The 137,501-nt window shown below is 59.5% G+C and overlaps 4 protein-coding genes and 1 long non-coding RNA gene across 14 annotated transcripts in view; 1 reads left to right on the top strand and 4 right to left on the bottom strand.

Annotated features, from left to right (window-relative positions):
* The window catches only part of MAP7D1 (MAP7 domain containing 1), a 44,300-nt gene extending 3,748 nt beyond the window's left edge, over positions 1-40,552 (bottom strand). The window contains exons 1-13 of one of the 8 annotated variants that reach the window (XM_075908862.2): positions 40,213-40,552; positions 17,960-19,123; positions 17,377-17,445; positions 16,169-16,332; positions 15,280-15,394; positions 12,591-12,701; positions 5,340-5,462; positions 4,452-4,597; positions 3,799-3,932; positions 3,306-3,574; positions 1,771-1,954; positions 1,342-1,522; positions 1-72 (exon numbers count right to left, since the gene is read on the bottom strand). The exon at positions 1-72 is cut by the window's left edge and continues 33 nt beyond it. In XM_075908862.2, coding sequence (XP_075764977.2) covers positions 1-72; positions 1,342-1,522; positions 1,771-1,954; positions 3,306-3,574; positions 3,799-3,932; positions 4,452-4,597; positions 5,340-5,462; positions 12,591-12,701; positions 15,280-15,394; positions 16,169-16,332; positions 17,377-17,445; positions 17,960-19,123; positions 40,213-40,249 — 2,769 coding nt within the window. In that variant the 5' untranslated portion in view covers positions 40,250-40,552. Of the gene's footprint in view, positions 73-1,341; positions 1,523-1,770; positions 1,955-3,305; positions 3,575-3,798; positions 3,936-4,451; positions 4,598-5,339; positions 5,463-12,590; positions 12,702-15,279; positions 15,395-16,168; positions 16,333-17,376; positions 17,446-17,959; positions 19,124-36,199; positions 36,398-40,212 lie in introns of those variants that run through there. The other 7 variants (XM_075908859.2, XM_075908861.2, XM_075908864.2 and 4 more) reach the window with 7 other exon arrangements.
* Positions 40,553-56,484: 15,932 nt separating this feature from the next.
* On the bottom strand, positions 56,485-68,080 carry LOC102460632 (uncharacterized). 3 transcript variants are annotated; one of them, XM_075908591.2, is made up of 15 exons: positions 67,927-68,080; positions 67,206-67,384; positions 66,689-66,849; positions 66,411-66,570; positions 65,750-65,920; positions 63,706-63,797; positions 62,163-62,320; positions 61,669-61,772; positions 60,991-61,215; positions 60,108-60,193; positions 59,647-59,783; positions 58,895-58,984; positions 58,346-58,554; positions 57,429-57,635; positions 56,485-57,078 (listed from the first exon to the last, which is right to left on the bottom strand). In XM_075908591.2, the coding sequence occupies exons 2-15, from the start codon at positions 67,350-67,352 to the stop codon at positions 56,791-56,793; spliced, it is 2,235 nt and encodes a 744-aa protein (XP_075764706.2). In that variant the 5' UTR covers positions 67,353-67,384; positions 67,927-68,080; the 3' UTR covers positions 56,485-56,790. The 3 variants fall into 3 exon arrangements, with proteins under 3 accessions (XP_075764706.2, XP_075764704.2, XP_075764705.2); XM_075908589.2 differs by having other exon boundaries at positions 67,795-68,055; XM_075908590.2 differs by having other exon boundaries at positions 67,883-68,054.
* A 4,888-nt stretch (positions 68,081-72,968) lies between these two features.
* Positions 72,969-96,218, bottom strand: LOC102460867 (angiopoietin-2-like). The gene is made up of 9 exons (XM_075908603.2): positions 95,626-96,218; positions 89,235-89,390; positions 87,992-88,113; positions 83,323-83,555; positions 82,720-82,841; positions 81,534-81,635; positions 79,832-79,998; positions 74,487-74,617; positions 72,969-73,272 (listed from the first exon to the last, which is right to left on the bottom strand). The coding sequence occupies exons 1-9, from the start codon at positions 95,920-95,922 to the stop codon at positions 73,112-73,114; spliced, it is 1,491 nt and encodes a 496-aa protein (XP_075764718.2). The 5' UTR covers positions 95,923-96,218; the 3' UTR covers positions 72,969-73,111.
* A 9,262-nt stretch (positions 96,219-105,480) lies between these two features.
* Positions 105,481-118,097, bottom strand: LOC149521418 (uncharacterized). The gene is made up of 3 exons (XR_016347899.1): positions 117,810-118,097; positions 115,342-115,457; positions 105,481-106,759 (listed from the first exon to the last, which is right to left on the bottom strand). It is a non-coding gene; the product is annotated as an uncharacterized LOC149521418 (long non-coding RNA).
* A 17,126-nt stretch (positions 118,098-135,223) lies between these two features.
* The window catches only part of TRAPPC3 (trafficking protein particle complex subunit 3), a 10,576-nt gene continuing 8,298 nt past the window's right edge, over positions 135,224-137,501 (top strand). The window contains exon 1 of the mRNA XM_075909186.2: positions 135,224-135,412. Coding sequence (XP_075765301.1) covers positions 135,371-135,412 — 42 coding nt within the window. The 5' untranslated portion in view covers positions 135,224-135,370. The remainder of the gene's footprint in view (positions 135,413-137,501) is intronic.

The following is a 137,501-nucleotide window of genomic DNA, read 5'->3' as shown; positions in this document are numbered from 1 at the left end:
CTGGAAGTGCTTCTCCCGTTCCAGCCGCTGCTTCTCGGCCTCCTCCCGCGCCCGCGCCTCCGCCTCTTCCCGCTGCAGGACAGGGGAGAGCCAGCCCCGGGTTCAGCACGCAGGCCGTCCCGCCGGGGAGACGGGGCGAGTGCCTAGGGCAGGCCTGCCCGCCCAGGGCGCAGGGCACGGGCACAGCAGGGTGCTGGGGCACTGCCAGGCACCGCTCGGGGCACCACCACTGAAATGCAGCCAAGGCCACGTCCTGGTGGCTCAGCAAAATCCCAGCTCCGGCCTGGCCCAGCCTCCTGCAGCGCTTCTCTCCACCACTAGGTGGCAGGGCAGGTCCGTGGCTCCCTCCCACGCTGGAAGTCCGGGTACCCGGACCCCGTGTCACCCCTGCCTCCACCCTCGCTGCCCCTGCGCCCGCCCTGCCCCTCCGCCCTCCCTGCCCCTGCGCCCTCCCTGCCCCTGCCCTGCCTCCGCCCTCCCTGCCCCTGCGCCCGCCCTGCCCCTGCCCTGCCTCCACCCTCCCTGCCCCTGCGCCCTCCCTGCCCCTGCCCTGCCCCTGCCCTGCCTCCGCCCTCCCTGCCCCTGCGCCCGCCCTGCTCCTCCGCCCGCCCTCCCTGCCCCTGCCCTGCCCTCCCGCCCCTCCCTGCCCCTGCCCTCCCTCCGCCCGCCCTGCCCCTGCCCTGCCTCCGCCCTCCCTGCCCCTGCGCCCGCCCTGCCCTCCCTCCCTCCTGCCCTCCGCCCGCCCTCCCTGCCCCTGCCCTGCCTCCGCCCTCCCTGCCCCTGCCCCTGCCCGCCCTGCCCTGCCCCTGCCCTGCCTCCGCCCTCCCTGCCCCTGCGCCCGCCCTGCTCCTCCGCCCGCCCTGCCCCTGCCCTCCCTCCGCCCTCCCTGCCCCTGCGCCCGCCCTGCCCCTGCCCTCCCTCCGCCCGCCCTGCCCCTGCCCTCCCTCCGCCCTCCCTGCCCCTGCGCCCGCCCTGCCCCTGCCCTCCCTCCGCCCTCCCTGCCCCTCCGCCCGCCCTGCCCCTGCCCTCCCTCCGCCCGCCCTGCCCCTGCCCTCCCTCCGCCCTCCCTGCCCCTGCGCCCGCCCTGCCCCTGCCCTCCCTCCGCCCGCCCTGCCCCTGCCCTCCCTCCGCCCTCCCTGCCCCTCCGCCCGCCCTGCCCCTGCCCTCCCCGACCCTGCACCTGTCCTGCCCCTGCCCTCCCTCCGCCCTCCCTGCCCCTGCCCCTGCCCGCCCTGCCCTGCCCTCCCTGCCCCCCCTCTGCCCTCCCAGACCCTGCAGCTGCCCTCCCAGAGCCCCACATCCGGCCCCACTCCTCATCAGCCCACGCCCTGCCCCCCACACCTGCTTCTGCAGCCTCTCCATCTCCTCCTGCTCGGCTCGGGCCCGCTCCTCGGCCTGGCGCTCCTCCTGGCGCCGCTGCTCCTCCTGGCGCCGCCTCTGCTCCTCCTCCAGCCGGCGGGCCTCAGCCTCCCGCCGGGCCTGCTCCTCGGCCTCCCGCTGGGCCTGCTCCTCCCTCTGGCGCCTGCGGCACAAGGCCCCTCAGTTCCCCAGCCTGACCCCTCCCAGGGATGGTGGAGGGCTCCCAGGCGAGCTACCCCAGGGTCTGCCCCTGTGGACAGCCGGTGCCCCCAAGTGCCAAGCTTCAGGGGCGCCACTTGGGCCCACTGCCGGGTATCAGGCCACTGGAGGGGGTGAGCGATGCCTCCCCATCCCCGGGCAGGGTGGGGGATCCCGGGAGGCAGAGAAGACCCCCATCCCCACCCCGCTTACTTCTCCCGCTCCTCCTGCTCCCGGCGCTCCTGCTCCTCGCGCTCACGCTGCTCGCGGGCTTGCCGGCGTTTCTCGGTCAGGAGCCGGGCGGCCTCTTCTCGGTCCGTGGTGCCCGCCATGGGTTTGCCCGAAGGCGTGGCAGGAGCTGGCGTGGCGCTGGGGGGGCCAGAGGGAACAGCGGCACCTGCGGAACGCACACGGCCTCACAAACCAATTCGTCCCACCCGTGCGCTCCCCAGGAGTCCCGGCTCCCGCCCGTCCCCTGCTCTCGCCCACTAGGCCCCACTCCCTCCCCGAGACAGTGAGGGACCCAGGAGCTAAGTTCCCCCTTGTGGCCCCTATGAAGCCCCATGCAAGGGGAGAGAACCTAGTGGGGTGCAGGGCCTGGGGCAACCCCCTTTAGTGTCCCAGGTGTGGGGCCCCTGCCGCCCTTCTACTGCCCCCCCTTCCCACCTCCGCTTCCCCACTTGCCCCTGCCCCGAGTGAGGCAAGCCAGGGTCTCCCTGTCCCACCCGCCACACTCACCCTGATGCAGGAGCCAGTGCGGCCCGGCAGCCGGCTCTACTCCGCCACGCCGGCCTCCCAGCCCGCTGCGTCTCGCTTCTCCGCGGCGGTGGGGAGCAGAGAGCCCTGGGGCCGGGGCGCTCGGCTTCCTGCTGCCGCAGAAAAGCTGGGGGGGCGGGGTGGAGGGTGGAGCGGAGCAGGCTGCCGGCCGCTCTGGCTCCTGCAGCCAGGGGGAGTAGGAGGGTGACCCCAGCTGCTGCCGCAAGCCCAGCCTGCCCATAGGACGGCTGAGGCAGCTGCTGCAGGGCTCCCCAAAGTGCAGGGCCTGGGATGGCTCTGGCCGCAGCTGGGGGAAAGGGGCCCTCCTTGCCATCCCCAGCAGGGAGCTGCCCAGGTAAGCCCGAGACCCAAACTGCAACCCACTTTCCCCCAGCCCTGAGCACTCTCCTGCACCCCAAGACCTCACCCCCAGCCCCACCCCAAAGCCAGAGCCCCCCTCCTGCACCCCACCCCCACCCCAAAGCCAGAGCCCCCCTCCTGCACCCCACCCCCACCCCAAAGCCCACACCCTCAGCCCAGAGCCTGTACCCCCTCCTGCACCCCAGCTCCACCCCAAAGTCAGAGCCCCCCTCCTGCACCCCAACCCCACCGCAAAGCCCACACCCTCAGCCCAGAGCCTGTACCCCCTCCTGCACCCCAGCCCCACCCCAAAGCCCACCCTCAGCCCAGAGCCTGTACCCCCTCCTGCACCCCAGCTCCACCCCAAAGTCAGAGCCCCCCTCCTGCACCCCAACCCCACCGCAAAGCCCACACCCTCAGCCCAGAGCCCGTACCCCCTCCTGCACCCCAAAGCCGGAGCCCCCCTCCTGCATCCCAGCCCCTCCCCAAAGCCCACACCCTCAGCCCAGAACCTGTACCCCTCCTGCACCCCAGCCCTCCCCCAGAGCCTGCACCCCAATGGGGCGACGCTGCAGTGCATTTCCTGCCAAACCCGGCAAGGATGTGGCTGGCTAAGGGTGTTTGTCTCAGACCTGGGGGCTGCTCGGTGGGCCCAGGGGTCTTGGGAGCATCGGGCGGAGCTGGGGAGGCTGCTCCCCTCTCCTCTTCTTCCTTCCTCTCGCGGGCCTTCGGCTGGCTCTCCTGCTCCGGGCACTCCTCCCTGGCCCTGGGCCGCCCCTTGGGGGACGAGTGGGTGCTGCGAGGCAGTGGCGGCTTGCGGGGCGAGCCAAGGCCTGGGCTGGGGGACGCCGGACGGTGCTTGGGGGTGGCAGGCGACAGGGGCCGGTTCTTTGGCCCCGGGCTGCAAATGGAGAAGCACGAGGTGTTCAGAGGAACTGGGGATGCTCCCACCCGGAGCCTGCCCATCACGCTACGGCCCTGCAGCTGCCGGGCTGCACCACCGCGGCGCGGAAACCATGGCCCAAGGCCCGGCTGGGCCCAGGCAGGCTGCATCCCCACCCCGCTCGTGAGGCCCCCCCGCTCCCGGAGCAGCTACCGGTGCCCTGGGCTGAGGCGGCTCCTGACCTGCTGTCGGCGGCGGGTCGTGGGAGTCGGGGCTGGCTGCCGGGCAGGGGCTGCTGCTTCTTGAGGCCCCGCTCGCGAGACAGGGCGCTGCGCTCCTTGGCGTTCTCCCGCTCCTTGTCCTTCTTCTCCTTCTTCTTCTGTGCGGGGGCGAGAGGCGTCAGCCCGGGGCGGGGGAATGAGAACCAGGGGTCACTGTGGGAGGGGGGCCGAGGCTGGGGGCACACGAACCTCTCACAGCTACGGCGCACGTGGGAAACCGAGGCACAGAGCCCTGCCCGGGAGCAGCTCAGGCCTGGGCTGTCTCTGGGGCGCAGCCTGAATACCAGCTTGAGAGCCCATGGGGTAAGGCCTGCTCTGCAGGAGACAGGAAGGGCCGGCTGATCCCTGGAGGGCTGGTCGGGTCTGGCTGGGGGGTGGCAGGTGTCCCCTTCGCTACCCTGCCCCCTCCACCCGGATGCTGCAATATCTCTGCTGGATTTGCTCTCTGGCTAGCCACAGTGGGGCCCTGCCTGGCAAACCGCCCGGCTCCTGGACATCAGGCGGTGGAGCGCGGGGCACAGGGGAGCCAGGCGCTGGGCACGGGCTGGTCCCCCCAGGGCTGAGCCTAGGGAGAGCCGTGGTCGGGGCCGGGGCCTGAGCAGGGAGGGACTCACCGGCGAGGACTCGGGTCTCCGGCGCGGCGTCACGTCGGGGCTGCCGGTCACCCCCCTGCGGCGCTCCCAGCAGCGGTGCTGTGGGCGGTGGTTGTTGCAGGGGCTGAGGGGGCTGGTGGAGGCAGAGCGGGGGCACACCGGCACTGCTGGGGGCGGAAGGCACGCACGCTCAGGCTGGGGTTCATCAGGCCAGCAGGACTGCCCCCCCAGAGGAGCGGGGAGGGGACCCCGGCACGTGGGGGGCAGGGTCCAGAGGAACAGAGGCCTGGACAAACTGGGCTGAGATGGCTCGCCCCCTGCCACACCGCGGCAGTGCTCAGGGCACGCTGAGGTGATGATGGGGGAGGGGGCGTGCGGGACCCCAGGGGGACAATCTGTGGCTCCGAGACCAGGCACACAGAGCTGGGAGGCTCGCACCCAGAGGAGCAGAGACGCTACCAGTCCCAGGGCCCCGCGAGCAGCCGGCCCAGCCTCCACAAGGGCCCAGGGCGTGAGGGGGGCAGACCAGGCGGGGCTGCAGGAGCAGTGAAGAGGCAGGTTAACGTAAGACCTTTCTAGCTGCACAGGACCAGACTACCCCCCCCACACACCCCCCAGCAGGGACCCTGGGCACAGCATCCAACTGCCCTGCCCTCTCCATGTGCCCTTCCCGGGGGGCTGGGTACTGCTCTGCTTGCCAACCGCAGGATGGGCTGCCTGCTCCCCTATCCCACCCCCAGGCTGGGTAAACTGAGGCCGGCCGGCTGCATCTCTGACCTCAAGTCAAGGACCGAGACACCAGACAGCTCTCCAGATGGGGCCTCGTGCTGATCAGCCCCCGCCCCACCCCATGGCTTTGGCGCTCCCTTGCTCCACGCACCCCTGGCTGCCCTGCGGCCCCCAGCTTACCCTGCTCCTTGCCGGTGCCGGCCAGCGTCACGGCGCTCCTGCTGCGGGCCAGGAAGGAGAGGGTGGGCGTCATGAGTCGGTCCACGATGCTGCTCTCCCAGGGGCTCAGCTGCAAGCTCCGGTCTGGCAAAGAAACAGTGTGTGTGTGTGGGGGGGGGCAGATCTCAGCACCTAACTGGGCCCAGGTGTGCCCCCGCCCTCAGGCCCTGCATCCCCACTGGCACCAGCTGGCTAAACACCCTCCCGCCCCACCTCCCAGGCCCAGCACCTCAGCAATGCCCTACCCCCTCCTCCCACCCGTCCCTGGAGAGCCCCTCATGGTCCAGCTGGCCTGGGTCAAGGCCCCGCCCCACAGTAGCTGTCCCATCTTTGCACAGGCTCAGCTGGGCTGGGCCCCTCCCCGCAGCCCCCTGCCCAGGACTGACCTGCCCCACCTCGACTGAGCCTCAGCCGGGTGCCCCCCAGACTTGGCGCAGCAGGGCAAGGGGGCAGATGCCCCGGAAGGCCTGAGGTTCCCGAGTCACAGGGTGCAGGGGGAATCACCGGGGCAACATGCTCTCAGCTTAGGCAAGGAGCCTCCAGTCTTGCTGGTCCACGGAGCCGGTGCCACTGCAGAGCCGCCCTCTTGCACAACCCGGTCTCAGCACAGGGCCAAGGACCGAGCCGAGCACGGGGCCCACGGCCCTGCTGCATCGGGGCCGCTACCCAGGCTGCCCCTTGCCAACACCTCCCCCAGCCTGGCGCTCGCCACAGGGAAGTGAGGGGCAGCCGGGCAGCCAGGGACAGACGCTCTGCACAGTGAGAGGAGACCAGCTAGCAATGGGGTTGCAGGGTGGCAACGGGGCAAGCAGTGTCTGGGCCAGCTCCTCAGAGGCAGGCAGGGCATTCACCCCCCTGGCGTCCGCACAGACACTGCCTGCAACCGCCGCGCGGGCTCTGGGGTAGGCAAAATGCCGCATTTCGGTGGCGGTCTCAGAGCATGCGCCTGACGAGGGGAATAAGTCCTAGAGGATGATTTGCTTATGCTTGTTTGACCCTGCCAGCTCCCCTTCCTGGTGAGACGATGTTTGCTGCCAATTAAATTGTGCCTCCTGTCTGCCTTGCCAGCTAAATCGTGTAAGATTCTTGGTGCTGCTGTAACCCTTTCTGAGACGTAACCCTCGCTGTACCCCTCGGCAGAGCTTCTTGTCGGGCAATTCCCCGTGCGCTGGTTGGGGTGAGCGGGGGACGGGTGCGGCGGTAAGGATGAGCGTGGAGGCCGTCACGAACGCCCGCGGGGTCAAGAAGTGAGAACCTTGAAGACAAGCAGGCAGCATCCACCGTGCGCGATGCTCGAATTAAATGAGCAGAATCGACAAACCCTGGAGACAGGCAGAGAGCCCCAGGGAGAGACGACAAACAAGAGTTAACGATGGGAAGCCAGACAAAAGCCATCCAAAGCGAGTGCAAACCCCGGAGGTGAATGCCGCTTAGGGATTCATGGTGGCAGCATGACACTGCAAAAGCCACAGATTCAAATGGGAATGGACACGTATAAAAGCGGGGTGCTCTTGCCAGGGAACTCTGGGTTCAATCCTGCCTCGGAGCTTCGGATCAGGACCGACAGACCCAGCGCCTCACTCACGTTTGATCTATTGTGTGTGTGTGTGTAACTAGACGATCACCTGCAGCGAGCGTTCGTGTTGCTTTTCATGTTGCCTATGCAGTCGATGCAGCATGCTGCCTTTTCCCCGCAAAAAGATCCCGTGTGCTTCTCATCAGCATCACACTAGGCCCAGCCCCACAGCCTGTACCACCTCGGCTGGGGGGCACTGGCTTCGGTCATCCCACGGCACGGCAGCTCCAGGACCATTCTTGGCAGCCTCTCCTGCCCATCCTTGTGCCGGGATCCATGTGTCCCTCCACTACCACCCCCGCCCCCGAGACAGCCTCAGCCACCGGCCAGAGCCGCTCCTGGGACTCTCTCTCCGGTGGGGGAGCAGCTGGAAGAGCAAACACCCTCCAGGCCAGCGTAAGGGAATCGTGGACACAAGTGACAATGGGGGGCACCAAACAAGGACCCCACTCCCCACGTTCTCTGATCCTTCCCCTCACACCGCCCCTGGCTAGAGCAGCCCCATGGCTCCTGGACTCAGACTGTCACCCTCCGGGAGACAGTGAGCCCTGAACTCCAGGGGCTCTGCCCCTCTGAGCCCCAGACCCCCATCCCAGGAGCCCTGGGGTTTAGCAGGCTACAGCTCTGCTGCTTGGGCCCTGTCCTACAGGCCTGGAGGGCAGCCCTGCCCTTGGCACAGAGCTCTGCAGTCTGGCTGCTCCCCGCTGAAGCCCGGCTCCAGGGGCAGGCAGAACCAGCTCCCTCCGGCCCTCGTGGGGCAGCTGAGCCAAGTTCGCCCAGCCCTGCCCCTGCCAGTCACCCCCATCAGCTGTCGGGCTATTAATAGCTCGGCAGGGCTGCAAACTCCCATCACTAGGCAACCAGCAAACAGAACAGCAGCTTGGGGGCTTATAAATAGCGCTCGGGCTTGGCGAGCTGTGGCACGGGGCTGGGTACCGGGCTCCGGCTGCTTGGGCAAGCTCCCCGCAGAGCCGGGCAGCCCCGGAGAGCAGACAGCAGCCCGTACGGAGGGGCACGGCACACACCAGTGCAGGGGCGGAGCTGGATCCCCAGCTCACTCCCCCCCCCCCCCCCGAGCGCTGCAGTGTGGACGGGCCAGGCTTAGGCCAGCAGTGCAGAGGGAGCCCTCTTTCGGCAATCCCGCCTTCGCCCCATAGCCAATGGGCCGCAAGGAACTGGCAGCCCAGTCACCCCACCCCTGCACCGCCGGATCACGCACGCCCGTGTGCCCCACACGCCAGACACACTAGCGAGGCACCCTGCCAGCTCACCGAGGGGCAGCAGTGTGTCTGGCACCAGCCCCTTGTCCTGAATTCACCAGGCCTGCAAACACGGCCGCAGCCCCCTCAAAAAGAGAGGAACTAGTAGGGGGAGTAGAGGTGGATGACAACCTGGGAAGCAGTGATCATGAGATGGCAGATGACCAAAGGAAGAAAGGAGAGTAGCAAAATACACACCCTGGACTTCAGAAAAGCAGACTTCGACTCCCTCAGGGTATGTCTACACTACCCTCCTAATTCGAATTAGGAGGGTAATGTAGGCATACTGCACTTGCAAATGAAGCCCGGGATTTGAATTTCCCGAGCTTCATTTGCATAAGCGGGGCGCCGCCATTTTTAAAACCCCGCTGGTTCGAACCCCGTGCAGCGCGGCTACACGGGGCACGAACTAGGTAGTTCGAACTAGGCTTCCTAGTTCGAACTACCGTTAGTCCTCATGGAATCGTTAGTACAGAGGCGTACAGATAGTGCGGAATGGCTTGCTAGTTCGAACTATCTAGCCCGTGCCGCGTGTAGCCACGCGGCACGGGGTTCGAACAAGCCGGCATTTAAAAATGGTGCCGGCCGGCTTATGCAAATGAAGCCCGGGAAATTCAAATCCCGTGCTTCATTTGCAAGTGCGGTATGCCTACATTACCCCGCTAGTTCGAACTAGGGTGGTAGTGTAGACATACCCCCTGAGAACTGATGGGCAGGATTCCCTGGGATGCTAACATGAAGGGGAAAGGAGTCCCGGAGAGCTGGCAGTATTTTAAAGAAGTCTTACTGAAGGCACAGGAAGAAACCATCCCGATATGCAGCAAGAAAAGCAAATGTGGTAGGCGACCAGACTGGCTTACCAGGGAAATCCTTGGTGATCTTAAACAGAAAAGGAAGCGTACAAGAAGTGGAAACTTGGATAGATGACTAGGGAGGAATATAAATATATAGCTCGAGAATGCAGGGGAGTTATCAGGAAGGCGAAAGCGCAATTGGAATTGCAGTTAGCAAGGGATGTGAAGGGTAACAAGAAAGGTTTCTACAGGCATGTTAGCAATAAGAGGGTGATCAGAGAGAGTGTGGGGCCCTACTGGCTGAGGGAGGTAACCTAGTGACAGATGATGGGGGAAAAGCTGAAGTACTCAATGCTTTCTTTGCCATGGGTCCATGATTTAATGCATCCGAGGCTACTGAGGGAGTTGGCAAATGGCCCTGCGGAGCCTTTGGCATTATTTTTGAAAAGTCGTGGAGATCAGGAGAGATCCCTGATGCCTGGAAAAAGGCAAATGTAGTGCCCATCTTTAAAAAAGGGAAGAAGGACGATCCAGGGAACTACAGAACAGTCAGCCTTACCTCAGTCCCCAGAAAAATCATGGAGGGGATCCTGAAGGAATCCATTCTGAAGCACTTAGAAGAGGGGAAAGTGATCAGGACTAGGCAATATGGATTCACCAAGGGCAAGTCGTGCCTGACCCATCTGATTAGCTTCTATGATGAGGTAACTGGCTCTGTGGATGTGGGAAAGTCAGTGGATGTGAGATACCTTGACTTTAGCAAGGCTTTTGATACGGTCTCCCACAATATTCTTGCCAGCAAGTTAAGGGAATGTGGATTGGATAAATGGACGGTAAGATGGACAGAAAGCTGGCTAGGATGTCGGGCCCAACGGGTAGTTATCAACGGCTCGATGTCAGGTTGGTGGTCGGTTTCTAGCGGAGTGCCCCAAGGATCGGCTCTGGGACCGGTTTTGTCCAACATCTTTATTAATGACCTGGATGAAGGGATGGATTGCACCCTCAGCAAGTTTGCAGATGACACTAAACTAGGGGGAGAGTTAAATACACTAGAAGGCAGGGATAGGATCCACAGTGACCTAGACAGTTTAGTGGATTGGGCCAAAAGAAATCTGATGAGGTTCAACAAGGACAAGTTTGGAGTCCTAACCTTGGGACAGAAGAATCCCAAGTACTGTTACAGGCTGGGGACCAAATGGCTAAGTAGCAGTTCAGCAGAAAAGGACCTGGGGATTACAGTGGATGAGAAGTGGGATATGAGTCAACAGTGTGCCCTTGTAGCCAAGAAGGCTAATGGCACATTAGGGTGCATTGGGAGGAGCATTTCCAGCAGATCCAGAGATGTGATTATTCCCCTTTATTTGGCTCTGGTGAGGCCACATCTGGAGTATTGTGTCCAGTTCTGGGCCCCCCGCACCCACTATAGAAAGGATGTGGACGCATTGGAGAGGGTCCAGCGGAGGGCAACCAAAATGATTAGGGGGCTGGAGCGCATGACCTATGAGGAGAGACTGAGGGATTTGAGTTTGTTTAGTCTGCAGAAGAGAAGAGCGAGGGAGGATTTGGTAGCAGCCTTCAACTTCCTGAAGGGAGGTTCCAAGGAGGATGGAGAGAGGCTGTTCTCAGTAGTGACAGATGGCAGAACAAGGAGCAATGGTATCAAGGTGCAGTGGAGCAGGTCTAGGTTAGATATTAGGAAAAACTATTTCCCTAGGAGGGTGGTGAAGCTCTGGAATGGGTTGGTGGAGTCTCCGTCCCTAGAGGTTTTTAAGTCTCGGCTTGACAAAGCCCTGGCTGGGTTGATTTAGTTGGGATTGGTCCTGCCTTGGGCAGGGGGCTGGACTTGATGACCTCCTGAGGTCTCTTCCAGCCCTGGGATTCTATGAAAGGGAGGGTTTCCCAGAGAACCAGCTAGTTCCCCACTGGGACGGAAGCTGCGCTCAGCCGTCAGGGACACCGAGGCCTTGGATGGAGAGCTGTTGCTGGATCACAGAGCCCTCTCACAGGCAGAGCAGCATCCGCCGAGCGCCACGTTGCCAGGCCAGGTGACTGGAGCTGCTGTCACTTCATGGCTCTACCTCTCCTCCCATCCTCGCCGTACAACAGCCAGGCCTGGGGGCTCTCCACTTTGCTCCCAACCCTGCAGGGAATTTGAACTAGATGCCAGTGGGAGGGTTACAGGCTCCTGAGGCTGCTGAAGGCTTTTGGGATGTGTAAAAATTAATATGGGTCTGGGATGGCTAAACACTAGTGGTTAAGAAGTTCAGCCACGGGCGGCATTACTCTTGAACATGTTTTTCCCCTTTGTTTCTATAGTCTGGAAAGAGAGACTAAGAGTCCGGCCAAAACCGGTATTGTCCTTCCTGATGTATAAATATGCTTTTTCCCTGCATTTTTGCAGCCTAGAAAAATAGATAAGTAATGCAGCTGCTCTTCTTTGTTGTGTCTTTTACCTCCCCTCCTGGGCGCTGTATAATATTTCAGGGTTACTTTTCCTGTAATCTCTGTAACCTGTTGATCCGGAAAGTTTGCAGCATAGAAAAGTGTTGATTTAATTAGACATTCTGTAAATAGTAATTAGGGAGGGGTATAATAATATTCATTACCTGCTTATTAATATTCATTGTATGGGAGTTAACATCAGTGAAAAGGGTTTTAGTTAAAGTAGGGAGAGATGTGTGAATTAACATACTAAAATAGATAAAAAGGTGTAATTGGTGCCAAATTGTGGCCACTTGGGACATTGTGTTGAATGTCCGAGGTAAATATGCGAGGGCAATAAAGTGGTTCCGTTTATCCCATCCACTCCTGGATCGCCTGTTTCTTCTCTAAGGGTTTGTTTACACTGTCATCCTACTTCGAACTAGGGTGGCTAATGTAGGCATTCGAACTTGCAAATGAAGCCCGGGATTTAAATATCCCAGGCTTCATTTGCATGTTCCTGGGCGCCGCCATTTTTAAATGCCCTGTAGTTCGAACTACCTGCCCATGGTTACACGCAGCATGGGCTAGGTAGTTCGAATTAAAGCTCCTAATTCGAACTACCGTTAAACCTCCCTGGAGGGGAGGTAGTTTGAACTACGGGGCATTTAAAAATGGCGGCGCCCGGGAACATGCAAATGAAGCCTGGGGTATTTAAATCCCGGGCTTCATTTGCAAGTTCGAATGCCTATATTAGCCACCCTAGTTCGAACTAGGGTGGCAGTGTAGACATACCCTCACAGAGGCGTCTCCGGGGCATTGGGCCCATGTTCCCAGCCTGCCCCCTGAAGCTAGGGAAGGTGCACCTGGAACCTCCAGGGTTCCTTGCAGAGCAAGAGGGGTAGGCAAGGCCAGGGCAGGGTGCTCTGCCCAGCGAGCGAGGAGATGCCCACGGGCTCCTTGCAAGAGAAAACAGCAAACGGCTTCTCCCTCTCCACAGACGGGACATTGCGAGGGCAGGGACTGGGGGGATGGGCTCTCCCTGGCACTTAAGGGGGCCTCTCCCTAGTGCAGGGGGGGGGGGCGGGATCTGGGGTCAGCTCCCTCAGCTGCTTCTCCCCACTGGCCCCATGCACTGGTGGGAAAGGCAAAGGTGTCTTACTTCTACTGGGAGAGTTCCAGAGAGTGGCGGAGGATTTGGAGAGCCGCTTGTTGATTATAGAGTCCACGTGTTTGGGGAGGTTAACAGCGGACACTGAGCACCGGCTCGCACCTAAAGGAGGGAAAAGACACAAGGGCATTAAGGTCACGGCGGCTGGGAGCCGGGGGCCCTTCGCATGCAGGCATGCAGCGTCGAGTGCCAGGGCGGAGCTGCCTTCGGAGGGCCCTGGGGCCTCCGCACAGGACTGCAGGAGGGATGGGGCGGCAGAGACAAAGCCCTGGGCCCAGCATGCAGGAGGCACAGGGATCCACTGGCAGCTGGTGCACCCACTGGGGTCCTGGGCCCTCTGCCCAGGAGGGAGCCCTGAACAGCAGCCGTGCCCCGTGGCTTCCCGGGCAGGAGGCTCGGTTGGGCTGTCCTGCTCAGCAGGCCAGGATGGCGTTCGCCAGGCCCGGCTGGGTGCTCTGGGGCGACGCTCCCCTGGGGCGACGCAGCTGGGCCCCATGAGGAGCCAGGTCTGTGTCTGGCCCTGCCGGGGGCAGGGTGGCATCAGGGTGGGCTCAGAGACGGCTGGCTGAGGACCCCAGCGTGGGGCCAACGGGCAGCCTGCCCGTCCCGTCCCAGCCCCAGCTGGCGCCCGCAGAGAGAGCACCAGTCTGGGTGGAGAGGAGCCCGGATGGGGGAGTTACAGGGAAAGGAGGAGCCTGCAGGCATTAGACAGGCTCCCCCAGATCATACACACCAAACCCACCCCTCACCTCCGCCAGTGCCCCTCGATCCTGCCCTGCCCGGCCCTCTCTGAGCCCGGGTGCGGGTCTCTGCAGCCTCTGCTGCTTGCTCAGGCAGGGGGAGAGCTGGCACCGGACTGCCCCCTGCCTCAGGCACAGGCCGGGCAGGCTCAGCACAGCCGAGGGGCTGCCCCAGCACGGAACTGCCCCTCCCGTTAACTCACTGCAGCTTGCTCTGCGCGGGACGCTGCCCTCCCAGGCAGTGCATGGGCTGGGGGAGGTTTGGGCATCTCCCTCTGCCCAGGTGCCAGGCGAGCCAAATGGAGGAGGGTCAGAATCTGCAACGCAGCTGCGGATGGGTGGAACGGGCCTGAGATCCCAGGGGACTGCCCCACTGCGAGCTGCACAGCCCTCAAAGAATCCACTCTGGGGCGTCAGATGGCGGCGAGTCACAGACCCAGGTGCCTCCTTCTGGCTGCTCAAGTCCCCGTCAGAATTCGGGGCAGGGCTGGAGCTGGGCCCGGCTCTCCCAGGTTGGGATCCTGCCTCTGAGCCCAGCTCCATCGACGGCTCCCAGCAGGAACCAACCCAAACTCAGCCATTCCCACCAGGTTGCCCCACAAACTCAGCCAACGCAGCCCCCACCCGTCACGCCGCTGCCTCTCCAGCCCCTCCACCGGTGTCCCTTGGAGCGAGTCGCCAGCTGCTCTGGCTGCAGAGAGAACCCCAGAAACACGGCCCACAGGTAACCGCGACATTTACTTGAGTCTGCAGAGCACCTGCGCCCCCAGCTCGGCAAGGAGAACCGCCCCCTTCGCTCGGCGGCCCAGACACATCGCTTCACTATTTCACCCGCCCATATGGCAGAGCGGGGGGGGCCGTGGGGCGCGCCACGGAGCTGCACATGGGAGCGACGCTGCGTTTTGGTGACAGAGGCGGGAGACTTTGGGTGCTGCCTCCAGAGGGAGTCACTCTGCCCCACCGACCCGGAGCGCTGACCCTGGGCAGAGCGTCCCACTTCGAGCCCTGCTCCAACCTGCCTGTTGGAGGAAGCCGTAGGGACCTGGGCAGAGCCAGCTGAGTGCCCGGAACGGGGGGGGGATGCCGCGGTAAAGTGGACAAACGACTCGGAGACCTGTTCCACCGGACCACCAAGGGCTCCCCAGACGGCGACGCCAACGCGAGGAACGGTGCTCTGCGCAGTGCCGAGCTGGCTGCAGGGAACGCATCCCCCAGGCAGACCAGACACCTACTGGACCGCGCCGTGTCTCCGGCCAGGGGCGGGTAACAGCAGCAGACGGTTGTGCCGTTTCCACACACGCTCACTCGTGCCACGTTCCCCGAGAGAGGGTGACGCCGTGTCCATATTCACAAACAACCGGCCAGCGTCAGGCTGCCTAGGAACCGTGGGGCCCTGGAGACGGGGAGTGACCGGGCGCCACCAGCCAGAGAGGCCCCCAGGACAGGGCAGCAGGACACTGAGAGCCCACACACAGGGCAAGCGCGCCGAGAGCAACACCCCTAAGCAGAGGGAGGGGGTAGGGGGACCGCGTGCCCCGAATTTATAGGGACAGTCCCGCGATCTGGGGTCTGTCCTGGACAGGCGCTTGCTACCCCGCACCCCTGCCCTGATTTTTCACACTAGCTGCTGCCCCAGGAGGGACCCTGGCAGGCACCGGGTACCGTGCTGGCACCGCTATGCAGAAGGCAGCTAGTCAGGAACAAGGAGGTTCCTGTGGATCCCGACACCCCTGCCCCTACCTAGACACTGCAACCCGCCCACGCTCCTCCCAGCATGGCCAGCCGGTGGCACGTGAGCCTGGGCACAGCCACCTGCAATGCCTGGGTCGCTGCAGAGAGCTCGGCCGGGGAGACTTCCAAGGATCCCACTTCCATCTTCTCCCACGGGGAGCCCAGGCAGCTTGTGCCCAGCCACGTGTGCACGGGAGCCCCCCACTCACCATCCTTGTGCCGAGGGGAGCCCTGGTGGAGCGCGCCAGCCCACGACCACCTCTGCTGCCGGATCTCGGACCAGGTCTTCTTGGCCGACCGCTGGATGGCGGCTTCGTAGCGCTCCTGCGTGACAAGGGGCTGGGTGAGGAGCAGGTTGTGGGGGGGGGGGGGGAGCCTGCAGCTGCACAAGCTGCATCCAAGCATCGGGGCCCAGCCCGTGGGAGTTAATATTAGGGACCAGGGCAAGGGGGTGGTACCTGGGAAGGAGTGAGCCAGGACAAGCACCTGTCGCCAGCTGCACCCCACGCTGCCAGGCCATGTGGGAGGTGCAGGACATTGGTCTGTGGGTGCAGGGGGAGCTGGGGAGCACATGCATGTTGGGGGGCTGCCGGTGCACAGGGAGGCAAGAGGCTGGATTGGGATGGGGGCATCCAGGGGAGGAGAGGCTAGGGCACAGGAGAGGCAGGGGCTGGGGCATGCAGCAGGGGGTGCAGGTGCACTGGGAGACAGGGCGGGAGATGCAGTGGGAGTGCAGGTGCACAGGAGAGGCGGGGGCTGGGACATGCAGTGGGGGGGGGGGGTCGCAGGAGCCAGGGGGCTGCTTTTCCCATCCCATTTTGTGCCTAGAGATCTCATACCCACGGGCAGGTAGACAGGAGAGGCGGGGGCTGGGGCATGCAGTGGGGGGGTGCAGATGCACTAGGAGACAGGGGGTGGGGCATGGAGTGGGGGTGAGGTGCACAGGAGAGGCGGGGGCTGGGGCACACAGTGGGGGGGGGGGGGTCGCAGGAGCCAGGGGGCTGCTTTTCCCATCCCATTTTGTGCCTGGAGATCTCATACCCACGGGCGTGTTACGCCAACCAGAGCTGCCCCTGCCCTGCCCGTCCCCGCACTCACCTTGTTCTTCTCCAGCTTCTGCCTCTGGCGCTCCTCCAGGATGGCCCGGCGCTTCTCCGCCCTCAGCCTCTGCTCCTCCAGCCGCTTCCGGCGATCCTCCAGCTGCCTCTCCCGCAGCACCTTGGCCTTCTCCTCCTTCTCCAGCCACAGAGCTCGCTTGGCAGCTGCCGAGAGAGCCCGGCTGTGAGAGGATGGAGCCCCCAGCCCCCAGCGAGCTGCCCGGCCAGTGCCACAGGGCAAGCTCGGCCTAGCTCCTGCCTGGGGCCCCGGCTCGGGTGGCCGGGCTCACCCTGGTGAGCAGTGCGGAAAACAGACCCCACCCTCCGCTGCGTTTGCACCTGCAGCGAGCCCCACGGCCCTTTCTATCCTGGGCCTCTGTGCACCTGGGGCCAGACGGTGCCAAGCAAGCTAGAGACCCCCTCTGAGCGAGCCCCCATCTCTGCCCAAGGCAGATACAGCCTGGCCCAGCTCCCACGCCCGGGACACAGCCCCGAGCACGGCCCTGCTGGTCACCATGGGCTCTTCCCTTCCGCCGGACCCGGGCAGCAGCGGGTGGCGCAGTGACGGGGGCACGGTCTGAGGAGGACGGGTTGGGACGGCACCTTGCTGAGACCCCCCCAGGAGTGCAGGAGAGGCCCCGAGTTGGGCAGGGTGGAGCCGTGGAGCTGCTGGGGTCAGGCGGACGGAGGCGCTGGGCTCTGCCGAAGCCCGCAGCAGGCGACTCAGCCCCAGGTGCCGGGGGAGGATTTGGGGCAGAGGCGCCTGTGGCAACAGCCGGGCCCGGAGGGGAGGAGCCTGGGGCCAGGACAAAAGGGAGTGGAGCAGCAGGCCTGAAAAGCACATTCAGGGAAACAATGGGGGAATGAGGGTGGAAATAGTTGGGAGACAAGGAGGCTGCTGTGTGGGGACGCGGAGGGGGCCCTGCCGGGAGCTGCCAGAGCACGAGGCCCGGGCTCGCTTGGGGCTCCTGGACCCCCCCCCCCCGAGGGGCAGGCGCAGCGAGGACCCATCCTGCCGCTCCTGGCTAATCGCGTTCCCCGCCCAGCCACAGAGCTTCTCCAACTGGGCCCGTCTGGGTCCCGCTTGCCCCTTCGAGAACCGAATCCAGCCCCAGCCCCCGGTGCCCCCCGCCCCAGGCACCTGCACGCACGGCCCTCTCCCAGCACCCCCTGGAGGGGCCAGGCCTGGGGCTCTGGCCCCCTCCTCACCCAGGTACTTGGCTCGCTCTTCCCGCCGCTCCTTCGCCTGCCTGCGCCTTGCTTCTGCTTTCTGGGCACCTGGGGGGGAGAGGAAAGAAAACCTGCTCAGCACTGGGATGTAGCCGTGCCCCGGCCAGCCAGGGAAGCTGGGGACAGCTGCTGGGCAGAGATGAAGGCTCCGAGGTGCGATCCCTGAGGCCTGTCCCAGCGCTGGACCCGCCACTCCAGCCAAGAGCCCCCCCAGGGAACCAGACCGTGCCATGAGAGCGCAGGCCTCTGCTCTGTGCAGCGCCTGGCACTGTCCCCCCCCCCCCCCCGCTTGCTCCTGTGCAGGGGAGCGCTCTAGGGCTGCACCCCCGCCCCGGTGCATGCTGAGCCTGGGTCAGCACTCAGAGCTGGCTGCAGGGATCGATGCATCAGCTCCCAGGAGCCGCACCACGGGGAGCTCCCAGGAGGCCGGCGGGCCAGGCACAGGCACTCAGGTTATTCCAGCCCCACTGCTCCGGGCCTGTCCGCCCGAGTGGGCACCCCGCTCGCTCACCAGGGCTACGGGGGCCGAACGGGAGACACCCAGGGCCCGTGGCGCACACACCTTGCTTGGGCCTGGGGCTGGTGGCCGCTGCGGCAGGTGGCAGAGAAGAGGCGGTGGCAGGGGGCGGCCCATCGCCCTTGGTGGGTAGCGCTTCTCCGGCGGGGGCAGCTGCAGCCGGGGAAAGCCGGACATTTCCTGGAGAGCTCTTTGCTCCCGGAGGGGTCCCTTCCACCGGGGCAGGGGAAACTGCTGGGGCTGGCTGGTCTTGCTGGGGGGGCAGGGCTTCTTCTACAGGTGGGGGGGCAGCAGCAGGGGCAGTCAGGTCTCGCTGGGGGGTCAGGGCTTGTCCTGAAGGCGGGGGGGCAGCAGCAGAGGCTGGCTGGTCTCGCTGGGGGGGCAGGGCTTGTCCTGAAGGCGGAGGGGCAGCAGCAGAGGCTGGCTGGTCTCGCTGGGGGGGCAGGGCTTGTCCTGGAGGCGGAGGGGCAGCAGCAGAGGCTGGCTGGTCTCGCTGGGGGGTCAGGGCTTGTCCTGGAGGCGGAGGGGCAGCAGCAGAGGCTGGCTGGTCTCGCTGGGGGGTCAGGGCTTGTCCTGGAGGCGGAGGGGCAGCAGCAGAGGCTGGCTGGTCTCGCTGGGGGGTCAGGGCTTGTCCTGGAGGCGGAGGGGCAGCAGCAGAGGCTGGCTGGTCTCGCTGGGGGGGCAGGGCTTGTCCTGGAGGCGGAGGGGCAGCAGCAGAGGCTGGCTGGTCTCGCTGGGGGGTCAGGGCTTGTCCTGGAGGCGGAGGGGCAGCAGCAGAGGCTGGCTGGTCTCGCTGGGGGGTCAGGGCTTGTCCTGGAGGCGGAGGGGCAGCAGCAGAGGCTGGCTGGTCTCGCTGGGGGGGCAGGGCTTGTCCTGGAGGCGGAGGGGCAGCAGCAGAGGCTGGCTGGTCTCGCTGGGGGGTCAGGGCTTGTCCCGGAGGTGGGGGCGCAGCAGTAGAGGCTGGCTGGCCTTGCTGCGGGGGCCGGGCTTCTCCCAGAGGGGTCACTTCCACAGGGATAGGCGCAGCAAGGGGGGAGAGCTGGTCGCTCGGGGGGGGGCTGCTCTCTCCCATAGGGGTTGCTGCGGGAGGGGCAGGCCAGTCACTCCTGAGGGGCAGCGTTTCTCCTGCAGACAGCGGGGGGATCGCGGCAGGCGCTGGCCGGTGGCTCCGGGGGGCACCGCTCTGCCCTGGAGGAGTTGCGGCTTTATCTGAAACACAGAAGCAGAGAACAAGGTCACTCCCTGACCCAGAAGCCAGGACGGCCCCGTGCACGGTCCCCGCAGCAGGTCCCCAGCCAGGCTGGGGCAGGACTTGGGGGAACCCTGCTCTGCCCCCCACCTCAGAGCTCCGGACCGGGGCCTCATGGAGCAGTGACCCCTGCAGGCCACCGAGGGGCAGGCACAGCAAAGCCAGGGCAGAGCCCTCCTGGCATCATGGGGCCACCTGCACTGGCCCCCGCAGCAGGGGAGAGCCGGTCAGCACTGCCCTCCCCAGCGGCCACAGACTATTTTAGCCTCAAAACAGGAACCAAGGACAGGAAGTGACACCCAACACTGCTGGACTCAGCCTGGCGCCCCCCTGCCCCGCAGCCCCTCGGGACTCCCATGTCTCTCCCACACGCCCCCCCATGTTTGCTCTCTCGGACCTGGCAGGGGGCTCGGGAACGGCTCCAGGGGCAGGGGAGGGTGGCTGGGCCAAGGCTGATTGCAGGAGAAAACAGCCCCGTGCCCTGACGGGAGCTGGCCAGAGCAAGGCCTCTGTGGGGACCCAGCCGGCCCATGGCAGCTTGCGCCCCTCCTGGCCTGGCCCCCGGCACTGGGATGTGCTCAGCACCATAGACTGCCGGGAGCAGAACCACAGACCATGGGAGACAAAGCCCCGGGCAACCCCCTATGGGAGCAGGGGCAGTGCAAGTAGCCAGGCAGGGGATGGGGGGGTAGGGGGAGGGACAGGACATTGCTGGGCCCAGATTCTCCCGCCAACACCGATGTCCCCCCCCATAGAGACGGCAGCACCCCACAACGGTCAGTGGCCCACACACCCCGCAGCCCCCCGTTGCCAGGCACAGTACGTCCCTCCAGCCAGCTGGCACAATGCACAGAGCGCCCACAGGCAAGGGCCTGGTACTGGCAGGCACTAGCCACCGGGGCATAAAGCCACCCTGTTTCCTGTGGCAGCAGCTGCCTGGCCTGCTCCCAGGTGGGGGCCGAGGGTCTGGGATCCTCTGCTCCGAGCCAAGCCCGTCCCCAGACAGCGAAAGGTTCCCGCGGTAGGAAGGGCAGGGCCCAGGGCTGGACGGGCAGGGCCCTCCTGGCGGGAGGGGGCCACGCCCCCATCCCTTCCCAGCGCCAGCGTGGGAGCTGCCTTTGCCAGCCCAGGCTGGTGATGTCCCAGCTCCCTCTGCGTCATCGCTCCTGCCCCAGCCGCGGAGACGGGGCCTGCGGCAAGTGCGCGGCGCACAACAATTGACTAATGCTGCAAGAATGTCCATGTGAGGCCGACGCATCTCCAGCAGCCCCAGCCAGCGGGGCCACCCAGCACCTCCCGCTCCCACAGGAAGCGACAGGCTGGGCCTGGTGGGAGGAACACGCAGGCCCCTCCCAACCCAGCCGGAGAGAGATGAAACAGGGAGACAATTCTCTCTCTCTCTCTCTCTCTCTCTCTCTCTCTCTCACACACACACACACACACGCACGCTCTCTCTCTCTCACACACACAAACACACGCATGCTCTCTCACACACACACACACACACGCTCTCACACACACACACGCATGCTCTCACACACACACACAAACACACGCATGCTCTCACACACACACACAAACACATGCATGCTCGCTCTCTCTCACACACAAACACGAATGCTCTCACACACACACACAAACACATGCATGCTTTCTCTCTCACACACACGCTCTCACACACACATGCATGCTCTCACACACACAAACACACGCATGCTGTCTCACACACAAACACACGCATGCTCTCTCACACACACACAAATGCTCTCTCACAACCACACACAAACACATGCATGCTCTCTCTCACACACACACACACACACACACACACACACACACACACACACACACACACACACACACACGCTGCAGGGTTGCTGGGAGGTGGCAGGGACCAGGACCTGCGGCTGCCCATGCTGCACGTGGGAAAGCAACCCGCAACTCCCAGCATAAAGCTGTCTGGGCCGGGGGGCAGGCTCAGCGCCGGTTCAGATACAGGCTGCCAGGGGGCTGCAGGGCAGGAGTGAGGGGCACCGAGGTGCATTCAGGAGCCTGGTACCCGAAGGTCGCCTGGAGTTAAGGTGCCACGAGTGGTTTGCTGCCCCCTTCCCTGGAGGAGCCCAGGTCCCTGCCTGCCCACATCCCCGGAGACGCGCGAGGAGTCGGCCCCCTCCGGCTGCAGCAGAGGCCTGCATGCGGGTTTGGAGAGCGCGTCCCCTGGGATGGGTCTATTCCAGTCCTGGCACTGGGGCTGCCCCTCTCCACTGCAGGTGCCAGGCAGGGATTAACAGCACCAAAGGGGATGGGAGCAGAGCAGGTCTCGCAGCAATAGTGTCACTACAGGGCAGCCACAAGGGGGCGCCTTTGGGCGGGGTCAATGGGGATGGGCAGCAAAGCAGATGCTTCCCTGGTGCAACAGCAGGGTCCTTCCATTACCTCCACCCCCACGGGCAGGCAAGGGGCATGGCCGAGCCTGGCTTCAGCCCCACAGAGGGGAGTGGGCGAGTGCATGTAGGATGGAGCCGCCTGAGAACCCCCCTTGTTCATCCTGGGCTCTGAGGCCAGCAGGGGCAGCCCCAGGGAGCAGGGCAGTGGGGAATGGGCCGGAGACTGGAGCACACCCCAGGAGGGCAGAGCCGTGCCCCCGAGCACTGCTAAAGAGCTGAGTCGGATGGACGGATGGACAGACATGCCAGAGGGACACGGACAACTAAGCCAACATCCACCTCCACGGACAGGCCCAAACCATGGACTCACCGGCAGTTCATTAGGCCGCATGGCCAATGGGGAAAGCGCCTCCAGCCACAGGGCCCTGGGGCAGGCAGGCTGGACTACGCGGACGCTCTCCACTAGGGATGTTAAATTAATTGAATAGTTGACTGATCTCATGAATTCTTATCACTTAGGGTATGTCTACACTACCCCCCTAGTTCGAACTAGGGGGGTAATGTATGCATACCGAACTTGCTAATGAAGCCCGGGATTTGAATTTCCCGGGCTTCATTAGCATAAAGCCGGCGCCGCCATTTTTAAAATCCGGCTAGTGCGAACCCCGTGCCGCTTCTAATCCGAACTATCTGTACGCCTCGTGGAACGAGGGGGGTAGTGTAGACATACCCTTACTCGACTATTCTATAGTCCCCAAGGGTGGGGCCGGCAGCCAGTGCGCTCTGGCCCCACTCCCGAAGAGCCCACTGCTGCCTCTGTATCAGAGGTAGCAGCAGGGGGTGCCAGGCAGGCGCTGGTCCACAAGGGGAGCCGGTTTAAAAACCAGCTCTCCTCATGGACTGTCTGCCTGTCACCTTGCGCTGCTGCCTCTGATACAGAGGCAGCAGCACGGGGTGGAAGCAGCCTCCGTCGGGGCGGGGTAGGGGGGAACTGAGCTTTCAGACTCAGTGCAAGCCAGAACTGAGCAGGGCTGCCTGCGCGCCTAACTCCTAATACACTTTAAATGCAGGGGTGCAAGCCAGAACCGAGCCGGGCTGCTGGCTAGCCTGCTAAAAAATATGCTGGCGGGGTGTGTGTGGGGGGGAGAGGGGGAACGCGTGTGGTTTATAGCATTAACTGATAAGCTTTTGCTTATTGGCTAATCAGTTAATCAACTCCACTATTACATCCCTACTCTCCATGTGTCACGGTGGTAAGAATGGCAGCCACATGGCCAGGGCTGCACCAAGGCCCCATCAGCGCAGGCCCAGGAAAGGCAGCCGCTGAGCAGTTTTTTGGGGGAGGGTCTCACAGCAGATTGGGAGACAGGGGGCCTGTGGCACAGTGGGGAAAAATCGGTCCCTGGGGGGACAGCCATGGCCCAGGCAAGGGAGAGCATCGCGGCACTGCCCTCCCAGAGCTCCTGAGGCGGAACGGCCCCAGCACGCTCCAGAGAAAGGGGCTGACTGCAGCTGGTCCCTTGGCCCCCCAGCCTCATGAACCAAGCGCTAACCCAGTCCACGCCAAGAGAAGAGGCAACGCCTCCCCTTGCCCCGGCCTGCTGGTGTCTAGAGCTCTGCTCCGTGGCGAGGTGGGCTCGTCCCTGCTCCGTGGCCCTCCCGTCGCGAAGGGGGTTCTCACCTCAGAGCTGCTCTGTACAAAGCTCACCTGAGGCGGCAGCACTGGCCGCCCCCTCGTGAGGAGGGGACAGACGGACGGACGGACGTGCCACGCCGGAGGGGCACTGGCTCCACTAGCACAGGGAAGGAAGCGGCTCACAAAGGGCTTTCCCCACGAGCAAAAAGCCAGCGAGCGGCGGAGTGTGGATGGCTGTGGCGTGCCAGGTAGAGGGGCATTGCCAGGGCTGTGTGAGCCCAGAGCTGGGACAGCAGCGGCTGGGGGCTGAGACTGAGGGGCACCAGCCGAGGTGGGAGAGGGGAGGTAGGGAGCTGGCCCTAACCCCGACTGGCTCTGGTTCTCTGGCATTGCCCCCACCACACCCTCTCCACACGGGGAGTCCCCGCCCTACAGCGTCTCCGAGACAACGCCCTGCCATTTCCCCATTGGCAGGGCCCGGCTCCAGGCCCAGCTCTCCCGGCTGCGGCACTGGAAACTCCGTCACGCTGCCTCTGCGAGGCATAGCTCACACGCGCCGCTCCCGCCCCTCCCGTCGAGTCTGCTGGGGAGTGGGCGTGCGACACGCCAGATCAAAGGGGTGTTTTGTTTACAAGGCAGGGGTGTCGGCGCTGGCATCACGGCTCCGGGCTCCCAGCAAAGCTGCCGCACAGGCAGCGGGAGGCGGGTGGCTCGGCTCCGAGACTCACAGAGCTCAGCATCCCTCCTCGGAGCCGGACTCCCGGGGCGCTCCGCTCGCCTGCAGGCACAGAAACAAGGGCCAACATCTAGGGCCAGTAGCTCCCAACGGGGACACCAGCCACCACGGTCTGTAGGGAACCCCCCCAGGCCCCGCTCCCAGGGGGCTGGTAACTCCCTCCATCCCCTCCGGCCGCAGTGTTCTCCAGCCATTGCTCAGAGCCACAGGGCTGGGTCATCCCAGCTCTCTAGTGCTTAGGGTTACATGTGGCAGGTTCCCAGTGCTCTAACCGCAAGGGCCCTGCCTGGGCGCCCTGCACGGCTCTGGCGGGGTAGAGGAGCTGGGATGGCGGTGCCCGCGGTGGGACACCAGCCAACTCTCCCAGTGCGTGAGATTTACTGCACCACGTTTCATTTCCGGGCCCCTGCTCCGCCAAGGCGAGCGCTTTGCCGCCCCTGCCTGTTTATGGAGCAGCGCGCAGGCCTTGTGAAGAGAAAAGCCAGACCATGCTGGCAGGGCAACACCGGCCAGGCACCACCTCAGGCCTGTCTGCCAGCCCCAGGAGCAAGGCCGAGGCTGGGAGCGATAGCTGAGAGGGTGGAAACCGTAACCCAGAGGGCTTGGAGACGTCTCGGGAAGGACGTCTGCTCAGTGGGGCAAGAGGAGGGGCGGAGGCGCATGTCTGTCCTACGTTCATGGGAGTTTGCCTTCCTAACACTGTGGATAGAAAACGCCCCCCTCAGACGCAGGCCTGGTGCGGGGCCCTGGGACTCACGTTCACATACCGAGGCTGAAAGCAAAGAACCTGCCGGCCTGGCTAAGGGAGACAGCGTCCGAGCAGCCAATTCCCTGGCCTAGCTGCCTGCAAAGCTCTGAATAATCACCTGGACTAATCGCAGAGAGCGGCCGGGGAAGCGCAGCAGCAGCAGCAGCCAGGGCGGGGCAGGAGAGACGCCCAGTGAAGGTCGCTCTGGGACAGTCCACTCTCATCCTTGGCGCATTTCCTCTTTTCCTGACCTCGCTCGCCTGCGTCCAAGGCCCAGCCAGCACCGAGCCCGACACTGGCCCCCTGCGCCGATCCCCTCGCCACCAGGCCCAGCGGGAGGGGCACGTGTGCAAGGCCGGGTGGGCACGCTGGACGTTCGGTGCGGCTGTGCCTTAGACGCACGCTCACAGAGATGCTGCGGTCCCTCCCCCCAGGGCTCCAGTGTGGATGAGCGAGCCACGGACGGATGTTGGGAGCTCGCTACAGGCCCCAGCGTGGGAACAGTTCAGAGCCTCGCGGTAGGAAGGGCCAGTTAGAAGCAAGCCAACGACAACTGATGAGCATCTGTTAACCCTTTATAAATGTGCCCTTACTACGGAGCATGACCAAGACCCCCGCCTCCAGCCACACCTTGCCACCAGTGTCCCGGGCGGGAAGGCCTTCCAGAGCCCTGTCTACTCTAGGGCTCCTGCCTGGGGAGAGTCTTTCCTTGGCTTGTGAGTTGCCCAGTCAGCCATGGCTCTGTTTTCCAAGCTCACCCATGGAGACCCAGCCCCTGAACACAGCAGGTCCAGGCTGGGATCCCATGAACACCGCTGAGCGGGCCCCGGATGGGAAGAGGCCCCGGCCTGTGGAAACCAGGCACTGAGGGGTTCAAAGGCCGGAGAGCAGCCCTGCCCATAGCCCAAGACTATCCGCACCCGGGGCCCGCCCCAGGGAAAGGCTGTGAGCCCCAGGGAGCGTGACAGGGGCTGGCTGCGGGAGCCCACTGGGGTGTCATTCAGCTGTCGCATCCGGAGCTCGGAGATGGAGCCCTGTTCCGTTTGGGGCAGAGAAACTGACCCGGCTGACGTCCCAGCCTCAGTCTCCTCCATCAGCCCACGGGAGTGGTAGCACTGGGCAGGAGACCCCAGCAGGATCCTGGTGCCTGTGACCCACAAGCCGCTGAATGTGCAGCACATGACAGGGGAGGGCTGACGCTGCAGTGATGGCCAAACATACGGGCAGGCAATGCCTGTCAGAGCTACAGGGATTCAGAAGGTTCAGAAAAGGGCAACAGAAATAATTAGGGGTTAGGAACAGATCCCATGTGAAGAGAGATTAAAAAAACTGGGACTTTTCAGCTTAGAAAAGAGGAGACTAAGGGGGGGACATGACAGAGGTCTATACAATCATGACTGGTGTGGAAAAAGTGAACAAGGAAAAGTTATTTAGTTGTTCCCATAAGAACCCAATGAAATTAATAGGAAGCAGGTTTAAAACAAACAAAAGGAAGTTTCTCTTCATGCAGCGTGCAGTCAACCTGTGGAACTCCTTGCCAGAGGATGTGGTGAAGACCAGGACTTTATCAGGGTTCAAAAAAGAACTGGATAAATTCATGGAGGTTAGGTCCATCAATGGCTATTAGTCAGGATGGGTAGGTCCCTAGCATCCGTCTGTCAGAGGCTGGGAATGGGTGACAGGACAGGGATCACTTGATTGGCCACTGTCGGCAGACCGGACACTGGGCTAGATGGACCTTTGGTCTGACCTAGTCTGGCCGGTCTTATGAGCAGCCCGGGCCGTGCAGACACACGTAGCTCAGGGGCGCACACATGGGAAGTCAGTGCTTTGCCTGGGGAAGTGAGGCCCCTTCAGCTCCAAGTGCCCCAACCCTGCATAGTCTCTCGGGGGGAATCAGACCTTGCACTCTGGACTGAACAAACCCTGGTGAAACAGGTTTGTAAAGAACGGTCTGATCCAGCACTATCTAGCGGGGCCTAGGAGCCAGGTTCTGTTCCCAGCTCTGGGAGGAGAGTGGTGTTTAATGTCTGGGGAAGGAGGCAGGACTCCCCAGTTCTCTTCCAGACTCTGCACAGCTACATGCCTCAGTTTCCCCACCCACGAAACACGCAGTATTAGGAGGCCCAGCCAACACTCTCAGCTCAGCCTCTGCACGGAAACCTCACAGCTGGGATGTGCCACCTGCACCGAGGAGTGGGGAGGCTGAAGTGCAGGCAGGCCTAGGGCAGCTAGCGCGAGCCAAGCTGCACAGGAGGGGAGACGCGGCTGCAGGGCCAGCCCCTCCCCAGCAGAGGGACGAGAAGCGCCCAGAGAACCAGGGCTGGGTAATGTTTGCACAGCGCTCTGCAATGCACAGGGGCTGGCCAGGGCCCGAGACAGGCAGCGCATGAGCTCTATAAACAGACAGGAGAGAAAAACAAACGTGCAAGGGCGGGCCCTGGCTGGCTCCAGCCGCAGGGCCCGGGGTTGGCAGGCCAGGACAGCCCCCTTGCCACCTCCATCTCGGCACGCTGGCCACAAAAGCGGCAAGCGGCTGGTGGGCGTTTCTAAGACAGGCCCAGCATGCGGCTGGCAAGGGGCGGTTTGCACTAGTGCAGGGGCTGCCTGGCGGGTGTCCCCGGGGTCCCAGAGAAGACACCCCTTGTCACCGGCAGAGGATGGCATCACTTCCCAGCAACAGCCCGGGTCACAGCTCCCACTTGCCTGTGCCAGGGGAGAATGCAGAAAAACCATCACTAACCCCCCCCCCCCCCCCAGTGTCCCCTACCCCGGCATGCACCTCCCCCAGCACACGCTGCACCCTGCCTCCAGGCAGCTGAGCCCAGCCCCACCCCAGGGCACGGCCAGGGCTGGGGACACAGATGGAAGAGGGAGAGCTGCAACCCCACAATTGGAGCTGGGCCGGCTCCATCCCGCAGCAGCGTAAGAACCTCCCCAGCCCTCAGTCCACCGCACCGGGTGTGTCCGCACAGGACTCTGCCCAGCGCAACCCTGCAATCAGCGGCCCACAGCCCCTGTGTACCCAGTCACTGCTCAGCAGCACCCCTGCCCCAGTGGGGCAGGCAGCCAGGGGAACAGCGGGCTCCCCCCTTCCTGGGGCTCACGGTGCCCCACGCAGCAGGGCTCAGGGAGCTCTTAGGTCGTAACTCCGGTGGGTGCTGCACAAGGTGCAGACCCCAGCGCCAACGGGTTAGACACATGCGTTTACATCCGCCCCGCAGCAGCTCCAGCCTGACCTGTCCTAGTACCCCAAGCAGGGGCAGGGCGAGTGGGGCAGCCGCCCCGGGCCCTGCGCTTCAAGAAGCCCCGCGCATGCTCCGTGGCAAAGGGGGGCCCCGCAAAATGGTCATCTGCCCCTGGCCCCAAGCCCTCCCTAAGCACCACCCCCCAGGGACCCAGCCTCCGGAGAGCCAGCCCCACTCTCCCTGCCTCGGACCTAGCCCTGGCCCGGCCTCCCCAGTGCTGGCCTAGGTCACGCAGGTTGGGGAGGGAGCCCACGGGGGCATGGGCGGACATGACATGAGCCGAGAAAGCCCCTTCCCGAACCTGTCCCGTCTCCACACACACGCTCTGCGCCCCTTCTCTGCTGCCCCCGGGGAGGTTTGGCTGCCCATGGAGCTGGAGAGGAGAGTGGCCATCCAGGGGCCACAGGGTGACATACCCGCCGGGGTCACAGCCCTGGCACCCACACCCAGGCCGGGCAGACAAAGGCCCTCCGAGAGGCAGCCCACAGCCGGCAGATGAGCAAACGCTTCAAGCCCAGAATGATGTCTCAGAACAGATGGCAACGCCGTGCCGGGTCCCCAGATGTGCCCAAGGCAGAGCCGGGGGATGGGTGACTCTGCCCAATGCCAAGACCAGTCTGGGTGCCCCGGCAGGCCCTGACTCCCAGCAGACCCCAGGCCCCCGGCACACAGTTTCTCCTTCAGGCCTCTCGGACCCGCATCTGACCTGCCATGGGCGGCCGAATTAGTGGGCTCGGCAGGGCCAGGGTATGGATGGGAACCTCCCAGGAAAGCCCAAGTGGTGCTTCAGGTAGCAGGGGGAGAGGGGAACGGAGTCAGGATGCTCTCCCCTCACCGTCAGCCCCACTGCGCCAGGGCGGCACGAGGCCAGGCCACGCTGCCACGTCAGTGGCATGTGAGAGAAAACCAAACTGCCGGTGGCCATTAGCAACCCCGCCAGCCCGAGCCACCGGGGCCCATCTAGGCCAGGTCACCAGCCGGGCCAGGGTCCTTCCCGCTGCCCATGACGCAGGGACCAAACTTCCGTGGCTGGGGCAGCGCCTGAGTTAGCCCCTGTGCTGACCCGGCTGAGGTGCAGCCCAGCCCTGTCCCAGCCCAGCCCCAGCTGTCGCTGTCTTGTCCCAGCAGCTGCCCCCGAAACCCGACGCTGTTTGTCTGCCAGGACAGCGGTGGGGGCAGGCGTGCCGTGCTGCGGGCAGGGAGGGAATTCCAGAGGGATGAACCCCCACCCCGCAGCTAACATGCCCGCCCACCCCCAGCCACACCTGACATCTCTGGGGTGCCAGGAGGGCCACAGGAGGGATGCTCAGGGCAGGCAAAGCGCTGCTGTCAAAGCCACTGGGGAAAGGCAGGGTGTGCCCCCCAAGCTCACAATCCTGTGATCACCACGGCACACAAGCACCGGGGGCCTCTCTGCTGACGAGGCCCCGTCGAAGCAACCAGCCAACCGCAGGGACACCTTGCTCTCCCCGGAACACCCCACCGGCCCGTATGCGTTGCCCCAGGCAACTGACAAGTGCTGGCCGGGGTCCCCTGCAAGGCCCCAGCCAGAGAGATGGAGCCACAGGGCCTGTGCCCAGCTAAGCGATATTCTTTGCTGCCTTCACGCCGCACCCCGTGGGGGGCACGAACGCGGGCAGCTGAACAGGGCCCCGGGACTCAGCCTGGTAACATGGGGCTCACTGGGATCCCCACAGGGCCGGGCGGTCCAGGGGGGTCAAAGAGGGGTCTTGGATCCTCCTGAGAGTGGAGGGGCGCAGTCCCTGGGCCTGGCTGCTAAGTGCTTTGCCCCAGCAGGGCCCCCACGGGAGGGGATGAAGGTGCTCGGCCCTGCAGGAGGCGGCATTTCTCCAGGGCCCCGCTGGGAGCTGCCAGACCACAGCATCCCCCATTGGTCCAGTCCTGGGCCCAGGCCCGTGGGCGGACATCACTCATTCCCTAGCAGGCTGCAGCACGCCAGGCTCGGGTCCCCGTGTCCTCCCCCGGCCCCATGTGGCACCAGCATCAGCAGCTTGCGCAGGGGAAGAGCCAGGCTTCACACCCCCCACCCCGCCAAGCTAATTCCCGTACCCGCCCCAGGCCGGGCGGGGCCCGGCGGTGACGCCAGGCTGGTCCTGAGACAGGGGCTGCATCACACCAGCCTGCTTCCCTCCGTCCCGGGGCAAGGAAAGGGGAAGGCGACCCAGTCACAGCCCCTGCCTCCGGCGGCACGTGGGAGGGAGAGAGACCAGGGCACCCGCCTCGGCTCCCCTCTGAGCCACAGGGCACAGCCCAGCCCACCCCCCACTGACCACGCCAGCCACGCTCCTGCCGAGAGTCCTTTGCACGGTTAATCCAGGGCAGCTTGTAGAGCCCAGCCTGGAGATCCAGTCCAAGGAGCATCCTACTCCTTCCCTGGACTTTGGGGAGGGTCTACCAGGCTCGGTTCACCTTCCTCACCCACGCCGCCCCCACCCCACCCTGCCTTCCTCACCGACCATTTCACAAGCCCCTTCACGCATTCTCCAATGCCGCACGGAAGCTCCCTGCAGACACCCCCAAACCACCTTATGGCCGCCCTCCACCGCAGCACTAACACCCCTGCCTCTCACGTGGGGCCACGCAGCCTCGGCGGTGCTGTGTGCTCCCCCAGCTCTGTGGAAGCGCCTTGGGGCAGAGACCCCTCCCTTTGTTGGCTCTGCACCTCTCCTGGTGCTGCTGGAGTGCAAATGTGGCCTTGGCACCACCTGGCAACCCCAGCAGCGAGTCACGAGACCATGGACAGCCCGGCCCATGGCACAGCTTGCCACAGGGGAAAAGAGGAAGAGCCAGAAATCTCAGCTGAATGCTCCAGCAGCTCAGTGTTGGCTGAGACAACCCAAAGCAGGGCTAATTCCCAAGCGCTCGGGAGTCCCCAGTCTAGATCTCAGTGGACTGCTCTCAGCCCTGAGCCGTCCTAGCTGCCGGCGTCACACTGCCACAGCAGGGCCCTGTGGGCAGTCACTGTGCCCACCCTGAGGTCTCCCAACTACTCAAGAGAGAGATCTTGGGAGTCATTTGTGGACAGTTCTCTGAAAATATCCACTCAGTGTGCAGCGGCCGTCGAAACAGCAAATGGAATGTTAGGAGTCATTAAAAAAGGGATAGAGAATAGAACAGAAAATATCTTAATGCCTCTGTACAAAACCTTGGGACGCCCGCATCTTGAATACTGCATAGAGAGGTAGTCGCCTCATCTCCAAAAAGATATATTGGCATTGGAAAAGCTTCAGAAAAGGGCAACACAAATGAAGAGGGGTTTGGAACAGGTCCCATATGAAGAGAGTGTAAAAAGATTTGGACTTTTCAGCATAGAAAAGAGGAGTCTAAGGGGGGATAAGATAGAGGTCTATAAAATCATGAGTGGTGTGGGAAAAGTGAGTAAGAAAAAGTTATTTACTTATTCCCACAATATTAGAAGTGAGGGTCACCAAATGAAATTAATAGGCAGAAGGTTTAAAACAAACAAAAGGAAGTTTTACTTCACTCAGCGCACGGTCAACCTGTGGAACTCCTTGCCAGAGGATGAGGTGAAGGCTAGAACTTTAACAGGGTTCAAAAAAGAGCTAGATAGATTCATGGAGGTTAGGTCCACCAATGGCTATTAGCCAGGATGGTAGGAATGGTGTCCCTAGCCTCAGCACGGCACAAAAGAATCCCCGTTCCATTGCAGGCTTCTGTGATGGGGGAGAGAGGTTTCCCCTTGCCCGTCAGCGCTCATTTCCAGCTGAATCCGCGCCACGCTGGGGCTTGAGCCTGCGGCACAAACGGCGGCCACAGGGGAATGCGGCTGGATGCTGGAGTCGGCGCCGCAGGGAAGATGGGCGAGCCGCTGTGGCTGGCCTGTTGTTGTGGGGCGCTTGCTGCTCAGGAGCAAGAGGCTTCAGGATTTGGAAGAATTTGTTTGAGGGGATGAAACAAAAGAAACCCAACTCCGCAGCCCCAGGGAGCAGTCTAGGGATGTGAAGGACTAGTTGACAGGACCCTATCAGAGGCAGCAAGGGGGGGAATAGAGGAGGGTACTTCAAGGAGCCCGGGGTCAGCGGGGGGAGACCATTCCATTGTCTCCCCCCGCTGACCCTGGGCTTCCGGCGCTTTTGCCTTTGAAGTGTCACAACAGCCCTAGGGCGGAGGTGCCCTATCGACTAATCGAAGAGTCAATGCAAAAATGCATCAACTATTTGATTAGTCAGTTACCCGATACTTAACATCCTAGTCTCGCTCTGACCTGTCCCTGGAACAGAGGGATTCTGCTGCCCTGGGCAGAAACCAATTCCCGGGGCTGTCTCAGGCATAAGGCCACCGATGTCGCGCCCTCCCGGCATAACCTGGTCTAGTGCGCAAAAGGCCAACCCCTCCCCAGCTCAGCACCCCAAGGCCGTGGCAAGTGCCAATGAATCGGCCGCTGACCCTGTGCCCCACAGCCCAACCCCTACCCTAACCCCAGCAGGGGTCCAGCATGGGGCCATCTCTTCTGCCCGCACCCAGGCTAATTGTGCCTCAAAGCGAGCCTTCTAGCAGGGAGGGGACACCATAGTCTCCATGGCTCATTCAGCCCTGGCCTCCTCACTGCAACACCCAGCTGGGGTCTCTTGCCCGAGGGGCCCACAGACACCTGAGTCCAGTTACACAAGCCAGACCCTCCTCAGGTGGGAACACCTGCAGATCACTGCTACCCTGACCCCAGACAGGAACCAGCACCCTCGCGGGGGAGAACCCCCATCCCATCCCCTGCCTCTGAGTCAGCCAGTCCCTGCCCCGCCAGCACCCTAGAAGGGAAAGCCCGGGGCCCCATGCCACAGCCATCCCACGGGATCATCGGGAGCAGCAGAGCGTGTCTCAGACACGCTGCAAAGCCACACGCCCAATTGCTCACACACACGCAGCTTCCGGGGATTAGCAGGAACAACTGTATCCGTCACACCTGGATGACCGGGACTGAGCGCGTCACTCAGCCGCCCGCGCCCGGCGAGCTCCTGGCAGGGACAACTGCTCCTCTGCCTACGGCGCTGCTCCCACGCCCACCCCAGGCAGCTCCACGCTGTAGGCCTGCCCGCCCCGCAGCAGGAAGCCAGGGGTGCCCCAGAGAGTGCCCCACAACTCGGAGGGCCAAGAGCTCCCTGGAACCCTGCAGAGCTCAGCACAGACAGACGCCACAAGAACAGGGCGCTTGTGACACAGAGCCCACGACCCTCCCGCATCCTTGGTGTGGGCTGGTGGCTGGGTCCCACGCCGCCTGGGCTCGGTGCTCAGAGGAAGCCAACAGCCCTCCAGGACCATCTCCCAAAACTCAAATTAAAACTGGGCTGCTCCCGTTGGGGTCTGGCTCCCACGCTCCCAGCTGCGTGTGTGTGAAGCGGGGTTCAGCAGGCTCACAGCCAGGCCCTGAATTCACCCCTGGCCTGGCAGGGGAGCTGCAGCCGGGTACCTTCCCAGCATTCATTCCTCCTCACAGTGAAAACAGGGCATAGTAGGGAGTGGGGTGATTAACCCTTCCCCTGAGCCGACGGCACCAGAATCCTCTGGGCTCAGAACCCAGGGGTCAGGGCTGGAGCACCCGAAAGCGAGAGAGATGGGAAACAAAGCCTGAGCTCCCCAATGCTCCCCAGACCCCGGAGATCAGCTCACCAGCTGGGGGTTGTCCAGACATGTGCATGCCGAGGGGGTCTCTGCTGTTCCTGGAGGGCCGTTCTGCCCAGCACGCTGAGCTGTCCCACCACACAGAGAAGAAACAGACCTGCCCCAAACACGTTCCTAACCCCCCTGGGCTAGGGAAAGGAAGGCTGTGGCGCCGGGGGCTACCCAGGAGGTTTGGGGTTAAATGCTGTACAAACCAACAGAGAAGATCTGGTTCGAAAAGGAGGAGGGTCTGGGGACTGCTGGGAGCGGGCTATCCCCCAGCTGGATAACCTGCGGCACTCCTATAGCTTGTAGGGCACCGGAGCGACCCTTCGAGGCGCAAGGGAGGCCTGCTTGCAGTGCAGGAGGGGTACCTCACTGCCCTGCCACCACCTTCTGCCCCAAAGCACCACGCAGGGGCACAAGAGCGTCAAGGATGTGGACTGAGGAGCAAGGAGTGACAGGGGATCTCAGGGCAGTGCTGGGATGGGGCTTCGGGATGTTCACGGTTCGTTTCCAATCGGCATCAAGGAAAACAGGCCGGAGAACCTGAGCTGCTTTCGAGCCCTGCGTCCCCCACCGTGAATTTCCCACGCGGCTGGATCTGAACTGGACCGGCCCGGAGCCGGCGCTGGATCCCCAGGGCAGGCACTGCGACCTGACACCCATGGAGCCAGCGACAGAACAGGTGGGTAGGAGGTGTCCGAGCACCCGACACACACAGAGCAACAGCTGCGTGCATGGGCAGAATTACCAGCGGCCCTCCGTGAGGGGCACAGAGCTCTTGAGAAAACCTGCCCGGCTGCCGCTGGGCACTTCCAAAAGTCTGGCCCTCGTCCCAGTGCCGAACTAAGAGCTCAGCTCCTTTCCAAAATCAGGCCTATCCGCCTAATATGCAGAGGCGCTGAGCTCCTAACAGGAACAAGGGAGCACAGCACCTCTGCAGGCGAGACCGCTGGCCTTTCGAGCCTGGAGCACGAGCCCTAGACGGCTAGCAGGGCCTGGCACACAGATCCTGCTTTCGCCCAGCGAATAGGCCGGCCATTTCCCTAGCGCTTGGCTCTAGCGCAGCACTGCTCCATCCCGGAGTCAGGACTCAGGACCACTAGAGCGCTCAATGCCCTCCAAGGCTGTCCCACTGCGATTCTGCCACCCACCCCAGCTCTTCTTCCATCCTCTCCCTGACCTGGCTTCCTCCAGAATCGCTGCCTTGCCTGGGGTCCAAGATCTCTGTATGGTGGGCCCCAGCCCCAGGAGGAAGAAGAGCTGCGGTAACCAGAAAGGGACCATACAGATAACAGGCCTGTGCCCCGCTCCATCCGTATCCTTGGCCCGTCTCGCCAGCTGCTTGCACGTAACCACCATCACTCCGCTGATGGCTCTACACCACAGCGGCCTCCTCGGCCTAATCTTCAATCTGTGCACCAGCGTTCTTGCTGGCTCACTAAGGGACACGGTTCACCCTGTCCAGCATCACTGGAAACTCCCTCCCCGGCACTACAGCCAGCTCCAGACCATCCGGAGAAGTGTCAGCCCCTCGGGCAGGTGAAATCCCAGCCCCACTGAAGTCAGCGGGGGGATGAGTTCCGCTGCGGCCAGATTTCTCCCCCCATTTTCTCGTCCCCATGGGCTCAGGACCGTTCCACACAGCCGGGGCAATGGGCAGAGGCAGGGTGGTTCCATTTTTGGACAGCCCGGACTGACCAAATTCATTTTAAAAAAGGAAGAAAAAGAGGGAAATAGTTAAACAAACCCCTTTTCACCAGCAGCAAAAACACGTTCACATTCCTGCCACGCGCCAGAGCGACCCGGGCTGCAAAAACGAGTCGTCCTGTGGCGCCTTAGAGACTAACAAAAACACACAGAATCATGAGCTTTCGTGGGTGAAAACTCCTTTTCCTCAGGAAGTGGCTTTTGCCCACGGAAGCTCATGATCCTAGATATACAGGCAGTCCCCGGGTTACATGGATCCGACTTACATCGGATCCCTACTTACAAACGGGGTGAGGCAACCCCGCACTAGCTGCTTTCCCCCAGCAGACCAGGGAGACGCGAAGCTAGCGCCCCCCCTCCCTCCCCCAAGCAGACCAGGAAGACGCGGAGCGGCTTTTCTCAGCAGACACCTCAGCTTGAGAATAAAGGACTGAGGGAAGTGAGGTGTGGGAGAATAAAACTGAGCTCTGGAGAAATGTTTGGCTAGAGTTTCCCCTACAATATGTACCAGTTCCGACTTACATACAAATTCAACTTAAGAACAAACCTACAGTCCCTATCTTGTACGTAACCCGGGGACTGCCTGTATATTTTTGTTAGTCTCTAAGGTGCCACAGGACCACTCGTTTTTAAAGTTCCCGACTAACACAGCTACTACCCCTCTGAGACCCTTCTGCAAAGCTGGGCCAACACAACTCGGTCACATCCTTTCGCAAAGATCAAGCGCTAAGCGCTGCCACATGCTATAAAACGGTCACCACCTCTTCCAAAGGCTTAGCACCTGGATTCCCCCTCCCCCCCAATTCCCCTTGTTTTGTTGCTAGGAGATTTAACTCCAAACTAGCTTCCCAACATATTGGTGGGACACACTCAAATCCGTGGGGGTCTATGCCCAGGGACGGGCACCTCCTGCTACTGCCCGGGAACTTACCGCCACCCCGCTGGAGTAGCATGCCCATGCGGCCAGACACCGGACATCATGACGAAGAGAGGGGAAGAACTGTTCTCCTCCGCGATAAACAACGGAAAGCCAGGCCTATCGGAGGAGCCGGGCACAGACAATACGTCTGCCGTTTGCAGGGCCCCTGGATGGCAGGTCGGCATTTAGGGCCCGTTCGCCGGCTGGCCACCAGCTGCAGCGAGCTCTGATAAACTAAGCAGGCCCCGTGGCTCTTCTGTTCCCCCTGCCCCCATGTCCTCCCCTCCCCCGAAAGGCCACCTCAGCCCCATGCACATGAGGGCCTGGATGAATCACAGCAGCTGTCCCTCCCACTCTGCAACAGGGAATCAAGGACGGAGGGGGAGGGGGGCTGCCGGGCCTTCCCTTTTCCTCCATGGGTGGAGAGACAGGCCTGCCACAAAGCCATGCTTAGTCACAAAGCGGCCCTGCCTGCACCCAGAGATATCAACCGAGTCAGGGCCAGAGAGCACTTGGCTGGGTCCCTTAGCGAGACTCGGAGCCAAAACAAACCCTGGCTCCAGCAGACTTGGCCCGAGCCAGCCGCTGCCCTCCCTCCGGCTGCGCAGGAGCAAGAGAATTCAGCAGAGTTCAGCCTGGGCAAAGCTGCAGATGCAGGCCCGGCTGCTCCTGTGACCCAGTGGAGGGCCAGCAAACCTCGGGCCAGGCGCCTGGGAACACCACCCAGCCCAGAAACGCAGCCAGGAGACAGCCACGTGTTGAGGATGAATCCTCAGCTCCAGTCCCCCATGTCTTCTCACGCAGGGAGCTGCCACAGCCCAGCCACCACCAAAGGCCTTTTGCCTTCTGGCTCATAAGACCAGCCCCCGTCTTCCTCACTTGGGGGTAAGACCCGGTTAGGACCTAACACACCATTGCAGCCAGTGGTGTAGACAAGACCTGGCAGTGTTTTAACTACGGGTGCAAGCAGCTAGTCGACTACCCAGTAAGCCTAAACTTACCGGGTAGTCAAGTCGACTACTTGACTACTCGCATTCCCCTCACCCCCTTGCTGCCTCTGTATCAGCCCTTCTCTTATCATAAGAACATAAGAATGGCCGTACTGGGTCAGACCAAAGGTCCATCTAGCCCAGGATCCTGTCTGCCAACAGTGGCCAATACCAGATGCCCCAGAGGGACAGATCACAATTCTCACGTGATCCCTCCCCGGTTGGATCTAAGGATGGCATTCCTACCCATCCTGGCTAATAGCCATTGATGGACCTAACCTTCATGACTCTATCTAGTTCTTTTTTGAACCCTGTTAAAATCCTAGTCTTCACCACATCCTCTGGCAAGGAGTTCCACAGGTTGACTGTGAGCCGAGTGAAGAAAAACTTCCTTTTGTTTGTTTTAAACCTTTGTTTACAAATTGCATCAACTACACGGTTGGCCAACTGCCCGCCTCTTAACATCCTTGGTTTTAACCATGCTTCTGAACTAGTCCCAGATCTGAATAAGCCAGGCTGCCATAGTGCAGCTCTGGGACAGGTCACTCCCAGCTCCACAGCTGGCTGGGGTGGTGTCATAGGACAGACGTGTCATCCCCAGGGGGCCCGACGCTGTGGACAGTCTGGGCAAGCTCTGGAAACCGATACTGTGGCACTCAGCAGAGACCCAGCACGCAGAAGCTCTGAGTGGGGTTGGCTATGGGCTGCTCGCAGCCGCAGCAGGGGTACGGAGGTGCAGCAAAAGAGGCAGGGCTCAGAGAGGGCAGGATGGGTACAGAATTCCTGGCAGGTGGCTGCTTCAGTTCCAGAGTTCACGAGCCAGCAGATGTGCCTCCTGCACCCTGTATGCCAGGCAGGCTGAAGCCCAGGGCTTGGGGAGGGGTCACCTGTGCGGGGAAGAAAGGGGGCTGGCAGGCAGGAGTATCAAAGTGCGAGAAAGATTCAGCTAGCCCAGGTGTGCCACTGCTCCTTAGGCCTGGCTCATGCTCTAATAAGGAGGTAATTAGTTAACCGGTTAAATAGTATGTTTGACTGATTAAACAAGGGCATGCGGGGGCTGCTCCCGGCTGGTCAGAGACGCCCCCTTCCGTGGTGAGCGCACGCTGCGGATGGGAGCTGCTTCCAGCGAGCTTGGGCTGGGCCCGTCACAGATGGGGGCCTCTCGGGCCCTGCTGAGGTGCCCCTTGCAGGGGCTGGAGCAGCCCTCTGCCTACGGCCGGCCGGGGGGTGCGCCAATCCCTACTAGTTATCCGTAACCGGGAAGCATCATCCAGTAAGGGTGACGCTTACCAGTTAACCATTCACATCCCTAGCCTCTCCCAAGCATCAGGGCTGGAGACGGATGCCAGATGCAGGGCAAAGGGAGAGGAGGTGCAAGCGGCACCGGCCTGACCCACAGCAGCAAGGTGGGGGACCAAGCACACGCAGAAACACCAAAGCCCCCAGCAGAGCTGTCCTGTCTGCGTGACAAAGGCTGCTGCTCCCTGGAAAGGTCTCGTCAAGGGCAACTTCTATTTTGCAGCCACTTGAGTGAATCTAATTAACTCCTAGGGGGCTCTCCCCACGCTTGGCTCTCTGTGGCCTACTGAGACTGTGCTAGCTCCTTCCCTCCTGCTTCGTGTAACTCCAGGGAGGGGGCACTGCCTTCATCCAGAGGCTCCATTTCAGCTGGGTCTATAAGCCTCCGGCCCTGGGCCTTCCTTTCTCCCCTCCCCATCATTCACAACTCCAGGAGAGCCTGGGGCCTGTCACCGCCCGGAGCACTACAGAGGGACCTGTACCCCGCTGGGGCGCAGGGCTTCCGTGCCACTGCTCCGACTCCCTCTGCCTGCCCAGAGCGACCCTTGATTTACGCTGGGAGGGGCGAGCGCAGAGTCGCGCCCCAGCAGCCTGAGACTCTAAAACCCCTCTGCCCCCATCGGCTGCTCCAAAGCCATTTTCCTTGCCCAAAGCCCCGGGTGCAAATCACGGAGGTCAGTGGATCTGGCCCCTTCATTCCAATGGGAGCTGCCCCCATTTTCACCAGCTGGGAGGCCCAGACAGCAGGGGTAGCTCCCGATTTGCAGAGCCCTGGGTCTCCCCGCCCCAGCCCCAGTCAGTCACGTCTGGGCTGCAAACACTGCAGGGCGAGGCTGAGGTCCTGGGCCTGGCCTAAATTAGGACATCTGACAGCAGCCGGCCGCTTCTGCTGGGGGGAGGAGGGATTCCAACTCTCCCTGGAAACCCCATGTCCAGGGCTGCTTTCAGGGGTTTCTACCCAGCCACAGGAAGGGCCCTGCCCCTCCACAAGCTCCCTCCTCCCCGGAAAGGGCTTGAGCGCCCCCCCTTCCAAGATCACCCCTCTCCCTGCAGCCGGGTGCCCCCCCTCGGTTCCCCTGCACAGCAAGACGCCGGGAAGGCAGATCTGGGGAGCGGGGGGGGGGGGGCGCAGTCCCAGCATCGGCCTGGCGCCCAGACGGGAAGCGTCACCCCCCAAGTTATTCCCACTCGGTTCGCTCTGCAGCCCGCCTGGGCGTTATTCCTCCATTCCTGCCCGGCGAGGCCTGCGGGCCAGCGCCTGTGTCCAAGGCCAGCGGCCGTGCCCAGGGCGGAGGCTCCCCCCCCCCGTCTCCGGCAGAGGCGCCGGGAGAGATGCTCCGGCCCAAGGCAAGTACCCGGGCCCAGCGCCGGGGCGGGATCCGGGAGTTCCGAGCAGATGAGCTCATGGCTCTCGGCGCCGGGGGAGGCGGCCAGGCTGGGGACCCCCCCCCCCAGCCCGATCTCCAGCCTGGCGCAAGGCCACCAGCTTCCTGCGAGCGGGACCGGACTCAGCCATGGCCCCACCCCGGCATCCTGCGGAGCTCGGAGGGGGCTGCCTGGGGCGCATCCCCACAGCAAAGGGCCGGGGGGGGGGCCCGGGGCTGCAGCCCCTCCCCACCCCCCGGGAGCCCAGCTCCCTGATGCAACCCCCCCCTCCCTTCCCGGGCTGGAGACCAGCCAGCGGGGGGAGGGGCACGCGGTATCCCCGGCCCCCCCCGTCCCGGCTCCGCGCGGTACCTCGGGCTCCGTGCCGCGCCGCCGGCCGCCGCTCCATGCCGTGCGGGGGAGGCGCCGCTCGCTCTCTGGTCCTCCCCCCGGCCCCGCCGCCGCGCCGCCCCCGGTGCCTTGCAACCAGCCGCGCAGCAGCGGGCGCGGACGCGACTCAGCCCCTTTTCCGCCGCAGGCGCATCCCGCCCCGGATCCGACCCAGCCCCTTGCAGGGGGGGCGGTATCAGCTCGGGCTCATGGCCGGGCCGCCCCGCGGGGACAGAGGCGCGAGGCCCCGGAGCGGGGCGGGCGGGGGCGGGCTGCGGGGCGGGGACCCCCCAGGCAAAGGCGCCCGGGCGCTATTGTGCAGCCAGCCCGGTCCCTGCCCGGCCGCGGGGGGAGGCCCCTACCATGTCTGCGCACGGAGCCGGGAGGGGGGCTCGGACTCGCCCCGGGACAGGCCCGGGACAGCGGGGCGCCTGCTCCGGGGAGGGGGGGGTGGCCGGGAGCCCGCTGCGCTGCCCCGATACACCGGCGCCCCCCAGCCTGGCCGGGGGGGCGTCCCGAGGGGGCAGGGCAGAGGCCCGGGCAGCTCAGCCTCCCCCCTGCCGCTTGGTTGTGCCCAGCCGCGAGTTCAGACTATCTAGGGAAAGTTGGAGGCTTTGGCTGATGATTCACTTAGGAAAGAAAGAAAGAAGGAGCCACGTGCGGGGCCCCCGCGCCGGCGGGCGGGGCTCCAGGCCTGGGCATGCTGGGAGCCCCCCTGCTCCTCCTCTAGCCCTGGGGGGACCAGACCAGGAGACACTGGGAGCAGGGAGGCCTCTAGGCTTAGGGGTGTTGGAAGCAGGGGGGGGGCTTCTCTAGTCCTGCGGGATGCTGACACAGGTCGGTCCTTCTCTAGTCCTAAGGGACCAGGCCAGGGGATGCTTGGGGGGAGAGGGAGTCCTTCCTGTTTTTATTCTCTGCTTCCTGTGGGCCGTACCCCTAGACTAGGCAGCTGGCCGCTGGTGCAGTACACCCTGGGATTGGGGTCCTGCAACCATCTGAGCCTGCTCCGTGTTGGGGCCCCCAAGGGCTGGTGCAGAGTGAGTTGTGGTGCTGTCATAGAGGCCCAGGGAGGACGGGTCAGGGCAGGTGCAACATGCCATTGAGGAGACCGGTCTGGTCAGGGAGGGGAACAGGGAATAAATCCACCACTCAGCTGCACCAGTAATCCTCCTGCCCATCCCAGAGGGGGAAGGGAGGGCTCCAGGCAGCAGCTGGATGTGTGGCCATGCCAGGACTCTTACTTCCAACTATGACCTAGTCACAATTGTGGCTTCTAGTACTGAGTGGAGGCCACAAATCTCTAAGCAGGGGCTAATGGACACAGCTGACTTGGGGGCTCATCACGGGGCTAAAAAGCCTTCTCTGTTCCTCCCTCACCAACCTGAGAATGCACCAGGTCAGCAGGGGCCTACAGTCATTACAGTGCAACAGCTGCTTGGCAGGGAGAGAGACACTGCGTGCAATGAGTGTGATGGGTCTCAGTTCAGCTACCAGTGAGACAGGACTATAACCTCTCCCACGAAGCCCCCCTCAATTGGGGCTGGTGGTTGAGTCCTGAAGACCTGCAGGGCCCAGACAAGAGCTTGCCTTCCCCCCATTTTGTTAACTAACAGGTTTTACCCCACCAAAGCTCGTGATATAAACTCTCCTTGGACTTTGAAAGTGGAAGGTAATTGGGGTCCGGTGGCTGTGCCGTGCTGAGCCATCAGTACAGGTTCCCTTAAGGGTCCTAATGAAGCAGGCGCAGGATGCCCTTTGCTAAAGCCCAAGGGTCAGATGCTTCTTGGGTGTAAATCATTGGCCTCAAGTGGGTGACGTTTTCACCAGCTGGGGCTCTGGCTTAGCAAGCATGCCTCCACGTGCACCACCCAGTGCACGCCCTGTCTCAGCTTGTCTCTCACCCCAGCGGGACTTTTTGCACCAGGAAGGAGCAGAGTAGGAATGAAATCGTGTAGTCAATTAACCGATTAACTGCTAAGCAACAGCTTATAGGTTAATGCTATAAACCACACACATTTCCCTTGCCCCACCCTTGCCGGTACATTTTTTGCAGGCTGGCCAGCAGCCCGGTTCAGTTCTGGCTCCTGCTGGGTCCAGAACCTACCCCTGTTGCAGCTCTGCATTTAAAGTGTATTAGGAGCTAGATGGGCAAGCAGCCTGGCTCAGTTCCGGCTCGTGCCAGGTCCAGGAGCTCATACCCCCCCTTAGACAGGGGCTGCTGCCACCCCACACTGCTACCTCTTTATCAGAGGCAGCAGCACTTGGCGACAGACAGCCGGTCCAGAAGGGGAGCTCATTTTTAAACTGGCTCCCCTCGTGGACCACCCCACACCTGGCAGCCTGTGCTGCTGCCTCTGATACAGAGGCAGCAGTGTGGAGTGTCAGGGAGCTCCTTGGGAGTGAGGCCGGAGCGCACTGGCTACTGGCCCCACCCCCGCCCCCGGGGACTATGGAATAGTCGACTAACTGATAAGAATTCATGAGGTTACTCAACTATTCAATTAACCGATATTTCACTTCCCTAAAGCAGAGGTTTTGCTGGTTCCACTCGCCCTGCTCTGGGGGAAGGCTCTCAGCCGCGCTGTATAACAGTTGGCCAGAGAAGAAACCACCTCTATTCCATCCTGCCAGCGGACTCGAATTACCCTCATTGGAATCCAGCCAGGAATGTGTGGAATAAAGTGAAAGATTTAAAAACCCTTCTCTAGCCCCTTCAATCTGTGTTTTGAAGCAGCCAGTGGCTCGGGAGATCAGCCCATCGGTGGGGCTGCAGGGGTAGAGCTGCGTTCAATAGGCCGCTTGCCCGGCCCAGGGAATCGTTAGATTCAATACATTGTTCAGCTAAACTGCCTGTGGCTCTTTGAGGTCAGATTATCAACTGGCAGCATTGTGGGGGGATTAGCAGCATCTCGCTGGGGACTGTGAATTCCGGTGCTATTTGCATGTTTAAGGAAGGGCTCTGGTGCCAGCACTCGTCCAGTCTGGGCGGGCGGGTGATGGGGGGGAGGGAGGAGCAGAGAGAAGATGGCGGGGAGCAGCCCAGCCGGGTGTGCAAGCCACGGAGGCTTGGGCAAGGCGGATGGTGCCACCGAGATGGGAATGTAGGGACGTGGTCTGCGACTGCTCGGGGGCGGCAGTGCTCAGTAGCTGGTGGTGCTGTTCTAAGGTCTAGGGTTTTGCCCCCCCCCCCAGGGATCTGCAAACGCAGGGGCCACCCAGCCACCATTGTCACATGCCACATGGTCTGAAGCCACCCTGGGGAACAGCCTGCAGGGAACAGCCCCTTCCAGGAGAGGAACCTGACTGGGCTTCCTGGTCTCTAGCCTCTGGGATCAGCCCATTCCCCCAAGACAGCAAATCCTCCCTTTAGCCAGCAAGCAGCATCTTAGTAAGAAGGAACCTTGCTTGTCATTGGAGCCTCTGTCCTCACCCTGCCCCACCCAGAAGAGCCCTGGCTTTTAGCTGCAGACAGTTCTGTGCTGTCTGTATCAATGTCACATTCTCTCCGACTGTCTCAACCCGCCCCCACAGGTTTCCCAAACCCTCCCCTCTCAGGAACAGGAGACAAGGTGGCCCCAGTGAGCTGGCTAGCTCAGGGCCAGTCTGGCAAGAGCAGGAAGCAAAGGGCCTGCCCAGTACCCGGAATGGGACAGGTGGCAGCCGCCATTCAGTGGGAAACCCCCCTCCCCTCCCCGATCCCAGTGGGCAGCGCGCCCTCTCGGCAGCCTCTGCTTGGATCCAAGTGGAGCAGAGCATGTTGGGATCCAGCCCTCCACGATGGCAAGGGGGGGAGAAGAGACCACGAAGCCGAGCACCAGGAGAGGGCAACACAAGAGGCACCAGCGCCGGAGCCATGGGCACAGCCAGCCGGCGCTGCAGGAATGCTGGGGCGGGACAGAGCCCCTCCAGCCTGTGCTCACCAGGAGTCCTTCCAGGGCTCGGATCCTTGATTACCTTGGTGCTGGCCTGTCAGGCCAATAGAGACTCTGGCACAGAGGAGTGACTCCGAAAGAGAGAGATGGGGAGCAGCAGTAGGGACACAGGGCCAGTCCTGCTCTGGCTGAGCCCAGCACTTGGCATCCCTGTTCCTCCTAGTCCTGGGGCTTTTTGCCCAGCTCAGCACCGGGCTGAGGTTTCCCCGAAACCCCATCCGGCCTCGCCCTCCCAGCTGACTCCGCACCGGGGAATGTTGTCCAACAGAAGGAGAGCAAAGGGAGCCGCGCAACCCGATCCTGGAGAGAGGCAGTCGGGCCAGGAGCACGCAGAGCTCCAGCACAGAACTTGGGGGAGTGGGCAGCTCCCAGCCGGCCTGTGCCCAGGCCCGGACAGAGCCCCCGGGGCTGCGGGAGACAGATGCTAATAGACTCACACAGGTCTACTCTGCTGGTGTGTCGGTGTGTGGGGGGGGGGTGCCCAAAAGGGGGCTGGATGCTTCCTCCCCCCTTGCCATACACTGGCATCACACCCAGCACAGACCATGGCACGGGAGGGGGAAACTGGCCCAAAATAACCAGGGGGCAATTTTCCAGCGGCTCTGTAACTGATTGGATCCCCTACCCCTCAATCAACCATCCAGTGCCACACAGGCAGGGCAAGCAGGGGCACAGTGGATTCGGGGGGCAGACAGTAGTCGCTAGGGGTGGGGACTCTGAAATCCAATGCCCAGCTGTGGCTCACGGGGTCAGAGCTGGTGCCTAGAATGCCTGGAGCCTGCGCCCCTCCCCCACTCAAAGTCGCCCACCAGCTTTTTAAAAATTGCCTGGGGGGTAGCAGGCGGGACGGGGGATGCACTCAGGAGATGCATGCAGGGGCGGTAGGCAGGACTGGGGGATGCACGGGTGGGGGTGCATGCAGGGGCTCAGGTGGGCTGGGGAATGCAGCTGGGGGGGCACATGGGGGCAGCAGGCAGGGTCGGGGAGAGACACAGTCTCAAACTTTGGCAGAGCCTGGCTCCAGACCAGGAATATTCCTGGTGCTGGGACACCCGTCCATGGCCCGTACCATTCACTGCCTATGCTAGGCCGAGCAGGGCACGATTGTTTCCTGTGCACAGCCTGGCTCTAGGGGAGGGACTGTCCCCCTCCATCTACCCACAGGGCAGCTCCCAGGGAGGCTGGGTAGCTGCGGCCTTTGCCCAGCCAGCCCTTGGCTGCAGCTTGGAGTGCAGCCGCTGGCTCTGCATGAGTGAGCGGCTCCGGGAACTGCTATATTGTCGCTCCCCTTCTGGGGGTCTCCAGCAGCCCCTCACCCTTTCATTTCCATGACAAATCCCATCAGCCAAGCGACCCCCCAGTGGAGCCCAGACGGGGCCGCTCAGCAGAAACCCTGCAGCGGGCAGCCCCACACAAGGCAGCTCTCAAAGGCATTTTTGTTTGGTGAGGCAATGGCACCTGCGGGGTCCTTCGGGGGGGGGACAATGGGAGCAAGGAGACCCCTCCCTGCATCTCCAGAGTAACCTCCCACCCTCCCCATCTCCCGGCCCTGCTCCTGGGATAGAGCTGTACATTCCCCAGCCTCCGAGAGACAGGGATTGGGGCTGCTCCCAGCAGCGCTCCATGGTGCTCTGGGATTCCCCGGCCACACAGAGCCTGGGGGATGTGTCCCCTCCGCGGGTTTGCCAGCAATGGGGGAGGGGTCTTTCCAACCCCTTCTCTGCTGCCAGGCCGACTTGGATCCACCGAGCCTCGGGGACAGCAGGGGTGCTGGGGAGAAGATTTGAACCAGCAGGGCTCAGCTCTCAGGTGGGGTCTGCTAGGAACTACAGGGGCTAGTGGGGGGGGGGGGAGGATATAAAGCAGCTGACTCCCTGCTCCGCCTGGGCTCAGCTCGCTCCCCGGGGCAGGCTCATTGCTGCAGGCAGGCTCAGCACCCATGGGAGTAGGCCAGGAGAGCTGGCATCTCTCTGTGCTGCCCACACCCCCTTTGCCACCCCGGGCCCTAAGGACAGGCTCACGTGCTGCGCTATTGCTGACCCAAGGCCTTTCTCTTCCACAGCCTCCTCCTGCGCCTCTCGGAATTCACCCCCCCTTTCCTTCGCATCCCCATGCTGCACCACCCTCCTTCCTGGTGCCATGGGACAAGGAGTCTGGGCCACAGGGAGCGGGCTGTGGCAAGGGCGCAGGGACGCGTCCCTGTCATGGCCCCCGCGGAGCCCCTTGCACTCCTGCTAGGAGAGGAGCCAGAGTCTGGATCCTGGGGCTGTGTCTACACTGGGCTGCTTATTCCGGAAAAGCAGCTGCTTTTCCGGAATAACTTGCCAGCTGTCTACACTGGCCACTTGCTTTTCCGGAAAAGCACTGACGATCTACTGTAAAATTGTCAGTGTTTTTCCGGAAAAACTATGCCGCTCCCGTTCGGCAAAAGTCCTTTTCCGGAAAAACTGTTCCAGAAAAGGGCCAGTGTAGACAGCACAGTAGTCTTTTCCGCAAAAAAGCCCCAATCGCAAAAATGATGATCGGGGCTTTTTTGCAGAAAAGCGCATCTAGATTGGCCACTTTTCCGGAAAAAGTGCTTTTCCGGAAAAGCATCCTGCCAATGTAGACGCGCTTTTTCCGGAAATACTTATAACGGAAAACTGTTCCGTTTTAAGCATTTCCGGAAAAGGGTGCCAGTGTAGACGTAGCCTGGGTGTTTTAAGCCTCTGAATGGAGCCCAGGCACGGTTCCTACATTAGAACCTCCTCTGGACACACTCCTGGTGGGAGAGCTATCCAGCATCCTCTCCTGAGAACTGCGCCAGGCCACGGCCCAGCCCCTGGAGCCAGGACTGGCCCCTCAGATTCCACCCAGAGCCCCACCTGGGCGCCTGCTGCATTGCCTCTCCAGCTGGGCATGTGGGCAGTGTCAGTGACTCTCACCCATTGCACCAGACCCCGACCCACAGCTGCTCTTTGCTTAGTAACACACCAAATACAGAGCTGCGCACACATAACCCTATCCGCCTCACCCTGCCTCAGTTTCCTCCCCGCTCCAGAGCTGAGGCCAGGCTCCTCTGGCCTCATTTTTTGAGAGATAAGGGCTCTTGCGCAAAAGGTTTTTTTTTTTTTTGCTCAAAATGGCCCTGTCTACACGGCGTTTTCCCCTGCAAAAACTTCTTCCGCAAAAAGGATCGGAAGGGAATATGCAAATGAGAGGGTAAGAAATGCTAATGAGCGCTTCATTTGCATTTCCTCTTCCGCAAAAAAACAACCATGTAGCGGGTCCTCCTGCTGCAGTGTGTGAACCACGGAGCTGTCTCTCCCCAGCTCACCTCCTCTGTCCTTGGGCAGCGAGGCCCCTCCCCCGCTCTTGCCCCACGCTTGCTGGAGGGCTCTCACGCTGCCCTTCACTCCCTACGTCCCTTGTGAGGCAGCACACTCGCCTGTGGAGCGCCCCTCAATGGCAGCGCCTCCTGCAGGCCGCCTGCCTCTTGCCACATCTCCCCTGGCTCCGCCCTCTGGCCAAGGCACATCCCGTCGACCAAACAACCGTCCAAACAGGACTGGATCATTCCTCTTTCCCCTCAGGCTACTGCAGCCTTCGCTTCTGCTGCCACTTCCAACCCCTGCCTCAGGGCTTCCCCGGTTCCCCCAGAAGCTCCTGGTCCCACCAGAGTCCTGCCTTCCGTCACCTCCTTTCAGGGCCCACCGCCGGGATCGGTTCTGAGCCAGCCTCCGCCTGCCCACCCCAACCTTCCCAGAGCGCTCCCTTCCTCCCAGGGCTGCTCCTCAGCTGAGCCCCCTGCTCTTGATCTGCCTCCTCTCGCTCAGCCGGCAAGGAGGGTTCAGCCCCAGCACATCCTCTTATGACCTGTCAGTCCCTCGGTCCGGTGACCGCTGGATCCGGGTCGACAGGTGCCCGCTAGCTTCCTTTCCAGGTGCCGTGCCCCCGGCAGAGCAGGTCTCCGGAGGGGCGTGTCCGTTGCCTGCCGTGTTTGTATCAGAATGGAGGAGCATCCCGAGTGAACGCCCCGCTGTTGGTTAGCAGCCCCCCCCGTCCCTTCCATTGGCATTTCAATCCAACAGGGATGGGGGGGGGGGGGGGGAAGGCAACAAGAAAGGCAGCTAGTTCCCTCCCTTTTCCCAGGGGAGTTTGCCGCATGGAGAGTTGAGTCCCACAAGCAGCTCCCCCAAATCGTCACCTCTCCCTCCCCCGCTCCCCCCGACCACGTGAGGTGAGCCGGGTGCCCTTCCCTGTGCATGAAGCAGTCTGGGGCCCTCAGCCTCAGCAGGCCACGTGTGATCTGCCACCGAACCCGCCCTGCCTTCCTCTCCAGCCAGTACATTGAGACCCACTCAGTCCTCCCCACAACAGGGGCTGGCCCTGTTCTCTCCGAACCTGTCCGTGCCCCTGACTGGACGGCGCGTTCCCCAAGCTGCCCCTCTCCTGCGGGTCTTGGGAGCCTCACACCCCAGAGAAGTGGGATTCTGGTCGCTCTGGGAACCGTCACGCTGAGAAGGCCCATGTGGAAAACGACCATGTAGACGGAGCGGAGCCCGGCATGGCCCCGGGCCAGTCAATACAGCAACCTCAGCACGTATCGACCGCTCCTCTGCGAGCCGAGCCCCTGCTGCGTCGCTTGCTTTTGGCTGGTTCCTCTTGGTCCTGGGAGCCACCAGCCTCCCGATCCTTATGGAAAAATCGATGAGTTAATTATGATCGTGGCGGCACTTGCTCAGCTGGCCTGAGAGCCCCTCGTCCTCAAGGCAGAGGCCGCGTGTTCCTCCGCCTGGAGCCCAATCACAAGGCCCGCTTGACCTTGAGACCTGGGAGGCAGCTGTGCCTAAGGAGGTCAGGGGTGTCTTTCCCAGTAGGCCTGGACTGGGACGATGGGGATACGATCCCAGAGGCAGCTTTGGGCCTAAATGGCTGCTCCCACCCCAGGCTCCTGGCTTGCTGCACTTGGCTGGTGCTGTGGTTTGCACGGGCGCGCCGCACCCAGTTCATGGGGGGTTGCAGGGTGCCCAGAGCCAGCGTGTGCGGATGGGGTGACCCAGGGGTCTCTGCTGTGAGCTGGCCCAGTGCCCCCCCAAGAGCGCTGAGTAGGCAGAGCTCTGCCCTGGGACGGGCACCCCACCGGCATGGATTCGGGGTGCAGCTCAGGCACCAGGGGGCTCCAGCAGCTGCCCCAGGCGGTGCCTGCTCTTGGTGCTAAATTGTGGCTTTGGGCCAAGCCCAGCGGTCCTTGCTCACTCAGTCTGTGCGGTGCCCGCAGGAGCAGGGACACGCTCAGAGGAGGCCTCTGCCTCTGGTGCTTTGTTCATCTCCGGCGTTCCTCTTCCCCGGCCAGGCAGTCCTGAGCCCCCCGAGCTGGGCAGGCTAGAGCCTGGGACACCAGCACAGGCTCCTGAAGGGGAGCTGGAGGGAGTCTGGGGGCAAAGGGCCTGTCCCCCCATCCCTAGCCCTCAGCAATCAGGGCCAGTGGCTCATGGCCTCACCACAGCCGCTGCGGAACGGCTCCGCTGCCCACACACGCAGGAGTCTGCCTCTGTGGTGGTGCTGCATCCTCAGCAGTGTCGGAGCAAAGTCTCGAGCTGGCTGGGCTGATGAGCTGGGCCCATGCGCTGTCTGGCCAGAGCCCTGGCCTTGCGCTCTGAGCCAAAGACAAACAGGGAGGAGCCGAGGGCAAACATCAGGCGGTGCTGAGATCACGGAGCAAAGTACTCGCGGGGGCTCATTCCCCACAGTCTGTCAGAGCCCAGGGGGCGACTGGCCACTCTCCTCTTGCAGCTAGTGCCCAGCTGAGCCGCTGACACGCAAACTGCTCCATCTCAGAGCCATCCGGAGCCGCTGACATGCAAACAGCCCCATCCCGGAGCCATCCGGAGCCACTGACATGCAAACAGCCCCATCCCAGAGCCATCCGGAGCCGCTGACATGCAAACAGCCCCATCACGGAGCCATCCGGAGCCGCTGACATGCAAACAGCCCCATCCCAGAGCCATCCGGAGCTGCTGACATGCAAACAGCCCCATCCCAGAGCCATCCGGAGCCGCTGACATGCAAACAGCCCCATCACGGAGCCATCCGGAGCCGCTGACATGCAAACAGCCCCATCCCAGAGCCATCCGGAGCTGCTGACATGCAAACAGCCCCATCCCGGAGCCATCCGGAGCTGCTGACATGCAAACAGCCCCATCTGGGAGCTACCCGAAGCTGCTGACATGCAAACAGCCCCATCCCGGAGCCATCCGGAGCTGCTGACATGCAAACAGCTCCATCTGGGAGCTACCCGAAGCTGCTGACACACACACACATCCACCCTGGAGACACCCGGAGTTGCTGCAACAAATACAGCTCCATCCCAGAGCCACTGACATGCAAACTGCTCTATCCCAGAACCATCTGGAGATGCTGACTCCCACACACAGCTCCACCCCAGAGACATCTGGAGTCACTGCTGCACATACAGCTCCATCCCAGAGCCACTGACATGCAGACTGCTCCATGCCAGAGATGCTGACACACATACAGCTCCATTCTGGCTTTATGGCACAGCAAAGCCATCTCTGATTGAACCTGGGACTCTTTGCTCACAGCTCCAGGCTTGCCGCCCAGTTACCCAGGGCACCATCCCTCTCCCCCATACACCGGGCTCTGTCCTCTTAGGGCATGTGTACACAGCAGTGTTATTTGGAATAACTGATGTTACTCTGAAATCGTTCACGTTTACACAAGAAGCAGCATGTCGAGCTGGAGGACTTCTTACTCTGACTCCTGTAACCCTCATTTTACAAGGAGTAAGGGAAACCAGAGGAAGTGTGTCTAACTCGGCCTTCCTGCCGTGTAGGCAGCGCCAAAGGCCGAAATAAGCTATTTCAACTTCAGCCACACAATTTCAGCTTTAGCCTTGCTGTGTAGACGTGCCCTTAGACTCCAATTCCCCCACAGCTCAGGGTTCCCTCCCTCTCGTTCACACTCACTGTCACTGGAGGCTGTGATTTCAGATGAATATTAGCCAGCTAGCTAGAAGGGGTGTGTGGGAAAGAAAGAAAGAAAGAAAGAAAGAAAGAAAGAAAGAAAGAAATACTTACGGTATGTCTACACTACCACCCTAATTCGAACTAGGGTGGTTAATGTAGACAAGCAAAGTTGCAAATGAAGCCCGGGATTTGAATTTCCCAGGCTTCATTTGCATCTTGCCGGGCGCCGCCATTTTTAAAGCCCCGCTAGTTCGGACTCTGTGCCTGCGGCTACACATGGCACGGAGTAGGTAGTTCGGATTAGGCTTCCTATTCTGAACTACTGTTACTCCCTAGCGGGGCTTTAAAAATGGCGGCGCCCAGCAAGATGCAAATGAAGCCCAGGAAATTCAAATCCCGGGCTTCATTTGCAACTTCGCTTCCCTACATTAACCACTCTAGTTCGAACTAGGGTGGTAGTGTAGACATACTCTTAGATAGAGGGAGTGTATGGGGATGGATGGACAGATAGAGGGGGTGTATGGAGATAGATAGATAGATAGATAGATAGATAGATAGATAGATAGATAGATAGATAGGGTGGATGGGGATAGCTAGCTAGAGGGGTGGATGGGGACAGACAGATAGATAGAGGGGTGGATGGGGACAGACAGACAGAGGGTGTGGATGTAGACAGATAGATGGATGGATGGGTATAGACAGACAGATAGATAGAGGGTGTATATGGAGATAGATAGATAGATAGAGAGAGAGAGAGAGAGAGATAGATAGATAGATAGATAGGGGTGGATGGGGATAGATAGATAGGAGTATGGGAATAAATAGATGGATAGGCAGGTGTCAGATGTGACTGGACAGATGCTCCGGTGAGGGATCTGCTGAAGCTTAGTGCCGGATGTACCTGAGCACCAGGTGCGGGTGTGGCTGGCTGGGAGGCTGAGCCACCCTGGCCCATGAGTTTCACTGAAGGTGGGGGACAGAGGGACCAGTTAAGGGCTGGCTGCTCCTACCCCATCCGGCCTGGCCACATCCCCAGCTCTGTGATGATGCTGGGAGTAAGCAGCGTCTGGGTGTGAGCTCAGCGTGCCGGGCTTCTAGCAATGGCACTAGCTCCGCCAGGTTCTCCCCACACTGGACAGGTTCTCACCTTCCTTCCCTCTGGGCTATGGCAGCCATGTGCTCTCCAGGGCTGGGGGAAGGGATCCTGCCTGTCAGGGCCTGGAGGGATCCCAGTGCAGGTCCTGGCGATTCCTGGGTCTTGCTCCAGCCTGGTGCACTCCCTACTCCCAGACCCCGCAATCCCTGCAGCCTCCTGCTCAACACCCCGTGTCCACCCTCCAGGGGAGCAGCTCCCTGCACAATGGGACAGTGAGTCCTTTGGAACCTGCAGCAGGGCTGGTGCCCTGGCTCAGAGACTCACCCGCTTGGGGTCCACGGCTCAGCATCTCTGCCCAGCGTGAATTGCCAGCACACTCAGCTCAGGCTGGACTGTTCTGCCACCAGCATCAGGGCAGCCAGGGCCGGTGTTACTGGCGAGAGCTGGGTGTGGGCGTGGGAGGTGGTACCCTGCAGCTGGCATGGCAGGAGCCTGCCTCTGAACTCTGCTTTGCCCTCTGGCTCTACCTTCTCGGGCTGTGGTGCCCGTCAGGCTCCCAGGGCCTGGGTACCAGACTCCTTAGTCCTGGGAAGGGCCCATGGCAGGCAGGCAGCTTGTACGGCTCCCCAGAGCCAACGGCAGCAAAGCCCGGGTCTCATTTTCAGTTTGCTGGCAGAACAGGCGCTGGGAGGGGGTAGGGGGCGCAGATGCACAAACCTCCCTATAGTAAGATGAAGGCCTAAAACATAAGCCCGTGCAGCACAGGCCTGGTCTGAGGTCTAGCTAGCTATGGACAAAACATGGCTAACAAAGCAAAGTTGAGTTGTGAGCAAGAACTTGGCACCAACAGGGCTGAGTGTGCAAAACACTAATTGGTAACAGGCCCAGGTGTAGACCAATAATTGGTGCTAGGTACCAACTGCAGAACAATAACTGGTACCAGTCATAAGCAGAAAGCAGATGGTACCACTAGCTCATTAAAAAAGACCTCAGATACCGACCCAGGAACAGGAAAGGGTCTAAAATGACAGCATGATGGCTAGAGATGATCTAATCAACCCATGAGATACAGGGTGATGGGCGGTAATTAAGAAGCATCAGAGGGTGGCATCCTGATACGTCAGCAATGACGTGTAAGTTGTTTGTACCTGTATATAAAGTGGTGTCTTGGGAGGACAGTCTTTTGATGACCTAGGCAGCAGTAGAAATTTCCCACTGATTGAGCCATTCCATTGTTACGGGGTACATATGCGTAGTGGTTCAGTAAAGTCTACTGACAGCTATGATTGTACTTCGCTTAACAATAAACCTGGCCTGGCACCTTCGATCCTTATCTGGTTTGTGGTCTTTGCGGGCTCTCTTGGGGTCTGCTGTGCACAAGTCAACACGGAACACATCACTGAGCACCCACACAAGCAGCCTTCCGGTTATCATCAATGGAGCCAGAGACCTATGATAACACCTCGGCAGTAAATCCTGACCCCTCCTGAGTAACTGCACCACGCAGAGACAGACCTTCTGGCAGACTTGCGGAGCCACTTGCATGCGCTCACCAATGTGGGTGCATGCCTCCCCCTTGGGGGGTTGCGAGCAATTTATAGGGGGGTCGCAGTATCACAAAGTTTGAGAACCCCAGCATACTGGGTCGGACCAAAGGTCCATCTAGTTCAGTAACTTGTCATCCCTGGCCAGCCTGGCTAACAGCCATTGTTGGTCCTATCATCTAGTCCTTTTTTTAATCTTGTTCAAGTCCTCATCTTCACAGCATCCTCTAGCAAGGAGTTCCACAAGTTGACTGCTTTGTGTCAAGAAATACTTCCTTTTTGTTTGTTTTAAACCTGCTGCCTATTAATTTCATTTGGTGACCCTTAGTTCTTGTGTTACGGAACAAGTAAATAACTTTTCCTTATTCACTTTCTCCACACCTGTCAGGATTGTACAGACCTCTATCATATACCCCCTTAGTCTCCTCTTTCTAAGATGAAAAGTCCCAGTCTTTTTAATTTCTCTTCATATGGCACCCGTTCCAAAATCCTCATCATTTTTGTTACTTTTCTGAACTTTTTCCAATGCCAAAATATCACCTCATCTCAAAAAGATTCCAGCCCGGACACGCACAAAGAGCTGTTCACACCCCGTTTCCCAGCAGTCTGCAGGAGGGGCAGCTCTCTGACCGGCTGTGCCGTCACAGGGATCCTCCGCTCAGATGCCCCGGCAGCATGGGGCCGAACCCCGCTAGGCAGACGGGTTTCTCTGGCGCGAAGGCAGGTTTGGGCGGCAGGACAGGCCTGGGATGCACCTCAGGCCTTGCATGGCAGACACACACCCAGAGCTGCCCCAGCCCTCCCGCACCTCCCTTGGGAGCCGGCTCTTCTGCCTTTCAATAGGATTCTGGTTGCCCTTCCGGTGTCCCTCCCGTTCCAGCTCTGCTCTGCCAGCCCAGTTCCCAAGAGCGCACCCACAGGATCCAGCCCCAAGCGTCAATCCCTCTCCCAGCCGGCTGGGTGGCATTTGCTGGGTGCCGGTAAGCAACTTCCACGACACACCCGAGGCAGCTGCACGTCCGCGGGGGAGATGAAGGATCCCTCGGCAGCACCCGGAGAGGGCTGGGGAGCACCCCACACTGCTCTGCTGGAAAGTGCCATAGAAGGGCTGGCTCCATCCCAGGTAGTGAACCCCGTTTGGCTCTCTACGCAGGGAGCTGGGCTCTGGGAGGCCGGGCAGAGCTGGGCAAGGAGCCGTTCTCCCCCTCCTCTGCCCAACAGCCCCAGCCCTGAGCCACTGGGCGTATGTGGCCGCTGCAGGGGGCTCAGAGAGCAGCTGCATGCCCGTACCCACTGGAAGTCCCTTTGGGAGGGGGGCAGGGCCGAGGTAGTGTGAGATGGGGCCAGGAAGGGAGAGGTCAGGGCCAGACTGCCCCTACTCTGCCATACCACAAATGCCCCCTCCCCCTGCCACCAGGGCCCCACTCCGGCTACCAGAGAGGACTCAAAGGCAGGTGGAGCTGGGGCGGGCCGGGTGTCTGTGCCCACGTCTGTATTGCTGGGACGGGTGGGGCAGTCTAGGTCAGCCCCTGCCCTGAGCCCCGGGGCAGGCCTATGCTGGTGCAGCAACTCTCCGCCCCCGTTCCTTGGCGCTGGACTGTGCCTGGCCACTCACTTCTCGCAGGGCGCTGCTGCCAGCTCTTGGTTCCCCAGCCCCAGCCGGCCTACGGGCAACCAGAATGGCTCTTTGCCCCATCCCTGAGCCAGCCAGCCCGTGGGCCGGAGGGCCAGTGAGCCACGGCAGCCTCCTTGGAGCTGTCTGGAGCCCAGGCTGCCCCTGGCAGAGGTTGACTCTGCAGGCCCCGGAGTGGGACTGGGCAGAGCAGGGAAAGTCCCGTCTGCTGGGAGGGCCCGAGGGAGGCAGCTTGACCCCTGCAACCTGCCGGCAGGGAGGCTTATCCCCATGGTGCCGGGCTGGAGGGAGCTGGGCTCCAGGCCTGCCCCCGGCCGTGGGGCCGGGAGGTAGCAGGGCCGCCTGCTCGGCCAAGCTCCTGCCCCATGGCAGTGCCCACAGCAGAGTCGCTCCCAGCCGGGTGGCCACCAGGCGGAGTCTGAGGGTCTCTTGTGCAGCGAGGGATCCAGGCAGAGCCCACGGGACTGGGCGCTGGGCACGGACCGGCTCACACGCAGCAATCCCCTGGCAGGGGCTCTCCCCACTCTGCCCCAGCGCTGGAGGGGCCCACGGCCAGGGGGTGGTCCCTCCCGCCAAAGCTCGCAGGCAGCTGGGCCCAGGGCAGGGAGCGGCTGGGACAGCACCTGGCAAAGCCCCCCCACTCCCCAAGTTCTCAGCCCCTCCCTGCACTTGGCCACAGCCCGCTGGGCTGTAAGGAAGGAGGGGGGCTCCACCTAGTGGAGAAAGGGCCGCACCACAGCTGGGAGGGAGGTGCCAGGGCAGGTTGGCGTGCCCGACCCTGGTGCCATGCCTGCTGCCCGGGCACACTGGGGGAGACACAGCCCCCTGAGGGGTGATGCTGCTGGGGGGGGTCAGGTCTGGAAGAGGGGGCCTGTCGCAGAAGCCAGCGGGGAGGCGCCTGCCATGCCTCGGTGGGCAGAGTGTGCCCGGCCACAAGCCCATACAGTCCTACCAGGACCACCACCCCCACCCCCTGCCTGTAGCACGTGGGCGGCACATCCAGGCCCTGGCAGGGGCAGGCAGAGAGACGGGGGAGCCCAGTCCCCCAGCACCCCCATTCCCAGCTGCCACTTGCACAGGGTCAGCGCTGGGCAACGTTTATTGTGCATCCCATGACTGAGCGCCCACGGTCCCCAGCACAGCCCGCCACCTGCTCGGGCAGCCCCCCAGTCCGGCGCCAGGCCTGGGGGAGGCAGCCCTGTGCCCCGCTTTGTGGTACAGCCAGCCAGGGGCCAGGCCACACCCCAGTCCCATTCCCGCCACACGTCAGCCTCCTGCAGACCCGGAACGGGACCGTCGGGCGCGGCCGCTCCCGTGCCAGCGCCCCAGGGACCGCGCCGGCTCCGACCCCCGGGAGCGCTGCCTGCTCCCTGGACCCTCCCTGTCCCTAGCAACGGCTGAGGGGGCGGGTGGCGCCGGTCACGGTGAACTCCGCCTGCAGGACCTCGGAGCTGGCCCGCGTCTCCTGGCCCGGCTGCTGCCCTCCGACGAAGAGCGTGAAGGCGCCTGGCTCCAGCACCCACTGCTCGGCCCAGACGGCGCGGCGCGCGGGGGGCACCTGGAACAGCAGCTTGGCGGCCCGGCCTGCGGCCACGGGCACCCGGCGGAAGCCCACCAGCTGCCAGCGGGGCACGGGCACGGAGGACTGTGCCCAGCGCAGGTACAGCTGCACCACCTGCGGGGAGGGGAGAGGTGGGCGAGGAACAGCCACGGGGAGCCAAGCACCCGGGCCAGGCCTGCGGGGGTAGGGGGTGCTCTCCATGGGCAGTGCCACGACGCTGAGGCAGCCCGAGCTACCGGCGGGGGCAGAACCGTGGCACAGCCCCCCCCCCCCCCACTGCCACAGGAGTCAGCAGGACGCCACCTCTCCTGCCCCTCAGCCCAAGACAGGAGCCCTCAGCGCAAAGGGCTGGCACAGGGCCCGTATGACAGTCCCACCCCCCCCAAGCCCTGCCCTGCCTCACAGGACACCCCCAGGCCTCTTCCCCCCCACACCCGCCGATCTGGGGCAGGGAGAGCGCTCACCTCCTCACCGTCCCTCTGCCCAGTGTTCTCCACCACCACGGAGACGCTGAGGTTGGCACAGAGGGGCAGCGCCGTGGGGCTCAGGGCCAGGTCCCGGTACTGGAACGTGGTGTAGGACAGTCCATAGCCAAAGGGGTAGAGCGGGGCCTCTGGCCCATAGTACCGGTACGTGCGCCCCTCCATGGTGTAATTCTCCATGGCTGGCACCTGCAGCCACAAGGGATGGAAGACGACAGCCACGGGCCACGGTGCCGTGCCAGCCTCAGGGGAGCGGGATGGGGCCACGGCGCCGTGCCAGCCTCAGGGGGAGGGATGGGGCCACGGCGCCGTGCCAGCCTCAGGGGGGCGGGATGGGGCCACGGCGCCGTGCCAGCCTCAGGGGGGTGGGCTGGGGCCACGGTGCCGTGCCAGCCTCAGGGGGGGGTGGGCTGGGGCCACGGCGCCGTGCCAGCCTCAGGGGGGCGGGCTGGGGCCACGGCGCCGTGCCAGCCTCAGGGGGGTGGGCTGGGGCCACGGTGCCGTGCCAGCCTCAGGGGGAGGGATGGGGCCACGGTGCCGTGCCAGGCCCGGGAGGGCAGGCTGGGGATATGGTGCCATGCTGGTCTCAGGACTAGGTGGGGGAACTGGGCCTCCCCGGGCTATGGGGCCATGGAGGGATGGGCACAGGCTGCAGGGCCCCACCAGCCCTGGGGATGGGGGGCAGGAGGCAGGCTCACGGCCCTGCTCTCTGGGGCTGGAGCTGTGCAGACAGCTGGGCTCTGTGCTCAGAGCTGCTGGTCCCAGGGCAGGCGCTGTGGGGCTGTGGGGCTGCGGGGGGGGGGGTCACTGTCATTGTGCCAGGGCCGCAGGCATCTCCCGCCGGGCCCGCAACCCATTTCTGCCCCCCCCCCCCAGCAGAGGGTGACCCTGGGCCTTACCTGGTGCATGCCAGCCGGCCATGTGGCTGGGAGCCTGCCTGCTGGGTTCGCCCCCTCCTGCCCCAGCAACACCTGGGCCATGGCCAGGCCGGTGGCCTGCGCTGGGAAGAAGCACTCCAGGATGGCGCCCACCCCGGGGTGGGCCTGGGCCCAGCTCACGTCCAGTGGCCCCGCGTTGAACAGCAGCAGGATGACGGGGCGCCCCCCGGCTGGAAGGGACAGGCCACGTCAGTTCAGAGCCCGTTCCCTTGGCAGGGCAGCAAGACACCGGGGCCTGCCACCCGATCAGGGAGGCCCGGGGCAGAGGGGGGCCTGCAGGGCAGGGGATGCTGGGGGGTCTCATTGCTGGACAGGCCGGCTGAAGCCCAATTGTCTGTTCCTCTGGGTTCTTCTGTGAGAGCCCATCACCACGGTCTCTGGGCTAGGCACAATCCCAGTGGCACTGGGCTCAGGGTGACCCACGGGGAGGGGCAATGGGGAGATGGGCCCCACATGAGGGTGGGCTGAGCCTTAGGGGGGGCCCCCTGGCATCTCCCCACGCTGCCTCACCCCAGGTCACAGCGTCCTGCAGCAGCTCCTGCTGGTGCCCGGGTAGGGACAGGTCCCGTCGGTCGTTCGACTCCATCTCCAGGTCGATCCCTGAGCAGGAAGAGCCAGCGCCAGTCAGTGCGATACCCCGGCCTGCCAGGGGCCGGGCTGGGCTGCGTCCTCCATGCAGCGCCCGGGCCTCCTCTCCATCCCCCGCACGGCGGGGGCATGAGGCAGGAGGAGCATCCTGGCCCCCCAGCCAAGGACAGGGAACCACGAGACTGGCGGGGCTCCCGGCTGAGCCGGGAATTGTGGGAGGAGGCGCCATGCTGAGATGTAGCCCACACCGCACCCTTCGGGCAACAGGCAGCCTGGCTAGAACCTGGGTCCTGCCCGTCCTGGGCACTCGCGGACTGACATGGTGGGAGGCCAGTCACACAACCGGCAGGCCTGACTCCTGAGGCAGCGGGCTCCGCCACGTCCCCGCCGCCCTGGGCTCCGCCACAGCCCCCCCCCCACCCCGGGCTCCCCCACAGCCCCAGTGCCCGACTCCATCGCGCCCCCCCCCCCGGGCTCCGCCACGGCTCCCCCGCCCCAGGCTCCGCCACGGCCCCCTCCCCTGCCTCAACTGCCCTACGGCCTCAGCAGATTTGGAGCGGTAGGAAGCAAGTGCCAGGGCACCAGACTGGCTTTGAGCAGCACTGGGAAGGGCCCAGCTCCACCCCCTGCCGCCTGGTGACCCTGCTCCCCCGCCCGCCTCTTGCCCTTCATACCTGTGCCCAGGCACACCACCACGATGTCGGCCGCCCGGACCGCAGCCTCCACCTCGCCTGGCGAGTAGGGCTGGCACGTGGGCTCGCGGCAGCCCGCGGCGAAGCTGATATTGGCTGGCAGGGTCTCCAGGCCCCTCCTGCACCGGGACAGGAGCCGCGTCACTGAACTGGGGTTTGTGCCACAGTGCCCGGGTGCCCCCTCTGAATGGAGATCCCTCCCTCAGCAGAACCCAGTGGGGCCATGGGGTGATACTGCACCGTGCCAGGCAGGGGAGGGTGCCCCCAACACCTCTTTGCCCAGGGAGCTGCCCAGCTCGGACACGGGTGCCATGCGCCCAGCCTGTGGGGCAGGGACATTCCCCAGCACCCTCCCTGCCCGGCTGCTGATGGAACAAGGCAGCAGACCGAGCTCAGAGCGGGGGGAGCCCCGTAACCAATGGGGGGGGCTGCTCTTGCCTTACCTGGGGGTGTAGATGTATTGGGGGTCCGGGATGGGCGCGTAGTCCCCAAACAGCACCCTGGGGTTGTCAGCAAAGGGGCCGACCACCTGCAGAGGGGAAACAGCTGAGGGGGAGGCAGGAGCCGCCCGCTTCACCCTGCCAGCCCCAGCGCCCAAGAGGTGCACAGGAGTCCGGGGGAGTAGGGCCGGGGGCGCTATGGGGAGGGGGCGCTATGGGGAGGGGGCATTTGGGGGCAATGGAATAAGCTGGGTGGGCCAAGCATTGGCCTGAAGCAGCCCCTGGCAGCCTTGAACCCCAATATGGGGCAAGGCTTCCTGTGCTGCATCCCCCGAGACGCACTGTGCAGTGCCCGCCGCCCCGGGGCCCCTCCCCCGAGCAGCCCCCGCCGCCCCGGGGCCCCTCCCCCGAGCAGCCCCCGCCGCCCCGGGGCCCCGCTGTGCCGCACCTGTCCTGGGCCCCTCCCAATCAGGGCCCACCACCCCTGGCACTTCCCGCCACACTGTGCACCACCTTCTGCCCCGGGGCTCCCTGCTAGCCCCAGGCACCCTGAAAACCACCTGCTGCCCTGGGCTCTCTGCGCAGCACCTGCCACCCCCAATCAGCACCTGCTGCCCCAGGTTCCCCCTCCCTCAGGCCCCACCAGGCAGTACCTGCCCCAAGCCCCCCTGGGCAGCACCCGCTTAGGCCCCCAGCTCCCACCCGGCCTCGCTCTCTCTGGCTCTCATCCGCCAGGCCCCCGTGCCCGCTGGGACCTGCCGCCTGAGGGGTGGGGGCTGCAGCGTGCTCCCGTGGGGAGGCGTCCGTCATGGGGCAGGGGCAGGGCACACAGTGGCTGAGGTCAGGAGGATCCCAGCCTGGCTTTCCCGCCCAGTGGGACACTGACCGCGATGCGCTTGCCAGCCAGGGCCTGGGCGCTGAGGGGCAGCGCCCCCTGCTGGTTCTTCAGCAGCACGAAGCTCTGGACGGCAGCCTGCAGGGCCAGGGTCCGGTGGGCGCGGCTCTGCACGGCGCTGAGGTCCAGGGCGCTGTAGGGGTTCATGGCAGGGGGGTCGAACTCCCCCAGTCGCAGGCGCGTGTAGAAGAGAGGTCGGACCCGGGCTCTCACCGTCTGCAGAGAGCAGCCAGGGCCTGTTACACCGCGGGTGGGGGTGGGAGAGGCAGCCAGAGCCTATTGCACCAGGGGTGGGGTGGGGGGAGAAGCAGCCAGAGCCGGTTACACCAGCGGGAGGGGGGGGGGGGTGGGGGAGGGGGGGAAGGAGAGGCAGCCAGGGCCTGTTACACTGGGGGGAGGGGTGGGGTATGTATGGGGGGAGGCAGCCAGGGCCTGTTACACCGAGGGGAAGGGGGGGTGGAGAGGCAGCCAGAGCCTGTTGCTCCGGCGACGGCAGCCAGAGCTCAGATCTGGGGGGGCTTCTGCTGCCCCGCTAATCCCAGGGACACCCTGCGCCCTCCGCCAGCCCCAAGCAGGGGGAGCCACCAAGTCCAGGCCCTGCTGCAGTAGAGTCACCCCACCAGGGCAAGGGTGGCCCCTCCCCCACAGGCTGCCCCCAGGGGTTCTCACCTCCAGCGTGATGTTGCCCTGGGCCACAGCCTTGCTGATGCTCATGAAGACGTTGTCCCTCAGGCTGCTGGAGAGCTCCAGGTTGCAGCCCGCGTTCACGGAGGCTGCAGCGTGGCAGAGAGACAGGGACCAGCGCGTCACCAGGGCTCAGGCTCTGCCCCCCCGCCCCAAGAGCTCCCAACCCAACTGAGTAGCCCCTGCCGCCTGCCAGTCTGGGGGCAACCAGCTCAGCTCTCCAACTGAGGCGCCAGCACCCTTGTTAACTAGGCCTCACGGGGCTTGGGAAGGGGAACAGCAGGGTGTGTACAGGGGGGGAAACCGAGGCACACGCATGACTTGCCCAGGGTCACACAGCAAGTCAGTGGCAGAGCTGAGGAGAGAACCCAGGGGTCCTGACCCTCAAAGCAGAGCCCAGCCTTTTCTCCTTCCCTCAAGCCGCCACGGGCTGTGCTAGAACCAGCAGCAAGAGGGCCATGCCCTGCGCCCAGGCTCACCGATGGCCGTCTCCAGAAAGCTGTGTGTGTAGCGATGGGCCAGCATGATCAGCTCCACGGCCCCCTCGTCACTCACCACGTAGCCCTGGAAGCCCCACTCGGCCCGCAGGATGTCGGTCAGCAGCTTCTTGTTGGCGCAGGCGGGCACGCCGTTGATCCTGCCGGGTTGGGTCTAGCGCTTAGTGCAGTGCCCAAGGCAGCCACCTCTGGGGTGGGGCATGGCAGCTGGTTAACAGCGCCGGGCAGTTTGGCCCACTACACTGGATTGTGGTTGCTGGGGGATGGATGTCAGCAGAAAGTAACTGCCCCCTGGCAACCTCAGGCCACAGGGCTCCTGCCCTAACTCCCGCCGGAAGGGCCAGGAGACCACCAACAATGAGAGATGGAGAGAACCGAGGTCTGGCTTCGCTTTCCCCAGAGCAGGGTGCAGGGGATGGGCTCAGCCGAGACCAAGTGGAATAAGTCTCCCCCTTGAGCCACCTGGGGACTCCTCCTGCATCCCAAAAAGAGCCACCCTGCACCGCTCCAACGCTGGACAGCTGCTGTGGGGCTTGGAATGCTCACCTGCAGTGGGGTGGGTGGGAAAGAACAGCCCTCCTCTCCCCCAGGCTGAGCTAATGCTTAGCTTGGGCAGGGAGCAGTCTGCAGAGACCCCCTGCCCCACGCTCAGCCCCCCACCACATGTCCCGTCTCAGTGAACATAAGAACAACTATACTGGGTCAGACCAAAGGTCCATCTAGCCCAGGATCCTGTCTTCTGATAGTGGCCAATGCCAGGGGCCCCAGAGGGAGGGATCACAACAGCTAATCATCACGTGATCCCTCTCCTGTCACCCATTTCCAGACGAACAGAGACTAGGGACACCATTCCCACCCATCCTGGCTAATAAGTATCGATGGACTTAATCTTCATGAATGTGTCTAGTTCTTTATTGAACCCTATTTAAGTCCTGGTCTTCACAACATCCTCTGGCAAGGAGTTCCACAGGTTGACTGTGCGCTACGTGAAGAAAAACTTCCTTTTATTTTAAACCTGCTACCTATTAATTTCATTGGTGACCCCTAGTTCTTACATTATGGGAACAAGTAAATAACTTTTCCTTATTCACTTTCTCCACACCTGTCATAACTCTATAGCCCTCTATCGTATCCCCTCTTAGCCAACTCTTTTCTTAGCTGAAAAATCCCAGTTTTTTTAATCTCTTTTCATGAGACCTGTTCCAAACCTCTAATCCTTTTTGCTGCTCTTTTCTGAACTTTTTCCAATGCCAAGATAGCTTTTTTGCGATGAGGCCACCACACCCGTACACAGTATTGGAGATGTGGGCGTATCATGGATCTAGACAGAGGCAATCAAATATGCTCTGTCTTAGTCTCTATCCCTTTTTAAATGATTCCTAACATTGTTTGCTTTTCCGACAGCCGCGGCCCATTGAGTGGATGGCTTCAGAGAACTGTCCACACTGACTCCAAGAGCTCTCTCGAGCGGTAACTGCTAAGTTAGTTCCCATCTGTCCAGCCAGGGGCCCGCCTTGGCCCGTACCTGTTGTAGCTGCACATGACGCTGTAGGAGCCGGCATCCACACAGGCCTGGAACTGGGGCAGGAAGGTCATTCTCCAGTCCCGCTCTAGCACCTGCCAGACGCAGAGCGCTTGGTCAGTGCCAGGAGCCTGGTGCGACACCCCCGGGGGGTTCCCAACATCAGCCCTGGTGGAGCTCACTCACACCCAGGAATCTCTCGGTGTCACCTGGCAGAGAGCCTGCAGGGGCCACAGACTCATACAGGGACACCCTAGGCCCAGGGTAGCATGTGAGGTGTCTCCTGCGGGTCGTAAACGAGTGCATGGGTCATATTTCCAGCATTGTGTCCACACTGAAAACCACTTTCCGAAGGCAGCACAGTGACATCTCGCCTGGTTCTTTGCAGGCAGGGGGTGACAGAGTCTCATTTCTCTCTCTGGTCACATGCTTACTGTGCACCCTAGGTCTCCCAAGGGGTGCCTATTTGCAAACCACGCCTATGTTCAGTACACCAGGCCTTGGATTGGGAAATCGCCACGAGGGAAAAGCTACAGGAAAAACCATCAGCTGAGTGTGGGGGAGGCTGCTTAGGACTGAGATCAAAGGTTGAGTCTGGTGTTTCAGGTACGGCAAAGCAACACGGTAACTTTCCCCTAGCAGGCAAGCTGACAGCGTGCCTTGGCTCCCGAATGGAGACCACAGCCAAGCCTGGAAGAGCAATGCTCACAAGCCATCTATCAGGCAGAAAAGCAGCTACAGAAACAAACTTAGGATCCGCCCAGGGTCAGAGACTCCGAGGTTAGAAAGGAGCTTTGCAAGCCAGTCTGACCTCCGCTCACGTGCAGGCCAGAGAACCGCGCCACAATTCCTGCGCAGATCTTTAGGAAAACCTCATATGTGGCTGTTGTGAAAGGAAGGTATTGAGGCCTACCCAGAATATGTCAAATGAGCACCAGTTTAATTGTAAGTGGAAAGGAAAGGCAGCACTGTGAGATACAGGAGATAAAAATAAAAACCAAATTTGATTGGATGACCAACAATAACCCCGCTTTTAGGGAAGTAAGTAAATCAGACAGCAGTATGCAACAAAGTGCTGATTACCCCAAATGGAGCAGACGAAAGTTTTTGTAAGGGCAGAATGAGACAACAAAAATCTAACGTCAGCAATTGTCAGGCGAATGGAAGAGTAACAAAATACCGAAACAGGGTATATAAGGTTAGCTGAAACAGACCAAGAACAGACAGGCTGCGAATCCAAAAAGCTAGGTCTGATCAACCAAGGCTCCCTCCCCGGCGCTGAATCTCGCTGCCGCACATAAGCTCCGAAAAGGGAACGAACACCGGTCGTAAGTTGCAACGAAAAATCCAAAGAAAGGAAAAACATAAAGAAAAGAATATCTCCTGAATCTAAGCAATGCTTCTGTCTTTCTTAACGTGAGTATTATATATTTGTTAACTCCATAAATTGTTTAAAGGTAACTCAGGAGGGTCTATCTGTAGGAGAAGTTATTATTTCTTGTTTTTTTTTTTTTAACTGTACTGTTTTTCTACTTTTTCTTTGTATATTATATTGTTTTAAAAGAATCAAAAATAGTGAATTGATTTAAATGGAAAATTAATTATAAAGTAAATAGAAAAAATAAAAAATCTTTCTTTGACCCTAAAAAGAAGTATTCCTCTGTCTGTGGTTTCAAATCCTTTAAAGAACCAAACCCGGTTACCGAAAGCTGTGAAACTGCCCAGTGATGGAGACCGGTCCCCCTCCCCACGCGTGCTCCGGCATCAGGGACGAGTTTATTTGACACAGAGTCGTTCCCATCACTCGACTCACGCGATTTCACTGCCAAGTGGGGCAGTGAGCGGAGGTGGAACTGGCCTGCTCTTTTGGAGCATCCTGCATGTGTCTGGAGTGCGGCTATTGCACGCCTGTAGATGAGACAGCAGGACGGTGCTCGTGGCCAGTGGAGCTGATCCCTGGCAGGCACAGACCAGCCTCTTGTGCGAGGGGCAGATGGGAGCGAGGTCCCTCAGGGCCCTGGGTTTCTCCAGGCAGCGTCACACTCACCTTGGCATCAAAAGTGAACCTGGAGACAGGCACGTTCTCGGGCCCCCCGTGCACGCTGAAGTGCTTGCAGCCGGCACTGGCCTTGACATACCGAGGGTGGTCACCCTGCAGCCCCTGCACGAAGGCCACGGCCAGCTCTGCGCTCAGGAACGGGTCTTCGCCGTATGTCTCCTGGGGACAGACGGACAGGCGTGATGCTGCTGCTGCCTCTGGCCCTCCTGTGGGGGCCAGGGGTCACATCCCACCACCAGTGTTCCCTCTAATCTTTTCCATCCATGACGGATGTTTTCTACCCATGTGCAGAATACATTTTGTAATGTGCACTGAAGAACGTGTGGATGTGCACCACATGGAGAAACACGAATCTAGCTGTGAGCGCTCTGGAACAGGGAACACTGCTCATCGCTCATCGCTTGGCAACAGCTGCCAATTCCCCACCTCCCTTCCAAACAGCCCTGCCACCGCCTGAGGACTTGTGGGACTTGTGGGGGCTCAGTCCAGTCCCCCATGGGCAGGTACATCGTGGACACGCTTGAGCAAGGGGTGTTAAGCACAGCCTCAGCACAGAGGGCAATGGGCCATTAGGGGAGAGAAGGATTTTGCCGGTCCCCCTGCAATCCCAGCCCTGGGCTCCCCACACACCCTGGTCTGTCTGTGTTACCTGGTTCCTGCCCCACAGCGGGTGTCTCATGATGTTCAGCACGGGGCTAAAGCAGCTGAGGCCTGTGTGGTCGCCATAGTTGCCGGTGGACACGAAGTAGTTGTGCTTGGCCCTCACTTCCGTGGCGGTGGCATTGGCCACGCGGTAGATGAGCTCGGGACTGCGGGGAAGGGAGGGGGCAGCTGAAGCATGGGGGGAAGGGCGAATGAGCCAGGGCTGTGCCCCGAAAGGGGACATGGCCCCAACATGGCCGCCCCACCTCCCTCCCCGGCCAGTACCTGAAGGAGGCGGCCAAGCCCAGTGCTTGGGGGAAGGCCGTGGCCCAGCCCGGGGCTTCCGCGTCGCCCCTTAGGCACTCGGTGTTCCAGTTGTAGGGCTTGATCCCCAGCCGCTCAATGGGGGGCGCTGGCCCGTTGTGCTGGGCGCCACCTCTCGCCATCTGTGGGGGCACACTGCAGTGAGGAAGGGGGCACTCAGGGACCTCCGGGGCTGGACGCTCTGCCCAGGGGCTGGTTCCTGGCCCTGCAGAGGCAGCCGGCTTGCTCTGCTCGTCCATGCCAGATCCTAAAAACCCCTCCCCATTGGTCTCATTCCCAGCTTCCTCCCCTTCGACTGACGGTCTTTATAGGGTGCCCCCGCCAGGCCCAGCCTCCTGCAGGGGGACATCAGTGCCCTGAGGATGCTGCCTCCCCCCCGGGGAGGGCCAAGGCCAGCGCTGCCCCGCAGAGGGGACGCAGCCCGTGGGGCGGACGCTGTGCTGGCAGCAGAGACCCCCAGCCGCGCCCTGCTCCATACCTGCAGCACCAGCTCCCCCAGGGTGAGTCGCCCCATGAGGTCGTCCAGCCGCTGCTCCCAGGGCAGGCTGGGGTCCTGGAAGGGGTAGTCCTGGGCCAGGCCCAGCCCTGCCGAGAGCAGCAGGGCCGCCGCGCCGAGCCAGCACATGGCGTCGAGGTTCCCAGGCAGCAGGGCACCGGCTGAGGAGAGAACGCGCCCATCGACACAGCACAGGGCACCTGCCGGCCCACACCAACCCCGCGGCCCTGGCACAGCGAGGCCGAGCGCCCCCAGACCGAGTGCCCTCCTCGGGCGGATCCCCATAAACCCCGCAGCCACAGGCCACCCTCTGGCACCCTGCAGGCCAGAGCTCCCCGGGCTCCAAACAGCCCCAGCCCTGCTGTGGCAACAAAGCCAGTGACTCGCCACAAGCCGGCTGGCACGTGCCACGCTGGGGAGCTGCGAGAGCCGCCCCGGATCCAGGGCACCGGGCCCCACAAATCCACAACCGCTGGCACCAACAGGGGCCCCCAGCCGGGAGCCCCGGCTACAAGCAGCTCCCGAGACCCGAAAGGAGGCGCTTGGGGGAGCCTGGCAGCCCCCTCTGTACCCGGCCCCCAGCAGCGGAGCAGAGCGCGTCCCTGCCAGGGGGTCCGGCGAACCATCCCTCGCCTCCGGCTCCCCGCGGGCTCAGTCACCGGCCGAGCGGGGCTCGCTGCGCTGCGCTGCGGGGCTGGCTCACGAGGCTGCGGGCTGCGCTCCGAGGGCGCAGGACGGGTTGGCGAGGACGGGGCCCCGCGCTGCGCTCCCGAGCGGCCGCCCCACGCCTCTCCGGCCGGGCCAGCCCCTTTCCCGGAAGCCTGGAGGAGGGAGGCGGCGCCGGGGAAGCCAAGCGCTTTCCCCGCCTCGCCCGCCGGCTTGGCAGGGGCTGGCCAGGCGCGGCGCGCCCGGCATGGGCCGCTGCGCCCCCGGGCCGGACCCAGGCTGGGTGGAGAGTGCGCAGGGAGGCGCATGAGCCCTGAGCGAGTCCCAGGGCTGCCACGGGCACCGGCGCCCTGCCCTGGTCTGTCTGCTGCCTGGCACCGAGAGAAAGGGGAACCCCCCCCGGATCGGGGTGAGGCTGGCGGGCGGGGAAAGGGCCCAAGCGCTGGGCCTGGCAGCGTCCTCGCCACGGTGGTGCCTTGCCTGAGCCGCCGGGGCCGGGTCCCTGGGGAGAGGAGCCCTTCAGCCCCCGGCAAAGGGCTAGTGGAGCAGGCCGAGTGGTCACCGAGACGCAGCCCTGCGGGCCCAGCCCCACCCTTCCCAGCTCCCCACAGGCCTGCTGCTCTGGAGCCAAGGGCCTCTGGGACCAGTGGCCCCCGGTCTCGTTGGGCTCAGACCCCAGCCCTGTGCTCTTGCGGGTTGTGGGAGCAGCACTGGCTGCAGGCAGGGCGGAGAGGACCCTGCTTTTGGGGTCTGTGCGGAGCCAGGCTGGGTCCCTCTGCTGCTGCAGGTGCCCTGTGGCACGGCCCAGCCGAGCCTGCCTGCTTCTGGTCCCTTTACAAGCGGGCTGGGCCGTAGGGGGCTGGGCCTGCGATCTGTGCTGCAGGCCAGGGCTGGCAAATCCTGTTTAATTCCTTAACAAATGATTAAAGGGTGTGTGGGGGAGGGGGGGGGGCTGCGGGGGGGCTGCCCCAGCTCAGCAGGGCTGGAGCGGGCCCCCCACCGCAAGCAAGTTCTGCTCCAACCTGGCTGGAGCGGCCCCTGCTTTTGCTTCCCCCCCCAGGGAGCAGCTGCTCATCCAAAGCAGCCCCTGCCTGCAGGGTGCCCAGGCCACCGCGGACAGGGGTTGCTCTGGACAAGGGAGCAGCCCTTGTCTGCAGCAGGTCCTCTGCGGGGCTGGAGCAGCTCTCAGCCTGTGGCAGGTGGAGAGCTGCTCCAGCCCCCACCCGTAAGCCTCCCTAGGCCAGGCCAGCTGCTTCCCTCAGGTCCCAGCCACGCTGGCCCCTGCTCTCGGGACAGGCAGACGAGGGCAGGACACGCGCCAATGGCAGGCGGCAGAGGGGGAGAGTGCTGAGGAATCCTGGCACTTCCCCCACCCCGCTGGATGGGGAGCCCGGCCTGGCTCTGCTCGGTTTGAGGCTGGAGTGAGTGCACGTTGTCCCTGCCTGGCACCGTGGAGACGAGAACGAGGCCTTGCGCCTTGAGCATCCGGATAGCAGGGACCTGGCCCAGCCGGCATGGCTTCCATGTGGCCAGCAGAGGGCAGGGCTCTCACGCATCGGCTCCAGCAGCTCTTGTGACAGGGCCACATCTGGGCACCGAGCCTCCAGGTAGCACCATGGGGAAGGGGGTTCCCTGGATCACGTCCATGCTGGACACGGGGGCTATTTGTATTAGTGCCACAGAGCGAACGCCCCAGCACCCGGTGGTCCTTATCCTACAATCTGCCCTCCCTCCCTTCCCGCCCAGCATCAGCTGGTTGTGGGGCCCTTGTGCCGACGTGACACGGACGTGCTTGCAGCTGGTGGGGTGCTGGGCTGGGGAGGGGCTGAGTCGCCCAGTGAACTGTCGGACTCTCGCCAGGGCGGTAACGGCACATGCTGCCTCTGGAGCAGCGTCCCCCTGGGCTCAGGCTGTGCCCTGGGAATCCCCTGCTGTCCCTCGGGGAAGTGCTGGTATCCAGGAGGCCCTGGGCTGACTCCCTAAAGCAGAGGGCTGCGGGGGGGCTGGCCCGGAGGAGACACCAGGACAGGGCTGTGTCTGGGCGATGAAGAGCAGCTGCGTGAGCCGGCGTGGTCGCCCCGTAGCATGGGCCACGAGATGCCAGCTGGCCAGCTTCCAGCTGCACCCACCTTTCCGGTTTCACAGCCCTGTGCAGATCCCCCGAGGGGCGCGCTGTGGGGCCCCCGCCCCCTCGGAGTTCCCAGCACAACCTGTTTTCAAGCAGATGCTTCAATGTGACTCCTCCTTGAAACCTGCCTCCAACAAGGCCCCGGCCGGCGCTAGCGGCAGAGCCGCCAAACAGCCACGTGATACCGCTGGGCCTGCCGACAGCCCGACAAGAATAAACCAGCCCGACAAGAATAAACCAGCGTGCCAGCCAAGAGCCCGGGGGCAGCCACCTCTCGCCACATCCACCCGTAGCCCTCCCCTCGCACAGCTGTGCTCACGGGCAGCCCCGCCTGACAAAGCGGTTAGGGGGACGGGATCCTGTCAGTGGCCCAGGAACCATTTTTGGAGGGGGGGGCTGTGCTGCTCCCTCCCCTTACCTCGGTCTGTGCCCCTCAGCGCTGGGACCCTGCCGGTGGGGCTGGTGGCCAGGTGCCTGGCCCCAGCATCTGGGCAGGGTCCTGCATGCAGGGCATGGGGGCGAAGCCAGCAGCCGAAGTGGGATCCGGCACTGGTTCAGGGACAACAGCTGAGCCCCTGTACGTGGGGATGGCAGCTGAATGGAAGCGGAGACCCCAGATGGGGAATAGTGGGGCTGGGGGCTGAGCACGTGGGCAGCCAAGGCATGTGGTCAGGATTCCCCAAACCTTGGGGTGCTGCTGCACCCCCTCCCCCGCCCCCTCCTTCCTGCACCTGTGGATCCTGGGAGCGAAGACTCCAGCTGGCGGGTGCAAGCTGCTGCTAACCCCCGGACAGGAGATCAGAGGAGTGGCCAGAGCACAGGGGTGGTGCTCTCCAAGCTGCCTTCGTGCAGGCTGCTGCCCGCTCTGTGTGGCTGCACGGCTCTGCATGTGCGCGCTCGCACGGCCGCCAGGGGAACGCGCCCCAGAGGCAGCTGCCGGGCAGCGAGGCCTGGGGCTTCCTGCACGGCCCCTCTGCCCCGCAGAAGTGACACAGAGGTGCCCGTGGACAGGCTGGTTGTGGGGACACGGGTGTCAACCCACAGTGACTCCCGAGAGGCGGCTTCAGAGCCACGTGGGTGGAACCAGCCCATGGTCTGCACCAGCTCGCCCTGTTGGCCCGGAGCAGCTGCCCTGCCGGAGAGCAGGAGCGTGCACCGTGTGGAGCCCCAGGAGCTGGGGAGCCCCAGGAGCCCCAGGAGCGTGGGGTAGCTACTTGGGCAGGGCCTGGCCTGGGATGGCTCAGTTCTTGCTCCCAGGTCCTGCCCCTTTGTGCCTTGCCCCCAGCAAAGACCCCGACTGGTCAGCTACTGCCCTGGGCACACGGCCTGACTCCTTCGCAGGCACCGAGCTGAGGCCTTGTTCCAGCCATTGTCGGCCTCCGTGCCTGCCCTCGCCCAGCACTTGCTTCTCCCTGCGGAATAGGCGCAGGCACATGCAGGTCCCAGTGCAGCCCGACCCCTGTGCCAGCCTGGGATTCCCTCTGTGTGCGTGCGTCTGGGAGGTGGGCCCGTGTGCCGGGCAGGGGTGGGCGTGCCGGGGGGGGAGGGGAGGCATGTCTCCTGGCATCTCCTCTCTAGCACGGCTTTGGAGAGGAAGGAGGGAAGTGGGAATCATGAACATACCACAGTGCCAGGACCCAAACCACCTGCCTTCCAGAGACGCCTGGCTCGGCCCCTCGGCCTGCCGCTCCCTGGGCTTTAACCCCCTGGGCGCCGCGTGGGAGGTGTCTGCCCTCCCCGCCCTGCACCCATTTTGTAACAACCCCAGGGCTCCTTCGCTGAGGTGCAGAGGCCTCAAGGCGAGCCAGCCCTTTGCCTGAGCTGGGCCCAGGGTCCGGTGCCTGCCTTCGGGGAGGGGCCCAGGGCCAGATGAGGGAACCTGCCAGCTTTGCCTTCTTCATGCCGAAGCGCCTCGTGGCTCTGAGACGTCTCCATGGGGCTGTAACTGCCCCAGGAGCTGCTCCCTGTTGGCAGAGCCTGGCCATGTAACAGAGGGGTCGAAAGGACGGGACACAGGGTCAGGACTCCTGGGTTCTCTTCCCACTCCTCTGCTGACGCCCTGGGTGACCTCGGCACAGCCGGGGCCTGCTGGGTGCCTGCCTTTCCCTGGCCGTGAGGTGGGGACACCAGTGCTCACGTGGGGCTGGGCATCTCCGTCCCCTCCCGGCTGTTGGGCTCCCCAGTGCCGCCTCACCTGGAGAGGGGCACAGAGCCCCTGGGCCAAGCCACGCCAGCCCACGTCTCCTGTCCCAGGCCCAGAGCGCACAGCAGGCCCCTTCTGAGGTTTCTGAGCCCAGGGGCCGTTGGGTTCAGGGGTGGCACGTTCTCAGAGCAAACCTGCCCCGGGCCGCCCCTCCCGCAGCAGTGGGGGCTCGGCCTTCCCCATCCTCCCGGCCTGTTTTGTCTGCACGCCAAGCCAGCCTGACCAGCTGGGAGCGGCCCGGCCACGACGGCCCAGGCTGGGGGAGCAGGTGCCAAAGGGGGGAGTGAGGAATGTCCACAGGGCACAGCCAGCTTTGGTCTCCACAGCGTGTTCCCAGTGAGAGCCGATGGGCCTGCAGCCAGACCCAGGGCGCAGGGGCTCCGGGGACAAGCCTCCTAACCGGCCTCCGCAGGGCTTGCCCGCAGCCCGGCCTCGGCACCTCCCCGCCGCGGGTCAGAGGCTGCCGCAGAGTTCCGCTGCACGGGGGTACGCGAGAGAGCCCATCGGTGCGCCCCGCCGGGGAGCAGCCCCCCAGCTCCTGCCCAGCGACTCATTCCAGCACAGCTGTGCTCTCCACTGCCGCTTTATCTGAACAACCTGACACAGTTGGGCCAGCCCCCGGGGAGCCCCCGGCCAGCTCCTGGGGAGCCAGCTGCTGAACTGGGAGGAGAGTCAGACCTGGACGCAGGCTGCGGGAGGGAGCCTGTCCTCTGTGCCTGGCGGCTGGGAAGAGCTCTGGGAGGAGGCGCCGCCCCCGGGCAGGGCTAAGCAGGTGTCCGCAGCGCTGTGCAAACTCGCCCTTCAGGCCCGGACCCACGTGCGGGAGCCTTCGCGGCCCATCTCCCCAGCAGAGACGGCCCAGCCCCTGCGAGCCGCCCCGTCTCGGGCCTTTCAGAAGTCCGCCGGCCGGATCATCATGGTGGTGGCCTTGAGCCTGTGGCTGGGTCCCTTCCAGTAGTGCCACTTCAGGCCGTTGTAGCGGGCCGTCGCGGAGCTGGTGGGGTAGTAAATCCCATTCAGGTTGGAGGGGCCGCAGGCATCGAACCACCAGCCTAGGGCATAGAGGGGAGGGTGGGGGAGGTCAGAGGGGCAGTGCCCAGACAGCGGCTGTTCTGGGAAGGAGGAAGCCGGGGCACAGACTGGTGCTCGGTGGAGGTGTCACTTTCCCAGTGCGGCCCAGAGAAACCCAGCTGTGAGCTCATGTCCCCTTGCCGGGGCATCCTGTGCCCCTACTCCCCCTGTGCCCCATGTCACCCTGTGCTCCTCGTCCCCTGTGCTCCTAGCCACCCTGTGCCCTGCATCACCCTGTGCCCCAAGCCATCCCGGGCCCCCTAACCATCCTGTGCCCCTAGCCATGATATTGCCCGGGGAGCTGCTGGGGGTGCTGTCTGCCTCAGCAGATGGCCTGGCCCATGGCCCAGTGTCTTGGTACCATGGGTATGTCTACACTACCACCCTAGTTCGAACTAGCGGGGTAATGTAGGCATACCGCACTTGCAAATGAAGCCCGGGATTTGAATTTCCCGGGCTTCATTTGCATAAGCCGGCTGGCGCCATTTTTAAATGCCGGCTTGTTCGAACCCCGTGCCGCGCGGCTACACGCGGCACGGGCTAGATAGTTCGGACTAGCAAGCCATTCCGCACTATCTGTACGCCTCGTGGAATGAGGTGTACAGATAGTGCGGAATGGCTTGCTAGTTCGAACTATCTAGCCCGTGCCGCGTGTAGCCGCGCGGCACGGAGTTCGAACAAGCCGGCATTTAAAAATGGCGCCAGCCGGCTTATGCAAATGAAGCCCGGGAAATTCAAATCCCGGGCTTCATTTGCAAGTGCGGTATGCCTACATTACCCCGCTAGTTCGAACTAGCGGGGTAGTGTAGACATACCCCATGATATTGGCGAGGGAGCTGCCGGCACATTGCCAGAGCTGGACTCACTGCGTGGGGGAGTGTGTGGGGGGGAGGAGGCAGGGAAGGGCTTTCGTTATCTCATTGCCAAGCTAGGGAGAGCCACAAAGCACAATTCACATGTGCCCAGAGCTAGGCAGCACGTTGCCAGGGGCCGACCGGGGTCAGCTTCCCACAGGGAGAGCTCGATGGACCCTGCCAGCTGGCACATGATGGAAGAGGCCCAGTGACACGCCTCCCAGCCTCAGTGCAGTCTCTTGGGGCTGAGTCCGCTATGAAGCCCGGCCAGCCCAGCCCCAGCCTGCATGGCTGAGGCCCGGAGTCGGCCCAAGCCCCGCAGCGCCCCCGGAGGCTGTTACCTCCGGTCGCCATCTGAGCACACTTGCAGCCGCATCGGTCGTTGTCGGCATCCTTGGTGCTGAAGGCCGTCCCCGGCGGGCTGAGGCTGCTCGTCCTGCCGGCCGTCCCGCTGTAGTTCCGCACGTAGAGCCTGGGGAGACACAGTCACGGGGTTGCCCAGGGTCCTGCCGCAGCTGCCCTGGCAGGGCTGGGCTCCTGGTATCAGAGAGGCAAGGGACCAGGTGGGCACAGTACGAGGCAGGCCTGGGTGCTGACAGCACGAAGGGAGTAGACCCACAAGCGCCTGCCAATCAGCGTCTCTGGCATGGACCAGGCTGTCTTCCACCAGGCCTCACCGCTTCCCTCCTTCCGGCTGGAGTTTCCCACAGCTCTGCTCCCTGGGGCTGGTCTGGCCAGCATCTCCTCAAGCCACCCCTTCCCTGCCGCTGTCTTCTCCCTGCTAACTCAGGGTATGTCTACACTACAGCGCTAATTTGAACTAACGGATACAGACTAAAAAACTAGGGCGAATTAGCGTTTTGCTAATTCGAACTAGCATGTCCACATTAAGTGGACCCTGAACCGGGGTTAAGGATGGCCGGAAGCAGTGCCGGCAGGGCATCAGATGAGGACTTAGAGCGTGGAGCTGCTGCCTCAGGCTAGCCGAGGGCTGTGCTTAAAGGGTCCTGACCCCCACCCCGGACATACAGTTCTCAGGGGTGCCCCGCTTGCAAAGCAGTCCTGGCTTGGAGTGCCCTGAGTGCCCACACTGGGCACAGCACAGCACTCGGCCATCAGCCCGGCTGCACTTGCCGCAGGCTGCCATCTGGGGAGAGGGGGCAATTGTGGGGCTGCAGGAGAGCTTCCATCCCCAGAAGCCCGCAGAGCCAGCCCAGTCCTCCCCATCGGGGGCTCGTACCCCATTCCTCCCTCACCTCCTTCCACTTACCCTTCCCTAGCCCCTCTTCCTGATGTACAAAATAAAGAAAACGTGTGGTCAAAAATAGAATCTCTCTTTATTGAACAAAACTCGGGGAGACTGGGAAAAGGAGGTGGGAGAGGGGAAGAGAGAGGGTGGGAGAGGGGAGGGCAACTAAAATGATCAGAGGTTTGGAACAGGTCCCATATGAAGAGAGGCTAAAGAGACTGGGACTTTTCAGTTTAGAAAAGAGGAGACTGAGCGGGGATAGGATAGAGGTCTATAAAAGCATGAGTGGGGTGGAGAGGGTGCATCAAGAAAAGTTCTTCATTAGTTCCCATAAAGAAGGACTAGAGGACACCAAAGGAAAGGAATGGGTAGCAGGCTTCAAACTAGTAACAGAAAGTTGTTCTTCACAAAGCAAAGAGTCAACCTGTGGAACTCCTTGCTGCAGGAGGCTGTGAAGGCTAGAACTAGAACAGAGTTTAAAGAGAAGTGAGATAAAGTGATGGAGGTTGGGTCCATGGAGTGGTATTAGCCAGGGGGTAGGAGTGGTGTCCCTGCCCAAAGTTTGTGGAAGGCTGGAGAGGGATGGCACGAGACAAATGGCTTGGTCACTGTCTTTGGTCCATCCCCTCCAGGGTCCCTAGGATTGGCCGCTGTCAGTGGACCACCTTGATTTTCATGCACACCTGCTCCTGGGTGGCCAGGCTGGCAGCTCTCCTCGTAGAATGAGGTCCACGATGTCCGCACTAGCCCAGGAAGGTGCCCGCCTCTTGCGGTCCCGGGCAAGCTCCCGGGAGACGCCAGCCTGGTCCCGGGAAGAGGGGGTGGGCTGGGGGGCATCGGGTGGCTGGCTTGAGCCGTGCCAGGTGTAGGATCTGCTGGCTGGGTGCTGGCAGGCTTGCACCTGGCACGGGCACCGTAGCCAGCCCGTGCCCCTTTAAGGGGCCCGGGGCCGGGAGGGGGGCAATAGAGTTTCCCTGGTGTTGGCCAGAGTGGCCACCAGGGAAAGCTGGGGAGGGCTAGCCTCCCACTAGTTTGAATTAAGGGGCTACACACCCCGTAATTCAAACTAGTAAGTTCGAACTAGGCTTAGTCCTCGTAGAATGAGGTTTACCTAGTTCGAACTAAGCGCTCCGCTAATTTGAATTAAGTTCGAATTAGCGGAGCGCTAGTTTAGCGCCTATCAAAGTTAATTCGAACTAACGTCTGTTAGTTCAAATTAACTTTGTAGTGTAGACATACCCCCAGGGCCCTGCAGAAGACTTCTTGCTGTCCAGGGCCTGCAGATGCCTGCCCTGTGCCAGGAGGAGGCAGCATTTACACTCATCCCTTGTTGGCTGGGTGAGAAGGGAGCCCTGCCCTGCCCCCGCAAGGCTCCAAGTCCCTGGCCCTTAAAGATTCAGTAGCAGGATCTGTCTTAGCTGCTATGACTCATCTGGGCCCTTTCTCTCTTTCACTGTATCTCCCTGGATTTTGTCAGGCCACCTGAAATCTTAGAGGCCACGTCACTGGATGAGAGGGACTTATTTACTTATTCCCACGATATAAGAACTAGGGGTCACCAAATGAAGTTAATAGGCAGCAGGTTTAAAACAAACCAAAGGAAGTTTTTCTTCACTCAGCACACAGTCAACCTGTGGAACTCCTTGCCAGAGGATATGGTGAAGGCTAGAACTTTAAGAGGGTTCAAAAAGAGCTATACAGATTCATGACGGTTAGGTCCACCAATAGCTATTAGCCAGGACAGGTAAGAATGGTGTCCCTAGCCTCTGTTTCTCTGGAGGTGGGTGACAGGGGAGGGATCACGTGAGGATTACCTATTGTGATCCCTCCCTCTGGGGCATTTGGTATTGGCCACTGTCGGCAGGCCGGATACTGGGCTAGATGGACCTTTGGTCTATCCCAGTCTGGCCGTTCTTATGTTCTTATGACCAGTGGAGCTCCGTGCCCACCCACAGTGTGGTGTGGTGTGGTGCGGCGTGGTGTGGTGTGGCGTGGTGTGGTGCGACAGGCCTGACATGGCCAGAGCAGCCCCTGCCCATGGTGAACTCAGCCTGGCTGAAGGAGCTCCAGTCTGCTGTGGGCCCGGAGCAGTACCTCCACCCGCCCTATGTACCGTATTTTCTGGCGTATAAGGCGACTGGGCGTATAAGACGACCCCCTAATTTTCTAGTTAAAACATAGGTTTTCGTCTTATACTCGCCGTATAAGACTACCCCCCCTTAAGAGGCCAACCGGTAGCGCCCCAGCGCCCCTCCGCCTCCCCGGCTTTGCTCCCGGTGTCCCTGGTCTGCTGGAGACGGTCCCCAGCAGACCAGAGGCACCGGGAGCAAAGCCGCAGCCGTGGCGGGGTCCCGCGCCTCTGCGGCTTTGCCAGAGCAAAGCCTCAGAAGCACAGCACCCCGCCGCTGCTCTGGCTTTGCTCCCAGTGCCCCTGGTCTGCTGGGGACCGTCTCCAGCAGACCAGGGACACTGGGAGCAAAGCCTCGGGGGAAGCCGGCAATGGGGCAGCCCAGGAGCACCTGGGCTGCCCCGCTGCCGGAGCCCCTCCGCGGCTTTGCTCCGCGTCTTCCTGGTCTGCAGACCAGGGAGACGCGGAGCAGCTTTTCTCGCCCCAGAGTACACGGGCGTCGGGACCACGAGGTCCCGCAGTCCGTGTCCTCCGGGGCGAGAAAAGCCCCGTTTGTACCTGCAAGTCGGGGACTGCCTGTATACCCGGCGTATAAGACGACCCCCGATTTTTGGGGGATGTTTTTTAGCATAAAAAGTCGTCTTATACGCCGGAAAATATGGTAAGCGCTTAACTGGTCCAACGTAACGTTTACCAATCGAACCGATCCAATGGGATTTTGCGCCCCTAGCGGCTATGCCCACGCTGCCTCTGCATGTGCCAAGTTGTGTGGGTGGGAACGGCCCCTCTGGAGCACTGGCCTTGGCAAGGGCGCCGCTTTGCATGCTGTCACTGCCCAGCCTGTCTGGAGCTGGGTGGAATGCGAGGAATGGCGGGAAGGACCTGCCACGGAGCCCTGCCAGCTGCTGGATGCGGGTTGTGTTTTGCTGGGGCCGTGGCCTCGTGTTTTGCTGGGGCCGATTGCCAAGAAGGACTCGGCCCCAACTCCCAGGATAAAAATGCCTCCACCGGTCCTGGAAAAGCTGCCTCTGTGTCTCACCAGAAAAAGCGTCTCACCAGTTCTGAACAACCAGGAGTCTTGGGGCACCCTAAAGATTAACAAAAAATGTGTCTGACGGAGTGGGATCCAGCCCACGAAAACAGGCCCAAATAAACGTGCAGGGCTTTCAGGCGGCAGGGGACTCCTCATCGTTTTTGCTGAGACAGACTAACTCAGTGTTTCTCTACCAGTGGTACGAGAACCCTTAGGGGTACTCGTGAGAAGTCTGGGGGGGGGGGGGGATACGTGCACTGAAATGTGGAGAAAACTGAATTTTTCTTTTAAGTTTTACAGCGCTTTATTATTTTTGTACTTTTTACACCCAAAAATTGCATCGCCCGCCTGGCTACGATTAAGTTGTTTAAACAAATGTGTTGCAATGGTAGAACTTTTTGTGTGTGTCTGAAAACTGTAGGTACGAGGGGTACTTATAATTTTTTTTGAAAAATGCCAACTTATAAAAAAAAAGTTGAGAAACACTGGACTAACACAGCTGCCTCTCTGACACTGGTCACCAGGCTGGGCCTCTCGGAGCCGAATTCTCAGCACTCGGGGAAAAGCCGTGAGATTGGATAAGTGGAGAAATAGCATCTTTTCCCGCTGGGGCTGCCGATCCCCGTTTATCAACAGGGTGGGGTGCTGCGGTGGCCAGGCCAGAAACCCTGACTGGATCATTCAGAACCCGGTCCAAAGCCCAGTCACTAGAGAGATTTCCACTGATTTCTGTTGGCTGTAGATCGGGCACAGAGTGAAATTTCTGCCCGGCGTTGGAGATTTCTGCTCTGCCTCGTTCAGGAAAGCAGGGTTAGCCTTGCCTTGCCGGAGCCAGGGCTCCCGGACTGAAAACGACATTCAAAGTTCTGAGGCTGAGGTTCCATCAGGTTTTAGCCAAGCTCGGCTGCTATGAAAGCTGTTTGATTCCCTTGGCCAACATGGAACCAGCAGGACACTAACATGGGCATTAACATGACTGCAGGAACCGGCAGGCAAAGGCTGCTGGGTGGGAGCAGGTTCCAGCAGGGAATGCTGGGTCTAAGGCCTGGGAGGCCCCAGCAGGAAAGCCTACAAGTCTGGATCTGCATCCAGAGTTTAATTGACAGCATCCTGAGAAGTGGGGAAACTGAGGCAGGGCACTTGCAGCACAGCCTCAGGCCACAAGGGGGCATGAAGGTGGCTGCTGGCCCATGCCCAGTGCATGAGGAGCTTCTGCACTCATGTCCAGGACCAGGCAGGGCGGGATCCCCCTTAGTGCACCAACGGCGGGACTCACCGATAGAGCTGCTCCTCGCTGCCCAGGTGGAAATGCTCGTACAGGGAGTAGGCCTCGTTGCTGTCCCAGTCCCGGAGCTGGACTCGGAGGGAATAGGAGCCCTGAGTGGAGAGCCGGTGGATGAAGTCATTTCCCAGCCAGTGTTCTCCAGAGGGGGACCCAAAACCCTGTGTGGAAAGATCAAAAACCCCGTGAAGCCAAGGCCCAGCCGGTGAGAATGGGGCTCGCACGGTGGCTGCCACCAGCCCAGAGAAAAGAGTTCCCAGCAATGTTCCCTCTGATTTTTCACCAATGTGCAGAATAAATTTTGTTGCGTGCACCGATTAATTGGTGGATGTGCACCACCCAGGGAAAGATGCTGCCGGCTGTGGGCGCTCTGCTAATCATTTGGGTGGCACCTGACTCTCCTGGGTGGCCGCCCAAGCGCTCAGCCAGGTTCTTGTGCTGTGAGTCTGTGCTGGAGGGGACTGACTCGGCTCTGCTCTGAGGGAACTGTCCATACGTGCAATGGTCATTCTGTAACTAGAGTGTCGCTGATCCCACTTCCAGGCTGCTGGGAGGCCTCAGGCTCCGGCACCTGGTTGGCTTTCCAAAACCAAAGCCGGCAGCACAGCGGTGTTCAGTGCAGCTGTTCCCAGCCCCTCCCTGCTTCCTGCTGCTGCCAGGGGTGGAACCAGGCCCTGGTTTGGAGGAGACACAGAATCTCCCCTATACCCAGATCCACCCCCACGATCCCCTCCCAGCGCCGTGGCTACAAAAGCACTTTCCAGGGCCAGCCCCATGACTAGTGGGCCGAGATCTTTTCCAGCCTCTTCACCAAAAGCTGTTCCCAGGGACGGGGCTGCCGTGGCGGAGCGCGGGCGTGTGTTTGCAGCAGATGCTGCGCCACGTGGCCGCTTGCCCACGGGGGCTCACCGAGCCCAAGCCACGCGTGGCACATCTCTGCAGACAGCAGTGGGCAGGCCACGCGTGGTCAATGTGGGAGAAGCCCCGGGCACCACGGATACTGATCCCGATTTTCCACGCGACACGTGCAAAGGGGGGAGTCCAGGAAGAACCCTCCCTGCTTGGACTAGTTAGCCATTTGGGCAACTGCATTGAACATCCCCTTGAGCCCTGGGCCGTCCATGGTCAGCAGGGCCGGGCTGCTTTGGATCCATAAAGCTGGGGGCGCAGAATCGCCTGCTCACGCTCCCTCTGTGGTACTTCTGTGCCGTCACCGCAGTGTCTGTACTGCACCACACCCCGGTGAGGCCGGCCCCGGCTCTTATCCCGGCGCTGGTCTGGGAGGAGGTGAAGGGATGTGGGGGAAGGGTCTGGTTTGGAGCCCTACAGTGGCTCTGACAGGTTCAGTTCTTCCACCCCATCCCCTGTGGAAAATTGCCCCAACCCTGCAGCTGGGGCTGCCTCTGCTCCCTGCTTGCAGCGCAGGGGTGGCTCCGCTCTGTCCCTTCCCCCATCGCGCGGTTCCTGTTTGTACCCTCCTGGGTACCCGTGACCGAGGCCTTCGCCGCACGCCCTGAACAATGAGGCAGGAACCTCTGCTCCTCGCCTTCCTCCCCATGCGCTCCGGGCGTGGAAGTGAGGGCCCTTCGCCCCTGGGAGCGGCAGGCTATTCCTAGCCCGCACAGGAAGCTCTTCCTGCCCCGCAGGGCGGAAGCGCCGGTGGTCCCACACCACGGCCTGGCCGGGGGAGCCTTACGTCTTTGTACTCCTTCCAGGTGCGGTGGAAGTCCACGGAGCCGTCCTTCCGATGCTGCAGGACGGTCCAGCCTCCCCCGCTGGTCTCCATGTCGCAAAAGGCCTGTGAGAGGGACGGCATGGCTGTGGCTACAGCAGCCCCATGAACCGGCCCGGCACCCGAAACAGGCCGGGAGCGTGAGGGCCCTGTGTCCAGAGCAGGAGCTAGGCTGGGATCCCCAGGCCTGGCCGGGGCCTTGAGACAGAGCCCACGGTAACCGTCCCCGCTGGGAAGGGGCTGTGCCATCCCCGAGAGGCACAGCGGAGCTGTGGGATGGTTGAGTTGGTTTGCAGGTGCTGGTTTTTAGGGCCGTGGCTACTCATCTGCATCCCAGCCCCCTCTCGCTTGGGACCCCTGGATCCTCTCCAGTCCTGTCCCTTGTGGGGAGGGAGGGGGACTTAGGCCCACCACCCTGCCCTCCCCTCCCCAGGCAAGTGCCCTATCCCCTATGCGATCCCAGAACCCACCCCACCTCCTGGGTGTTCCTCGTCCCGCCTTCCAGCTGGGCAGCCTGGGTGCTGGCTGTCCCATCCCATCCCATCCCATCCCCTCCCGTCCTGTCCTTACTGGAATGGGACTTGAACCCACCATCCTGCCCACCCCAGGCAAACACCCTCTCTGCTGGGCCCACCCCACCACCTTAACTTTAGGGTGTCCCTTATCCCGCATGCTTGCAAAGCCTGGGGCACGGTGGTGATTAGGCTACATCCAGGGTCCCTCCAATCTGAGAGCAGCCCCTAGGCTGCTCCAATGACAGCGGGGTGGGGCAGTGCGAGACGTGGGGAGCAGCGCCCCTGCCAGCCGGCTAGCAGACCCCGTTGGGCAGACGGATGTGCAGAGGTGGGGAGCTGCCCAAGGCCAGGCAGCGAGGGGGTGGCGGAGCTGAGCAAAGGACCAGAATCCTGCTGCTGTGCTCTAGACACTAGGCTCCCCCCACCCCCAGAAGTGGGCCCAGAACCCAGGAGTCCAGACTACCAGGCCCCTCTCTGCTTTCGCCCTCTGCCCACCCTCTGCGCTGGCCCCTTGACTGGGTGTAGAGAAGCTGGCGGGGCCTCGGCCTGCAGCCACGTGCTCACATCTCCTGGACCACGTGTGCCAGGACTGGGCAGGGGCGGGGGCGGGCAGGCTGCCTCGCGCGGAGACGTACCCTGGCGGTGGCTGTGGAGTTGGGGAAGCGCAGCGTGTAGACGCCGCTGGCGGTGACGCCCGACTTGTAGGCGGCCCCGCAGTCCTGGAACACCTGCTCCTCCTTGGGGGCCGGGGAGATTTCTGGGTGGGGCAGACACAGGGACACTCAGCTCTTCCCCCGGCTGCCCCCCCTAGCCCTGCACCACCCGCATCTCGGCTGCCAGGCAGCAGGCTCCTCGTGCAGCGCAGCCAAGGCTGCATTGTCCCAACCACACTGACGCCAGCGGGGCGCCAATGGCCCAGGGGCTGCCTGCAGCTGCCGGGAACCTCCCGGAGGAGGGACTTCTCAACAGGCGTGAACCCAGCCCCCCTGGCTCCTAGGCCAGCCCTCCAACCCCAGCACAGGGGCATGCTGGGAAAGGATGGGGCACAGTGGTGGTTAGGCTAAGTCCAGGGCCCCTCCAATCTTAGAGCAGCCCCTAGGCTGCTCCAAAGAAAGTGGGGTGGGGCAGTGAGAGAGTTGGGGAGCAGCTCCCCCGACATGCCCCCAGTCTTGCCCCAAGCAGCCTGGGTCCGTGTTTGGGCCAGACCCCCGAGCAGCCCCATCTCCTGCGGTACTCACGGTTGCACTGAGACACCAGGCTCAGCAGCTGGGTCACCGTGTCCAGGAGGGAGGCCTGCTGTCTCTGCAGCGCCGTGTTGTTGGCCGAGGCCGTGGCGAGGTGCTGCTCCAGTTCCCGGATGAGCTGGGTTTGCTTGGACAGCAGGCCCTGCATCTCCAGCTTCTCGGCTTTGATCCCTTGCAGCTCCTCCTCGTGTTTGCCTTCCACGTCCAAGACTTTCTTCTCCAGAAAGCTGGGGGAGGGAGCCGGGGGTGGGGGGAAAGGAGCCTCACAGACAGGAGCTGAGGAGGGGTGGGCCAGTGCAGGGCTGGGACCGAGGAGCCTTGGCTACCGCTCCTGGCTGTGCCAGGCTCCTGGTATCACCCTGGGAGGGGCACTTAGTTTCTCTCCCTCAGTTCTCGTCTACGCAAGGGGATAACGGCCCGGCCTCACCCCAGAGGAGAAACACACGAGAGCCTGGAAGGAGCCCAGATACCGGGGTGAAGGGCAGATGCACTGCTGCAGGCTCTGGTCCCCAGAGGGGCACGGTTCTGCAGCTCTGGCAGCCCCCTCCAGCACAGCGCTGCCAGCCCCACGCTTTGCAAACCCGGGGGGGGGAGGGGACGTTTTCAGACTCCACGCCCCGGCTTTTCTTCCTCCTGGGTGTGGAGCTCTCTGGGGATGCGTTTTCAAGCTGTGGGAAACGGTTGGCCCCGGCCCAGCGCTCAGCAGCACCGGCACCGCTTGGTTTTCAACTTGCAAAACCCATTAGTGACAAGTCCCTGCGGTAGCAGAAGCTCCTCTGGCAGGCAGGGTGGGTGGGCTGGCTCCCAGGGTGGGGGTGGAGGGACGAGGGCTTCACTGCAGGGAGGATTTACAAGGGAGAATGTTCCCAGAAGCATAAAAACCCTTCACCTTAGTCAGCGGGCATCTAACTAGAGCCCTGTCCCATTTGTGTCACCTACAGCGGGCCCTTGACGCAAGCCCTTAGCAGATCCGGGATGTGCAGCACAGAGCTGTCTGCAAGCAGGAGCTGTAAGCCGGCCGGTCCCCTCTGCATGTAACATCACCCGAACTGAGGGGACAACCACTGAGGTATTTACCAGACAAGGTGGGGGAGGGAAATATGCTTTACTGGACCAGCTCCTATTGGCGAGAGAGCCAAGCTTTTGAGCCACACAGAGCTAGCTCTTGCACAGGTCTGGGACCGATTCTCCAAACCCTCAGCTAAATGCCAGCGGGAATAGCGCAAGGCCCCTCTCTGGGTACCTTGGACAAACCAGACTGTCTCTATGCAAAAGAAGAAATGGACGCAAATCAGACACCAAGAACCGTACGGGCACGTCGACACAGCAGCGTTATTTCGGAATAACTGATGTTATTCCGAAATAACACAGTCCGCGTCTACACTTCAAGCAGTTATTTCGACATGTCGAAATACTATCGAGCGGGAGGGCTGCTTACTCGGATTCCGGTAACCCTCGTTTTACGAGGAGTAAGGGAAGTCGGAGGACGAGTGCTCTACCTCGGACTTCCTGCTGCGCAGACAGCGCCCAAAGCCGAAAGAAGCGGTTTCGATTTTAAGCTATGCAACTGACGTAGCTGGAGTTGTGTAGCATATTTCAGCTTTAGCCCTGCTGTGTAGATGTGCCCTAACGTACCAAAAAACAGTAGGGGAGCACTTTAGCCTTCCTGGTCACACAGGCTAAGTCTGTGCTGGCAAATGACTGCACGGAAAATCAGCTTCCAGTCCTATAATTCCCGAGGTGTCCACACTGGCAAGGCACTGAGCACCCACTCACTCTGCAGTTGCTGCCCTCTAAGAAACAACCTCGACGAGAAGTGGAGAGCTCACTGTGCTCGGGATACGTTTGAATTGTTGCATTGAAACTGGCCCCTGGAAATGGCCCATAATCCCTCAAGTCTCCTCTGCTCTTTGTTTGGAACTTGTCCGTGTGCCCTGCAGGCTTGTGCATCTCCCCTTTCAGAGCTGCGATTCGGGCAGCCTGCATGCTGGGCTGATGTGCTTTGGGACACAGAGCAAACCATTCAGAGGCAGAGGGGTGTGTGTGTGCGTGTCTCTGTCTGGCTACATCTACACTACGAGTGGCAATAATATGCTAATGAGGGGCTCATCTGCATGAGTTGCGATCTCATTTGCATATTTTCTGCCGATCCTTTTTTGTGCTAGGGGTTTTTGCACAAAAAGAAGCAGTGTGGATGTTTTCTTTTTGCACAAAAACCCCTTGCCCCACGAGATTGGTACACCTCCTAGGCATAAGGAACTTTGCACAAAAAGAAAACACCCACACGGCTTGTTTTTGCGCAAAAACCCCTAGCGTGAAAATGGATCAGCAGAAAATATGCAAATGAAATCACAACTCATGCAAATGAGTCCCTCATTAGCATATTTTTTGCCAAGAAAACTCATCGTGTAAATGTAGCCTCAGTGTGTGAGAGAGAGATTGACATGCAAAAAACTGGGGAGGGGGGCTGAGAAGTCTGAGTTTCCCTCTCCCTACCTCAGGAGGGCTCGTTTCCTGCCGCTGTCTTTACTTACAAGACAGCATGCTGACTTCCCCCAAAACACACTGTCTCCTCTCCTCGCCCTGCATCCACACACACTCTGTCACATTCTCTCCCTTCCCCCAATCTCAGCTGAAAAGCAGCTGTCAGTGTAACAGGATGACCATGCACTCGGGAAACCTGCATCATGTGACGCTGCCTGCCCCTTGCAGCATTGCAAACCCTTCCCAAAGCATCCCGCGGCCAGTTGCACCGCAGGATAACTCCCACAATGCACTGCTCTCCGGGGCATTGCAAGAGCTGCTCATGCGGATCTGCTCCATGATCCCAAGGAGCACAGTGTAGCCCCATAACAGCGGGTTTCTTGCAGCGCAGGAATGGCCGGTGTGGACATCGCCGTGGGTACAGGCTTGAAAGATGCCATTCTCCAGCCAAAACACTTCAAAACCAGACTGCAGAGCTGGAATTCATATGCAAATCTGACACCTGCGGAATGGGTCTTAATAGGGACTGGGAGTGGTTCTCTCATGTCCATGAGCCATTTCCCCCTTTAGCTATTCTCCCCTTCTTATCACTGTTGGAAGTGGGTGACACCCACCCTGGTCGCATTAGCCTCATTAGCAGGGATGTTGCGATCCCATCCCGGCACCTATGTATGAATCCCTGCCGACTGAAGCAGCAGCCCCCGAAAGCTTACGCCCTAATAAACGTGTTAGTCTTTGAGGTGTCGCAGGACTCCTGGCTGGTTGTGTTGACACAGACTAACATGGCTGCTTCTCTGAAACGTCTTACATTCTAGTACAGCAAATCTAGGTGGAGTGACTCATTCATAAGCCAAAACGGGGGAAGAGGGGAGTTTGCAGGTTGTAGGGATGTAATAGTGTAGTCAATTAACCGATAAGCACAAGCTTATAGGTTAATGCTATAGACTACATGCATTCCTCCCCACCAGTAAATTTTTTAGCAGGCTGGCCAGCAGCCTGGCTCAGTCCCGGCTTGCACTGGGTCCAGGACCTACCCCCTTTGCGACTCTGCATTTAAAGTGTATTAGGAGCCAGGCAGGTTTGTGCCGGGTCCAGAAGCACAGACATCTCCCACCCCAGACAGAGGCTGCTTCCACCCCATGCTGCTGCCTCTGTATCAGAGGCAGCAGCACAAAATGACAAGCAGCCGGTCCACAAGGAGAGCTGGTTTTTAAACTGGATCCCCTCACGGACCAGCTCCCGTCTGGCACCCCGTGCTGTTGCCGCTGATAGAGACACAGCAGCGTGAGGTGGCAGGGGACTCCTCGGAAGTGGGGCCAGATTGCACTGGCTGCCGGCCCCACCCCCAGGGACTACAGAATAGTTGACTAACCGATAAGAATTCATGAGGTTACTCAACTATTCAATGAACCGATATTTAACATCCCTAGTAGGTTCCAGATTATTGTAAAAAGCTCGTCTCCTGGTCTGACAAAAGACATTCCCTCACCTACCTCGTCTCTCCAATGTCCCGGGACTGACATGGCTACAACTACCCTGCGGGTTCATTTACTTCTAGTGAAGGCAGCAGCTGTCTGAGTTGCGGACACACAGCTGCCTGCCTTCCTACGCTGCCAAAAAAAGGAGCAGGGAATTTGCCCAGAGATGCTTAGAACCACTTCTGGAAGTGTAGGTTCTGGGCAACAGGAGAACTCCAAAGCTCCGGAGTTTGGCATCCATATTGCAAAACCGAAGCTCCTTTGAGCTGTGCTAGCTTGGACATTTTGTATTTTATTCCCATCCTCTGGTTGTTCTGCAAGCCAGAGCAAGAATGACAACCAACCAGGGGTCTTTTTCATGATCATAGCACAGGCTGCCAGGTAACTAGCGAGACAGGGGCTGAAAATGAGCTTTTACTGAGTTTGCCATGAACAGCATTTGAAGTCAAAGGGGAGAAAATGTTCCTTGGAACGTCAAAGCGTTCCCTGGAACCCAACACTTTCATCAAGTTCTATGAGCCAGATCCGCACCTGGAAGGTGAAGTCGTTGGAGCAACGTGGCTTTGCACCAGATGCAGAGCTGGCCCTAGAAACTCTGCGAAGTCCCAGGCCTTGCTGGGTTCTCCTGGGCCTACGTTGTGTGGTGGAGACAGCCAGGTCCCAGCCAGGTTACAGCTCTACCCAGAGAGGCTTTTTATTACCTGTTCTTCTCCTGGAGCTTGTGTATTTCCTGGGTCTGCAGCAGCAGCTCTTTCTCCAGCTTGTTAGTGGACAGAGAGTTCTCCAGCATTTGGATCTCCAGCCTTGAGGTCTGATTGAGAACCTAGTGGGGGGAAAAAACCACCTGGGATGGTCAGGAAGGGATGGGAGCAGTGGGGATGCGCATTTGGGACACACTTTCCAAAGCCCAGTAGCGGGAGGAGCAGCCGAGATGGGGACATGGATTTGGGCCCAAGGAGGAAGACTGGGGATTAGGTTTCCTGTCCCAGTACAGTCCTCAGTGCCGTAAGGGTCAGATTTTCAAGGTTTCACCACCCACAGTGGGGCTGGATTTCTAAAGCACCAGGCGGATTGTGGATCTGCATCCGAGGTCCGTGGATTCCGCACGCGGCTCTCCATGGATATTAAGCAGACAGATGCAGAGTTGGATTTCCCAGAGCGCTCTGCTCCCACGGAGGAACCAACACAGCAGGCCAGATTTTCACAAGAACCCAGGACAAAGGTCCGAGCAGTGCTCAAGTGGGCAGCCGCAGCCCTTGGAAAGCTGGGCTGGGCCGTTTACACTTTCCTCGAGTGACAAGGGAGAAGCTGTTTGATGCGGTCCCTCGGGTGTCTTCGCTGGAAGCGGCATCACATTCCCCCTGCCCCTCCCCCCTGCTTCTTATAAAGACACCGGCAAAAGATGGAAATCACCATGCACCACATGCAGCAGAACCTCCTCTGCCGAGAGCGGGGAACCAAACCCAGCGCAGGGCTACGCAAATTCAATTCCAGTCTAGGGACTTATATGTGACGACTCCAGAGCTCCTCAGAGCCTGGCCAACAGCTTGGGGGAGGCAGCCCCCCACAGGCGGCGAGTTATATGGACCCCTGGTGACTGATCACAAGGAATATTCCTGACCCTGGGTCTGAATCCACCGGCGTTTGGGGCCGAGTCCCCTGGCCCTGCCTGCTGCTCCCATGCGCTCCCCCTCCCGTGCATTGCCCAGTCCGTCGGGGGCACCCCCCTTTCACCGGCAGCGCGGCAGGAGTAGACCCCCTTCTTGCCCACTCACTCTGGGTGGCGGCCAGCACATGTGGCCCTGCGGCCCCTGAAGGGGGGTGCTGCCGAGTGCTCCCCCTTCAGAGTCCTGGGAGGGAGTTCGATTGGGGGAGGGGGCCGGCTCTGGGCATTCAGGGCACCTGCAACGTTTCCGCCCGCCCGCCGCCCCCACCCCCGCTTACCTGCGTCTCCACCTTGGTGAGCTGGCGGGTCTGCTCAGCCGTCTGGCTCAGGAGGCTGCTCCCCATCTCCAGAATGGCTGCGGTGTGGTTCTGCACCGCGTGCAGCTGGATCTCGGCCAGCTCCAGCCGCACGTTCTCCTGGATGTAGCTCTCCAGCTGGAGAACAAAACACCAGGCCAGGGAGGGGTTGTGTGGGGAACAGCCACGGCCCCCCGCCCTGCCACTGGAGCGGTGACACAGTCACCGACAATAGGTGCATGTGCCAGGGGCGTGTTGCCTGCCTCCGTCATTCCCACTGGGGCTGATGCCCAAATAAATCTGGTGCCACAGGGCTCCTCACAGCTAACGCTGGGTGGAGGAGAGCCACACCGGGGCTGTAAGAGGCTTAGCTTCACGGGCTGACTTGCCTGCATGTCTCCTGCCTACCCACCCATTTACCGTATGCCCCGCTCGCTCTGGGGCAGGGAACCGGTTTTGGGTTGGGGGCCGCTGACCCACAGAAAAACCAGTCCGGAGCCATGACCAAGTGAGAAGCCAAAGAACAACCAACCAGCCAACCACACCTCAATGACGTGGCCCCCGACTGTGGAGCAGAAAGACCCTCCCTCACTTTCCCCTCACACACCAGAGCCCAGGGGGGCCAGGGCTGATAGATTTTGTGGGGGAAGGGGGAGAGGCTCTTCCTCCCCCACCAGGCAGTCTGTGGATTGGATCCGGCTTTAGCTTCCCTGACTCAGGCTTGTGAGGCTCCTCATCCCCACAGCAGGGAGCTGGTGCTGGTGCTCCAGCCCTGGGGGGGGGGGGGTTGGAATAGCTGGCACAGTCTCCCCAATGCTGGGGGCGGGGTTTAGCCTCCGGGGCTGGATCTAGGCAAGCTGGGGGCCAGATCCCCACCTCTGCTCTAGTCAGCCACGCAGCCCACCCCTGCACACCCTCCACCTAGCCCCACTCACAGTTCTGTGTCCATCTGTCCATCCATCCCACCCCAAACACACACACCCAGCCCTCCCACCCTCCCTCCGCACCAGGATATTTAGGAGCCTGCTTTCTGGGAAACATGCAACATGGATTCTAGGGAACATGCCTCCTATTCAGGGTCTCGGGTCGTTAATATGACCCAGCCACACATGCATTAGCCACCCAGGCCTGAGCAGCTCCGCACGGTTTGGTTCAAGCTCACCCCCAGGCTGGCCAGGCAATGCTACCAATCCCCGCCCCCTCCCTTCTCCAGCTGAGACAGGCACAGGGACATGCAGGGGGGTCGCCTGGAGTCTGGCTCTTCCAGGGCATGGCAGAGCTGGGAACGGGTTTCAGAGGTTGGCTTGTGCTCTAACCCTTAGACAACTCTCCCTCCCTGCACTCCTTGGGCTGGAGGGGACGAGAGGCGGCAAAGGAAGGAGAGTGAGAACCAAGCCCCGCTGGTTTCCTTCTGCCTCTTGTTTTGTAACCGGCTTCCCGCCCCCAAAGGCAGGTGTTTGGCTTTTGGGGCGGCTGGCCTGCATCAATATTTCTCTCTCCACAATGTTTGTGCAGATGATGTCCCCTGCCCGTGTCCAAACACGACAGTCCCTGTGGGCGTTCGCCAAACTTCCTCCTATTGTAATGGGGGGACAAGTAAGGCCTCCTGCTCTGCACCCCCGGCCGCCAGCCCGTGGTGTCTCTTCGCGGGCCCGAGCTGGGGCTCTGGTTCCCAGCCTGCGTTGCACTGCAGTTTGCAGCCTGCTTGGCTGGATGGGGAGCTCCCCCGGCCAGGGACCCTCTGTCTGGATGTGTCTGCATGCTCCTTTCACTGCCTCGCTTGGCTGTCTGCTGCACAGCTGCCAACGGGGACACCGCCCACCCTGAATCTGTGCCTGCAAGGGGGCAGCTTTGCAGCGACTTGTTCAGCTTGGAGACAGATTTTCAAAAAGAAAAGAAAACGCTTGGTGGGAAGGGGGGAATTAATAAAGGCCGATGGAGTCCAGATGACTCGCAAAACCTTCAACGCTCTCAGATCTGGGACAACCGGAATTCCCTCCCTCGCACCTTCATAAAGCAGGGTGGGAGCAGACTTGCAAGGCACCTTTCCTCCCCTGGAAAGAGCCCGATCCTGGGTATACAGCGGCTATGACAGGCACCCACAGGGCACCAGCCTCCCGACATCTCCCGCATGGGCTCAGTGATTTGACCTCATGTTCCCGAGAGGCTGCTGGCCCAGGTCAGTGTTTCTTATGAGCTGCACACTTGGACAGCCACCCAGGCATGATTCAAATCCCCCCAGCTGATTAGCAGAGCGCCCCCAGCCGGCAGCATGTATTTCTATGGGTGGTGCACATCCGCACATGCTGCAGTGCACAGAACAAAATGTATTCCGCACGTAGCTGGGAAAAAAATAGAGGGCACATTGGCCCAGATGCTGACCTCCTGCCACGGCAGGTATCAGAGAGAAGCAGATGAGCTTGAGGACATCGCTGAGGTGAACAGCAACGTCTCTTTAGCTACAGCCCAGGCTCCGAGGCTCATGCTAACAAGGTACCGCTTCCCAGCAGGGCCTGGCTGCCCCTTGCTGCTGGTTAGAGCGGCTGCTGGTATTTCGTGTCTTGTTCTCTTTTATGAGGGAACTAGAAGTCCTTGAGAGGGGACTAGGAACCAGGCCAGAAACACCCATTGGAAACCTGGACGATACCAACTGTGGAAGTTTGGAGTCAGTGGAATCTCCAGGGGCATGAAAGAGCGGGGCACAATTAAACCGCACCAGGGGCAGGCAGTACACTGGGGCTGACTGCAGGGCCTGCTTGGCTTTTCACTGAATCTTCACTAGCTCCGCACTCCTACTGGCTGGGAACCTGCTGCCGGCTGCCTCTGGGGGCAGCATGGTCTGCGGTGCCAGGGGAGGCAGGAAGCTGCCTTAGCTTGCCCCCGCTGCACCACTGACCGGGAGCAGCTCGAGGGCAGCCCCTCCTGCCCCAGCCCTGACCTCCCCCAAAGTCGGAGCCCCCTCCTACACCCCAAAGCTCCCCTCCTCAGCCCGACCTCAGGGCCCACACTCCAGTCAAATTCTGTTGGGTCGTGGGCATCATCAATTTTCTTCAACTGGGGCCTGAGGGGGAAAAAGTTCGAAAGCCGCTGGGCTGGAGAGATCCAGCGATCGGCCTGAGGCAGAGCCAGCCACACAGCGTCCCATTCTGCCACCATAACCGCAAGTCCACTTGCCACCGCGCTCCGGAGGCAGGCAGCCCCCCCAGGCCTACAAGTGGGGTTTGGAGGGAGGCGTCTAGCTTGGTAAACTCCTAAGGCTGCTACTGGGAGGTTTGGGGCTGGGAGGGCCGGGGGGGGGGGGGAATGTGGGCAAGGAGGAGCCGACAGCTTTGCATCTGAGCTTCTTGCAGAGCGTCAGGCAGCTGTCCCGGGGAAACATCCGTGCCAAGTGGTTTGAGCGGTGGAGCGACTTTTGCCCCCTTCTGGCGCCGCTGAGATCCTGCCCGGCAGCGTCGCCCCCACACGCCTGGCCAGACTGAGGATGCGCTTTCAGCACTGGCCCGTCCTGTTTTGCATACAGTGGGGTGTCCACTGGCTGCTGCCCCTCGCCCAGCATGGCATCCACCTTCATAAGCACGGAGGCAGGATCTGACATGAGGAGGCTGGCACCAGGCCCGCACACGCTGGATCAGCTGCACCCCCCGCCCCAGCAGCCATCCTGGGCTGTGAAACGAAGCAGGTTCTCCCCGGGTGGCTTGGACAGGCGACTCCCACGGCGCTGAGGGCAGCCACACCACACACCCCGGGGCTGCTGCTTCCCCTCTGGCTGGATCCAGCTCAGCGCCCGGAGTAAGGGACAGGCGCTAACATCAGCCCCTGCATTCCCAAGGAAAGGCGCCGGGAAGGGGGGAGGGAAGAGAGGGAGGTGTCGTTAGGGGAGGGAAGCCAGCCCAGGGCATCTTGCTCCACATAAGCCCCACGGCTATCGGCTCGGAGTCCACGCAACGGGCCTGACCCAGAGCAGCCAGACAGCCCCTTGCATTCCTCTGCTCTTCCCTCCCATCGCCCCTTGCTGAGCTCCCAGTGTTAAGCTCCACACCCGGGGGGGGGGGGGGGGAGATCCACCCAGTTCTGAAGCAGTAGCCACTAAAATGGCTATCGCCAACTAGCCAAACCGCCACATGTGGCTAGCGTGTTGGACACCACAGCTCTACAATGAACTAGTCCAGGCCTCCTTTCCCAGCAACCTCTGTGCAGGGTGGCAAAGCACCATTGTGGCTCCCCCCCGCCCCGCTCCCAGCAGGCCCCAGAGGAATCCTGCCTCCTTGACCAGTTTGCTTGAGGGACTCCGGCTGGTTCCCAGCAGTGCTGAAAACAAGGGAGCCATGTCAGCAGGAAGCCATGTCCGCACTGTTTACCTTTCGAGCCAGACAATGTGATTCATGGCTTCTGGGGCCATAAACACGTGTCTGGGTGTCCAGGGGAAGGGAACGGCGGAGGAGAATGTTTTCCACCCCACTTCCTCACGGGCGGCCCAGCTCCGGGTAACCCCTGCAGGGCTGCAGGGCCAGGGGAGCGCCCTCCCACACCCAGACCGGTCTCCGTCCATCCTGCCCACCCCATGCACTCATCAAAGCAGCAGCTGCCATCAAGACCTGACCCCTCAGGAGGGCAGCAGCCTCGGGAACGCGGCACGTGCTGGCAGACAGGAGGCGTTTCCACGCATAGCAGGTTCAGCGGTACCAGCCACTCAATACCCCCAGTTCCGAGAGACAAAACCCTGCTGTCTCATCTCAGGGCACAACCCCAGCAAGCCCACAGGTCACATCGCAGCAGCCTCACGTCTTTCCAAGGTACGTTCTGCGCCTCACGCCCCTCAAACTCAGCCGCTCCCGGAGGAAGCCACCATGGATAGGACAGAAGTGACCCAGCTAAGGATTCTGGGGCAACCCCCCAGCCGTGGCCTGCAGACTCTTTAGTGCTCTCCTCCAGAGACCCCGACACAGCAAACAGCACGGCGCTCAGTGCGGCACCACACGCAGCCCCAGGGAGCGGACGGGGATCTGCATGAACCAGTCGGGGCACCGTGCTGCTCAGTATTCATCACTTTCAGACACTTTCCCCTGCACTGTTCTCGTGCCCTCAGCCTGTGATCTGATGGGGTTTTTATTGGGGGGGGGGGGATTTATTTTTAATTAAATTCCCCCCTTGTGCAAATATTTTCTTTGGTAGAGTGTAAAGAAGTTTGTTCTGCCCTGTCTTTGGAAAGAGATGTCATGTCGTCTGAATTAGACACGCATCCCTCGCAGCAGCCTGGGAACAAAGATGAAGGAAGCAATCCCTTTTCTGCCTGCCTGGTATGTGCATCGTAAGCCATTGGTATTTATGCTTAAGGAAGGAGCCTGATAGATCCTGCAGGCACAGGGAGAAATCCTGGCAGCCGGAAAATAAGCGGCACAACTCCTAAATTAACCACAAGGGGATCAGGGTTTCCTCCAGGATGCTCGATTCTGAAACAGCTTCTAAACTGGACTGACTTCAGTGTAAACTCACTGGTGTAAATGGTATCAGAGGGGTAGCCGTGTTAGTCTGAATCTGCATAAACAATGAGAAATCCTGTAGCACCTTATAGACTAACAGATGTATTGGAGCATAAGCTTTGGTGGGCAAAGATCCACTTCGTCGGATGCATGTAAATGGAGTTATTCCCGACGTACAGCAGTGTAACTGGTCTCACGGTCACCCTCTAACTCTGGGCTCACCAAGGAGAGACCCATGAACCCAAGTGAGTTTTGATTTCCTGGGTTCGAAAATAACTGGAAAGAAAACAGGAAAAGAAGGTTTCTGCTGCAGCCCGCCGGCAAAGACAGTCAGGCACAGCCAAGCAGCAGAACATGCGTCTGATAACAGAGACCGAAAGCACGTCACACTCAGGATGGGGCTAGGAGAAATCTAACAGTTTTACAGGGGCGCTGAATAATAGGCGGGAGGTGGCTTTCCAGGATCAATACCTAATTTGCCTATTTAAATGAGCCAAGCCCTGGTACCTACTGCAGAAGTGACTTACCCGCAATAATGCTGAGACTAGATCAAGGCTAGAAGCCTGTTTGGTCCCTTTAGCCACGTAATTATACAGCAGTTCCCATGCACAGACTGGCCGGACTGTCTCGAGGCAGCCAGTGCCACATGGGTAGGGTCAGAGTCCCAGCCCCTCCCAGGAGACAGCACAGCTAGGAACAAGCGGGTTCCTTGTGCCGCAGCAGCAGAAAGGGAGCCAGTTGCCAGAGGCCGCCCTGAGATGCAAGAGGCAGAGGGATCCCCGTTGACACTCGCGTCCCAGAGAGGCTTCCCTCGCTGTGTCAGGGAAGGGGCCGGCAGCTGCCATCTGTACAAGAACCATTGCAATCCCCCTGGGCCCTGGATTGGATCCTACCTTCTGTAGCCACTGGGTGTTGTTTTCCATGGTGGTCTCCAGCTGCTGGAGCCGCTTGGCTGGCCACTTGGGGTCAGGCCCGGAAGGAGCGTCCCTCTGCAGCGAGTTGGAGACCTGGTATTCGGCGGCCGAGGGGTAACAGCCCCCGAGCTCAGGGAGCAGGAAGGTGTAGCTGCACGGCCCATGCTGCACCTGGTGCTGAGGTCTGTCCTTCCCTTTCAGGTGGGACCCAAGTCCCAGAGCCGTCACGGCCCAGGCAGCCACCACGAACCACAGCAGGGCTCCCCTGGTTCCCATCCTCACCTTGCAGGGAGGGGAGGGGAGGAGGCTTATTCCTACGCAGCCGAAAGAGCCGGAATGTCACACGCGGGTTTCCCTGCTTCTGGGCTCCCTGACGCAGGACACTCAGTCCTCCCCCTGCCTGGCTGCTGCTGCTGACATGTGGCGTCTGACAGCTCCTCGGCGGGGAACGCAGCCGGCCAGGAATCCTGCCCCCTGAGCCTGCGTTTCCTCGATAAAGGCCTTCAATTGCTTCCTATATCTCTGGCCCATGTTCTCCCGACAACTGCAGGAAGTTTTATTATTATTATTATTTTAAACCCTCCCCTTTCCCCTCCCTTGCCCCCCCAAGCGCCTCTCCCGCCCCCTGCGGGCTTTGGAAGCCGGCCCAGCCCTCTTCGGAGATGCTTTGTCCTCTGGAATCCAGCTGCCTCTGAGGAGATAATTAGGCCGCAAGAATGTGTCAGCCCCCAGCCCAGGTCAGGGGCGCTAGGGGTTTCCGTTTATCTTCGGCGGCTGCTTGGCCTCGCCTCCTTCCTGCCGTTCCCTGAAGACTGGGTTGCCTGGCAGGGCTTGGAGAACAGTCGGTCTCTCGCCCACAGAGGGAGCAGGGCCCAAGGATGCTTGCCAGCACCCTGCTTTCTAGTCCTAGCTGGTCAGTGGCCCCTCTGTCGCAGGGGGTGCACCGGCAGGGAGAATGTGGCTGCAGCATCTTTGGCTGGTTTAGCACCCGGCAGCTCTCCTCCCCTCCCCCAGTTCCTCCCACCCCGCTGAGGTCTGGAAAACCTGCCCCACTGAGAGAGACTGCAATGCTCCCAGTCTTTTGCCTGCTGGGTCCGGAAGGGACTTGCTGACAGTCTGCATGCAGCTCTCTTGGCTAGGAGCTGAGCTGGCTGCAGGCCGATGTCATGTCTCCCTCTCGCAGGAGGTCAAGGGGCCGCATCTCTCCCCCCGCTGCTCCACACGGTGCGGAGGGGGGGCGCGGAGAGAATGGGACATCCAGGACAGCCACAGCATCACAGACACCGACTGGGAGAGCCCTGGGGTTCCGTCGGTGTAGCTAAAACAGAGGTGAATGTTCCATGTCCTGCGTAAACTAGGGTCTGCAAGATTAAGGTTTAAAGTGGTCGCACCTTTTGGGGGACCAGCCGCACTTGAGAAATGCTGATTTCCCCTGTGAAATCACCACCGGACTAGGTAAAAGCACACAAAAGGCCTCACCAGACTCGATGCATTTTTCACTGCCATGAATTTGGGAGGGCCCTAGCTAGGAGGTTAAGGGGAGCTGAGAACTGACTTCATTACGGCCTGTTTCCTTCCCCTGCTCACCTGTAAGAGGCTGTGTGTGGTGCACAGAGCCCCGCGTACCGGTTGAGCCTTGCACAGAGGGCCGGCTAATCCTGTAGAGCAGAGTGAGACTGTTTACTGCCAGGCTGAAGCATGCTCAGTGCAGAGAGGGCAGAGGAGATGGGTGTATCGCCTGCCTCTTTGGGGAAGGCGGCTCTCCAGGGATTACAGACATACCCCTGTCACTTGAGAAGGTCCCATAGGTTCAAAGGCCGGGTGTGGTCCAGATGAGCTTCCAAATGGGGGGGGGGGGGGTTCAATCCGCCGAGCTGGGCTCAGGGATCTCCCAAGAAGGGGCTCTCAAGAGAGACGCTGGCACAGCCAGTTGCTGGCCAGACGCTTTCCCATCACGCCAGCACTGGCTTCGCTTCAGGTCAGCTCTAGAAACGCGGAAGGGTTCGCAGAGCTGCCAAACAGGCTCATTCCTTCTTGCGCATGACCCAAGTCACACGTGAACCCACGACCCCAGCCAACCCGCCCTCGGCAGCATTTCTAAAGAAGCGCCCCCCCCCCCGCCTGCATCGCGCCAGCAGCTCAGCTGGGCTTGTCCCGTCTCAGAAGGGGCACTTGGAGCATACTTGTTCCTGTAAATATTTACTCCAATTCCCCCGAACTCCTGGCTAAGCTGCTTTCTGCAGCACCCTTGCCCTCAGCCGCATCTCCCCACAGCCCTGGTTTGCTTCTTACGCGTCTCCACTGAGGAAAGCCCAAAGGGAATGGCTCCCCTTCCAACGGCTATACCTCTTGCCCTCTCCTGTGGCTGTAGCTACAGCAACATCCCTAATGTCAGCTGGAGAGTACCCTACAGGATTGTCTCCTGCATCCAGGTTGCAGAGGATGCTCACAGCTGCCCGTCTTGGGACCCCTTGTCGCGCCTTGTGCCCACCGCCAAAAGGCAAGTTTGTTTCTTCAGAGGAAACCCAAGCCACTAATTTTTCTCACCCATGTACAGAATAAATTTTGTTATGTGCACCAGAATGTGTGGATGTGCACCACCAGTAGACACACCAGCTGCGGGCGCTCTGCTAATCAGCTGGTCAGCACTGGAATCTCTCCTGGGTGTCCACCCAAGCACCCAGCTTACAAGGAACGCTGGCCCGAGGGACTGCCCCACACAGCTGGCACCAGCCCAATGAGGAGACGGTAGCACACTCAGTGGCACAGTGCGAAGGTGAATGAACACCTGGACAAAGGCTTCCCTCATATGAATTCAGGGCTCACAGAAATGGGGGCACAGGTCTCCCTGAAGATTCACACAGGGGGGCCCTGCCTTACTGCTTCACGCCCAGCAAACAGGTCATAGGAGTCTCAGGCCGATGATGAAGCTGGAAGCTTGAACCTTGGGCCTGTCCACAGTCTGGGAGGGCTCAGGATGGCAGCGCTCCCGGTGTGCGCAGCGGAGAAAGTGCAGCCGATGCATTTCAGTATCTGACCCGTTTTCCTATTCTTGTGGCCTTCCTAGCAGAGCAAGCCCAGGGGGCCCAGCTGGCTGGAAAAGGTGCTGTTAGAGCGGGCCCTGTGAACCAAAAATCACTCGCCTCACGTGGAAAGTTACTCGGGCGAGAGACCCGCTCGTGTACATTTGCTGGCGAGATGGGCCCAACAGCGAAATAACATACAACAGCCATAGTGAGTCAGACCAAAGGTCTATCTATCCCAGTATCCTGTCCTCCAGCAGGGGCCGATGCCAGACGCACTAGAGGGAATGAACAGAACAGGTAGTGACGGATGGCAGAACGCAGGGGAATAGAAATTTTCTAATTCCCGCCTGCTCGCTCACGGCGCCCTCTCCTCGCTCACGGCAACCGCAGCGAGACCGACCAACTCACCCACCCCGCGCGCCTCCTCCGGCCTCCCCTCCCTTGCAGCAGGGAGTCCCGGGTGGTGGTGGGGCGCCGGGGGCCCTCTGGGCGGCGCCCCGCTCAACTCACTCCCTCCCTCCCTCCTTCCTCCCTTCCCGGCAGCCTCCGCCAGCCCCTGGGCTCATCTGCATGCGGGCTCTGCCCCCTCTCACCCTCGCTTACCCGGCCTGCTGGCTGGCTGGCTGGCTGGCTTGCCCGCCCGCCCGCTCACTTGCTCCGACCAGCCTCGCCTCGCCTCTCCTCGCCTGCAGAAGCGGCTAGTCTAGTGTTCAACGGGGCTCGTCAACTGCTCCCTGACAGTCCGGCTCGCAGGTCCGACGCCCCGCCCCGCCCCGCAGGCAGGAGAGGCAGGTGTGAATGGGGCTCGTCAACAGCTCACTGGCAAGGCCGACGCCCCACAGACTGCTTACCAGCAGTCTTTCTGCCTCTGCCTCTGCTCTTCCGAGCACTCACTCCCTTTCTCGATTTAAAAAAAAAAAAAAAAATTAAAATGAAAAAAAGCTGCGGCTTGCCAACGCTGCCTTTGAAAAAACCTCCCCCAGGAGACAAGGGAGACGCGGAGCAAAGCCGCGGTGAGAAAAGCCGCTCTGCGTCTCCCTAGTCTGCTGGGGGGCACCCCCCTGGGAGGCCCTCCCCTGGTCTGCTGCGGGGCGGGCCAGCAGACCAGGGAGATGTGGAGCAATGCCGTGGCGACGGCGATGGTAAAGGAGAAGGAAAGAAGCCTACCCTGAAGCCGGGAGAGACAGACCTACTATATACTACCCTCCATCCCAGCCAAAAGGCCGGGCCCAGGGCCTCCCTCCCCTCCCCTGGAAAAAGGCCTACCTTGCCTCACCTCACGACGCACACAGACGTACTCTCCCCCTCCCAAGACGTCCCCCAGCACGGGGGAATAGAAATTTTCTAAGTCCCGCCCGCTCGCTCACCGCCCGCCGCCCTCTCCTCGCTCACGGCGACCGCAGCGAGACCGACCGACTCACCCACCCCGCGCGCCTCCTCCGGCCTCCCCTCCCTCGCAGCAGGGAGGCCCGGGTGGTGGTGGGACGCCGGGGGCCCTCAGGGCAGCGCCCTGCTCGCCTCCCTCTCTCCTTCCTTCCTCCCTTCCCGGCAGCCTCGGCCAGCCCTCGGGCTCATCTGCAGGCGGACTCCGCCCCCTCTCCCCGCAGTCTTTCTGCCTCTGCCTCTGCTCTTCCGAGCCCTCGGTCCCTTTCTTGATTTAAAAAAAAAAAACATAAAATTAAAATGTAAAAAAGCGGCGGCTTGTCAACGCTGCCTTTGAAAAAACCTCCCCCAGGAGACCAGGGAGAGGCGGAGCAAAGCCGCGAGGAGAAAAGGCGCTCCGCGTCTCCCTGGTCCGCTGGGGGTTCCCCCCAGCGGACCAGGGAGACGCGGAGCGGCTTTTGTCCCCGCGGCTTTGCTCCCTGTCTCCCTGGTCTGCTGGGGTGGCAGCAGACGGGGCAGGGGGGGGGGGGCCCAGCAGACCAGGCAGACGTGGTCTAAGGTAGGAGCAGGTCCCAGGAGGCAGGAGCAGGTCTGGAGCAGGTTGCAGGAGCAGGTCCAGAGCAGGTCTCAGGAGGTAGGATTCGATCCCACAGCGGTTGCTTAATCAGGCGATCTTCAAACAGGAACCCGGGTTGGATACTACACTCGAGGAAAGCCGGGAGGAGAAAAGCCGCTCCGCATCCCCCTGGTCCGCTGGGGGTTCTCTCTGGACCTGCTCCTGCAACCTGCTCTGCCCCCTCTCCCCGCAGTCTTTCTGCCTCTGCCTATGCTCTTCCGAGCCCTCGGTCCCTTTCTTTATTAAAAAAACCCCATAAAATTAAAATGAAAAAAAGCGGCGGCTTGCCAACGCTGCCTTTGAAAAAACCTCCCCCAGGAGACCAGGGAGACGCGGAGCAAAGCCACGAGGAGAAAAGCCGCTCCGCCCGCCGCTCTATTCCCCTGCGCTGGGGGACATCTTGGGAGGGGGAGAGTATGCCTGTGTGCGCCGTGAGGTGAGGCAAGGTAGGCCTTTTTCCAGGGGAGGGGAGGGGAGGGGAGGGAGGCCCGGTCCGCGGCCTTTTGGCTGGGATGGAGTGTAGTATATGGTAGGTCTGTCTCTCCCGGCTTTAGGGTAGGCTTCTTTCCTTCTCCTTTACCATCGCTGCTGTGGCATTGCTCCGTGTCTCCCTGATCTGCTGGACCCCCCCCTCCCCAGCAGACCACGGAGATGCGGAGCGGCTTTTCTCACCGCGGCTTTGCTCCGTGTCTCCCTGGTCTGCTGGCCCCCCCCAGCTGACCTGGGGCCCCCCAGCAGACCATGCAGACTCGGAGCAAAGCCGTGGCGGGAAAAGCCGCTCCGTGTCTCCCTGGACATTCGATGCAGGAAGCCTGCTAAGAAACCTGTGGGTCCCCTAGATGATCGAGCTATAAAAGGAGCAATCAAGGATGATAAAGCCATTGCGGAGAAACTAAATGATTTCTTTGCTTCAGTCTTCATGGCTGAAGACATTGGGGAGATTCCCAAATCTGCTCTGTCCTTTGTGGGTGATGAATCTGAGGAACTGTCCCGGATTAAAGTGTCATTAGAGGAGGTTTTGGAACAAATAGAAAAACTTAATGTTAACAAATCTCCGGGACTGGATGGCATTCATCCAAGGGTTCTAAAAGAACTCAAATGGGAAATTGCTGAGCTATTATCTGTGGTTTGTAACCTATCCTTTAAATCGGCTTCCGTACCTAATGACTAGAAGGTAGCTAACGTGACACCAATATTTAAAAAGGGCTCTAGAGGCGATCCTGGCAATTACAGACCGGTAAGTCTAACTTCAGTACCGGGCAAATTAGTCGAAACAATAGTAAAGAATAAAATTGTGAAGCATGTAGAAGAACATAATTTGTTGGACAAAAGTCAACATGGTTTCTGTAAAGAGAAATCCTGTTTTACTAATCTGTTAGGGTATGTCTACACTACAACGTTAATTCGAACTAACTTAGTTCGAATTAGTTAATTCGAACTAAGCTAATTCGAACTAACGGATCCAGACTAAAAAACTAGTTCGAATTAGCGTTTTGCTAATTCAAACTTGCATGTCCACATTAAGTGGACCCTGAACCGGGGTTAAGGCTGGCCGGAAGCAGTGCCGGCAGGGCATCAGATGAGGACTTAGAGCGTGGAGATGCTGCCTCAGGCTAGCCGAGGGCTGTGCTTAAAGGGTTCCAACCCCCACCCCGGACAGACAGTTTTCAGGGGTGCCCCGCTTGCAAAGAAATCCTGGCTTGGATTGCCCGGACTACCCACACTGGGCACATCACAGCACTCGGCCATCAGACCGGCTGCACTTGCCGCAGGCTGCCATCTGCGGAGGAGGGGCGATTGGGGGGCTGCAGGAGAGCTTCCACACCCAGAAGCCCGCAGAGCCAGCCCAGTCCTCCCCATCGGGGGCTCGTGCCCCATTCCTCCCTCACCTCCTTTCACTTACCCTTCCCTAGCCCCTCTTCTTGATGTACAAAATAAAGATAACGTGTCTTCCAAAATGGAATCTGTCTTTATTCAACAAAACTGGGGGAGACTGGGAAAAGGAGGTGGGAGAGAGGGAGGGGAGGGCAACTAAAATGATCAGGGGTTGGGAACAGGTCCCATATGAAGAGAGGCTAAAGAGACTGGGACTTTTCAGCTTAGAAAAGAGGAGACGGAGGGGGGATAGGATAGAGGTCTCTAAAAGCAGGAGTTGGGTGGAGAGGGTGCATACAGAAAAGTTCTTCATTAGTTCCCATAAAGAAGGACTAGAGGACACCAAAGGAAAGGAATGGGTAGCGGGCTTCAAATTAGTAACAGAAAGTTGTTCTTCACAAAGCAAAGAGACAACCTGTGGAACTCCTTGCTGCAGGAGGCTGTGAAGGCTAGAACTAGAACAGAGTTTAAAGGGAAGTGAGATAAAGTGATGGAGGTTGGGTCCATGGAGTGCTAATAGCCAGGGGGTAGGAGTGGTGTCCCTGGCAAGGTTTGTGGAAGGCTGTAGAGGGATGGCACGAGACAAATGGCTTGGTCACTGTCTTCGGTCCATCCCCTCCAGGGTCCCTAGGGTTGGCCGCTGTTGGCAGACAGGCTACTGGGCTAGATGGACCTTTGGTCTGACCCTGGATGGCTATTGTAAGCTCAGGGCTCAGGGTCGGGGGTCTCAGTGGACCCCCTTGATTCTCTTGCACACCTGCTCCTGGGTGCCCTGGCTGGCAGCTCCCCTGCCCTAGCCGGCCACTTTCCTGTGCCTAGTGTGGAGGTCGTGGACGAGGTCCATGATGTCTGCACTAGCCCAGGCGGGTGCCTGCCTCTTGCGGTCCCGGGCAAGCTCCCGGGAGCCGCCAGCCTGGTCCCGGGAAGAGGGGGAGGGCTGGAGGGCATCGGGTGGGTGGCTCGATCCGTGCCATGTGCAGGGTCTGCTGGCTGGGTGCTGGCAGGCTTGCACCTGGCACAGGCACCGTAGCCAGCCCGTGCCCCTTTAAGGGGTTTGGGGCCGGGAGGGGGGCATAGAGTTTCCCTGGTGTTGGCCAGAGTGGCCACCAGGGAAACCTGGGGAGGGCTAGCCTCCCACTAGTTCGAATTAAGGGGCTACACACCCCTTAATTCGAACTAGCTAGTTCGAACTAGTCTTAATCCTCGTAAAATGAGGTTTTCCTAGTTCGAACTAAGCGCTCCGCTAGTGTAGCGCCTATGAAAGTTAGTTCGAACTAACCTTGTAGTGTAGACATACCCTAATAGAGTTTAAAGAGAAGCTAGATCAGTGGTCCCCAACGCGGTGCCCGTGGGCGCCATGGCGCCCGCCGGGGGATTTCTGGGCACCCGCTGAAACATCTGGGCTGGCCCCACCCCTGGCGCGTGGCACATGCATGATGCCGGCTCGAGGCGCGGGACGCATTGGCGGCCTCTCCCCTGGGCACACGGCACATGCGCAGGGCCGGCCCGGGGCACGTGGGCGGCTCTAGCCCCGGCCCCAGGGCACATGTGCGGTGCCGGCCTGGGGCGCGTGGCTCGTGGGCGGCCCCGGGCTCGCGGCCCATGTGCGGTGCCAGCCTGGGGTGCGTTGCCGGCCCCTGCCCCGGGCGCGCGGCACATGCGCAGTGCCGCCTCCAGGCGCATGGCTCGTGGGTGGCCCTGCCCCCAGGTGCCCGGCACATGTGTGGCCCCGCCCCCGGGCGCCCGGCACATGCGTGGCCCCACCCCCGGGCGCCCGGCAGCCACGCAATGTTGGGGACCACTGAGCTAGATAATTTCATGGAGGTTAGGTCCATAAAAGGTTATTAGCCAGGGGATAAAATGGTGTCCTTGGCCTCTGTTTGTCAGAGGCTGGAGAGAGATGGCAGGAGACAAATCGCTTGATCATTGTCTTCAGTCCACCCCCTCTGGGGCACCTGGTGCTGGCCACAGTCGGCAGACAGGATACTGGGCTAGATGGACCTTTGGTCTGACCCAGTACGGCCGTTCTTATGTTCTTATGACAGCTAGCAAGTTTTTCCGCAAAAGCAGATGATTTGCGGAAAAACTTGCCAGTCTAGACACAGCCACTTGTGTGTAACTGACTTGTCTGTGGGTTTGTGGCCCTCAACCCAAAAAAAGATTCCCCACTCCTGGCCTCTAGCCTGGCAAGAAACAGGTTGGAGCCTCTCTCTCTAGCCCACCGAGCACTGCTCTAGCAAAGATGCTTCTCTAGGACCTAGCTCTCACACCTTCCCTAGTCAGGGTCTAACTGCCAACTTACTCCTGGGCAGCTCCTTATATACTGGGCTGCTCCAGCAAGCTACCCTCTGGTTGGCTTCTTAAAAGCCTCTCCCTGATTGGCCAGGGTTTTCTGCACAGGCTCCTGCCTGCTTTGACCCCTTCCAACCAGCAGGGGGCAGTCACCCCACTCCACTTCTCCTGTCTCTCATACCTGTTCATGTCTCACTTTAGCCAGGGGCAACGTAGTCCCCTAAGACTGTTCTCTAATGAGGTGTCTCGAACTGACTCACCCATCGCTCCAGTCAGCCAAGGTGAGCCGCAGGTGACCCAGGGAGGAAGCCAACTATTGGGCAAGGAGGAAACTTGGATGTGCTGTGAAGAAACTCCGGGTTTCCCTCCCCATTCTCCCGGCCACGAGTGACATCCCCAAACACACAAGCCCGCGACTCGGAAGCCAGCACTTCCCGTTAACCACGGACATTTCTTAATGATCCCCGCACCAAAGCGAGATAGGAACCACGTAGCACCGCCACGGCTCAGCTCAGCGCCCAGGAAGGGACAGCCAGCCAGGGTCAGGATGAGCCCCTCGCAAGCCCTCAAACTCCTCTCACCCCTGCACTTGCTCACCAGGCTTCTTTACCCCCCCCCTCCCCCCCCCGCAGCAGCCAGGACCCTGGGAACCCCCCACGTCCCAGTGTTTTAGTCTGCAAGAGCCTGACCCAAACACAAGGCAGCAGGAGACTTTCCCCAGCGAGTGCTTTGTGGCCGTGTGTCGGGTAGAGGGGCTTTGTGGCGTCATTCGGCTGCTGGGGGAGACTCAGAGCAGTGGCTGCATAATGGGGTGGGAGCAGCAGTACTGCCGAGCTCTTATTCCGCACTGGGCAAGGCTCTCAAAGCGCGTCACCCACAGGACAGGCAGGCACACGATCCCCATGTTACAGAGAGAGAAACTGAGGCACAAGGCGGGGAAGTGACTTACCCAAAGCTCGGCCAGTATACAAAGGTATAACACCTGGGTGGCCCAAGTCCCCGTGCAGTGTTCTACCCACTAGGCAACATAACTGGTACATAGGGAGAGGGAGACTAGACTCCTGGGCTCCATTCCCAGGGCTGCTGTGGGATCCTGCTGTCTCTCTGCAGCACACTCGACCCCTGGTAAAATGCTCCGCTCATAGGGCAGTCTGGAGGCACCAAGGTGAGTGCCTGGAAATCGCTGGCTGAAGGAGGGCTAGAGACGGGCCAGGGCAGTGGCCAGGTAACCCCTGCTGAGCGTGAGGAAGCCTGCTCAGCCTTGGTTTCTTTGCTGGGCTTGTGTTTTGGGGCTGCGGATGCTAAGCTGAGAGGCATCCCCAGGCTGGCTCTAAGGCCTAGCAGCTGCACTACGCCAGTGGCCGCTTAATGCTGACACTCACTCCTGCATCTGCCTTCCTGCCCCGCAGCCCCAGTCGGCTCTAGCCCTGTTCATCCGCTCGGCTCCTGACTCCAGCTCTGACCCTTGGCTCTGGCTCCTGGTCCCCAACTAGTCTCCTGGCCTCTGACCACTAGGCGAGACTGCCCACGCCCATGACATGTGTGAATTTCCTGGTGTCCAGTTCCGTAGCATTCATTCATTCATTCACAGAGCTCTTCTGCCTCGGGCTGGCCAATCATCGAACTTTCTCCGGTCCGACTCCTGGAGCTTCCTCCCCCCCCAGGAGGCCCAGACGGCCCCAGCCAGCCAGCGAACAAGTGATGAGTAGCCTGAACATGCCAAACATGCTTGCCGTGAGCCAACACAAACCACTGGTGATGTGCAAACGGTGGTCAGCCAGCAGCCCCTGTTCCACGCTTCCCGCCACCAGCAATGCAGCTCCTTCCGGGGCCTCGCTGCCGAGAACAGATTCTGTGCTGGAAAGTCCCAGCTGCTGCCGAGAAAGCCCAGGAGAAGGCGAGGGAGGTCACGTCCGACAGCCTAGAGCCAGTGTGCGAAAGAGCGCGGGAGAGACAGAAGTCAAGCAGGGGCCTCCTCTGTGTGTCAGTGTAGCCCCATTGCAGCCCTCCCAAGCACTTGTCAGGCACACGCTAACCCTCCGCACAACACAGGTGTGATGTGTGCACACGCATTCCATCGGCCACCTGCAATGCAGCTTGCTTACGCCACACTCTCATTCCAGTGCCCCCACCCCGATCTCTCTCACACACAAAATCAGCTGCTTTTCCGGAAAAACTTGCCAGCTGTCTACACGGGCTGCTTGAATTTCTGCAAAATCACTGACTTCTTACTGTAAGAAATCAGTGCTTCTAGCGGAAATACAATTCTGCTCCCGTTCAGGCAAAAGTCCCTTTTGCGCAAAGCTTTTGCGCAAAAGGGCCAGTGTAGACAGCTCAGATTTGTTTTCCGCAAAAAAGCTCTGATCGCGAAAATGGCAATCGGGGCTTTTTTGCGGAAAAGCGTCCGTGCCAATCTAGACGCTCTGTTCTGAAAACGTTTTTAATGGAAAAATTTTCCGTTAAAAGCATTTCCGGAAAATCATGCCAATCTAGACGCAGCCACAAGGCTTGCAGCCTCCACCCCGGGCCATCCCCACACAAGTAGAGCCCTGTGCAAATACACAATTGGCACCTACCCCCTGCATCTGCAAAAATGAGCTGCAGATACCTGCACCCATATCTGTGGCTGCAGCTACCCACTGATGTAAAGAGGGTATGTGTGGATTTGTAGGGCTTTATGCACAAGACTCCCCCACCCCCTGCTGGATGTTTCAAGGCACGCCTCCCCGTGCCTTACCGAGCATGCAGGGGAGAAACAAGCTGGAGAGTCTATTGCATGCGAACGAGAATCCACCCCAGAGCGCTGTGCTTCATACCAGCTGAAGCACAATAAGGGTTTGATTGCACCAAGGTGTTGCCTTGTCACGGGGGAGTTCCTTGGCGGGGTGTCAGTGGGGTTTGGAGAAACAATGTGCAATTTCCAAAGAAAGAGCCCAGAGCAGCTGCTGGCCTGGATTCCCCTGCTCCCTAGGCGCAGGCAGACAAGAACTCAAGAATTCTCCCCATTTCCAAGCCAAACCAGCCACATGTGTAAGACCCCCACCTCAGCGGTGCATCCAGTCTGGCCTGCCGGCAGATGCCCCATGAGCAATCCTCCACAGCAAAATAAGAGCCCTGACCAAGCACCAGCATCGCTACATGGGCAGGAGCAGGCAGACGTGGAGGAGGGAGTTTGGGACTGGGAGTTTGCCTGGCTGATTCTAGACGGGCTACTGGTGCCAGTCACGGGTCAGAACTGCCGCAGAGTTTAAGGGCCTTCACATCAGACTATACCAAAAATGAGAGATTTTAGGGGCCGGAAGCCTATTTTCCTGATTTAGGATGTGGGCAACTCCCTGCATCCCCCGGGAAAGCAGCATTTAGTATGAAATGGACAGAGCAGCCCAGCTACTCTGTGCTGCTGGGGTCTTGCCTAGGCACCTTAGGCTACATTTACACTGCGGCAGTTTTTCAGAAGAGGAAATGAAAATGGAGCGCTCATTTGCAAATCTTACGCTCTCATTTGCATATTCGCTTCCTTTTTGCAGAAGAGGTTTTTTGCGCTAAAAAGCCCAGTGTAGACGGGGCCATTGGTTGGAAAAACCCCGTTTTGTGCAAGAACCCTTATTGCTCAAAAAATGAGGTTTACAGGCTCTTTCGCAAAACGGGGTTTTTCTAACCAATGGCCCCGTCTACACTGGGCTTTTTAGCGCAAAAAGGATCGGAAGCGAATATGCAAATGGGAGCACGAGATTTGCAAATGAGCGCTCCATTTGCATTTCCTCTTCCGAAAAACTGCCGCAGCGTAGACGGAGCCTTAGTGCGCTCCAGCAGCCCTGCTCATGAGGAGGCCCCCAGATTGTGCTGGGCGGCTGTTTGCTTGCAAACTCTGCGTGCATGCGGCTGAGTTATGGGCCCCCAGGCTCCCCACAAAAGCCTTCCACAAACACATGTTCACGACCACACGGGAGCAGACAGGCCTTCAAAGCCAGCTGCTTTCAGAGGATAAACACTCGGTTCTTTCTGCGTTTCATCACGTGTCGTGCTGCGCTTAGAAGGGCTCAGACACATGTGCCTAAGGATGAGCCCTGAATGGCCAGCCAGGTTGCCCGGAGACGAGGTTCCAGTCTGAATGCAACAGACCCCTTTGAAGGCACGGCTGCTAGAGAACCAAAATGTCCCCAGGGCGTGGGGTACTCAGCTCTGGGTCAAACCCCGACTGAAGGGTTCACAACACCCATACCACTTTACCCTGAGCGAGTTCGCTGCTTCCGAATCACCAGCATCACGTGACAATGCCAGAGAGATGGGAGCACTTGTAATCCCGGGGCCTGCACCCCGTGGGTGATGGTGCACACAAACTCCTCGTCTGCATGTCTGTTGCGAGTGTGCAAACGCTGTGCCCGTGGAACAGCTGCATGGGCTGCTCCTGCCTTCTTTGAAAGCATCTTCCTTGGTCTAATGCCTCCCTGCATTTCCTGAGAGGCCCTGGCTGGGACGAGGCCCCTTGCAATCCCCACCCGCTGCTGGTACCTGGCAACAGCTTGTTGCAAATTGCTGCTAAATCCTTCTTGTTTACACCACATGGCAGCGTTTTCGATCGCAGCGGCTCAGCCCCACAACGCCGGCCAGTGGAAGCAGCGAGTCCGTCTGGAAACTGGACTCGGCTGCAGCTTTCAGCTCCAGCCCGCGGCCCCTGCTCAGCATCAGCGTGGCTCCACCGGGGAAAGACAGAAGGATCTGATGAAAGGGCCATCTCACACTCACACCTTTCTGAGGACCTCCAAGCCATGCATGAGCATTTCCTTTCCCAGCTGGGAGGCTCTGCTCTTGGGTCCGTTTCAAGGGTCACAGACCCAGCTGGCTGGGATTACCGCTTGGTTCTGGCAGCAGGGAGCTGCAGGATGAAGTTGTTGGAAGCTGCTGGAGCAGGCTCCATATTTGCATCTCCCTGACCAGGGCCATCCTTAAAATGCATGTGGCCGTACGCAGTCCTATGAAACTGGTGCCCCTATGGCAACCAGGGGGAGAGGGGCAACAGCTTTTTTAAAGATGCGATTTATCATCTTCAGCAGCGCACCAATTACATATTTTTAAAGCACATTTTAAACTCAGGCCTAAGGTTGCCAGGTGTCCAGTACTGAACCGGACTGTTCGGTATTTTTGCCTCCTGTCTGAAAAAAAAAATTCAGAAAATACCAGACACCTAAAATACCAGACACCACATGGTTTTTAAAGGGGACACAGTGGGGTTTTCTGTTGTTTTTTTTTTTTCCCCCTAACAACTCTCAGGCTGTGTCTAGACTGGCAAGTTTTTCCGCAAAAGCAAGTGCTTTTGCGGAAAAACTTGCCAGCTGTTTACACTGGCCACTTGAATTTCTGCAAGAACACTGATGATCTGGTATAAGAAATCAGTGCTTCTTGCGGAAATATTATGCTGCTCCCGTTTGGGCAAAAGTCCAGTGTAGACGGCTCAGATTTGTTTTGCACAAAAAAGCCCCAATCACGAAAATGGCGTTTGGGGCTTTCTTGCGCAAAACCGCATCTAGATTGGCACGGATGCTTTTCCGCAAAAAGTGCTTTTGCGGAAAAGCGTCCGTGCCAATCTAGACGCTCTTTTCCGCAAATGCTTTTAACGGAAAACTTTTCCGTTAAAAGCATTTGTGGAAAATCATGCCAGTCTAGATATAGCCTCAGTGTTTTGTTTTGTTTTTTCTGCTCAACAAACTTTTTCCCGCTGTGTTTTTGTTGTTTGGTATTTTTTCTGAAACCATCTGGCAACCCTACTCTGGCCCTGTTGACTAACAATGAATTCAGAAACTGCCAGTATGTACCTGGGGTTGGCAAATGCCTGTTAAATGGCCTCATTACCACCTGAACATCTCTTTCCCAGGTTCTGCTAATTGCTCTGGCAGGCTTTGTCACTGGTAAGTTAACCAGCTCCTCTCCGGAGGAAGCAGAGCCATAGCACAGGAACAGGAAGAGGCAGGTGGGAGGACATTAAGACCCAGGGGGGGCCCAGATTTTCAGGTGTCCCACGCAGCTCCCTGTTGCACATACCAGTAAGCACCACCTTGTCCCTAACAGGGAATCCCAGGACACTCCTCTCCAGGAGAGCTCTGGCAAAGCTAGACGCCCCCGCCCAGCCTAGGCAAAATCACCCAGGGCAGTGGAGGCAGGTTGCTCTGAGGAGTGCTGCTGAGTTTCGGCTGCGATCTCTTGTTGCTCAGCACTGATGCGCAGAGATATCAGCGCACAGAGGGATGCAGGAATTACACATCGCAGGCAGCTACTGGTCTCTTGCAATGGAAGCAACACACTGCGGTTCTGCACGGGATCTTGTACCACTTGTCTCCAGAGCAGCTGAGCACCTTCCAGTTGTGCACTGAACAACAGGTCTCACATCTGCCACCTGTTCCTTTTCTCTTCCTCACCCCAGGGAAGAAGGTGTGCAGGGGAGAGTCTTAGCTAGTGGGGCTTTCAGGCTGGTATTGTGGGAATCAGAGCCAGTCTCTCCCATTGATCTTTGGAAGAATCGGGGATATTCAGGCAGCCTGCAAGTTTGACTATATGGAAATTAAAACTTTTAAAGGTCAAATGAGCAAATCTGGACGCATCACAAGCTGGCCCTTGCACAAACAGAGCAGGTCTTTGCTCAGCAACCTATCCCTTTGCATCTGCCGTGATCCAGTCGTGAGCCACTAGAGCCAAAGGAGAATCTCTACAACTTATTTGCAGTACAGGGCCTATGATACAAACGAACAGGGCTGATTGTGTCCAACAGAAGGCAGGGCCTGTCTACACAAACTCTTTAGCTTGTGGCAAGCTGGGTTGCGACTCTCTCCTCCTCCTCCTCCCATGCATGAGTTGGCCATGCAGACCCTGTCTTCACACACTAGTTCCGTTGAGGGCTTTGCCCTTCAGAAATGGGAACTTGCAGTGAGCAGCAGCAGCTCCGTGGCCAGTTAGGTTTACTGCCACCAGGTAGGTTTACATGCCAGCTCACTGCGAGCGAAATGTTCGTGGAGACGAGTTCAGACACATGCCGCCAGGTCACCCAGATACCTTGATAATAGGTTGTCCCTGTCCCAAGACAAAACTCCCTACCCCCTAGACTTTAAAATCTGCTTTCTGAAAGGTTGTGGGTATGAAAGGGCGGGGAGCACTCAGAGAGGCGGATGCATGCTGCAAACTTTGACTAAGCCAAAGCCAGAGGTTTCTGCCATCAGGAAAAGTCATAACGAACACCCAGAAAGACAAATTGAGTGATCACATCCCCCAAACACCCCTCCCACGCCAGACTCCTCAGCTGTTTGAAAATGGGATAATAGCGAAAACGAAGTACACACATGGGACTAGAAAAACAAGGGGGAGAAGCCAGCATTAGAGCAGATTAAAGCAATGCCATGGGCTGGTACAGGCTCCTCCACTCACAGGGCACAGCCTGGAAGGAGAATCCCTCCCTTTGCACATCTGTCCAGCCAGATATTCTGGGCTCCAGATTTGAGGTGTCCACCTAAAGCCAGTGGGCCCCCACAAATTGGCAAGCTGTGCCTAACAAACAGATAAGACCTAGAACATTCTCTGTAGATTCTTTATACACCGCATGCACTGGAGGTGGCTAAAAATGGTGGGTGGGTGGGTGCGCACATGTGTGTGTGTGCATGTATGTGCATGCTTGTGGGTGTGTGAAACTGTCAATGCAACAGTTCTTGCACACACAAAAAAGTCCCTTTTTATTGGAAATGTTCTGAGAATTTTGTCAACAGCTGTAAGCGTGCAATTAGGGAGAGCGCCGCCCAGACCCCCTGCTTGCTCCAGGTACACAGCCTCCCTGCACCACCGCTCTGGTTTGCTTTTGTGGTGGATGTAAACCCTGTTTGGCTTGCACCTAATTTTCTCATTGTCCTGACATAACTGAATGGAGAGTAGGAAAGTCAGTATCAATAGCCCCATTTCGCAGATGAGAGGAAGTGACTTGCCCATGGTCACAGAGAATCTGTGGCAGAGCTGGGAGTAGAGATCGAGGCTTCTGACTCTCAATACATCAATGGGTTTTTCCCTAAAAGGCTTTGTGAGCATTCTCAGCTTCCAGCAGGGGTTACTGACAGTCCAGGGCAGGAGGGCTAGGCTGGGTAATAGGAGATCTAGAGATATATCCCGTTACGGTAGGATAAAATACGAGCCCCAGATCTGGAAAAAGAAACAGGGGACGTCTGTTTGGAGGAATTATGTCATGTGCAGCCAATGTGCATTTTATTCCTTCTGGCTCAGTCAGCCAAACTGAGCCTTTGGAAAGCTACCATAATTATGATGAATTTCATCTTGATTAAAGACATAACCTATGATTTCCTAGAGGGTCCATATATCTTCAGACCCAGTTTCTCAGATTGCACCAGGCATTGGTGAAATAACACCCAAATCACTGTGTTTCTCCACCTCGCTCTGTGCATGTGTGTGTGTAATGTGTGCGGGTGGGTGTTTTATAGCCAGCAATATGCCGTGAGCCCTCTGGGAAGGAAGTTTAGGTTTCCATTGCAAGAAACCCAGCAGGAAGATACTGCAAACACAAAGCTTGGAGCCTACTGAGGTCTCTTCAGTGCACCCTCCTTCCTAGGTCAAAGCCAACATGTTCCCGTCACCTACCCCCATGGATCTTCCACAGCTGGAGTGGGACATGGCTGTGCAGCCTGTGGAAGGCAGACTGGGCTTGTCGCTTCGGTGTTCCCCAGCTAACCTAGGAGCACCCTGCTGCAGCAACACCCCTCAGCCTGTCCCAGCTCCCAACAGCTTCAGCCCAGTGCTAAGTGGACAGTTTGTGCATGCAGGCTTAGCTGAACGGGGGTCCACGGCAGGAACGGGCACACTTAGCACCATGGTTATGGGATCAAGTGGGGTCAATGAATGTGGCTCTCACGCCTCCTGTGGCGTTTTGAAGGCATTAGCCCCTTAGCCCCGAGGGAGATGGAACTGGGTCGGGAAACATTTGTTGTGGTAAAGCCATGCGCTCACGCCCACTGACAGGGGGGAGGGGGCAAAGAAGGCAACTGCCCCTGGGCCTGGCGATTGAAACGGGCCCACGGCTCCTCATTGCCATGAGCATTACTGCAGCAGTAGTGCCTGGAGCCCTGGGCCCTTTAAATCGCTGCTGGAGTGCCATGCAGCACACTCCTGGCAGCCCCCAGCTCCGCCTCTTCTACCTGAGGCTCCGCCCCTTCCAGGAGTGTCCCCCTGACCTTGCCCAGGGGGCTGACAAGACTGCCGTCTCCCCTGCGTGCGCTAGGCAGAGCTCACAAGCCACGTGGAGCAGTTCTGCCATGGACTTTGTGTGACTTTGGCCACATCCCTTCCCTCTGAGCCTCTGGTTTTCTTTCCGTGGGACAGGGATGATAACTTAGGCATCTCTTTACGGCTCCTTACTGGAAAGATGCAATGTGAGTATGAAGTATTATTACTGACATTATGGAAGGAAGCTGGTCAGAGGCGCCTCTAATTTTTTTCCATACAAGTGCTGAATAAATGTTGCTACGTGCACCTAGACATGTGCAGATGTGCACCACCAGTAGAAATACCTGCTGCCAGCTGTGGGCACTCTGCTGTCAGCTGGGCAACTTGAATCGTTCCAGGGTGGCTGCCCTAGTACTCAGCTGTCAGGGAACCCTGAAGCTGGTGTTACAGGGTGTGGGGAACCCCATCGGCAGCCAGACGTGATTCTCAACCAGCAGGGAAAGCGGAAGGTCTATTGGTTCACAGAGAAGCACAGTCTTGTTGTTAACACAGGAAACAGGAGTAGACAGTGCAATTCATCTTGGAGATGGGGGGCCCAGCTAGACTCCTGCATCCTAACCCAATTGATACCAACACACACACACACACACACACACACACACACACACACACACCCCCCAGCCTTGCAGACAGCCCTGCCTCCTCCTTCTAGTTTCCCAGGCAAAAAGGTGTCACCTGACACTCTCCCACATAGGCTCAGGTTACAAGAAAAGCCTGAACCATCACGTACATGCTGGGCTGGGCAGCCTTCCCTCCCTCAGCATCTCACCCAAAACTCCCATCCCCAGCTGGGCACCAGTGCAGTGCCCAGGGAAACTGAGGCACACGCACAGCGTTACTACACAACAGCACAGGACAGTAGGAATCACATACAACATAAAGCGCACAGAGTGAACGCAATCCCCACTCGGCCACAGCTGGTTAACAAATAGCCCTGCTGCTCTGGGTGGAAGCAGACAGAGAGAAGCAGCTCCAAGTCCATCTGCAGAGCTTTTTCAGGAGGGGACATTTACAAGGTGTGAGGAGAGAAGACATCCTCACAGGGCTTTACCCCCAGTTTGCCTCGGATGCCCTCAGACAGCAGAGGGCTGCTGGTTTTGCAATCGACGCCTCCTCTATCATCCTACTTTGGATTTCAAGCCCCTCAGACACACCAGGAGCTACGCTGCCTCCCCGCAATGCGTCCCTTGAAAACTCCCATGATGATGTTTCCTGCCAGAGCCCTGTAAAACTCACATCAATTGCAGAGCAGACCTGCCCTGCCAAGCTCTCTCCAAGGCCTGCTCGACAGAATCCTGGCAGGCCAGCGCTCTTCGTCAGCTCTCGGATCTTCAAAGCGTGGAGAGAAATTCCTGGGCCAAAAAAAGAAAGAGGAATGATTGGTCCCTGGTAAATGTGAAACCTTGGAATGCTCAGGGAAAGTCTGGGGATAAACATGAAGCACCCGAGGGAACATCTGGGAATTCCAGCCCTGCTCCTGCTGCCTGGTCGCCATTCATAGCTGCTAAAATGTAACTGCACGGAAGGGCAGGGAGACAGCGATCTGTCTCGCGCCAGCCAGATGGGCTGTGTGTCTAGCCAGGGGTTACAAGCAGAGGCAAAGTTACTCGCCTCGTTGCTTTGTCACAAACGTAAATGATTCGCCAACAAGTATACCTCCCGGCCACAATGTTTTTAGGGAGGGAGCACTGGTTGGGGGCACCCTGAAGGGGGAGACTTACCTTCAGAAAGCCCCCATCCTTTGAAAATCATGTCTCTTGAGAGCATCTCAGGTGGGCACCCAGACTCACTAGTCCTGGTCTCTACCTGGCACTGAGGGGCATAAGCGAAATGCAGGCGGGGGGCTGAGATAACGCATGCTCTCCAGGGCATCTCCTCTCGGAAATGGCTCTCTCGCACCGAGCTGGGGTGGAATCGGTAGCTTGGAGAAACTTCCTGGATTGTTTGTTCAATGGGATGGATTCCCCGAGAGGCTGGGGCAACGGCTTTCTCCATTACTTGTGTGTTCAGACTGGGGCAGTGGAACGGGCTAGCTCCGCTTGTTCACTGAATCCCAGAGCTGGAAGGGACCGGGAGAGCCCAGCTCCTGTCCGGAGGCAGCACTTCCATCCTGGACCATAATGATTCTTTTCTAATAAAAGAATTCTTTGTCACACAGCGCGTAGTCAACCTGTGGAACTCCTTGCCAGAGGAGGCTGTGAAGGCTAGGACTATAACAGAGTTTAAAGAGAAGTGAGATCAATTCATGGAGGTTAGGTCCATAAAAGGCTATTAGCCAGGGGATAGAAATGGTGTCCCTGGCCTCTGTTTGTGGATGGCTGGAGATGGATGGCACGAGACAAATGGCTGGGTCATTGTCTTTGGTCCATCCCCTCCAGGGTACCTAGTGTTGGCCGCTGTCGGTAGACAGGCTACTGGGCTAGATGGACCTTTGGTCTGCCCCAGTATGGCCATTTTATGTTCTTATGTTAATGTACCATCTAGGCCAAAGCGCCGGGGGTTAGCACTGAGTTCTGGGAACAGCTGAAGGTCCCACCTCCCCGCCCAGTGCTCAAGCACTTCCGAATGAGCAAACTGGGACAGGAGTGAGGGGTTCAAAAATCAGGGATTTGGAAGGGGTGAGACAACAGGGATTCTACAGAGGTGGCATGAGCAGGCTTTCCCCACACAGCTCCCCCGGCCTGGCACACCACCTCTCGTGGGGAAGAGTTTGGTCTTGGTTTCCCAGGTGGTCGTTAGCCTCCCATCAGAGACCATCAGCCAGGATGTGCTTTCTGGTAACAGGACTGAGAAGGCCCGGAAGCCATCTCTCAGCCACCCACAGCTACCTAAGTGGGGCACAGGCAAGCCAGTGGCTAAAGCTGAAAAGCCCCGAGAACCCCGTAGTCCACCTGAGCTGCAAATCAAAGTCTTGAGGATGGTGAAAGTTCCTGATGTCCCGCAATAGGCCCTCAGCACCTTCTACCTTCAGCCCGGTCAAGGGCTGCTGCCACCCTGCGCTGCTGCCTCTAGATCAGAGGCAGCAGCGTGAGGCAGCCGGTCCGTGAGGGGAGCTGGTTTTTAAACTGGTTCCCTTCACAGACCAGCTCCCGCCTGGCATCCCACACTGCTGCCTGTGATACAGTGGCAGCAGCATGGTATGGCAGGGGGCTCCTTGGGAGTGGGGCCAGAGCGCACTGGCTGCCGGCCTCACCCCTGGGGACTATAGACTAGTCGAACAACCGATAAGAATTCATGAGGTTAATTGACTATTCAATTAACCGATAGCTAACATCCCTGGTCCCAGATGTGGGGGGCGTGCCCCCAGTCGTCCCTGTCACCTGCTTGGTGATTCTGTCTCTTTTCTGTATGGTTTTCTGAGACACAGTCCCATACCAGGCACATCCCATTGTCCTGGCACAACCAGACCCTGACTTTGCTTTCAGTTAGGAGGGGAGGAAGCCGCCTCCCAGATTGGTGGCCCTTTCATCTAGTTCGGATATGACTGCAGATGGGCCTCTAGTGTGTATGACACTCATTTCCCCTTGAGACACGGAAGCCGTAGTCCTTCCGAAGCAAGCTACACCACATCCCATGCAAGCTACTCCATGGATTCAAACATCCCCCCCATGGCGAGCTACTGCAGCATCTCCCCAGCTGAATTGATTTCAGAGGGGGCCACTGCACCACGCTGCTCTGGGGCAGAGTGTGAGGGGGTCACTCACCACCATAGCGGGGGTCCGTCGTCTGTCCCCGGAATCAGTCCATTCCGCCTGCACAGGCCTCCGCTCACGTGGCGTTTCCCCTCTGGAACCTTCCGGTCGCGTTGCTCTCTTCGCCACACTGCCCTCCGGCAGTGCCCAAGTCACTCGCTCTGAGCCCCCCTTCCGGGGGTTTGGTGTCTCTCCAGCAGGCCTGTCCGCAGGCCTAGCAGGCTGGCCGTCCAAGCGTCCTGGCACAGCCTGACTCTCTAGCCCTGCCCTAGCTCCAGAGAGCATCCTGCTCCCTCGGCAGCCAGGCTCACACTGCCTTGGCTGAAGCAGCCCTTCCCTTTTATAGCTCCCAGCTGGGCCTTAATTGGCCAACGCCCCCCAGCTGGGCTGAACTCCCCGGGCCTGCTCCAGGCTGGGGTTTGGCTCTTAAGGGGCCAGTACAGGGCAGCTGCCCTGTTACACAGAGCACAGAAGACATTTCTCCTGCCTTGCTGTCTGAAAAGAGGTATCCGAGCTTCATGCTGATTTCTGGGGAGAACAGGCACGCCCGTCCGGCAAGTCCGACCTATGGCATTACACAGCGGCGAGAGCAGCCAAGGAGTGCATTAATGCTGGAAGGCAGGGCTGCTCAAACAGCGGAGAGTCCCAAAGCTAGCGTCTTTCAGACTAATAATAACCAGCTCATTTCTCCCCTGGAGCCTGTTACCACTCGATAGGTACATTAAACATTTCATTTAGCAATCCCACGGGGCACGTTGAGTGCTGTTGCTACAAGGCGGAGTTTACCAGTCTTTCCACCCAGTCATTTAGGGGTCCTGAAAGCAAGTGGCTTTCCCACCCCCATTCTATCCCATCTCATGGATGCACATCGGTGAAGGGCCAAACTGTCCCCCTTGTAGGGTATTCCTTTGATGTGATCCCAACTTCCTACTAGCCTCCTATCGCTCAGTCCCTCTGCTGTCCAGGGCTTAATCTGGGAATGAAGCTAATAGGACCCACCTGGTCTGATTGCCAGGGTGAGTCAGCAGAACAGCTCTGCACCTTAATGCTAGGTCCTGGGATCCAACCAGAAGAGATTTGATGCCCGATTAAAGGGCAGAACCAGGGATGTAACAAATTCATCTCATGGCTGAAACACCGCCAGAAACACGAGAGCGTCAGTAAGACATATCCATTAGAAAGAACAACCACCTTTCTCTGAGCCCCACCCCCACTGTCCCAGACCAGGCTAACATCCAAACATAAGAGTGGCCATACTGCATCAGACCAAATCCATCTCCGACAGTGGCCAATGCCAGGTGCCCTACAGCAGTGGTTCTCAACTCGTTTCAGTCCACGGACCACCAGGCCAATCAAAAAATTTTCGTGGACCACCTCCTTTTTGAACAGACAACGAACATTTTGGTTGGAAATTTATTTCTTACTAACAGATTTTTGGTGCCTTCCCACGCTGGGTGACTTTGGACAATGTTCTCGTGGACCACCGAAAACATCACCATGGACCACCAGTTGAGAACCACAGCTCTAGAGTGATTGTACAGAACAGGTAATCATCAACTGATCCCTCCCCTGTCACCCATTCCCAGCCTCTGACAAACAGAGGCTATGGACACCCTCCTTGCCCATCATGGCTAATAGATTCATGGAGGTTAGATCCATCAATGGCTATCTAGCTCTTTTTTGAACCCTGTTAAAGTCCTGGCCTTCACAGCATCCTCTGGCAAGGAGTTCCACAGGTTGACTGGTTAACAAGACACTGTCACATTGCAAATACGCATCATCCAAAGGTGGTGCAACCCAGTGGCCACAGTCTATAACACAGCCCTAGAATTCAGGGCACCACAGCCTAATGGCTAGAGTCAATAAGGATAATCCTTAGTTCAGGGAAGCACAGCCTAATGGCTAGAATCAATAGTTTGAAGCAGCAGCCACAGTAGGGGAGGTCCGGGCCCACCCTACTCCACTGGGCCCTGACCTAGGGCCCTATGAATGGCAGAGTGCTACAACACTCACTCAGCAGGGAATCCAACTGCAACATGCCATGCTCTCTTGGGTGGGAGGTACCACTCCTGCACACCCTCTGGCTCACTTCCTGTCAGTGTCAGCATGGGGACACTCCTTGTGGCCTCCAGGTCCTCCAGTTCTGCAGCACCTGCCTATCCCTGGGGCTCCTCCTGGCGGTCTCCTGGTCCCAACATCTGGTTCTCTGGCTGGGGTATCTCTGGAGCTCCCACAGGAGGCCCTTCTCCTCCAGTGTTCAGGTCAGACTGAGCTGAGCTGCTCCCTTTTATACTGCCCCAGCCCTTGGAGCATGCCCAGTGAGGCGGGGGGTGGGACTCCCTCTCTTCTGGCCCAGTGTGGTTGCCAGGTGTCCGGTTTTCACCCAGACAGTCCAGTATTTGTGGCCCCTGTTCGGTAAAAAAACCCCAGAAAATACTGGATGCGGGGACATTCCTCCCCAGCTGTGTTTGGTGTGGGGAGCGAGGAGTGTGTAGATTTAAAGGCGCAGTGACCTTTTTTTGCTCAACCAGTTTGGTCTCCTGTGGGGGGTTTTTCCCCCCATGTTCGGGATTTTTTGTGAAAGTATCTGACAACCCTACTCACAGGCACTAAATGCATAAGCACTGTATTCCTTAAGTTGACCATATCAGCTAAGAATGCCTACTGTAGAATTCCTGGCACAATTTCAACCTTCACTATGAATTTCTTGGTCTCTGTAGGTTGAAACTAGTCGCTGTAGGCTAATGGGTCTTTATAAGGGGATCACATGGACTATTAGCTCCGTGTTTCCCTTGCTAGTTTCATCTGGTGCAGGCTTTGCTTCTCAAGGCTTGGACTGGAAGGGTGACTGCTGAGAAGAATTGCTTGTGTGGCTTTATCTTGTCGGAAAGGCATGTGAGAGCATTTGTGGTTGGGAAGTGTGGGAAATATAGGGCTATCTTAGGCAACCGTTAACTTTAAGCAAATTTACTGCGAGAAAAACAGTAACCATTTACATGAACAGATGGATTTGAAGGCATTTTATAAACTACTAGAAGATTTACCCAGCGCTGGTCACAGCCTTACCTCAATTCATCTTTGTTTTTCTTCGTTTAAATCATTGCTCTGGGGTGGGGTCGGGGATGCAAGATGCCCCGGGAAGAGAGGACTACCACTGAGAACAGCCTCTCTCCATCCTCTTTGGAACCCCCCCTTCAGGAAGTTGAAGGCTGCTATCAAATCCCCCCTCACTCTTTTCTTCTGCAGACAGTTCCCTTTGTCTCTCCTCATACGTCCTGTGCTCCTGCCCCCAATCATTTTTGTTGCCCTCTGTGACGGCGCGTTGGGGGTTCCCCGTCTCCTGCACCCCGAAATGGCACAAACAGACTGCACCAGCCAGTGGAATTGAGGGTGGTTTATTGCTCCTCCAGCACAGCGCAGCACAGATGTAGTCTGGTCACAGGAACTGGGCTAGGATGCCTCAGGCCCCCTTGAGATGGGGGAGACTGGGCCCCTAAACTCCAGCCCCTTCTCCTAGGCTCTCCTCCATGCCCTCCGACAGCCAGCAACCAACTCCCCAACTTCCAGCCCTGCCCCCCAGCCAAGGCAGCATTCCACCTTCCTTTGTTCCTCTCCATGGGGGGTGTCTGGCCACTGGTTTGCATAGTGACTCATCCTGTTTTGCTGGGTCGTGGTACCCACGGCAGCCAGTGGGGGTTCCCCCAGAGCCAGCAGCATAGAAACCAGCCAGGTACCCCCACTACGTCACAGTTCTCCCCCCTCCGAGAGCGAACTGAGCAGGGTCACTCCGCTCGTGACCTAGGGAAGTTCGGGTCCACTGCGTGGGAACCCGCCCTGGGGACATGGGTGCTCCCCTTGACTCGGGCCGGCCGTGGCGAGGCCCCACATGAATTGGCTTCCCTCTGTCCACTCGCCGCCCCGCTCCAGGGCGACTGGCACAGGCCTGTCCTCGGGGGTCACACCCACCCTTCCACTGGCCTTGATCTCTGGCCAGGGTCTCTCGGGCCGGGGCCATGAGCCCAGTGAGCCTTCTCTGGACAGCCAGGGCGGCTTCCACCCCCGATGCTCCATCCAGGGAGGACTTCCCCTCCCATAACTCTCTCAGCAAGCCCAGAGGGTCTATCTGGGGTAGAGACCCCCAAGCCGCTTTCCTCCTGTCTTGGGCCTTCCCGCCCCTCTGGCAGGAGTCACAGGACCGGCAGTACCGCTGCACGGCTGTAAAGATTCCCGGCCAATAGAAGTGCTGGAGCAGCTTCAGCCGGGTGCTCCGGATCCCCCGGTGGCCCCCAACGGGGACATCGTGGGCCAAATACAGCAGCTTGAGGCGATACTTTCGGGGGACGACCAGCTGCCGCTGGACCCCCCATGCCCTCGCCTTCCTGGGGGGGAGCCACTCACGGAACAGGAGCCCACGCTCCCGCAGGAATCTCTCCTGGCCACCTCTCCCCCGGGGCTGAGCTGCACGGAGGCCAGCCTGGTCCCTCAGCCTCTGCAAGGAGGGGTCTGCCTGCACCTCAGCCTGGAATTCAGCTGCTGAGGCAGGGATCGGGACCTGTCCCCCACCTCTGCCTAGGTCCGGAGTCCCAGCCTGGCTGGACCCCGTGTCCACTGGGATGGGACCCTGAGGACGCTGCCAGGAGTCCTTCCCTGGACCCACGTTGTCAGCCCCCCGCTGGCTCTGGCTCCAGGTAGTGACTAGAGCCCACTGGGATTCATGGGGCCACTCCTCTAGGTCATTCCCCATCAGCACCTCGGTGGGCAAGTGCGGGTGCACCCCCACTTCCTTGAGGCCTTCCTTCGCCCCCCATTTCAGATGCACCCTGGCTACAGGCACCTTAAACGGGGACCCATCTATGCCCTTCAGGGTCAGCTGCGCGTGGGGTAGTATCCGCTCCGGGGCCACTATGTCGGATCGGGCCAGAGTCACCTCCGCCCCCGTGTCCCAGAAGCCCGTCACCTTCCTACCATCCACCTCCAGGGGTATGAGGCACTCGCTCCGCAGGGGCCGTCCTGCCCCCACCCGGTACACGGAGAAATCCGCCTCCTGAGAATCAGACCTCCCAGGGGAGGTGCACTGAGCATCCTTCCCCTCTCTCTGAGCGGAGGTTTGCCTGCCAGCCCCTGCCTCTGGGGCAGCCTGCCCTTCCTCCCGCCCCAGCCAGTTAACCCTGGAAAGTCCCCGGTCCTGGGACCTGGTGCACTGAGCCCTCTTGTGGCCTTTTTGCCCACAGCGATGGCAAGTTAGGCTTTGGGCTGTCTCTGTCCAGGCCCTGGCTGGTTCTCTGGGGCGCAGACGACCTGTTCCTTGGTCTCGCCCCGTAGTTGACTCCCTCCGTCGCTCAGCCGAGATCCGGTCTCTGCGCGATTCCCTTTCTCTCCGGGACTCCCGTTCACACCCGGACCGGCTCTCCGTGAACTCATCCGCCAGTCTCCCGGCCTCCTGGGGGTTCTCTGGTCTCCGGTCCTTGAGCCACAGCCTCAGTTTGGGTGGGCACACTTCATAGAACTGCTCCATCATGACCAGCTTGAGCAGCTCCTCTGTGGTCTGGGCTCCGACTCCAGACACCCACTTGCGGCAGTATTGCGCCAGGCGGGAGACCAGATCCACATAGGTCTCCCGTGGCCCTTTCTGTACCCCCCGGAACTTCTTCCTGTACATCTCGGGGGTCAGCCCGAACTTGTGCAGCAGGGCCTCCTTGACTCGGTTGTAATCCCCTGGCTGTAGGTCCTCCAGCTGACTGAGCACTCCGGCCGCCTCCTGGCTCAGTGCGGGGATGAGCTCCTGCAGCCAGTCAGCTGGGGGAACCCGTTGCAGTCCACAGGCCCTCTCAAAGGCACTGAGGAACCCGTCTATGTCACCCATGTCCTTCAATTGGGCCACCACGGGCCTCTCCAAGCATCTGGCAGTCCTGGGACCCTGGGGCCCATCCGCACTTGGCGCAGCCGGTGCCCCGCCGGTTCTCCGCTCTGCCATGGCCAGCTCATGCTGCCGCTGCCTCTCTCGATCTTGGCGATCCCTTTCTCGGTCCTGGCGGTCCTTCTCTCGGTCCTCTACTTCCAATTCCTTGATCCGCAGCTGGATCTCCAGCCGCCGCAGCTCCGCTGGGCTGGCCCCTGCCCTAGATGGGCTACGGCTTGCAGGCCTCCTGGGGGAAGCTGTCTCATCTCTCCTGTGGGTTCCAGCGCTCCTCCCCCTCTCTGAGCCTGACACACTCTCAGGGGGGGTCTGGCTGCTTCCCCTGGGGACAAGATCCTGGCCCTGTGGCTGGTCGTTCTCTTCTAGCTGAGCAATCAGCTGGGCCTTGGTTGCTTTCCGCACAGGCAAGCCCCTCTCTCTGCACAGCCCCACCAGCTCTGCCTTCAAGAGTCGGGCGTAGGCCATCTGCCCGCTGGGCCCCTCGGTGCAGACTCACCAGTCTAGTGCTGCAGCGCCCCACGATTCCCAGGAACCGCTTCGCTCTGTCTCCAGCACGCCTGGCTCCAGGGCTCTTGCTTCTACTGCGCCTTGTCGCTCGCCGCTGGGAGCTTCATCCACGGGGTGCAGTGCATCCCACTCCTGACACCAGTGTGACGGCGCGTTGGGGGTTCCCTGTCTCCTGCACCCCGAAATGGCACAAACAGACTGCACCAGCCAGTGGAATTGAGGGTGGTTTATTGCTCCTCCAGCACAGCGCAGCACAGATGTAGTCTGGTCACAGGAACTGGGCTAGGATGCCTCAGGCCCCCTTGAGATGGGGGAGACTGGGCCCCTAAACTCCAGCCCCTTCTCCTAGGCTCTCCTCCATGCCCTCCGACAGCCAGCAACCAACTCCCCAACTTCCAGCCCTGCCCCCCAGCCAAGGCAGCATTCCACCTTCCTTTGTTCCTCTCCATGGGGGGTGTCTGGCCACTGGTTTGCATAGTGACTCATCCTGTTTTGCTGGGTCGTGGTACCCACGGCAGCCAGTGGGGGTTCCCCCAGAGCCAGCAGCATAGAAACCAGCCAGGTACCCCCACTACGTCACACCCTCCATTGGACTTTCTCAATTTGTCTACATCCCTTCTGTAGGGGGGGCCCCCAGACGGGATGCAAAACTCCAGATGAGACCTCCCCTGTGCAGAATAGAGGAGAATAATCACTCAGTCTTCCCTCAGTCTGCTGGCACTGGTCCTACCAATGCAGCCCAATATGCCATTAACTTTCTTGGCTACGAGGGCAAACTGGTGACTCGTATCCAGCTTCTCATCTACTGTAATTCCCAGGTGCTTTCCTCACAACTGCTACTTAGCCAGTCCGTCCCCAGCCTGTCGCAGTACTTGGGATTCTTCCGTCCCAGGTGCAGGACTCTGTACTCGTCCTTGTTGAATTTCATCAGATTTCTTTTGGCCCAATCCCCCAATTTCTCTAGGTCAGGGGTCTCCAACCTGTTTAACCACAAGGTCACTTTTTCAACTGAAGTGCAATGTAAGATCTACCTCAAACCCAAATACTCTTGCCCCGCCTCCTTCCTGCCCCTTCTCTGAGGCCCTGACCCTGCTCACTCGGTCCTCTTTTTCTCCCTCCCGTATTCTCCCTCCCTTTCACCAGGAAGGGGCAGAGGGTTGGGGCACAGGCTCTGGACTTGGGCTAAGGGATGTGGAGCGTGAGGGGGGCTCTGAGCTGAGCCAGGGGCAGGGAATTGGGGTGCAGGAGGGGGGGTGTTCAGGGTACAGGCTCTGTAAGGGAGTTTGGGTCTAGGTGGCTCAGGGCTAGGGCAGGGGCTTGGAGTGCAGGAGGAGGTTCGTGACAGGGGCATGGGTTTGGAGCAGGCTCCAGATGGACACTGCTTACCTCAGGTGGCTCTTGGGTGGGGGTGCAGTGGGGCTAAGGAAGGTTCACCCCTGCCCTGGCCCTGTACCACTCTCAAAAGCAGCCAGGAAATTCCCCCCATTCCAAGCCCTGTTGTGTTCCCTCCCTTTTCTGTGGAGATAGAATACAGGGTGGAAGAGTGGGCATCCTGACATCTGCGCCCCCTCCTCTCCCTTCCCTTCCCTGCCCAGCAAGCAGAAGGCTCCCTGGGGGGTGGATGGGGGTGGGCACAATAGCAAAGGGAAGAAGACAAGCAGCAGTGGGAGGAGGAGCAGCTGAAGTGCTGGCACTTGACAGCCTCTTGGCCAAACCAGTCAAGATCACCCGTCAGAGGCGCCAAGATCTACCAGTCGATCCTGATCTACTGGTTGGTGACCACTGGTCTAGGTCATTATGGACCCTACCTCTACCCACCAGCGTATCTACCTCTCTTCCCAGCTTCATGTCATCCGCAAACTTGCCGAGGGGGCAAACCACCCCGTGATCCAGATCATCCACGAGTCTGAAATGTACCCACTTCTGGGGCTCCGGGTGGCAGACATGTGGCTGAATGTCATTGGTCTCTTGGTGTGAGGGCGTCTATTCAGAAGGGAGCCAACTTGGTGAGATCTAGAGATTTATTCGCCTGGGATCTCTTGGCCTTGAGGGATTTAGTTTGATTTTTTTAATTATTTTTATCACATCTTTTTAATCATGACATACTTGTTGAAAAACTGAAAATGTGAGAAGACGTTTTACATTTGGAGAATCTTCCTTGGGGACACTGACAGGAAGAACCTACCAGAGAGATTTCTGACAGCAGTGTGCATTGCTCTAGGCGAGTGTTTCTCAACCAGGGGTACGAGTACCCTTGGGGTACTCGAGAGAAGTCGGGGGGGTACGTCAACACCACTGAAATTTGGAGAAAACTGAATTTTTGTTTTAAGTTTTACAGCACTTTATTATTTTTGTACTTTTTACACCCAAAAATTTCATCGCCTGCCCGGCTACGAGTAAGTTGTTTAAAACAATGTGTTGCAATGGTAGAAAATTTTTGTGTGTGTCTGAAAACTGTAGCTACTGGGGGTACTTATATATATATATTTTTAAAGGGGTACTTTATAAAAAAAGGTTGAAAAACACTGCGCTAGGCTCAGGCCCACTTGCCTATAAATTCACTTTTTTGCTCATACATGCTTTATGGATGCACATAAAACCCTTGACATTTCTCAATATTAATCATGCTCTGAATGTGTAACAGGAGACGTAGAAAAAACACTGGAGGACTGAGAACACAACCTGTCTGCACAGGCATCTTTGAGGGAATTTTTCAATGTTTAATGAATAGGGACCTATATTTAGTAATTTCCCTTTCAATACTATTTATCAGGCAAACATGTCATTTAAACTCTGTGGGCACGGAGGAGGGTTTGCAGAGTTGGTTGGGTATGTGCTGGCCGTGTTTGAAATTGGGACTCTGAAGGATTGCCATCTTGACTTAATTTGAAAGAGACGCCTGGAATATATCACAAGGAACATTAGCAATTGCAAGAAAACAGCTCAGCTCTCATGTCTGTAAGTTAAAGGGGTACTATTCTTAGCAGTCACAATCATGTCACAATAGTTAGTTTAACTCCCCTGCAGACTCCAGGAACAAAAAAGCCCAGGGAGAAAAATAGCTACAACTGCTTTGTAATTTGGATGTCAGATGCACAAGCCACTCTGACTGCTGGCATGAAGACAAACTTGTCTGAGGGGTGCCAAACCGACATTGACGGAGCTGCCTTCTAACTGTCCCAACAGCTGTTTGATCCAACACTCTCCAGAACTTGGATGCAGAGTCAATAGCCTTTGTATTTTAGATTCAATCCAGAGCACAGATGCGTTACTGTTCCAGCTCTCTGGGACACCTTGTATGGCACGCCACTTGGTACTCCAGCTGGTCTCCAAGCCCTTTGCAATAGGGATGTGAACAGGTGACTGGGTAAGCATCACCCTTAACCCTAAACGGGTGATGCTTACTGGGTAACGGTTAACCTGCACGGGCTGGGAGTCAGCAGCTTGGCAGGGGGCAGAAATGGCAGCAGGTTGTGGGGGGAGAGAGGGCTCTTGCCTCCCTCAGGCTAGGAGCCGGCAGGCCCCTCCTGCCTGCTGCAGGTTAACTGATTAAATGGGGCCCCCTGCTACTGCTTAAATGATTAAACGGGGGCTGCTCCAGCCTGCCCACCCCTGTTTAATCAGTTAACCAGTTAAACTTAATGTTTAACTAATCACATGGGATTTTGCATACCTCCTTTGCAGTGATCCCAGCAACTGAAACTTCCCACACCTTTCTGAAGTATCAGTATCTCCCATTTTACAGATGGGAAGACTGAAGCCCAGAGCAAGGCAGTGACTTGCCCAAGGGCACCCAGTAAGACTTCTGCAGAGTAGCGAACACGTCCGAGGTTGCCCGGCTTTCCATGCAGCAAAAACGTAGCTGGGGTGTCTGAAGCTGGAATTGAAATAAATTTATCTGCCCCTAGCCTTGGCTTCTGGAGCTTCCATCTGCTCTGTGCACCAGGCCGGCGCAGCCGAAGTCTGTGAGGAAAGGAGAACGTGTGTCTCTGCTTTCCAGAACAAAAGGGTTCTGTCTGTCGCTCTGCCTTCTCTTCGGCTGAGCGTACATCCCCTAGCTATGGCCAGCGCCCCAGGTTTGTCCCTGAGAACGCGGCTGCTTCAGCAAGCCTCTCCGACCAGCCTAGAAATGGCCCTTCCACTAGACACTCTGCTGGGGCTTTGAGCTCTGGTGAAATCGCCTAGCGCTATGAAGAAGAGTGACAGCTTCGGGGTCTGAGACCCGCCCTGAGCGGGAGGAGCTGTTGCAGGGAAATTAACGAGCACACCTATCCTCAGCTTGCTTGGGTACCTGACAAGGGCCCCAGAATGCCTTGCGAAATTCATCAGCAACCTCTCTCACAGTGTTCCCTGTAAACGGAGCGCTGGGGGCGGGGTGGGGAGGGCACCCAGGAGAGATTCAAATGGCGCCCAGATGATTAGCAGAGTGCCTGCAGACGCCCACAGCCGGCACCATGTATTTCTACTGGTGGTGCACATCTGCACAGAATAAAATTTATCCTGCACACAGATGGAAAAAATTAGAGGGAACACTGCTCTCACAGTACCTTTGTGGCAGGCAAGTGTTACTAATCACATTTCAAGGGTCGGGGAGAGGGATTGAGACGTGAAGTGGCTTTCTCAAAGCCACACAGTTGAGTGTGGGACCTAGTGGCCCAGATATCTCTGTACAAAGCAACACAGGAAAACAATGAATAGAGTTCCACCACACACACCTCTCAGGGCCCTCCTGAGAATAGCCACCATGAAAGCTTTGTCTCTGTGGCTATCATGACCTCATGAGAAACCTTTGAGAGGTGTGTGTGTGTCTATAGACTATTGTGTGTGTCCGATAGACCATTGTGTTTCTGCTGCAGTCAAGTATCCGTCTCTCTCTCTCTCTCTCTCTCTCTCTCTCTCTCTCTCTCTCTCTCTCTCTCTCTCTCTCTCTCTCTCTCTCTCTCTCTCTCTGTAGGCATAAAACCAGCTACTGATTTATCTCAGGACGCCTCTGTGTCTTCCCCAGCTGCCCAGAAAGCATTTTACTCTCCCACGGCCTTAGGTATCATTGTTACAACAGAACTTCCTGTTATTCCACTGGTGTCAGGACAAACAGCTGGGCACCTGTCCCCCCCTTCCTTTGCAGGGCCCCCACAATTGTTTTCCTTTAAGTGTTACAACAGGGCCCATGCCAAGGGCGGTGGGGCAGGAGGTCCTTTTGTGGGCGAGGCGCTTTGACAAACAAGAGTCTGAGCGACTGCAAGAATAGGCTTGGCTTGCCACAGTGAGAGGGCCGGATTCGGATCCCTTTATTCTCACTAAATGATCCCTGAGGCCGGTCTGTAATGGAAAGTTAGGTTGATGCAGCCACGTCAACCCCTCCATCCCAGAGCGACACAGAATCATAGAATCCTAGAGCTGGAAGAGACCTTAGAAGGCCATCAAGTCCAGCCCCCTGCCCAAGGCAGGACCAATCCCAGCTAAACCAACCCAGCCAGGGCTTTGTCAAGCCGGGACTTACATAGTTAATTCTTCCATCAACCGAGCTGAGTCCCATGGCACATTAAAGCAGGGGTGGGGAACCTAAGGCCTAGGGGCCAGATGTGGTCACTAGCTTGCCTGGATCTGGCCCCCAAGGCTTGGGGCTCCTTCCAGCATTGGGGAGCCCACGCTGGCCCTCCAGCCCCCCTTCCCACCCCACTGTCTCCTCGTAGGGTTAGACTACATAAAATCTACTAGTCTGGGCCCTCTAGGCTTCGGTGTATGTGGGGGGAAAGTGGGGAGTGTCTTTCTCCTTCTCGGTCAGGGGCCACAGCAGTGAGGTTTTTTAACTGCTTCTCACTTGTGTGCAACCCCCAAATGATTTTTCAGTGGGTGAGTGACCCCGACCCAAACAAGGTTCCCCACCCTGCTTTAAAGACTAAAGACTTTTCTGTCCATCCCTGTAAACGTAATCTTTCTCTCTTCACTCCTACTCCAACTCTCCCTTTAAGAGAGCTTTTAAAGGGACACAGACCCTTTTCTTCCAAATGTTTTCCCTTTCTTCACTTCTGCCTATTTGATTAACTAGTTTTAAGAGAACCCTCTAGCAAAATCAGTACCTTAGTAAAATATAAAGTCCTTTGTTATGGCTAAAATATCTGGAAACGCATTTTTTAAAGTTGGTGACAGTTCACAAACACATCTACTGTTATGGAGATTACAGAGTAAATTAGTGTTCCCTTTTTCTAAAAGCAATGGACATTGTTATGAACACACTAAATGTCTGTGACTGATTATGTTTAATGTCTTTGTTTCAATGAGTTAAATATGTAAGTAATCTGGAATGATTACTTCATGAAGGCTTATGAGTACATTTAAAATATAAAACCAGCTTAGCAATACTGATTAAGAAAATGTAAAACAGAGAAGAGCTGCATCGTGTATTTCTTATTATTTAATATTGTATTCAGCAGGACAGCTGACTTATCTTTACTCCAAAGTTTTTGCACATAAATCTTTGACAAACCTCAGGGCATATAAAAAAAACCCTGTGACTAACATTTTTTATTCCCAGATTTAGTGCTTTTCAATAGTGCTTTGCGTGTCCATCTGGCAGGCAATGGAAAACATGCTCCTATTTTCTTTAGAAAGAAATGGTAGAAGAGTGGGGTTGTTCCTTCAAATATTATCGCTTCATTTGGGCACAGGGATTTGTCTGCAAGGGGGTGCGCAGGGAGTGGGAGGGAAGAGAAAAGGGAGACAGTGGGGAGTGCACGGGGCCTGGGCAGAGTGGGGGGTCAGTACAGAGGTGGAGTATGGGCAGTAGCAGAAGAGTTTGGCTGGGGAGCTCACCCCAACCAAGCAGCAGCTTCACCCACCACTCACGTTTAAAACCCGGATGTTACTTTATAACCCTTTTGCCAGGTTGAGGCAGCAGAAGCCAGGGCTGAGTTCAATATCTAGCAGTTCCTTGCCAGCCAGCCAACAAAGAAAGGGCTCAAACTCCTATCCTGCAACCTGGGAAATTCACAGACCACCCCTGGGTGCCTCCGAGAAGCAATGCTTCCCCACTCGCAAGCACAGAGTCGGAGTGTAGAAAAGAAACTTAATAACAGGGAGGGAAGTAGCATGGCATTAAGTTGGGAGAACCCCACAAACAAGATTCATGAACAAAACCAAGAGTCAAAGTCCCACCGCGAGTCGGTTGGGCAGTGTCCTTTTCCTCTCAGGTTCGTAAGTCCAGCAATGTAAATGTCCCCTTCACATGCCCAACCCTTCTCTGCACCCCACTCACGGTGGCTTCCCTGGGTCGGAACAGATCCAGGGTTCTGAGGCTCATCCGCAGAGTTCACCTCTCATCTGAGTGGGGGGACGTAAGGAAGCATCTTACTCACTTTGCTGATCCCTCACCATCCACTACTCACTGCTCTCTGCCACCGCCCTGCTGGCCACTCATGACACCTCTCCGCCAACGCTTTGCTGACCACTTGTCACACAGCTTCCCTGCTGGTTCTCAGTCACCATCCACGTCTTGGCTCTGACTTCTGCCCATCAGCCTCAAAAGATGTCAGCTCCCAGCGATTTCATCTCTTAGCAAGCAGGGTAGAAGAAATGCAACTACATTACAATTAACATAAGAAAGACTCTTGAAGATGCCTATTTAGCTCTGTTCATTGAATAGTAAGTAGGCAGGTATGTATGTCTGTAAAGGGGGGCGGCCAACCAATCCAGATAAGGGAGACTATGCAACCTCCTGACCAGAATAACTTTCCCTCCTCCTGCTCCCCACAAGCACCTGAAAGTCAAGTCCTTGCTTAGCAAGGTTCCCTATGCTAATGGTGAGCCCTTCCTTTTGGCACAGATTTAGCACAGTCCTGCTTTTCTGTATTCCCACAACATTACAAACATTGGTCACCATATTTCACTGTCCCTACATTTAAAACAAACCGAGCTGGGGTTGGATCACAAATCAAGTTGATGACAACACGCAAAATACCATTCCATCTGCTGAGTATCTAACACATCTAAGGAGCTTCAGGGGGTAGCCGAGTTAGTCTGTGCCCATGAAAGCTCATGACTGCTGTGCCCATGAAAGCTCATGACACCATCTACATGTTTTGTTAGTCTATAAAGTGCTACCAGACCATTTGTTGTTTTTAACACATCTAAGCAAAATACAAATACAAACTGTATTTACATAGACACACCCAGGGTTTCTCTCCCATTCTAGCTAGCTGTAATGGAAGCAGCATTCCTTCAGATCCGGCGTAAATAGTAATGACACCCCCCCCCCCACTTCTGCATGGGTCATCGATACAGTATGAGCCTAGCACTTTCTGCAATGCAGCACAGGTATCTACAGCTTGAGCAAAAACAGTAACTACAGGCAGTCCCCGGGTTACGTACAAGATAGGGACTGTAGGTTTGTTCTTAAGTTGAATTTGTATGTAAGTCGGAACTGGTACATATTGTAGGGGAAACTCTAGCCAAACATTTCTCCAGAGCTCAGTTTTATTCTCCCACACCTCACTTCCCTCAGTCCTTTATTCTCAAGCTGAGGTGTCTGCTGAGAAAAGCCGCTCTGCGTCTCCCTGGTCTGCCGGGAGGGGGGAGGGGGGACGCTAGCTTCGCGTCTCCCTGGTCTGCTGGGGGGAAGCAGCTAGTGCAGGGTTGCCTCACCCCGTTTGTAAGTAGGGATCCGATGTAAGTCGGATCCATGTAACCCGGGGACTGCCTGTATATGCAGGTAGCAGTAGCAGCTTTATCTCCTCTACTGGACCAGCATTTGGAAGGAGACCGACATACGTACGTATGGGCATTGCCAGTATGTTACACTAAGAGTGTGTCAGACTTTGGTAAGCAGGTGGAAGTGATCCAGACAACATGGCTCTAGTAGGCAGAGAGGTAGACTTCAACTCAGCTAAGAGAAAACTAATGCTGAACAGATTATTGTTCTAACTGACTGCTCAAAGAAAATGGGACTGCCATTGTATCATTATACAAACTGACAGCAACATGTCTGGTCAGATTAATTTTGGTGAAACTTTCATTTTGCAGAATCAGATTTCTAGGCGTGAAATACTCAACTAAGTGACACAATCTCTGCAAAGAATTCAGAGAGGTGCCCAGCAGCCCTGGCATAAGCTGAAGCACCATTTCTCCACGAGATAACACATACCATGTTATCGCATAACAAACAGAAGGCCCTTAGATGCTGTCACCACGGTGCAGTATTAACACAAATAACACAAATGAGCCAGCTACAGTCTGTTAGCATGTGGTATGGAGAATGTGGGCACCCAATGCTGGCCAAATAACACACATGGCATGTATCACCCAACAAATACTTTGTGATAGGGTACTGAATGCAGTTGGCTGCTTTGTTTCAGGGCATCCTGCAGACAATGACCTCTGCAGGGATATTATTTGGCCGTGGCATGTGACAGAGTTAATTCTATTTTCTGAACTCCAGGGGCTATGAAGCAATTTCAGGAAATAGATGAATAAACCAGCCTTTCATTTCTGAGAAGTCACACTCCAATTGCTAGCTCAGGTCACAAGTTCAAATGTCTGTGGGTTCCTAGCCTATTGTCAAACTTCATACTGCAACTCCAAGGAAGAGCTTGGCCTGATGTATCTAGTCTCTGCTCAAGGAGAGCCAGGGCTGGAGCAATGATTGGAGTTCCAAGCCAGGAATAAGGTGCATTGGTAGAGCTGGGAAGGTCCTAGGATTGGTATTGTAGGGGGGATGCAGATGAGGAACGAAGCACATGGGAAAAGAGGCGCGGCGAGTCTGTATGTTTAGAAGCAGGTCTGGATTGAAGTGAATCTATGATGTCACTTTCACTTCTGTCCCCTGTAGCTTTTCTGAGCTGAATGTTATACCATACAAGGGCATATTCAGCAACAAAAAGGAAAGTTTATATTTCCTGTCAGTTTCCAAACCCATTTCCAGATGGGCCTCCTAGTCTTCAAAGCTCTCCTGGACTTGTTCCTTCACTTCTCCCAGTTCTCTGATCTTATGCTTTCCAGCTGTGCTTTTCCAGCTCATGCCCTGCTGTCTTCCAATTTCCATTCCCCTTCCATCCCCCCAACCTTGGACCCACTCAGTCCCTCTGCTTCCCCACTCTGTTCTCCCACGGGAACGCTTGCATTTAAGTTTGCTCTCTCATTTGGCTGGCCCTATGTATCAAGGCGACACTGACACGTTTTACATGTTGTTCTTTAAGTAACAGAAACCAGCCTTTGCACTTTGAGGACTCCAATCCATGTTTCAGATTCAACTGCAAACAAACCCCCACACTCTTTTTGTGAGTTGCCTCTAACCAGTTGCAAGAATGACATTGGCAGCAACAGGAATGTAAACACGCTGGCCAACGTCTGCTAGCATAGCTTGCATGAGAGGGCAAGTTACTGTGTGAGACTAGAGCATGGGAGAGGCTGCACAGCTGGTTTTCTCTGTGAGCATTTTGCATCTGTATGTTAAGTTAGCAGCAAATAGTTCAGGGTGGCAGGGTTTCCCATGGAAAAAAATGAGACACCCTCCCTCAGCAAGTCAGGAACCATCTGCACCCTCCTCGCTGAGGCTCACCCAGCTAGCCTGCCAGAGTGCAATCCCAGCCAGGAGCCAGATAACTCTGTGCCCTCACTCCATGGATGTTGCAGCCAGGAATGCCAGCAGGCCATGCCCCACTCCCATGCCAAGGAGATGGCTCTGCCTCAGTACCCAGGCCAGGCAATGTGCAGTCCCTGGGCGCCACCGCAGGTCAGGACGGCCACATGGGATGCAATTGCTCCTCCACTAGCCTGCACCTGGAGCGCCATCTAGAGGCCAGGAGCTCAGTCCCGGGGCATGCTGGGAGTTGTAGTTCTTCCACCCTGAGCCCTCTCAGGGCATGCTGGGAATTGTAGTCTGCGCCAGCCCTGATCTCGCAGGGCGTGCTGGGATTGGTACTTCTGTGTGTGTGCGTGCGTGTGTCTCTCCCTCACCTCTCGTTCCCAGCATGCCCCGGGGGTGCGCAGTGCATTGTGGAGGCGGTAGTTCTCCAGGCGGAGCGGCCTGGTTGGGCGGAGGCCGCGCGGCGCCGAGAGGACTCCAGCTCCCGTCACACCCCCCGCCAGGCCCAGCCCAGGCGCTGCGGGAGGCTGCTGGCAGGGCGGGCGGAGGCGCTGGGCCGCGCCGGGCAGGATGTCGCGCCAGGCCAGCCGGGGCACCGAGAGCAAGAAAATGGTACCGGGGGCGGGAGGAGCCGAGGGGGGAGGGGTGTCCCCGGCCGTGGGGGGGGATGTGTCGGGGGTGTGTGTCCCGGGCCGTGGGGGGAGGGGTGTGTCTGGGGGGGAGGGGTGTCCCCGGCCGTGGGGGGAGGGGTGTGTCTGGGGGGAGGGGTGTCCCGGGCCGTGGGGGGAGGGGTGTGTCTGGGGGGGAGGGGTGTCCCCGGTCGTGGGGGGAGGGGTGTGTCTGGAGGGGAGGGGTGTCCCGGGCCGTGGGGGGAGGGGTGTGTCTGGGGGGAGGGGTGTCCCGGGCCGTGGGGGGAGGGGTGTGTTTGGGCGCGGAGGGGTGTCCCCGGCCGTGGGGGGAGGGGTGTGTCTGGGGGGAGGGGTGTCCCGGGCCGTGGGGGGAGGGGTGTGTTTGGGCGCGGAGGGGTGTCCCGGGCCGTGGGGGGGAGGGGGTTGTCCCTTGCCTTTGGGGGTATATGGGTGGGTGGGGGTTGTCCCGAGCTGTGGGCGGGAGGGGGTGTTTTAGGCCATGGAGGGTGTGTGTGTGGGGGGGTGTCCCAGGCTGTTGGGGGGTATATGTGTGTGTGCATTTGTGTGTGTTGGAGGGTGTCCTGGGCTGTGGGGTATGTCTGTGTGCGTGTTTGGGGGAGGGGAGGGTGTCTCAGGCCGTTGGGTGCATGTTTGTGTGCGTGTGTGGGAGGGTGTCCTGGGCCGTTAGGTGGTGTGGGTGGGAGGGTGTCCTGGGCCGTTAGGTGGTGTGGGTGGGAGGGTGTCCTGGGCCGTTGGGTTTGCAGGGGTGAGCCCCTGTTGTTGTTTTTTCTGACTAGTGTCCAGATGCACTGGATGCCTGTGTGCCTATAGGAAAGAGCCTACGTCACAGAACAGTGACCCTGTAGCTCAGATAACATTGTCATGCCTTGAATATCTGCCTCCGATCCCTGCATTGTCTCCCCAGTGCATTAGGAATTTAGCATTGTCTCCCCAGTGCATTAGGAATTTAGCATTGTCTGACAATGGTGGCTGTTCTATCAGCCTAATATTAGGGTCTTGTGTTGGTGTTTAGGTGTGGAATTATCAGTCTGAAACCACAGCTAATTCACAGAGCAACACCCAGAGTAAAGGGAACTGAAGTAATGTGGAATGTAACAATGTTGCAAAACTCTGGCTTCCTTAGTCTTCCTGCTCTTCATCTATCTTTGTTTTATGTTTATAGATGTGTTTTTTAACTGCACAGTACATACCACACACTGCCTTTCAGGCATGCTCGTGCCACATCTGTGTCTTGTCTGTCTAATCTTATTCCATGTTGTCACTCTAGATGAACCTAGGCGTGTGGAAGATATGAGGAGCAAAGTTATAGAGCTTAAAGTTCAACACTAAGATGAATAGAGTCAAACGCATCCATCCTTGTTGTATTAACTCCATTAAATCATAAGTGACTGTGGCCTGTTGACTAAGAGAACTTCATTAATTAATTTTTTCTCTCTATTGGGTCTTTTCTACACTGGGATGAGTATCTGGTGCAGCTCAGCTTGAAGTGCTCAGCAGTGGGCACAGATGTGGAATTTACTTTGTCTGTACTCAGTAATTAAACTCCCTCCATTGCAGATCCTCATTGTCCGCCACAGACTCCATTTTCCTTGTTTGGACATGGCTTTTGTGTTTAAGGCATTGGATGTATTTAATGAGCATTCAGACACTCTTGTTACCACAATAATATTATGGTATTGAAGGTTGTACAAAAGGCCAAATAAACTTAGATTAATGATTAGTTTACTGTGCTTTCCTATATAAATGAGAATGAAATTAAAAAAAAAAGGTACCTGCTGTAAAGCTGCTAGACCAGGCCTGGGCAAAATATGGCCTGCTCACCAAACCACCAGATCCGGCCCGTGGATGCTATGGGGAGCCCCAGGCAGGCTCCCCTGCTTGTCCTGCAGCCCTGCACACTGCTCAGAAAAGTGCCTGTGTGGCTGTTTCTCTTTAATAACTGGGGGAGGAAGGCTTCAGGCGTTAACTCCTGCCCCCAGCCCAATCCCATTGGCCAGCTTCTGGCCAGAAACTGGCCAATGGGAGCTGCTTGTTTGAATAACAGGCAGCCA

Source organism: Pelodiscus sinensis, chromosome 26 (genome assembly GCF_052426305.1).
Source record: "Pelodiscus sinensis isolate ZL-2025 chromosome 26, ASM5242630v1, whole genome shotgun sequence".
Taxonomy (NCBI): domain Eukaryota; kingdom Metazoa; phylum Chordata; order Testudines; family Trionychidae; genus Pelodiscus; species Pelodiscus sinensis.
This window is presented reverse-complemented; position numbering and strand designations above follow the sequence as displayed.

Bases quoted from the DNA above. Each gene is read 5' to 3' on its own strand.
- LOC102460632 (XM_075908589.2), bottom strand. From the start codon at position 67,849: ATGGTTCGCCGGACCCCCTGGCAGGGACGCGCTCTGCTCCGCTGCTGG. The intron at 65,921-66,410 runs GTAACACAGACA...GTCTGTCCCCAG, and splicing joins CGCTGTGGGGCAGGAACCAG to GAGACATACGGCGAAGACCC. The intron at 58,985-59,646 runs GTATGAAGGGCA...CTTCCTGCTCAG, and splicing joins GGTGGTGTGCCTGGGCACAG to GGATCGACCTGGAGATGGAG.
- LOC102460867 (XM_075908603.2), bottom strand. From the start codon at position 95,922: ATGGGAACCAGGGGAGCCCTGCTGTGGTTCGTGGTGGCTGCCTGGGCC. The intron at 74,618-79,831 runs GTGAGTCCCGCC...GTGTCTCCCCAG, and splicing joins AGCGAGGAGCAGCTCTATCG to GCTCTACGTGCGGAACTACA. The intron at 73,273-74,486 runs GTAACAGCCTCC...TCTATGCCCTAG, and splicing joins TGCTCAGATGGCGACCGGAG to GCTGGTGGTTCGATGCCTGC.